This window comes from Thunnus maccoyii, chromosome 5, assembly GCF_910596095.1.
Source record: "Thunnus maccoyii chromosome 5, fThuMac1.1, whole genome shotgun sequence".
In the NCBI taxonomy this organism is placed as follows: domain Eukaryota; kingdom Metazoa; phylum Chordata; class Actinopteri; order Scombriformes; family Scombridae; genus Thunnus; species Thunnus maccoyii.
In genome coordinates this window covers 16,492,601-16,626,915 of record NC_056537.1, presented here as the reverse complement: position 1 = coordinate 16,626,915, position 134,315 = coordinate 16,492,601, and the positions used below count along the sequence as shown (strand labels likewise).

The window sequence follows — 134,315 nt, the reverse complement described above, 5'->3', positions numbered from 1 at the left end:
GAATCCAAAGCCATTATTTGGACCAAATCTTCAGACTAAGTGGACATAATGGCCTGACCTCACACTGAAACATTTGCATATGTCTGTATTTGAAAATAAATTACAGGTATAAAACTAGTTATCGCTTCTCTATTTTCTGATGTTATTAAAGCATATTGAATTTCTTCAGTTGGCAATTAACTAGAGTTTGACTTTGCAGAGATATTGTATGTATGTTTTGAAGTAATAGTGGCAGGTTTAAATTATAATATGTATGTACATCCCCCTAAAATCATCTTGGGTGCTTCAGACTGTCCACTCAATCTGTCTTTTCCAGTGAATTTGTAGTGGTTGTGCCAAAAGAATATCTCCTATAATGTCAACATTTCCTGATACAAAACTTAGATTAACAAGAGCTCTGGAAAAACATATTTGAATTCTGACATTTTCTGCCACAAGTATTTGGCTCTAATTGCTTTGTTGAGTTTTAAAACTTTGTAAATATAATTAGCACCCCCAAGTAAATGAAAATGGTATTAGCACACAGCACACATCAGAAAATTACCATAAGAAAGAATTTAAAAGTTTTCCAAATGAAACCTTGAGGGGAGAACCCTTCTCCCTGAAACGGCAAGGTGACATTTTATTTCCAACTGTTAATTGATGTTCTGCTGATTAAAGCACATTTTTATGCCGAGGACCAGGGGGGCTCTATTTCTGTAAGCTATCAGTTTGCAGGCATGGATTGCAGCAGAGTTACAAGGCCAAGCTGAACCTCATATCTTTTTTGTGTTGCATCAGAGATCCAGTTTCTCCTGGAAAAGCTGCAGCTAAAACTGCAGATTTAAAGTTTGAAAGGACAAAAGTGCATAATTAGCAGAAAAACACGAGGTGCTCGTTTGAAAGTCTGAATACTAATTTTACAAAAGAATGCAAGTTTTGGTTGAAGACTAATATTTGAATTGTTGTGCACTATTGTACTAACTAGCATAGTGTATTTGAGACATATTACAGAGTCTACATGTATATGTAAATTTGATGATATTAGTTTACTTCTAAACAATCCGTGTCATTCATCACCACATAATATTTGTAAGAGCAAAGCAGACTAATAATTCAAATCTGCAGCATAACTTATTTATGGAAGTGTACAATTGATAAAATGCCAGGAAGGAGTAATCTTTCAAAGCACCTCATACAAAAACCTCTTTGTCAGAATAATCAACACAATCTGCATAATTTACATTACTTACTTAGACGCATGTACAGCCCGAGCTTAAAGTAAAGAAGTTTGTTTTCTCATGTTTGTGCCTATTAGCCACAAATTAATTAATCCACCATCCAAAACCTAATTAAGCCACAAGCTATATTAATACATCGCCCATTTCCCAGAATGCAGAGGAAGTACCACGGAAGCACTATTATTTTCACAAACATAATCACATTTTGTTGCAACAGTTGCACCCCCGAAAATGCCCGAGTTTATGTTATAATGTATTCAGAAGTCATCTGAGCTGTTTGGGTTCTTCCTAAAGGAGTCAAACCTGAGCAGAGGATGATTTGAAGTTCATGCAGGCGGATTTATTTTCTGCCACCAGGGGGAGAGGTGCTCTTCACAGGTCTCACTATGGGGAGCAATAATATGCAGCTATAAAGTACTGATGAGGCGGCTCAGTGAATGCTTATGAAGAGTCCTGCATTAGATTGACTCTCACAACCTTGGTCATCTTATTCAAAACGCTCTCACTCTGGTTTATAGCCCATGTATAAGGACACATCCCGAGCACCAATCATATAATTACCGACGTCTCCAACTTGAGTGTTCATTCAGCTCCTGTTCCTTCAGCCTTTCAGGTCCCTCTATCCATCAATGATGTGAAAAACTTCAGCTCCTCCATTTAATATTGTTTGTTTTGTTGTTTGTCAACACAACAGAGGGAGATGTGCTTTTCTAAAGCTCAGTGTTAAAGAGGCACCCCCGAAGAAGAATACACACAGTGTTGCCATGGAGCCCATTGATGTGCAAATGTTTTCATTTAAATATTTTTAAGAGGATCAGCTCAGATTACGCCAAAGTTTGACAGAGATAATTCGATGGCTTGTGTAGCAGCTTTGTTTGTGGAGACCATCATTCAAGGCACGTCAGACCACCTTCACAAGCCACATAGCCTTTTTAATGAAGTTTACTTTGAGAAATAGGCCAAAGCTAGTACCTTTTCTTCACTCTCTGCTATATGAGGGGGAAATCTTCTCAGACCAGATAGCTGTTTTAAAAAGTTAATATTTTCAGTTATGCAGTCCTGAGAGGCTTGATGAGTGTTTATAACAACATGCTTTTGGAGTTTCTCACTAAAAGAAAAAGAAAAGTTTTAGTTAACATACTCTCTTATTCCATTTAACAACTCAACAAGCTGGTATAGTAGCATCTAGCGGATATATTTGCTCTTTTTCTTGCATTATAGATAAACGCACCATGGAGACCCCCCAGTATTTGGGACAAGGGAGAAGAGCTTAAATATTTATGCCTAAGCCTCTAGAGGCCCACTATTAGTAGTAAAATGTTTTACTTTCTGGGGCTGTCACTCTGCTGTGGCTCCCATTAACAACAGGGCTGACAGGGACCTCTGGGTCAAACACTTTGAGGCAACAAAAGGCCCTGATGAAATCACTCAGTGAGACCCAAATTACTTCTGTGTCATTGCTGAACAATATTTTCTCCCCAAAGCATTCCTCCTTCTGTTAACGCCATGACCCTTTCCTCCGCATATGGAAAGGATTGTTTGTCTATAACACTGGGGGATGGAGATGAGGAGAAGTTCATGGACAATGTTCCTGGCTGTGTTAGCCCCCCACAAGCGGTGGGGCTCCCCTCCCTCTGTTTTGTTGTGCTTTGTGGAAAAAGTTGATAAAAACAGGTTGTAAATGGAGATGGGCAGTTGGAAATGAACATGTTGGGGTGGAGCAGTGAAGCGGGAAATCCAAATATACAAGACCTCAAAGAAAAACTGGCAAAAGCAGAGAGAGAGAGAGAGAGAGAGAGAGAGAGAGAGAGAGAGGAGCCATGGGATGTTCTGTGTGAAGCACTGAAATTCAAATTACAAGTAACTGAGAAAAGTGTCTATAATTTAACATTAAATGTTGATATTTATGATAGGTTAGATGTGTTTTGTAATCAGGCATAACAATTATTTTTGTTTTTGTGTTTTTGGCAGTGACAATAACAATACATACTGTATATAATATCTTTAAATGTCTGATTTACTAAGTGAGAATTTGCATTTGTGCATATTCTGTGCTGAAAGAATGAAAGCACAGACTCTAAAATCAATATTTGATTAGTCTCTGTTTGCTATGAACTTAACTATTAACAAGATCTAGCAAAGTAAACTCAATATTGTCAGGAAATCCTTCGAGATGTATCAACATACACGCGGATATCGTCCTAAAAGAAAGATTGACAGTTGAAGCTTGCTTTCAGAAAGCTATAGAGTAACGTTAAGAGCAGCACAATTGGATGAGCTGCAAACAGTATCCGAAAGGCCTGGAAAGGAATGAGCAGGCAGGGAAAGCTTCAAATCCCCTCTCAACCCTAAGTGGGTGGTCCTTTCACTGTGGGTAACTGTGCAGTCGCCAGGCATTCGCACGGAGGTTTTGAGGAGGACTGGCTCTCCAGACGCAACATTCACCGTCCCAGGCCCATACATCCACAGAATTAGATTCATGCTACACTGACTTTATTTAAGCTAAGAGTCCTGGCAGTGGCAGCATTAAATGACAGCCAGTTCTCGGGGCCTTTCTCTGGATTAAAGGATGATTCAGGAGAGGAAGGCAGAATGGCTTAAGAAAGAATTCATTCAGGGAGAAAGAAGTCCATAGTTTATCTGAAAAAAGTAACTGAGACCTGCAGAGGTTGCCAAAGTGTTTTGAACGCTGTGGACATGTGTGAAGATTGACAGAGAAATATGCTGTGGCCCCCAACCCCTCCCATTGACTACAGGACACACACACACACAAACAAACCCATCCTTCCCTGTTTTAATTGTGTAGACATTCACATGTACAGTAGACATTCAAATACTTCAATATAAAATAAAGTGAGGCTCCCCTGGAACTGGTCAGACATAACAATGCTAAATTTTTTTTGCATTTTTTGCATTTAGAAAATGCAATTTATTTATTATAACACACTTAGTTAGTTCTGGTTTTAAATCTACTTTCTCATTTTCTCATTTACAACTGCTGTAATATATTAATTTGTTATTGAAAAGTCACGGGCTCTTCTTTTAATAATCAAATAAGACATGTAACTTTAGCATGCTTTCTTCACTCATTTTATAAAAGTAATTTATTTTTTCAATAAAACATCTTTTATCATTTCTGTACCTTGACAACAAGAGTAACCAATCAAAGGGCCAAAACAGACAAATCATCATAATTAGTTACTGTCAATATTCACCAAAACTTTTAGTTCAGAAATGTGCCCAACTTAGAAAGTACATGTACATGTACATTATATTTGAAGAGTGAAAGTAAGTATCAGGAACACTTTTACTCTAATAGCGTATATGTAAGTGCCACCCGGGCCTGGGAATGCAGAGCAGCCAGTCTCCGAGCCAAGCACATGAGAACTGTTTAAGTTGGCCCCACAAGTCATACATTTCAATGATTTCAAAGAGACCTCCAATTAAAAGCTACAAACATGTCTTTGGAATGCGAACTAACACAATTAAAAGTGCTTCATGAGTGTATTAGAGGAATAAGTTGTGAATTAGCACTTTGAATACACAAGGCTGTTTTCATTCCCGAACCCCTTTCACTCATTCAAGAAGCAGAGGGAAAGAGGTCTTTTTGAAGTCAGCCGGTTCTCTTTCTTTTTTTTCTCTCTTCGAGCAAAAGAAGATTGAGTCAGCCTAATCTGCTCCTTGTACATTTGAATGTCTTCTGCAAAGAGCTCATCCTGGCTGCTTGATAAAGGCCCAGGTGCAGAGACAGTGGCCGTGCCTAACTTCGTCTCTGTGGGGGCTGTAAATCACGGGGGGAAGCCCACCCTTTGAAGATACAAGCTTGCTTTCCCCACTGATTTGTGGCCAGAGGGGCAAGCCCTTTCCAGCCCTGCGCAACGCTCTCTCGCCAACCAGGCAGGGTGTCAGAAGGAGGCAGACTCATAACTCGCCGATATGTTCGAGGACCCTCAATCAAGCTGCACAACACACACTCCATGCAGTAAGAAGCAGGGCTCCTGCTTGTCAAAGGTCAAGTGGAAGGAGACCGCAGTGATTTGATTTAGTCACGATCGGAAAATCATACGCAAACAAAAATGTTTATCCTGCTTTCATGAGAAACTTCAATAATCACTATTTATGACGTTTCAAAACAGGTGTTAAGAACTGCGGACAGCGGCAAGAAGAAGTCTTACACAAGTCATAACTCTCTTTTCCAAGTCCTCTATTAAAGTGTGAAACATAAGTCAAACTGCGAATCTGGCATGACCTTAATACTGTTGAGATACTTCATGTGAATCGTAAATAAGGCTTGTAATTCATTCATCGCCGCAGGGCTGAGACACAATGTCACTCATTCTGCATGTTCATGATCCAACTGGTATGAATACACACTCTTAGAGCAAAGATACAATGTTGGAAGAGAGATGTTTAAACAACTTAGACATTTGCAAAATCAAAACCATATTGGGGTGCTAGCCCAGTTCACACTATACACCACATTTAAGATACCACATAACATGTAAATGAGATTTTTACTTGTGCTTATGTTCCTGACCCACTCTTTGTACTTTGGGCTTTATAACAAGGCCAGTAATCACACACACACACACACACACACGCATACACACAGAGCCTGCTTTGCATTTGTCCACTACAGTGCCATCTAATGATGCCAAAGAAAAGAAATTAGCCGACCATTGCACGCTCCCTTTGACAGAGTCATTAAGGTGGCCAGTGCAGAGCTAAAGTGGAGCCCTGTGAAGCTCACTGTGACACACTGGCTTGCATTCCTCTGTTTGTTATTTAGATCCTTATTTACACTTGTTGTCAGAGACAGGCTGGAAGCACAGCAGTGGCTTCCTCCATGGGTTGGATAACAATGAGCTGTAGGGAGCAGCCCAGCGAGGCATTTAGCCCAGCCCTGCCCCTGTCTCGAGAAGAAGGGGAGAGGGAAAGTTTACTGCCTGTGAATCAGAGACTTTCTCTCCCCCTCACGCCGAGCCTTCCTCTCCTGCTGATCTCTGTCCGACAGCTCGGTGATCATACTGTCAAGTGGAAGAGACTGCGGTTTGATTTCAGGTCTGAAATCGTGGCCAAAGTGTGCAGCACAACTTTAATAATCAGAGATATGGTGACACAAAGCTTAGCTGGTCAACTTTCAAAATAAATAACTTAAAAGTAGCCAATTCTTCTCATCTGCTCTACTTTGCAGTTCACAGAAAAAGAAAGAAGATGGATGCAGCAGAAGCAAGTGATGTTCATTTGTGGTTCTTAAAGTGCTGCCCTGGCTCTTTCATCGTGTTTCATCATTCTGTGCTTTTGCTAATGAATTTAATGACCCAAAAAAAGTAGGAAAAGAGAGGAACAACCTCTTTTTATACACATCATCACAAAAACCGCCACACATACTGTGCCTTCTTTTGCACACCATTTTGGAAAACTCAGCTCTACATGAAGATGATGTCTTGTTAACATCAACTATTTGGGAAAACCAAGAGTCTGCCTTGAGATTAATGTTGAAGTAAAATCTTTATTTTGCATAATGGGACGATATTCTGTGGCAGGTTGTTGTTGTTTTTTTTTTAAACTTTTACTTCAAGAAAAAGCTAATCAACGAGAGATAAAATAATTATAGCTAGAGGAACCGCAGAACCTTGAAAGCTTGTCTAATGACAGCATATTACATCATTCATAAAGAACCCCATTTCCCAAGTGTATTGGCGACTCTCATCATCATTACAATTCTAGATTAATGAAGTGTGCAACTTGTGATAAGAGTACACAAAAATCACAGTTTAAGACCAGTGTTATCTGAAGCCTGTATGGGTGTGTGCACCCATTGTAACCTTTTTGTCTGGCGACTTCCTGAGAAGACAAGCGGTGTGTTCGGAGGTATCAGCAGCTGCGTGCTACGTGCCTCTCTGATCCAGGCAGCTATTGACTTCCTGAGATTTGAATTAATTACTTGCTTCACAAGAGAAACTGGATTGCAGTGGAACCCCCTAAGAAGTCCACTCATTCTTAGGAAACTGCCCCATGGACTTGCAGATGGTTTCACTGAGATGTGCTTTCCCATAGAGAACAATTACACAGGGGATTGTAGTGCTGGCATAAACCTGGAGCACACAGTCTCCATTCTGAACATTTCAAAACAGCCATAGGGGAGGTTTGTGACTTAACATAAATTAGACCACCAGGGAATGGGGAGATCTGAAGTGGCGGAAGGGCAATATTGCAGATAAATGCGCTGTGCTGAGAGCTTCTGCACCACAGAAGAAACAGAGAATTACACTGTGACACCTCTGAATCAGATAATAACCACATTAAAGCCTTTTAGTGTTTGATAAACTTGATCACTGCAACCTTATCTGCAAATATATCACGATGACGTGCTGGTTTAGTCAATTCCTCCTCTGTGTGTTTTCAGCCTGAGAAAGGAAACAATGATGAGAGCAATTAATGACGTGTGAGAAACAATTACAGCTGATACTTTTGGGGCCTGTGTCGTCTGAAAGGGATTAAGTTGCTGCCGCATTTGTACTCTGCTTACATTCAATTGGCTCAGGCCTTGTGTTTGGTCTTGTTAGTGCCAGCGGCCCTGTTTCCCAGTGAAGAGTACACTTCAGCTGTGATGAAGTATCCAGGAACGCAGAGGTTACCAGTGGCTGCTAATTAACCTCACATTGTGTTCACTAACAAAGAAACAAAGGAACAAAGTGGAATTTCAATGCAGGAGATTATCACAATCACAATGAGCGTAGTGCTGGATCGTGCACTTAATAGGGATTTTCACACTGGCCATGACAACATGAGATTGGATCAAAGACAGATGAAGTTACATTAACAAAACAATGCAGCCTTGTTATGCAATAACAAGCAGCCATCTGGGCCTTCTCCGGGATAGGAAAAGGCTTCAAGTGCGCCGCGGAGAACGATACACCTTCCTCAGCAACTTCTGCAAGATTGTATTTGATTGTGAGAACTTTATTGCGGCTTTGTTCTGTCGGAGAGGAGGTAGCATCCTTCCTCAAACACATCAAGACAAAGAGGAAACGGGCTGTGTGTTCTTCGCTGGTTATTGTTGCCTCTCTTTCTGTCCCACTGGCTGAATGGCAATTACTGCTGACTTCCTATCCAGCACGGAGCCCGGCCCGCTGAGGGTGCCCTGACCCTGCAGTATCCAGAGGGGAGAGACGGGAGCTGTCAAAACTCACACCTCTCCGCGCTCCCGTGGGGAGTGCTCCTCCAGCTGCTGCCCCACGGGGCCCCGCTGCACACTCCTGCTAATCAGCTCCATCTCATCTCTTGGAAGGAACTGGCCCCAAGTGGATGCAGGCCTCTTTCTCACCTCTGCTACCTAGTGCACCTTTGAAGTCTTGTGTAAGTGTTAGTTTATGGTTGGAGAGGGTACGATAAGATCCCAAGGAAAGGTGATAAATTAGCTTTTCGTCCCACATTTAAAAGGGGAAATAGCAGGCTGCTAAAATCCACAGAATCTGTTACAGTTCTAACACCTAACAGCTAAAGCACTTGAGAACGAAAAACATTGTAGTGTCAAATCTGTTAAGTACCTTCATTAAAGCAGCTTGTTTGTATGAGCATTTAGCTGGCTTCCTACACTGAGGTTCTGCATGAACAAGCATTTGGTCAAAGCTCTAGCTGTGGGACTTCTTTGAGCACAGAATTTTAAAAAAAATTATAATTATCCAATACCCTGAAAGTGCAACTGATACACTAGACTAGATGAGACAAGCTGGGACAGAACAACCACTTTTCAGAACACACCCTTCACAGGCACGCCAAATTAAACTCTAAGAGGTAAAAATAAATCCAACACTAATTAATACATATCGAATGAGACCACCTTACTGTCACCCAATCGGACGCAACAAATAGATGTCTAAATGGAAAGTGAATTCAAGTTAGACAAGCATTTGCTGAGTGAAATTAAGAAGGGGTACATGTGAGTCAGATGTCAGATGTAATCGCTGGAGGTTGAGGTTGACAGGGTTTGGAGCCTGAAGTTTGATGGATGGTTTTCTGTTGGTTGTATGTCTCACCTTGTCTCAACCCGCCCAACACTTGCACACACTCAGGAGACAATAACAAGAGATCCATCTATGTAGAATGGCGGCATAGTGTTGCATCACATATTGTCAACTGAGAACGGAAAATAAGCCAGTGACTCTACAGTGACACACATCTACTGTTAATGTATTATTAGTTAAGTAAAGCCAAGTCAAATGTATTCATGTTGCTGAAAATCACAAATTTACCTCACAGCGATATACGATCCGTACAATGTATGATGCCTCCTGTTCTTTGACACTGTTTTCAGATTGGAACAAAAACTGTAGAGAGGGAAATATTATTGTTTGATGAATGTTTTTCCACTTAAAATGACTTTTGACAAAAGTTAAAAGTTTTCTGGCTATGAAATTCTTAGGTATATAAAAAAAACAGGTTTTATGGCTCACATAGTCAGAGTAGGAACTCTTTCATTTGTACCTCACCCCCTGTCTGTGACAATAAACATCCTTATCTTGAATAACAATTATCACTCCATTTCCTACAACCATTAGATCTTCTTTACGACTCCCTTCCTCCATTAGGGAGCTCAAAAAAATTCCCATTACATTAAAAGCACAACCCTTAAAAATATATTTCTCATCTTTCCTGGATAAGAGAACCTTTAAATTGAATCACATAAAAAAAAAAAGTTTCACCACAGTTTATAAAACAGAATCTATGACTTCCACGTACAGCCACTGTCTGCTGCTGCTCAGTGGAGTTTTTTGCCGCTGCCACCCGCTGACATAATTTGTTTCACAGTCACCACCCGGCAGCATGAATCAGATGTTGACACTCTAATTTCATGCACACATGGGTGTTTGGCTGAGCCATGCTGCTGCATTCGCCTTCCTCTCCCTCCAGCTGCCCACTATACCTGCCCTTTGCCCTCCGACACAGCCATGTAATGTATTTAGCCTGGGAGTCACACATTATGACTGATGATTAAACCATACAGTCTTATAATGAGGGTGTGCACTGCGAGGACACGAGCGTTGTTTCACTTGTAGAGTATCATCCCCACACTGTGCCATTTTTATGATGTCAGATAAAGCAGAAAGATGATCTCATAAGAGCAAAAGTACATATGATTTCTTCCTCGGTGTACACCGCGTGTTGGTTACAAACTCACAAGTTTAAAAGAAAGATAATATCTCAGTCATGAGTGTCTGAAAATACGGATCTTCATCCAGGAGCTCCTCGCCATCCGTCAGGGAGAGCACCTAGTTGCTCTATTTACCACAAAAATAAATCTGTTTACCATGGTCCACAGCTCCGTCTGAAAATATTTGTTTTACTCTGTTGTTTTTATAAAAAACTACATGTACTTGCAAGAAATAACAAAATATAGCCAGTAGCCATGTTTCAGAATGTCAAAGCCTTGTCAGGGATTGACACATTTGCAGAGCATAATTAATGCAAGTTTTGTCTATCACTGATTATTCCGCTTCTTCTAAAAGTCAGCAGCTGACAGCCAGTTGTGGGAGAGAAGATAAGCTACCATGTGTCCGTGCCCTCATTCTGTCAACACAAAGAACCAGCGTAAACTATCTTTTCGACACTAGTGACCAGCAGGGAAAACTCCCCAATATCTCTCCTTCACAACAAATCTGACAGCTTTTTTCTTATGAGTGAGCATAAATCCACAAGATAAACTCATAAACAAATAAGTTGTTTGTGCGCAGTGAGAGCCGGATAACGGCCACAGATTTATGAAACACTTGCTTCCTCTTGACAAATATCCAAACAATAAACACACAGTAAATAACAACACCCTGTCCGTATCAGTTCCCTACTTGAGGTTAAGTTGAGTTTATTGCGGAGGCCACTGCCTGCATGCATTAAGCAAATCATAAATTATACATGCTAATTACCTTGGGCCTCCACTTTAATGAATTATTTTAATTAAACTACAACATTGAGGTTTTGCATGTGGTCTATATTTCATCCCCTGCCTAAGATGACCTTCTTCTTTGTCTAAGTGGAACATAGTTGAGAGAACAAGGACAATGCAGACTGGGATTATGCAACTGAGTTCATATTGATGCTACTGAACAGGAAAGGTAACATTTAAGGAGTTCAGATCAAACGGGGAAAAAGGATTATCTGTATGAAATCAGAGTTTTTATGTGTATTATTAAAGGAAAGAAACACTAAAAAATAATTAGGAGGAAGAACATGAGAAACTTGTAAAAAAAAAGAAGCTTGTAATGTCAGAAACTGTTCTTGTTTTAAGGGTTTTATTTAAAGAAAATGATATTTTCCAGACAATTAAGTTCAATATCATGTGCTGACAGGTGTCAGAGATATGTTTTCTATGGCAGTGGTCTAATATGCGGTTTCCCCTCTCTCACACCTGTAACATTTATTCAGTGGTTCTGATCGGTTCAGTTCATCCAGGAAAAGCTGAAGGTGTTTCTTTGATTTGTAAAGGAACAAATGGCAGCCAAACAACACCCCTCATTTTCTTCAAGACTGACTACATGCCATTGATGTGCAGCTTTTTTTTTTTTTTTTTTTTGTAGGGATTTACATGAAATCAGCCTCACTGTTGTCTTAAAATAGAGTGAGGATGTTGCTTTTTGAATGCAATATTGCATTTCTGATTCAAAGTAGCACATAATACATCAAATAAAAGTTTTGGTTAAATATTTGCACATTCACATTGTAGGGTGAATTTACAATGAGTGACTTTTTATTCACAAAAAAAAGAAGTTATTTTAAGACATTTATCTGTGTATTACATACTTTTAACAGTGCAATACAAATAAGACCAAGTTAAGTACACTGAAATGCAAATGAATAGACAAAAAAATTGCAACATTGAAGTATAAATATGTAGTAAATATGTAGATAGTCTAACTGTTTGTGTTGTTACAGTCTTTTTTTTTTTTTTACTTGTGTGACATGGGTGTAATAGGATTTAATAGATTTAAGGTGCTCAATGAAAAAGTTTGTTAATGTGGCGTTGCAGTTTCAATACATTTAATCACCCAGAGTCAGAATTAATGTTGCACACACAAATGCACAAAGTGGGAGGAAAAAAAAAAAAAAAAAAAAAAAAAAAAAACTAACACTGTTGTACAAACAGTCCATGGGGGGAGGGGTGGATTTAAATTCCAAAAGGGTCTCGCAGCTCGTTTCCTAGTTCCCCAGTCAGCAATGTGTTTGTGAAAAATCAGTCTTTTTGTCTTGCTGAAAAAAAAGGCTAAATCTACATTGGTGGCCCAGTCTAAGTTTGCTATTCTTTGCACTTTCAATTCAAGTGAATGAGGGAGAATGAAGTGGCCCGAGACCCCTTTATTTGATCTACTCGATTGCATAAAGTGACGGAATTCTAATGTATTTGTTTAATACCCCGAAATAGGCTGTTGCTTTTCTATAGGAGAGGCAGATAAAGCGCGTTATTTTTAGTTAAGCTTTGCTTTAAAAAAAAAAAAAAAGAATCACATAAGAGAATATCGAGATGTATTTCAGGCTTTATTGCAGAGAATTATCTCCACATGTCTGTATTTATAAACCTGTTAAATAAAGTTCCCACAAAGAAGAAGAAGAAGAAAAAAAAAAAAGACTTAATGCAGGTCGGATCAGTCTGCTGCTGCATCGTTACTTGGTGGGGACAAAAAAAGAAATCAACGTTATTTAATTGGCCTCAGTGACATTTGGAGTCGAAAATGTGCAACAATATTAATGCCGACACTATGAGCAGCTTTTCTAAATGTTTATTGTTTGGCTTAATTGTGTTTAGCCTACAGCTTGATGAATGAGCTCAGTTGTCTGCGCTGTGACCATGGCATCGCAGCTCCATGCATCCTAATAGACTGACGATTCATCTCTCTCCCCACTGCTGCTCTGCAACTCTCACACTCTGAAATCATACAGGTCCGGATGGATGGAGGAAAGATTATTATTATTATTGTTGTTATATTATTATTATCATTATTATTATTACATTGTTTTGTAGTTACTATTATAGCCTATATATAAAAAAAAGATCGAAGAGTAATACTAAATATTTTCTAGCAATTTAATAATAAAGGTGCTTTTCTATGAGACATAATAATAATAATAATAATAATAATAATAATAATAATAATAATAATAATAATAATAATAATAATAATAATAATAATCTGAGATTAAATCTTCAGAAACATTTTGATTGTTTACTTCACTTTTAATGAGAAAATATTTCGATGACCAGTATTTTTTTTTCCAATTCATTGCAGACTGTTTGCACACTTTTCAAAAGCACGCATGCTTGCAAAAAAAAATAAAACAAACAAACAAACGGAAACAAAACAACAACAACAAGAACAGTAACAACACAATTTTTTTTTTTTAGAATGCATGCTTTACCTAAAAAGGAAAAAAAAAAAGTACAAATTTACAGCATCTGATACACATGGTCACCACAGCCTTTTAAATTAAATGCTTCACAGAACATTTTCTGCAAAATAGATATCTAAAACATAAAACTAAAAAGTGCATTTTACAACATTTCAGTATCAGTTATTTGCAATATTCACATCTTGCATTTTGAGGACGTCTCACAACTTTTCAGTCTTGAAAAGATTTCAGTTTGCTTTTGTTTTTTTTATTTTATTTTATTTTTTTGTACAGGGATGGTAAGAACAAATCTAAATCCTATCCTATTTGGTATACCTTACCCATCATTTCAGTATTCAAAGAAAACTAAAACACAGAGCCATTGCCTCGCAATTTCATTGACATTACAGTGGTCACACAGAAACGGTGCAAAAGTTTTGCTTGTTTGATAAAACTGGAAAAACCTCCACGGGAATTGCAAGCACTTTAAAAACTCATTGTTGACGGTGCCAAAACAAACTTCCCCACGGTCCCCTCTGTGGCTCCACTTCCAACACTCAAAATTTTCTCAACAAACTGAAAAATAGAACTATCAAATAATTTATATTTTGAAGAGCAATACTTCGATTCTGTGCTGGACTTCTATGATACAATTTTAAAGCGACACATTCAACACATACACAAATAAATCGATATGCAACTGCAACTCGCCTTGATAGTTCCCGACGACACACACAAAATATAAACTTTGGGTTTTGGTAAAGGGGGGCCTTGGAGCACAGCCTGCCAGTTCAGTACCAGGAGAAGTTCAGCTGGTCAGTGCACAGCCACAGACTGCAGTGTGGAGGGGCTCGTCAGAGTCTCGCTCGGGGTCGCAGGGCTGCTTTGGCTCGTCGCTGTCTGTGGGGACGTCGGGCTCAGAGACTGTGGAGAGTTTGATAGAAACGCGGGGATGTGTGGAGGTAACGCCGAGAAACCGGCCATGGAGGTCGGGGTTGGCTTGATTGGCACAGGAATAGCCGGTAACGACTGTCCACCGTGACACAGGGACTTGATGGGCACGCCATAGGCACTGTAGTCGCTGCTTGCCATGGAGATTGGGGCCGCCGTGTCAATCACGCTGGTGTTATACATGTGGGGCCAGGCTGTCGTCAGCTGGTTGTGAAGCGGGTACCCGGCAGACATGGACTGCATGGTGGAGAACGCCAGACTTCCCGGGACCTTGTACTCTCTGGCGATGATGTTCTCAATGGCGAACGGATGCTTAAAAGTTGACGTCTGAGACACTCCGAGGTTGTAAGTTGACATTTGGGGCAGGTGTGTACCAGTGGCTGCCAGGGCGCTCAGTCTCAGTTTGGCTTGCTGCTGGAGGTAATGGGCAGCATCTGACTGCTTACTCGAGGCCAAATGATCAGATGCTCCCAACACTTTGAACCTTTTGCGGCGTCTCAAGAAACTTCCATTCTCAAACATGTCCCCGCAGCTGGGGTGCAGTGCCCAGAAACTGCCCTTACCTGGCTGGTCTGGGCGCCGGGGGATTTTGATAAAGCAGTCGTTGAAGGACAAGTTGTGTCGCAGAGAGTTTTGCCACCGCTGAGTGTTTTCTCTGTAATAAGGGAATCTATCCATGATGAACTTGTAAATTTCACTGAGGGGAAGCATCTTCTCCGGGCAGCTCTGGATCGCCATGGCAGTGAGGGAGATGTAGGAGTAAGGTGGTTTCTGGTCGCTGTAAGTGTTTCTCCCCGGACGAGGCATCCTCGATATTTTTCAGAAAAGCCACAAAAAAAAAAAAAAAAAAAAAAAAAAGGAGAAGAAGAAGAAAAAAGAATAGTCACCCTTAATTCCTCAGTGAAAGTTCGCCGCTCTTCATGAAAACAGCCGCTGAGCGAAGTTTAAATGCAGGCGAAGCTGGGAGTTGCGTCGTGCGTAAAACCAGCCAGGTTGAGCGCCTCTGCGGTGTGCAGGCGGGCGGACGGTGCACATTTATGGAGTGACGGCTGCTGTAAGTCTTTCTTGCAAAGTAAGTCAGCTTGTCCCGCTAGCAGAGCTGAATAGACTTCATTTGGCGTCCTTGATAAGACGAGCTAAGTGGATGCCTCCATGGCCTTCCTCTAACCATCTGATAGTTTTATGTAGTGACATGAGCAGAAAAGACCCCTGTAGAGGCGCTCCATTAATGTGCCACCTCTTTGCTATCACATGACAATTGCCATGGGAGGAGGGGGCTGGGAGGAAGGCATAATCTGGTTTCATTTACACCTATTTACATGGACACCTTGGGCCAATGGAAATCATTTCCATTTGAAGACAGAAAAAGGGGTGAAAAGGCTCGGCAACCGGAATTGAACTGCGATGGCACTCAGTGTGTGAAGGTATGCGCTAATACTTCTTCAGCGGACTTTACAGTTACAATTCACAGATATACAAGGGATGTGGATGTCGGACATCAAAATGATTCGGCATATTGCAACTGAATGATATTTATCTCTGTGCTGCTGTTAAGGTAGATGTATAAGGTGTATTAGACTATCTAAACATGGATTTATGAAAATATACCTGTTTATGCAGAGTGATGTGTGCAATGAGTAGTTTTCCAAAAAAAAAAAAAAGTGTTATGCATGCTGACTGACATTTTTTATGATGTGGATTTGGATGTCAGCTGATTTCACAGATAAAATGCTGAGAAATATATATATTTTCTTTCCCCCCCACCCTCCTAATTACAGTATTGTTTACGAAATGCACGCGCCACACAAAATTATTTGCCATGAGCAAGTTTGTTGATGAGCCGACTATTAGTTTTTCTCAGCTAATTTCGCCCAGAGCAGAGCGAAGGAAGTAGACGATATGAAAACATCAACACAATGCAAACAATGCTGTTCAAACTGAAACTTCATGAGGCAATCAGGTCTATTGTGTTTATGTAAAGAAGATTCAAAAGTACTTCAGAAATGCAAATAAACCCTTGAGGATGGTGTGGCGAAAACTGTATAAAATATCCATAAGTCAATTATATGAATGTGAAAACCAAATGGGAAGCCTATTTTGAGCTATTGCTATTCAAGCTTTTGGCCAGGGCCACCTTTCCGCTTGGAGGGTTTGCAATGCCCGGGACCACACACACGCACACGCAGATTTGCTCATAATTTATGCTAATTTCCCCCCATAAATCCACAATGCGCCCCATCACCAGTCTGACGGATTACGAAAAGAATCGCATTGCGGGGGACACCGAGTTATTTTCACCCAGAAACCAGGAGCAGCCCCGAAGAAGAGCATCCTCCCTGCTGCATGAGGGCTGTCTAGCAATATAAAACCCTGAATCGAGACAAAACAAAAAAGGAAAAAAAAATATTCCAGAGAAGTTACGTAATTACAGCATATCAAGCATGTGATGGACCATATTTTAATACATGAGAAGGGAGGCTATATATATAATTCTAAAAAAATATTTATAGACTGGAAAAATTCACATTTTTTTGTGTGTCTTCTCTAAAACTTCCAGCGTGCAGTTCATTATTTTTTCCCTGCAGAGTGGCTTTTAACACCTGTCATTTCCTATTAATGTTCAGCTGAAAAGGTTTTGTCCAAAAGGAAGTGGCCCAATCGACCCATCTCAGACACCGCGGATAATGACAGCACGCTGCCAAGTGCCAAACATCTTCTGACATCCATCTCACTCACTAACTCCTTCATTAAAAAACAACAAACAAGCAAAAAACTTTTTTTTAATATAATATCAAAAATAATAATATTGGGTCTGACTCAGATTAAAACGCACAAATGGTCAGATCGGTGTGCTTTGTAATTGTGCAAAAAATATGATTTTGCAGTGTGATACACATGGACTGATATCGGCAAATCATTTGAATGTCAAACAGGGTTTTCAGTTTTTTAGGAGCGATTCTTATTTTTACATTGCCCCCCCTTGAAATAACTAATCTTTATATTTGTTCCTGTTTGCACTGGGAAATTGCTGTCATGCCAGTTTTGCGCCTTGCAAGTTAACATTAACCAGCCAAGCCACAGAGGAGCATTGAGAGTTTTTCTCCCCCTCTCCTCTCACACACAGACAGTGTGGCTTTTTGAGTTTCAGGGTTATGGGATATTGGTAGGCCTTTTGTCCCTGTCGAATGCACACACTGAAAATACCACCATGACTCTGAATCTGAATGGGGTTTTTAGCTGCTCCCAAACTCCTGAGTTCAAGCAGCAGTAGATCAAGTCTGCACTATGTTTGGTCATTTGTAGAAACCCGAACAAAGGTTGGGATAAGCCAAATTGCATTGCACTTGTGAACCGTGCCTCAGTCTGAAGTATCCTTTATAGCAGGAGGGGACCAAGAACAATTTTGTGTGAGCTTTAAAAAAAAAAGAGGAGCGAAAACAAAGGGCACTTTCTGAAACATCTTAAAGTAGAGTAGTGAGGCGTGACATTCCCAGGGTGACGGGACACAAAAGCTGAGGTCATGGGGATGAAAAAGAGAATCAAACAGCCACTTTCACACGTCTGCCCTCCTCTGCTGCACCCCCCAAACACAATAGGAAACAAATGTTGTTAAAAGAGGATCGATGCCATTCATCCTAAAGCAGCGAATGATAGCCAAACAATATTGTCACACTGAATCGAGTTGAGATATGCTGCCACCCAGACCCAGAGAGGGGGAAAAAAACTACTATTCAGGGAACGATTAAGAGAAATTTAAAGCTAAGAGCGATGCTTATCACACAGGGAAACACACATTCATGGCGTGAGCTAATATTTGATAATGTATAATAAATATAAACAATTGGATTTCTATTATAACTTTTATTTAATACCTAACATTTGGAGATGTGAGTACATTTTTTTGGGGAGGGGGGATCAATTTAGGCTTTATTTCTGGGGTGATTTAAAATGTATGTGTCAGTCAGTCTTTACTACATTTTCAGATCTCTCAGAGCACTCGTGGTGCTGACTGTATATATGAAACCTTGACTTCAAGCAATGTAGATTTAGGCCACTAACCAACTAATGAATAAACAAATTATTGCTAGAGGTGTACAAATTCGCATTTTTAAGGCAAAAACTTTCCCTCCCCAGTGAAATATAAATGTAATCTTTTATCATTTTAGATGCTTCATTTTTTTCCCCCTTTATCATTAGCAGGTCTGTAGATTTAAATGGATTTGCTATCGACTGGCCTCTGTGTCAAACACACGCCTCAGTGTGACAGTAACGCAAGTAAAACACAGTTAGTTTCTCAGACTCTCCAACCAGCCAGCCAATAGTCCTGTGCTTCTAATTAAGTCCGTGGTGATTTCAGCCCCCAGAGATGTTTTACGGTGCAATTAAGGACGCGCTGATGATATGGTATGAATATTCAGCAGAATGACAATTAATTAGCAGACAGAGGGCTCTCTCTCATAAGAACCTCCTCAATGGCAAATTTAGCCCATATGAGGGCATATTCACACTTCTTGAAGGCCATCTTCACACTCTGGCCCCCTTTAAATATGAATTATTGACCAGGAAAGGAAATCTGTAGCCAATAAAAGCATCATGATATCATAATTTTGGTGAATATATACATTTTTTTTGTTCATGTTTATTTGGTCAAACAGCGGGATTAAGGTCCTCCTCGCAGCAGCACTCCATTAGTTGTTTCTGGGTGACATCAGAGAGAGGGAGTACCTGGAAGAAGACCTCAGGGCATTCAGAGCATATGCTCGGATTATGCTTAATGGTCTAATTACATAAATTAGGCATTCATTATACGGCACATCATCTGTAACAGATATCTCAATTGTACAGAGGCGGGAACATCTAATTCAATTTGTCTGTGAATATTTTCATCCAATTAAACACTGAAAGACATGAAAAAAAAGGCGAGGAAATATCGACCAGTAGGCTTGATTTGTGGATTTATTTTACCCAGAACACCAGGGGGTTTTGTTTTTTATTTTGGAAAATTAAATTTATTTTGGGACTATTTTTTTCTGTTTTTTTTTTTTTTTTTGCTCAGCAGCACTCAGACTAAAAAGAGGCAGCAGTTTCACTACATGACCATCAGATGGGGACAAGCTCTGGAGTCTGAGCCAAGAGTTTTCTTGGTTAACACAGGCTGATAATCACATTCAAAACTTGTCAGCTAGGCCAAGTGATTCAATACATCAGTTATTTTACAAGGATAATTACCAGGTTAAATGAGTCATATTGGTTTTCCTGGGTGAATATAGCAATAAAATGACAACTGCAATTGGAAGTGAAAATGAAAAACATCAGCACATCTTTCTTTCTATCTGTTTTATTTCTATCTATCTACTGTATGACTATGAAATTGTGTCTGCAGGTGCATGTGAGTGTGTGCATGTGAAAGTGTGTGTGTGTGTGTGTGTGTGTGCAGGAGGGCTGTCCCAGTTCATTGGCTCCATATGGTGAGAAACAGCAGGACTGATGAGTGCACTACCTGAGGTCCGTGTTTGTGCTGTCGACTGTAACCAAAACAGAGGCCCCCTGACCCCCCCTGCATAATTCATTACAGACAAGACAGTGGCGCTCACACTCTCATTTCATCATTTAGCTTTTTGGTGACAGATGACTCGGTGACAACAAATCATCCTATTAAACTACACACGATACTTAGCCACTGACAGATATAAAAGGGAAGGAGCAAAGAGCAAGAAGACAGCAGCTCCGGAAGAGATGGTGAGACTGAAAAAAAAAATGTAAATGGGAGAAAGATGAGAGGGGGAGAAAGCAGAATAACAATATGACAGAGTACATTTCAATATTGAGAAGAAAATGCAGAAGCCCTCACTACTATACTATGTATTATAATGAACTAGTTTCATATGAACAATAATCATGGAAATTCTATGTTATATTGTTGAAAATGAGAGAATAATGCAATATTAAGCTTTGTGAGATCATAATATATTAACAACAAACTCAACAGGAGTGAACTTTCACCGTGAAGCAGAAAGATAAAAGGGCTATTATGCAAAAAAAAAAAAAAGAAAGAAAAAAAGATTTGAATTAACATAGTTCAATCGCATACAAAGTGTTACCTTTCGCAGAGGATACAAATGAGACAGAAGCCTTTGAGATGGATAATCATGAATCTGTACAGCTGCACAATGAGGAAAGGATGACAGGATGAAATAATATTAATGGAGGGAGTTTAAAGAGAGATGTCTTTAAAAAATCACAGTGTAGAAAACATCAAACAGATGACAGGTGACATATTAACTGAAGTGGCTAAATGGATCGATACACTGGGTCACTTTAATTATGACCTCTCGAGGTCAGAGTTGTAGGTTTAACCTTTCACCCCTCACTTCTCTGCTGTGTTTACTTTTCCATTATCTGCTCATTGCAGAGAAAATGGTTATTAATAACAGTAGAAAACAGAAGCTTTGCCTGTTTTTCCCCAAATTAATTACACCACCAAGTTTGTAAGGATGGTGAAGGATAAAAAGCTTTGAACTCTGGGATCAATTCAGAGGAAGTTGACATTGTTGTTTGTTAGACGTATCCTCGGAGAAGCCACAAACACGTCTCTCCTTTGGGGGTTAGTGTGCAAGTCATCTAACTGAGGCAAATCCTTTTTATTGTGAGCTTGCGTGGTTGGAAGGCACGGTCCTTTGTGTGGCTCATGTTCATCCAGACCTTGGCAGTGATCAGGACACACTTAACCAACTGGGACCAAATGAGGGGCATTTTGTTCTGTCTTTCATCTTATACATCAGGGAAAATGCCTGGTCTCCAAGGATGGCTAACCGAGCCAAAGAGCAGAACGACACAATACACAATAACAATACGTGAGTGTTTACAACGCACGTAAACAAAAACACACGGCTGATGGTGGGGACACCCACAGGGAAGGTAACAGAATTTAAAAAAAAATGAAAATATGAATAAAAAAAAGTTTGCAAACATAATCCATGCTTGGACATCTACTTGTCTAAGATAAAGAGAAGCAAACTAGAACACCTAAATTAGGTTTTGCTCTTCCTGACCTCCATCTTCAAGGAGGCCTGTCCAGAAGAGACAACCTTTTGCTTTAATGTCACTTAATATTTGTATTTTACAAGACAGGACTGTAGCCACCACAGTAATGTTCAGCAATGTATTGCTCATGGATGACTAACACAATGACCAATCACCAAGTGCCACCTCTATTGATATATTTTAATTGGTGTGTGATATATGCTGCTGTAAGGCTCAAATTTGCATTGCTAAGCATAAACAAGCCTCACAGTAAATCACAAAGAGCTTTAAAGAGAAAACGCAAACAAGCAGTGTCGCATGGTACGCTTCGCACTGCTCCTTTATGGTTGACCAGCTCAATGTGCCTCCTGCTGAAAGGTAATATGCATGACACATTTCCAGGCACTAATTCATTTGTTTAGTAATAGGGGAGCTAACCTGTGCTGAAAACATGGGTGCAGTGAGGAAAACATAAAGGTCCCGTTAATCCACGGCTAATCAAAAGGGCACAGGAAACAATCCTGCAGAAAGGATTTTGTCATATTAATTAAGGCGAGACTTGAATATTTGTGCGTCTATAAAAGCACGCTCGTAAGGCAGGACACAGTGCAGACTCGGCATCTATTATTCCACCTGACTGCTGTGACACTGTCAGTGTGAGGATGCAACCCCCTAGCTGGTGGTCAAGGACCTCAGAAAGCATGGCTAATATCTAGAGAAAAATATGTGTTAATGTGTCTGAAATCTTGTTGATTAAGGGTTCTTGAAGCAGCATTGCAGCTGATATATGAGATTTATTTTTGAAGGATAGTAGTGATAGAACTGATGAACTGTGATGTTGATTACTACACCCTTAAGGGTCCGCACTTGAAAATAATGTTGTTGACTCTGACCTGTTCAGGAGCAAGTACTTCAGATGTGACAAAGCATTTGAATTATAGACGGGAAATACACACAGACTGCATGCACACAAAAGAATGCAATTACATTTCTATCAAACAAATTTAATCTGGAGTTGAGGTTTACGCTATTATCACAGACTGATGGAAAAGCACAGGAAGAATCCTATGAAATGTCAAGTACTGCTGCATATCAGGAGAGATCTTTATTGGTCACAGCTACTGTAGGCACAGAGTATTAACAGCCTTATCAGCTGGGGAAATGTTCAGTTCCCCTGCCTAAACCAAAGCTATTACAATCCCAAATAATTAACTTTCAGCAGAATTGCCATGTTGTCGTGTCAACTGGGATGTAGAACATGTAGAACAATTTTGAAGAAATATCTGTGTTTCACAATGGAGACAAACAGCCGCTGTGGAAGTGTGTTTCTCACTACATCTCTACAACTAACCGGGTTCAGACACCAGATGATAATGACAAAGTACATTTTAACTTATATATCATGTTTTGACATGAAGAAGTCATCAAAAACAAATTCACAGTCTTGGTGTAAATGTTTCCACCTTCTCTATCAAAGCTGTCATATACTGTATCTCTCTAACGTTTCCATGAGTTGCCTTTTCTGAGAGGAGATATAAAGTCTTCAGCAGTTTGGTATGATATAGATTTAGTCAGCTCATACAACAAAATTGATTCCATTGCTATTGTCTGTGCATTGATCTAATAAATCAATGAAAGTGTCATTTAATGAGCTGATTGAAGAAATTAGCACACTTCATTCCCATATTAAGTATTGCTGGTGTTTAAATGTGTCAAAGTGCAGCACATAATCAGCTACTGACTGCCACTGAAATACTTCTCATCACCTGTTCCACTTGTTTTTTTCTTGACTCGTTTGTCTACAAAGTTTTCAATACGTTGTGAGTCGTGCAGTCTTGCACAAACACACCCATGGAATATTTAGGCAGGCGTCTTAATGTTGAAAGTTAACAGCCATGACTGGGAGGGAGACAGCATTTTCTTTAAAGTTAGTATATTCATGGTTTATTCAAAGAGCCGAAAGTCTGCTCCAGTTCTGAACTGCCCCCAAATCAGCACTGTTATTCAATCATTACTCTGTTTATGTCCTCATCCCAGTGACAGACTTCAACAGGCGTTAAACCAACTCAGGTAATATGGCCTAATAAATCGGGACCAATAAAAAGCATTTAATCGTGAGTGTCAACATGATTAATTGTGCACTAAAATCCATGTGAGACCTCCTAGTCATGGGGGCAGTGAAAAGGCATTTTGCATTTCAGCATAACTGGCACCAGGACAAGCAGTTATGTGAGTCTACCATGGAATGATATGAATATCAAATTAATAATTAGTCATGTAATTTCTCCTCAGGAATTACTATGCCTCAAACTGGTTGGCGAATTTAATTATTAGCAGCCTTTTTGTTTCCATGTCCCTCTCATTACTGTCAGGATTGATGTAACGTAAACTTCATTAAAAATTAAAGCAAGAGTCTTAATTATGAGGCTACACTGACTGAAGTTAGAATTAGCCAACTCAGTGATGTGCAAATGAGAGCATTATTTAAGAAACATGCTGGAAGTAGTTATGCTAATTTCAAGAGTTCACAGTAGCAGACCTTTTCACTTGCAGTTGCATATTCATTAAACACACTATGCAAATTTAATGTAGCAGTCTTAGTAATGCCTTGTTAATTTATTCAGATTTATTGAGTACGACTTGTAAAAAGTACCAATTTAATTACCCTATCTCCTTGGAAGGTAAGGGATATGGCCAAGGTTTTAAACTGTGTAAATCAGGATTAGTGTGGTTTGATGGAGAAAAAGGGAATGAAAGGACACTGCTGTTAATAGCCATGCATGAAAGACATATTGATTTACTTAAGACATGATTTAAGTAAGAATATCTAAAGCGTACTCAGCCAGCCAAAAAAAAAAGTAAAGATGGGCAGCATATATGAACTGTTACAGTTGAGATGGAGTTAACAAACTAATGCATAGTAATCCTGTCAGATAATCTAGCACCAGCTTCCTGTCCTCTGTAAAAAAAAGGTGTGAATTTATAAACTTTATGTATTTGTCCAGTGAGGGACATGTCAGGGTTTTGCATAATACCTACAGTGCTGTACAACATCAAGCCTGGTTTTATGGATGGCAATATCAGTCAGTCCAAAACTTTGGTCCAGATTGAAATATCTTTACAACTGTTGGATGGATTGCCATGAAATTTTGTACAAACATTCCTGTTTTCCTCGAGCTTAATCATGTTGGTGATGCCTTGACTTCTCATCTAGCGCCTTCGTCAGGTCAAAATTTTAAACTAATACTTTGGTTTATGACCAAATACCTACAAAACTGATGACATTCCTATCAGCCTCTAATGCAAATTAGCAAATGTTAGCATCCTAACCAGGTGTGTGCTCAAATACCAATACATTACTCGGCAAAGCACAAATAGTATTTTTGTTTGTTTGTTTTTTTTATGAATATTTGTTACATACAAATATTTTTTAAATTATTTGTTTTCAGGAAGAAAAAAAAAGTCAAATGCCAGCGCGCAGGTTGGTTACATCGCTTTCTCAGTCTCTCTCCTCTGCTCCGCTGTTCCATCTATCAGCAGGTCTCAATGAGGGGAGTCACATCCAGCTGCTACATGATGCACATTTCCTTATTTGGACATCACTCTTGGAGTTGGGAGTGTTCCCCAGAGATAAAGCTGAGCTACTGACACATGCAAAGTGCTTTCAAGGGACTCTCTATAACCTGTTGTTCCCCTTCTCCTTTCCACAAAGTTATTTTGTAAAACATAGGCAATAAATGAAAAATGCAAAGCAAGAATTGCCTTTGAAGTTCTTCCCTACACATTACACGGTATGCTGTCTCTGTGTTATAGGTGTATAAATAGGTAGAGGTCTGTCTGCAATGAGGCGATGAGTAAAGTTTTAGCTCAGTAGTCAGCGCAGTTGTCTATGATCTGGGAGACTCCAGTTTGAGACCCAGTGTGGGGACCTCCTTCCTAAGGTAGTGTATTGTTTATTCGTGAACACTTATTGTAACACATTGATTTTCTAAAATGAAAAGCGTAATAAAAAAAAAAGATTTTTAGGCCTCTTTCCACTTTTATTTGAATACAAATACAAATACAAATTATTTTGCTGCCTCAACAAATACAGATACAAATACAAATACTGGGCCCTCTGTACATTCCTAATGCTAACACACTAAACTAAAATGATGAGCATGATAAAAATTATATCTGTTAATCATCAGCATTTACCACTGTCATTGTGAGCATATTAGCATGCTGACATAAATATTTGGCTCAAAAAATCACTGTGCCTATAGAAGGTACAACTCACAGAGCTGCTAGTGTGGCTATAGACTCAATTAAAGAAACAATCAAACCTAAAATAAAAAAGGTCTTTCATTCATATGAAATGACTCAATTTATTCAAAAATTTGTAGCTGCTGTTATCTGTCATTTCATTGACTGGGTAAAATACACATGTAAGAGGTTGAAATACTGTTCAACTGTCTTTTTTATTCACACATTATCAGTAAATTGTACAAGCACTTGTCTAGAGAGTATATATTAAGGGGTAAGTACAACAAAGTACTCACTCAACCAAAAGCATTGCAAAAATGATTTTGCACATTTGCATCTCTTCCCTTGTAAAGGGTGGCATGTAATTAAGGAAATCCTCTGTTATAACTTTATCTCCTCTAAATAACAGCTTGTGACGGCTGAATTAAGACTGGACTCGTTTAAAAGACATCGGAGACTCATATTTTCTTGGCCTCATTGGATTCAGTTGTAAAGCTGTTTCCACAGAGCGCTCGTTTATGTCTGCTATGTCAACAATGAATGGGGTTGAGTATAGTGCATACTAGCCAAAACAATGAAAGTAAGACACAGACAAGACAAAATAAGAAGATTTTCACTGGCAACTCGCAAAAAAGTGCAATGAATCACTGTACAAGACAAATGAACTGTCTCCAGCAATAAGTTCTATAAATGTATGAGCACCATCTGGATTGACACCCTGCCAGCAATAGCGGGCAGACAAAACATGACACAACCAATAGATTCATTTAATCCCTATTTAATCAGAGATTATCAACACATTATTATTTTAGTAAAAAATATGTAAATGCTTCTTCAAAGACTATGTTGTAGTGTTGGCTTGTCAGTAAAACACAAGAGTATAGAAACCTTAACTGGAAATGTCATGAGTCACAGCAAGTGTTCATGCTTTTTATTAAGTGAGCTTTTTTAAAGAATCTCCTTGAAAAACAAGTGTCACCAACACAAGGGACAAAAACGTACCACTTCAAACAAATCATGGACATCTTCCACTATGGAGCCATATAACTCTTCATTACCATCCAACGGTGGGTCCAATCCTATGTTTTGCAAGTCACAAGCACATCTCAAGTCTCAATGCTCAAGTCCCAAGTGAAATCTCAATTTACTATGTTTAGTTAATAATGTCAATAATGCACTCTTCACCAATGTTAATGCTGTTTTAAAATGTAAACACAACAAATTAATGCAAATCATGAATGTGTGGGCACTGATGGTCCCAGTACCTTTATTTTATTGTGTATGTCCACAACTCTGGCTAAAACAGCACAATTTGAGATGGAGATGGAAAAGAACACATCTATCAGTTGAGGGCCGAAGCAATAGTAAATAATCTACAACATATCAATCATTGTGTGGTTTTGTGAGGATTTACTATTATATGATTATGTTGTATGTAGAAATGAAATTTTCCACTACAGCAGTTGGTGCAGTGAATAACTAAAAAAGCACACATGCAGTTTGGGAAATAACTTTAATAAATACTACTAAAAAAGTAGCGTGTTAAGTAAAGTGTCACCAATGCTTCCAGTTTCACTTCCAAATAAGTTGTTTGGTTAATATAGTAAATTGAGTGTTTGCTCACAACCTGTCTGATCATCACTGGACTCCAGTCTGCGGTTGTTGCTGTGTGCCCAGATCTCAGCAAAGTAGAGAAGAGGAATGATAGACAATGTATGAAAAATAATCCCCAAGGTTGTATTAAAAATGTGGTTTTCCTTTAAGTGCCACCCTCTGTATTTCAATTTAAAATATTCCCAATTTGCAATCTGTAACTGTTGTGTCAGAGCATGTAAAATGCTGGTTCAATGAAAGGTGACTATTACAAACAACACAGCAATAAACATTTGCATCTGAGAGCATGTTTACTGCATTGGATCAGATCCAAAGACTTACTGCACAAAGAAAGGGGTGTTAATTAATATGCACTTTTAATTCAATATGTAAACCCCTGAAGAAGAAAATAAACATGTCCGCACACATCTGGGCACTGCCAGTTTATAATAATAAACCTACATTTTACAGTCACATATTCTTGTGGAGCAGATTTTGATCTGTAGACTAACAACAAACCAACAAGACATCAAGAAGAATGTCTTCTCAGGTAAGAAAGACTTTTTTTTAAAAAAGGAAATAAATGGACAGCTACTGCTCAACCAAATAATCTTGTTAGTTTGAAGTGGTATGGTCAGTTGTCAGTGACTAGATGTTATAGTCCTCAGGGACAGAGTTGAAAGGCTGAACTGGAGAAAAACATCCTGGGGGCTTACACTGGAAGTAGCCCAATCATTGCAGTGGTAAAAACAACCTGCAGACGAGCACTGAGGGCCACACAGCCCTGACCGTAGCACAGCAGAGCTCACTGACTACATACACCACTTCAGGAGATAATTACACTGACTGGGTGTCTATTGCTTGGGTCTGTTCATCACCCCCTGTTGTCCCTCAGGAGTCCCTTGGGGTGTGTGTGTGTATGCGTATGTGTGTGTGTGTGTGTGTGTGTGTGACACTGAGTGTGTGTGTGCTGGGGGACCCTACAAGCCAACAGACCAACATTGAAATCAGCTCTTACTGTTTCGCTGAATGAAAATTAAATGTTCATGTGTCTGACGCAGCCATCCAAACAAAAATAGAATAAAGGCAAAAAAACCTGTTAAAACACACTCTGCACAATTACGTTGCTCAGGGTTATATTTATTTTGAACTCAAGGCAAAGGCCTAACTTGTTGTTTTTTTATTACTATCTCCATAAATAAAAAAAGCACTCTGAAGAAGCAAAATCTAAGTGCCTGAAAATATTGTACACAGTATAAACTACTGATGTGTGTAGGCGTTGTAGCGCTGTACCACAAACACCTCTGAGTTGATTACATAAATATCACATTACTCAATTATTTATGTGTTATTAATTAAAAAACACTTACTTGAAAAGGAAAATATTTGTAAGTAGAATCACTGGACTTTTGTTTAATATATTGAAGCATACTTTAGTAGCATAAACATTGTTATTCTGTATGCTTGGGGTCAAAAATGACCCGAAATAAAGTTTGAAATTCAATAAAAATAAATAAATGTTGTCTTTGTAATAAAGTGTAATACTAGTAGTAGGTGTTATAGGAGAGAATTTAAATAGTATTTACATGTAATTCTTCAATGGGTTGAAATGTTTGAAGAGTTGTATTAACTGTGACGCAGAAGCTTGATTACATATCTTATTTTTACCACCATATGAGAAATATATATCACTGAGTTTAAACATTGTGCACAGGCTAAAATAAATCACAAAACTCTCTTATTACTATATATATTCAGCCAAATATATAAATATATATGTACATCTAGATGTGGTCATATCAATTGACATGCACTGACGTCTATCCTCATGACAAAACACTGTACATAATGCACACACACACACACATACACACACACACACACAGAGACGCATACACAGTATGTTCATGTTTAGATAGGCAGAAAATACTAGAGTCAGTTGTCATTATCTCTGTATACTTTGTTTTAGTAGATGGGGTTGTGAGTTCTCCAGTGCAAATGATGGTATCGCATCTACTGCTGCTGCTATTTTTCCACATTATTCTGACACTCTATAGTGTTGATGTCAGAATTAAAATGCTGATCGTATTCATCCCTGTTGAGCCGCCAACCAGCAGATGACTTAATATACATCCTTTATCATCTTGAGGGGAATCATTTCCATTTTTCTCACTAAGACTGACAGATGTGAACCATCCCATTGACCATAATTAATCTGTGTTTAAAATGAACAGGCCGCATCGTAGTGGAGGCATAGCCCAGGGTCTGAGGGCCCGTGTCACAGTGCTATCTGTCTGGCCCCATGCATCTCAGTGTAATTATCCCATTGCCATGAATAATGGGACAAGGGGGATCAGAGTGATGCTTTGATAGAGATGAGATTAGTTTAATCAAGTTCATTGCTTGGGCTAGGCCACCGAATCTCATCATCCTTCCTCTCAAATCACCAGACCCTCACCCCACCCACAGAAGCTCCCTTTACGCCTGCCACATTAGCCAGAAAAATTTATGACATCGTTAGTTTTAAGTGCTACCTCTGTTAGGACAATGCATACTTAAAGCAGAACCCTCTTCCAAAAGGATTCATATCAAACAGGGCAACAGCAGGAGCCCTGAATCTGTGGCCAGTACTGATATCATATGGTCTGAAGGCACACTTCCAACACAGAAAAAAAAATTTTGTGAAGTTATTATATTATGGTATAGTTGTGCTAGGAGTCTGCTTATATTAATAAAACTGCTCAATGAAATTCTGTACTTGTTTTCAAGTTAGATATAACCTTGCAAATAACTCAATGATCCAGCATCACGTTCAGATTCATTATAAAGAAAAACTGTTGGTTTTGAGTAGTTTGGGCATCTCTCATTAAAAAGTCAAACATGGGATTTATCACTGTAATGTGTTGTCCCCCTGAGGCAGATATTCATGTAAAACAGAAAGAACGTCACAGGGCACTCTGTGTATTTACAGACAACAAATCATGTTTGTCAAAACTGACAAACTCAGCGTGAGACAAAGGCGGTGGACTCCTAGTGATCTTAGCTAGGAGAAATCCATAAACACATGTTCCCTGCAGCGCACCATCACTCTCTGCAGCCAGCCTGATGTCAGAGGAAAGGGCTTAAACTGTCCACAGAGGACAGCAACTTTGCAAACAAAGCCCCAAGTCCAGCCTCTCAGAAGTCCCGACTTTGACTTTCTCCTAGCTTCATGTCAATACGCTCCACAGCTCTTCCCACAAAAAAAAAAAAAAAAACACCACTATTACAGCACAATTTGGGAGTCATTCATCAAATAAGACATTGGATTAATTAAGCCGGAGGACTGAATTAGCCTCCCTCTTCACTCATCAAGGTGTACCCTTGGCCTGGGGTTGGAGATGGGAGGAGGTGGGGATGTGGGGGCTGGTGGTGAGGGGTGTGGGGGCAGGGATTTCATAGCACTACCATGTGTTTAGTACACCGAACATTCATGCTTGGACAAAAAAATTGAAAATCCCTTTATCCCCAATTTACATATGATGTATGACAATAAAAAAACTCCAGAGGGGATGCTACCACAGTGCTGTTCATTACATATTAGTTTTATGGCAATATATTTATAGGCATGAGACACCTTGTAGGGAAAAAAGTTGCAAAGATTGAATAAGAAAACTTCTGTCACTGCAGGTATTTTTTCACACCAAAACAAAAACACACATCTGTTTCCTGTGTGTATCAGCTGTTGAGGGCAATGACTATCATCCCTGATACATCACAATGACATACGGTTTTCAATATTGTTTTTAATTGAGCAGTTTCACATCCAACACAAGGACAATGACAATAGGATCACACCAGACAGACCAGACTCTTCCCTTCATACTGAAATATGATGCAGGTGCTGTATGCTTTATGTGATGGCCTGTTATAAGTAAATATTTCCTCCCCTATGTACAGAGATATGACACACATACAGGTACATTCTTACCATGTACTGAGTTCATTAGTCCATAGCATCCTGTCTCTCACTGCAGAGGGTCATGCTTTTGATGAATGGACTGTGTGTAGCTTGTAGCTTCAGGCTAGGATTCAGCACCTCGAGAGGCAGAGAGGACTCAACTCTGGTTAGGGCAAAGAAAGAGAAGAAAGAAAGGAGGAAATGAGGGAGTGAGAGAGGTGGAGAGAAAGCGAGAGATGAATTTGGATTACCCAGGAGTTCTGTCTCCCCCGAGTCCTGTATCCGAGAGACATTAGGAATCTAATGTGCTATTATTCTCTATCACCCCCCTAAGCCTAAAACATCTGTCCTTGGGGTGTCTCCGGTAATAGACAAGGGCTTTCGGACCCTTCGCTAAGACAAGATAGCAGCTTCTACAAGGGCCCTTGACGTCCTGCCGACTTAATCTGCAAGTACTTCCACAAAATTGACATTGCCTAGAGAGTAAAGCAATCAGCAGACACGGTGTTACAGAGCATTTATATTTCTGCTGTGCTTCCAGAGACAATGAAAGCTGACCTTTAGGAGGCCTGGCAAAGAATTATACTTCTTTTCACTGGTTTTTCTAACTTTAAAAAGGGATTGTTTTGCAAATTTGAGTTTCTTCAAGGTTAGCAGGTGGGTGAGCTGTGTGTGTGTGTGTGTGTGTGTGTGTGTCCTCTGTTTCTATGTACTGTGGAAATGAAAAGGTATTGTAATGGTTGTATTTGTATCCCAGGAAGCTATTAGACAGCAAAGCAAATATGACCATCTGGATGAATCTCATATGACATTGAATGGTTTTTCTCTTATAGTTTTAATGTATAATGGCCTTATAACAACAGTCTGATCACTGATGGATTGAATCAGTCAATCACAGTCACTTATTAAAGTGCTCTAACAAAGAACACCATCTCAACTTTCTGTTATCTTTGGATGTTTCATCTGAGAATGTAAATCCAAATCTTTAGATAAACTCTGATCCCTGTCTTAGATTGTGTGTTTAAAGGATAAGTCTGGTGATATTCTGTATTTTAGTTTAGTTCAACAAATCCCATGAAAAGACTAAAACAAACAATGAATAATAACAAATACTCTTATTCCTCTGCCATAGACCTTCATTGTTGTCTAAAAACACATCAGTGAGCCACACATTTGCAACGACTAAATGTTCTTCCCATACAATTAACACAAAAACTGCTATTTTGAATCAATCCCACATACACCCTCCTAGTGCAGTAAATAACTCACTTGTGCAGCAAATCTGCATTTGAAAATAGTACACAACAAAAACATGTGACTACAGTACCCAGCTTTTTTCTAGGAAATTATTTAGCCTTTAAAAAATTTAATAAAATAAAAATAAATATCTGTGATCAGTTTTTTTTTTAAATTTACATTTTCAATAGAAACCTACGGGCTTAGGGTTGAACGCCACAGAGAGGTTAGGGAAGTTGAAAAGTACTGAGAGATGGACTAACACATGGTTTTGGTCTTTTTCATTGGATTTGTTGACAATAGCAAAAATCAGCCTTATACTTTAAGCACAAAATGCTAGAAAATTCCATGCTGATGATGAGTGGATGATCCAGACATAAACCAGTGCTCTGTTTTCACCACCACATGACCTCTGATCCAGTGTAGTATTTATCATTTTGCCGCATTAAATGTGTTGTGTGAGGTGCCATTTCATATCAAACCAACCAGTGAATATGTGGATATTATAGCCCAGACTTTTAGCTCGGAAATTAAAATAAAATATAACACTACCTGTACAATAGAGAAATTACTTATACAGTTTTTTTTTCTCCACAGCATCAGAGAATAATTGTTTTCATATGACCACAGATGCAATATTCATGATATTCATTTTTAACATGAAAGATCAGTTAATGGAGGCATAGTATTTGATGTTGTATTTCTACTAATTGAATTAAATCTAGTCAAAGAGCAGAAATATTTGTCTTAAAGGCTTTTGGGCCCCCGAGCTCTGATTATAAATGCACCCCTTTAAATGAAAAGAATATATCTTGATTCATTAATTATTGATTGGTAGGAGAAAAAAAAATACTATGGGTACTCATTAATTTAAGAGAAATAATGTCTCATCTTTACGCAGGACAGCATAGCAACAATTCTGTGCTGGGAGAAATGACGAAGTCCCAGTAGATCCATCACACAGGATAATGGAAACCATGCAAACTGTTTAAATAAAAAGTTTCTCTGCTAAAGAGATGGTGTAGACGGAACAGATGGCCAAACCTGTGCCTTTCACTACTGCTTCTGTTGAGCAATTAAAAGTTTCTGGCTGTTTTTCTCCCTTCCCCCCAAAGTACAGATTGCAAACATGACAAGAGGTCAAATATCTGCAAGGGAAAAAGGAGTGGAACAACTGTTCCACTGAGCTGCTTTGGCCTCAGCTGGTGTGCAAGCGGACGAGTATTCACCTGAACGAGGACTGGTAATCACCCAACACCGAAGTGAATAATTAGTGTAATAATTACCAGGCTTAAAATGAATCTGCGAGCTGCCCTCTCTCACAATGCCATCAAGAATAACAGGTGTTGAAAGTGCCTTGAAGGGACAGAGATTAAAGATTATTTCGTTATCCTGGGTCTCCTTCAGGCACAACTGTCTTGTGTTTTATCCTGTCATCCACAGTGCGGGTCGTGTGGGGGCTCATTTTCCTCTGGCTTGGCAGTTTTGGGAGCTAAGCATTTGACAGAGAGTGAATGTTGTTTAATCTGGGAGTGTGAGCCGTCCTTGAGCTTCCTGGACACTCCATGTCCACATAACCTCCAGCTACATGGAGTTAGGTTGTACTAATGGTTATTATTAGCTGCCACACTGGCTTTTCCTCTAATAAAAAATCCTAGATATACTGAACTATCATAGGTTTTGTTGTATACAGTATATTACTATAATGTAAACAAAACTATGAAATAAATGGAAAGATCACAATCCAAATCCAAATAATTACATGCAATAATGATGCTTTTGTAAACTGATGTCAGTGTCACCAAATTCATTTTGTATTTACACCCTTTCCAACAACACAATAGCCCTATATTCTCCAGTGATGGCCATGTAAGAACATGAGATTTCTTATTTAAAGACTGGGCACTACTTATCTGATTTCCTTGGCAGCCTAGTGGCTGTATGTACTCTGTTTTGACTTAAGCAATGAAGCAAGTGAGCCTAGGGGTGTTTGTTCTTGTAAGAATTACTTAAAGACTTGTCAAGATGCCACAACTCGTGCTTGGGTTCCCAGGCTCTTTCTGTGTTTGTTATTCAGACTTCCTGTGTGTTTTTGAAATTGCTACAGCAGGTGTAACAGATCTTAAACACAGCAAATTAAATATTTGTTTCCAATCTTTAACTATGTGTTTTTTGTAGAGAGGCTATAAATGGTCATTATATTTCCAGCATCACTATAGTGGGGTGGCCAGGAGGAACCATAATGTCATTATGATCCTTGTGTCACACAAAAGGATCTTATAAACAAAGCTATTTATACCTTAGTGTTTCCATGTGAATGTCTATGCAAAATCAAGATGAATGTGCAGTTGAAACAGACATTGGTTGACTATAGTATCAGTATGACATCCTGCACTTTATCTTTCACTGTGCCCTGTTGTCTTATAATGTTGTATCATTAGTTTCCCTGACAGTGATTTAGCATTCAGCCTCCTACCCCATTGACCTGTGCTGTGTTTAAATGTAACCTTCTTTTAGCCCTGGCCATCATTTGTCACTTCTGAGCTGTCAAATACACATAAATTGGACACAACCTGCCGTGGCCGGTGACAGCAAGACACAGAGGGGCTGCAAAACAGAAGCAGGGCAATCAGCTGCATCTATTACATTTACATGGTCTGGGAAGGTTAGCAAGTTGTTCCTGAAAGATTACCACCTCTAATTTCTTTGGGGAGGATGGGACCTTGGTTCTGCTGCCAAGCCTGCTTTTCAGGTCAGGGCCCCCTGAATGTTAACTAAGACCCAGGAGCAGGTCAAACAGGCAGGCCAAGGGACTGGAGGAAACCCTGCGCCCTGCTCTTACACTGGCGGCCAGCAAGTCGTGCAGAAAGTCGCCATCCATCTTTGGCACGATGCTAATGATCCATTGTGGGAGAGGTCTGTGGTTAGGAAAGCTATCCAGGTAGTTCTCCACTGGTGCCTCCCCGCTGATAAGTGCAACACCAACTCTGAAATCTCTGCCAGCAAAAAAAAGACAGGCTCACTTAACAAAAATTCTCTAGTATTTCTTCAATAGGAGGCAGAAGTGTTTGATGTCCTCACAACTGCTCGTCAACCCTCTGGTTGTCTTCTTTAAGCTATACTGCAAGAAATTTTCATGTGGCGCCACAAAGAGCCCCTTCTGCTTTCACTTTTTTTTAAACTTTTACTTTGATCTAAATTATTAAACAGTTTCAAGTCTATTTCAAACTGCGATGAGCACTGCAACTATTGCAGCCCCAACAAGTCCTTCTGTAACTGTTGTAGCCCTAGGCCTAGATCATGCTTTGAATGCCACTCAGTGTCTTCTCTATGTTGTAGCCTTAGACTGAGTGAAACAGATAAGCAGAAAATATGTAATTAAGTTCGACTTTGAGATGATTGCAAATATTACTTTACATGCATATATGTGAAATCAAACAGTCACAGAAGAGTTATACATTATATGTGGACATAAACAGCTTCCTCATATGTATACATGCATTATAAGAAAATTAAAATTATGTATTCATTAAAGTAGAATGAACTCTAACTACATTCAGTAAATTTAACATCTGCAGGAAATTCAAACTCTGTTTAAAATCCTATTAATTTTTTTCCACTACAGTGCGGACATATAGTATTTACATAATAAACATTACCCTATATATACTGTCAAAAAGACCCTCATAATACAAATCTATATTATCACAATACAAACATTAATAAACACCTACATTTGCATAATAAACAGTACATGTCACAACACCCATCTTTAATAAACAGGTCATAATAAACACCTATATGGACATAATGTAAGCTTACACCTTGTAGTAAATGTGCATATGTAGATACATTTGTTAGTACTGTCAGGTCCTGCAACACTTTTAGATTCTATCCTTTATGTTTGGTGTGGAAAATATAATATCATTTATCATGGCCATATGTCATTAGAAATATAAAGGTAAAGAAGACAATACACTATCATATTCTTGAGCAATGTGCTTCATGTCATTTTATCTAATTTGGTTTACAATGAAATGGCCAATTAAAAATAACTGCATTACTTTGTTAATAAAGCACAAGACTGACTCGGGGGAACATTTCATTGGCAGTTAATTATGCAGTCTGGTATTCTCAGATGTTCTGAGCAAATGTACAGTGAGACTATAAAGCTGTTATTGTGCTCTGCTTCCATTTCATATTTGCATAACAGAAAGAGCACCATGTGTTTTGCTGCTGCCACCACATGCAACGGCTCAGCGTGTTTAGAAAAACGCTGGTGTTATTTCTATCAGTGGAGAAGCATTAGCAGAGCGTCATACCTCACTGGATTCAGTTCCTGTGACATAAGGTGGTAATCCCTGTTGTTTGATTTTCAAAACATGAGTATAATCATATATTTATGTTGTTGATGCTCTGTAATCCACAAGTACACTTACACAATTCACTGAGGAATTTAAGTCCACTATGTATACAAGCTACTTAATGTCTAAATGTGTAAATAAATGTGCAGGAATAAAATACATACAAGTTATGGTGCATCTACATCTAAATTTCTACAGTCTATAAACTGAACTGAATTCTTTAATGCTTTTACTCACTGAGTTGTGCAGTGATGCTTTCTGTGTTCATGTCTTTCTGAGGTAAATGATGCTTGAACAGCAGGGAGATCGCTCACTGTTAACCATATGGTTTTGTGCAAAAGGTCACCAATGTTTCTGAGGGTTAATATCAAACGCCCAAACATAGACAAGAGGGACTTATGCATATTAATGACAGTCTATATTCCCTTGTGCAAAGAAGGCACAGCAAGGTGCCAAATAATTCTTTTTTTAAGACAACTGGAGTGTTTTTACTACAGTTTGAATATCTATATGAAAGACGATTAATAAATGAGTACTTTTATCACAGTCTGTTATAATTACCTGACTAATATGATGATTTAAAAAAAATAGGCTAATGTGATAAAAAAAAAGTCTTACGGCAACAATAAGAAAGGATTTTTGTTTCACTTCTCTTGCAGTATGTCAGTTATTAAACCGTGTCACATTACACTGGGATGAACTGAACTCACTCATAAAGTTTAAATATATAAACTTCACAAAGAGTTACATTAATAAGTGATTTTTCTCCTAGGTATGATTTTTCCACTTTCTTTTGTCGACATTTCTCTTTACATTGACAGTGAGAGCGAGATCAGCCTCCCCTCAGCCATAATAAGAAATATTGGCTTTTAACAGCCACATTAAAGCATATGGATGCTCAAGGCCATTCCAATATTGTGTAAAAGCCTGAAGGGATTGATACAGTGTTGTTTCCCACAAATCTGCAATGCGCACCAAAACAACTATCACTTTATGTGAGAATTAGCAAATAGTTATCATTTCTATGGCATAAAAGGGTCCACGCCAACATGCACTGAAATAATAAAATATTGAAATGTCTATGAAACATAAATGTGAATTCTTGCTACATCTGTCTCTTGGTAATTGAGTTGCTACCAAGAATGTTAGTACTCTGGAGAATAATTTGTCAGTGCAAAACATCGAATGGACCAATTTATTGGTTGCTGCAGGCTGTAGAGTTCCAACAGTCTTTGATCAACCTTTTTAGGTCAGTATCTCTCGAAATACAGAGAGGAGAATTACATAGCAGAGAAAATATTTCATCTTTTTTAAAAGACAAGGAAAAGTATTTTTGTAGTTACACTGTGGCTGTAATGGTGAATAAATTCTTTAGAAGGCTTGAAGCCAGAGTGGGAAAACAGCAGCTTTTGTGCACAATATTTATTGTTTTGTGTGGATGGTAACTTAAACATTTATCATAAAAAAAGTGACAGAAAGAGTAATTATAAGTTTTGCTTTTACTCATCACTCACTGAATGGAAGACATGTGTGCTGACAGTTACCGGTAGGCTTTTCTGACAACACTAAATTAAAAAGGTGGCTTCAAAGAGTTTTGTGTTGGTTGAAAGGTTGATCAGTCTTTGATTTTGAATTATTATTGGCATTCTAACAATGGATGTACAAAACAGAGGTTGTTTGATAGCTCAGTCAAATGTCAAAATGCAGTTTTGCCTCAAAAATACAACAGCTCTTTACAGAGTTATACAGTATGCAAGTCTTTTCCTTAGTGAACCTCATATCAAGGCAAATTCACTGTTACAGTATCAATAGTACTGTGCCTTAATGCATATGACAAGAAACAAACAATCTTTTGAATCTGAAAAATTATAGTTAAGTTGCATGTCTTCATTTTTAATAGGACAGTAAATGATTTAGTGACAGCAAAAGTTGTGCTTATCATAAGATATCATTCACACTGTCGTGAAAAATCAGAGTTTCAGTTCATGTTGTGATTCAATTTAAATAGACAGATTATAAACAGACCCCCTTTAAATGTCATTATCATTTTCTCTTTGGACAGTGATGTCTAAAAGTGCAAACTCACCAATGCATCATTATAACCAGAGTGACAGTAATGTGAAAATATAAAAGGTAATTGCACATATTGGTAGCCCAAAATACAAACAGAGGTAACTGTCTGAATACTGAAGACTGAGAAATTGGGAAATCATGTGCCCATATTCAATGTCTACAGTGTCCAACTTCAGACCAGTACTTTTACATCTCCTAATAATTTGTTAATATTACTTACCTGACATCAGTACACTGCACACACCTTAGACTTACATTTCTTCTTTGTGTAAAAAAAAAAAAAATTCTTCTGCAACTCAATAAAATGCTTATTTATTTGTCTTTTTGTTAGTCAATTCCACAATCTCTCTGACCACCCAAGAACCTGTGCTGTTTCTCCATAACAACCCTTGATGAGTATAAAGACTGTTTACTATTTGTAAAGACCCTGCTTTAGCACCAGGCACCCTGGGCCTTGTTACCATAGAGACAGACAACAAACCCTATAGTGACTGTTTTAAGCCATTTTCCCTGTTTAGCTGCATTGTAACATTTCACAGTAACAACTGACTGCTGGCTAAATCCAACTATGTTGGGAGTTTCTAACATAACTCTGATACAAATAGTGAGACAATGTGTTCTCTAAAAATCTGACATATTTATTACAGTAGACAAGTGACATATTGTATTGTAATAAAACAAGATAACATCTGGCTTTTCTCTTATCATGCACTAAAAATGGCCAAAGAGTCAATGCTGATCAACACCATATCCCATTCATTATACCTGTGAATGGTCCCTTGGTCACATGGCTGGAAACTGCAGTTATGCTATAAGGAAAAGTCAAGTGGTACATTCAAAAACGCTGAATTGCTTTAATTAATTTGGGGATGGTACTGGAAAGACTAGACTTAGCTAGTGGAAGCTTATTCTCCTGTGTCCCTTCAGAAATGCTGTCTCAACACTGCCAGGCCATTGCTTTGTTTGACTGTGCCCACATGAATCTAAATGTACAGTATCTTTGCTTTATTATGTTTATTTTCTCCATTGGTTTTCCACTAAATTTACAGAGATGCTTGCCGTTACAACATAAAAGAGATTCTGGTGTCTTGGTGCAAATCATCAAAAAATATCAAGTGATACAGCAACAAATACCTTATATTTCAACCACTATCAAAACATAATCACAGAGCAAATATCTGATTCACATTTCATTTTTAACATAACCATAATGGAAAAAAGTCAGAATCATCAGCAGAGGACAGACATATAAACTAAAACATGTTTGCTCGGAAGATATCCACACTCCATAACAGTGAGGTCATATTATTCATTTCTACTCAAAACATTTCAACGAGGCCCTCAAGATAAGACATCAGGTTGTACAGCGCGCTACATCATTAGCTCCCACATGTACAACGTCTCAGAGGACCTTTAATTTGAGTAGGAAAAGTCTGTTCCTTCGCTATGAGGTTAAAGTGTGGGTGACAAGTGAAGAAAATCACAGCAGAATGCATTAATTAGGTAGACCTAAAAGCATATTTATCAAAGGCTAAGTCATATGGGAATTATCTTAGAAAGGATCTCATAAGGACAGGACAGGTTAATAGAATAAAAAGCCTTGAATAGAATGTGTGCTTATACATAAAATATCAACCTGATCTCACATGTAAACGAATCATTAGGATGTAACGATTAAATGTTATGGCAAGCGGATCCTTAACAATTGAAATGACCTTCATGTGGTTTGACAGTGACAATTGGCTTCTTATGTTCACTCTGATTAAAATGTCAAAGCCTCTGACTTAATTCATCTCGGCATTTGAAAGATTCCACATGAAACGGACCAATATTTGCTCAAAGTGAAAAGACATGATTACATGAAGTCGAACATGCTGAGATAAAAAAAAAAAAAATAAAAAAAAATTCATGAACTCCCTTAATCACAAAACAGCACACCGGCCCACAGAGGAAATAAACAGCCCGTGATTCTGACTGAATCATCTAAATGGTGTCAATCACAAGTGAATATGGAGGGGCTCCCGTCCCGCCTGGTGATGACTGATGGCCCTTCAGTGGCGATGGAGACAGACGGAGCTGATTGAGAGAGCTTATCTTTATGGTGGAGCCATGGAATTGTTAACAGGATGTGATGGCTTGCGTCCGCTGAGTTGAGCTGGGAAATAAAGCTGTTGGGCTCGGGCTGCCTTCCCATCATTCACAGAGGTAATGATCTCTGTCTGGCTCAGAGGTAAGTAATAGTCTGCCCACAGGTTAGTGAGGGCATGACACAGCGAAGTTGAACTTGGACAGACGAACGCAGGTCAGTACACTGTTACATTTTTAATGCATTTAATAGGCAATTTAATAAAGATTGGAATATATTGTAAAACCTAAGGTTCATGAAGTTTAAGTAAAAGATGACTGGCACTAGATTTCGAGCCATAGCCAGTTTTAGATTTTTCCTTATGATCCAATAATAATGTAGAGTAGCTGTGGAGGAAGATGACTGCAAAACTAAAATACAGCCCCTAAAAAGTCACACAAAGAGGTGTTCATGAGCAAGGTTATTCATTATGACCACATACTGTAAATGATGATGGAAATTAATGGATTGGAAGGCAAGAGCATGTTGAGAGGAAGCAGTCAAATATCCAGCTTCACTCAATTATCTTTAGCAGGATAATTAATCAATTCAGTATGCACATCCAAGTCTCAGAGGCGTCTTTGAGATAATTGTTCTCATTGACTTGAATAATTATTTGTTTGCTGATTTAATTATTTTCGCATTTGGAAAACAAATGAACGTGTGCTGGTACATACTACAGTTTGGTTTTTTTTCTCTTTTGATGTCAGTAGGTGAAATTCACAAAATGTGCTGTAGATGCAAGTACCACACTGAAACACTGATGTTATGATAAATCCTAACGCAGAATGTCTCTTGAGAAATTAACTGCAACCCTATTCACAATATGTGTTTTTTAAGAACCTTAACCTCAACTTGAGGAAGGTCAATAAAACATGAATTGTTTCTGCCTCGTGGCATCAATACAGACTAGCTACACTGAATCAAAGGCTAATATTTCTCAGCTATGAGGTCAGCCCTGGGTTACAGACACTATGTCCCTATATAATGACTGGCGTGTTGAAAACAATCGTCTGAGTCCTGAGTTCACACCATTATGAGTATGAATGAGACCTTATGGAGCAACTACTGCAGCAAATAGCACAAATTACGAGGGCCACTTTAATGGCACTCACTACTATTTATCATGCTGTTTTAAATGTTTTGCTCATTTGTTTCCATTAAATATTTCATCTTCCCTTAAATATTCATTTAACTTCGTCTTTAAATTTTTTACCAGTCTCTTTGCTGTTGCTATCTTCTTGCCTCCCTTTTAGGCTTTGCAATCATAAATAATTATTCATCTACACCCAGAAAGAGATTGCATAAAACATGCACATGAATCCTTTTTGTCTTTTCTCATTAGTGATATACTTCGAGTTGCCTAAATACTTCCCGCTACCCCACTTATGGAAATTGGTTGGAGAACCTTCCTAATGATTCTGCTTCACAAATAGGTTACAGCTTCCATCTCTGATCTCAACGTTCATCCCTCCTTTCATCATGAAAGGAGGGGTCTGCTACAGCATCTGCATTGAGATCTGGAGTTCTTGTGTTATTTTTTTAAAAAGAAGGAATTGGATACATCCTGCATCTGACAATGTCACTTTGTTTTTTATTTTTTAAACCAATTGGTATAGTGGACCTACATGAACAACAATAGCTGCTTGCTGGTACTTAATTGTGCACTGAGGAGAGAGGTTTACAGTAATGAACAATGCAACACAAACACTACAGCATTGCTCTTTCACAAAGACGACTTTCAATCTACTTCTTCTTGCTTCACAATATCTTATACTGGTAGCAATTTTGCTAAAAATCTTCCTTATCATCATTTATCATAATTTGCATTTTCCCACACGATTTCAGGATTAACTTTTAAAAATAAAATAAAGGACTATTTTCTTTGAAATTTTGGGTATTAATGAAGTGAATTTACAAGCAGTATTCATGATGAATTCTTCTATCTGTGTTATGTGTGTTAATCCTCAATAGATTTATCTTGGATAAACAGGAAACATTTGTCTTAATTTGTTAGATAATTGCAACATGACTCATTAGCAAACAGCACCACGGTGGAAGGTGGAAGAAGAAACTCTCAATTTGACTGGATTATCCTTTTGTGATGAGGCCTAATGATCCAACAGAGTAAATAGCAATGTGTTAATTAGAAATTACACTGAATGATCCGCTGCACACAGAGGAGGTATTAACCAGGCGGCATCATTATATTAGATCTATAGCTGTCTTTCTTCCTTTTTTTTTTCTTTTTTTTTTTTTTTTACCATGATGTCTGAGTAAAATGGCAATTACAAGTATCCCCAAAAGAGAACTTATGGAGCATTTGTTACAGTTGACTCCCTTCTGTTTGGAAGTCAGTGTTGCTGATTGAGCTTAAATATAGTCTGACACTCTCTCCTCTGTCCAGAAATATTAATTGATAAGGCCACACCTGAAGGGTGATTCCAACGGTATTAATTTGAGAGTATCACAATAAAATAAGATAAATGTAATCATTACTGAATTATAAAACAGTATGTAAATGCTAAATTCAGATAAATAAGGGTTCAATCTGTAAATTTAGGTTAGAAACTGTTTTTTAATGTAATTGGCCAAATTATTCTCATTACATCTCACGCTTTGGTCCAGTTTGCTCTTCTCAAGGGTTTGAGTTGTGGCAGATTTTTACCAATAGGGCATCCTTTAGACTGTAGTGTTTAAGTAAGTATCTGCCTCCACCTAGTGGCAAAGATTCACCACTGACAAGACTTATTGAAGTGACTAGCTGTTTCAAAATCAGATTCAGATCTTATTGTAAAAAAGTATAATTAACCACAAGTTATTTGTATTAGATGTAATAAAACAAATACAAAATAAGTATTCAGATATATTATATGTCACAAGTTAAAGTCCTACATTCAAATTTCTTTTTAAGTAGAATTATAGAGGTAGGAGAAAAAGTAAAAGTACTTGCTATGTGTTATTATATGTTCTGTATAACTTGATTACAATAAGTGATTCATTAAATGTAAGCAGCATATCAATGTTGAAACTCGACATAGTGGTGCTAATTTTCACAACTCTATATATTGGGTTGTTAAGTCAATAACAATGGATCATATCTTGAAAAGAGATCAGACGTTTTATGATCTGTGAAGTAACTTACTGTACCGTAATGTACAATAGCCCACTTCTCTCTGAAATGAAGTATAAAATAGCACAAAATGAAAATAGCCTATGTCAGTCACATAAGTAGCCTACCTATAAATTATATTTCTTGAGTAATGTAATTACTCTCCACCACGGTAACAGACTTATTAATACAACTTATGCACAACCGAATTTTCCGATAATTATGTTGAATCACAATGTTTCACAAATATTTAAAGACTGAAATTGAACTTTTAGCGAGACCCGATGCAAAGCTAACGCATTGCTGTCTATAAACTCGTAGGTAAATAAATGAATAAAATGAGTAAAACTCGAAAATGCACATTTTCACGATCAGGAGAGAGCAGTGAAACCATAGACGGTCAGTGAAACCTTGCTGGGGAAGTGACACCTCACGGAAGAATCAAGGCAGGGGCGCCAGATTTGTTCATTTTCCATGGAACAGTCAAACACAGGATACTGATCATCATACCATATATGAAGCACTATTCAAGTCTCTAACTCTAGTTATTTAAATTATTTTCAATTTTGAATTGTAAGTTAGTGAATTTTGGACTTGGAGAACAATGCATTTCATCATCTTTGTTTTGATCGTATAAACTTTTGTGGCATTATAAAGTGACAGGCCTATTTCATTAGAAATCAAATAAGTAATTACACAGCAAGAAGACATAGTGAAAAACATTATTTTCATATGTTGAAAAACAATCCGCCACATTAACATGTATTGTAGCTGAATGTGTTTTTAGTATGCTTTATGCTTGACATATGGAGGTAGAAGTAGCCTACTGATAGGAAACACAACTGGCAACTCCACAGTATGTTTGCTACCGCTGGCTCCCTGGAAAAAAGGGTCGTGTCTAGATGGTTACCCTAGATTTGCCATCGCGAGATTTGTACGCGTTGTTTCTTCATTGTGCGCGCTGTACAAAATAATTATTTGTTCTGATGTGACAACACTGTGGTTGAGGTCTGGTTGGGTTTAGGTGCAAAAACCACTTGGTGATGGTTAGGGAAAGATCATGGTTTGGGTTAAAATGACCACTCTCGCGAGATCTTTCGCGAATCTAGGGTTACCATGTAGACACGACCCTGGAAAGGAACAGAGCGCTTCTCACTTACCGTAGTTAGTTACCGTTGTTAGCAAATTAGTCTTTTGTCGCTGCTTGGCTGAGACCCGGTTAGTTAAATCAGCTGGTACTGATTTTATACTTAACATTGATCCAGAACAGTTGTCCTAATGTTGTGTCGCAGTTGACAACTGACTTTTATGGATTATAACCGGCGTTTACTGGACAACATGTCTGTTGCTTTGGCTAAGTTACGTTAGCGAACTGTAGGTAGCTACAAGCTAGCGTGAGCAACGTCTGTTACGTTTGCAGGAGAGCATTCTGACTTGGGAGGAAGGAAGGAAGGAAACTGATCAGTAGGATCACTGCGCACCGCAGCTAATGCAAAGCTAGCATTGTTTTTGGACTCCTGAATTCACCCTGTGACGCATTTAGGGAAGGTGACTATTTCTGCACCCTGTGCGACATTTAACACTATTTGGTTAATAAGATATGCAGTTAGTTGTCAAAGCTGTTAACAATAACAACAGTAGTCGTCTTAGGTAGCTGTAGAGCGGACGAGAGCTAGCACGCTAAACACAAACTTCTAAAGAAGTTGTGAAAGTCTGATGCAGCTATCTGAGTGACTTTGTTAACTTGAAAACCGGTGTTTCAAACGTCTCGTTGTCGGACCCTTTTTCACTCTGAGCGACAGGAGAAAACTCATGGCATCGGATGTGATTGAGAGTGAAGCGGTGCTGAAGGGTGTAAGTGATATGAATTTGAACAATAGCAGCCCAGATTTTGTCACACCCAGGCGGACTCATGAGGAGTTGGGAAACAGACATACGTCTAGTCCCTCGTCCTCTGGAGTGTCGGGAGAAGGTGATGAGGAGGAATTAGACGATTTACAAAATAGCACAGCTTCTACAGTGGAAAATGGCGAAGAGGCACTCCAGGAGAGTCTAACCAAAACAAGAGGTACGCCACAGGAAAGGACAACTCCAGACAATGAGCAGAAACAGCCGGGAGCAAGAAGCTCTACCCCAGTCAACCTTCCCCAGCCAAGCTCACCACCTGGACCCAGTGGAAGGTCTGTATATCCCCCTTTTTATTTTTGACAGTCTGACAGACCAGTGATTCTTTCTCAAGTAGAATTGCAAATACAAGTCCTTATTGCTATTGTTTGCTGTGTTCAGCTCCTCAAAAGAAACACAACTGTTTGACCCAGTTGTGAAAATTAAAGTTCCCCACACTGCCTTTCAAACATAATCTTTTATAGCCTGTGTTCAGCAAGTTTACAGATGTTTTTTTTTTCTAAATCAGTGATTAGCCTACAAACAAGCATTAATACCAAAAGAAGAGGACATATCCTTTTCAAACCTTTTGGCATTCCCCTATTTTAGCAAGCTAGACAGAGGCGGGTGTAAAATCTCTTTCCTGAGTATATAGTGGGTGGACACAATAACAGAATCAGTCAGATTTATTGCAAAGCAAGTTTTCACATGCAAGGAATTTGTCTTGGTGTAGTTGTGCACAAAAGTCAAAACATTGAAGGTAAGAGAAAAAACAAGTGTAACTACCACAAAAGACAGTTGGTGTAAATATATAGAAATTTTACACTGTGCTAGATGTGATGAGTTCACAGATGTGCAATATAAGATTATAGATTTCACATCAATATGACATGTAGTATCTAAGAGCGGGATAGAGTCCATGTCAGTGGGGTCCCGGGCCTTGTTGATGAGGCCAGCAAACTGTTCTTGTGGTTAGAGGTTTTGGTCAAGATAGACTGCAGCCTCTTGCCGGAGGGGAGTGTTCGGAAAAGTTTATGTCCGGAGCGGGAGGGGTCGGCCATGATCTTCCCTGCTCGCCTCAGTGTCCTGGAGGCGTGCAGGTCCTGGAGGGACGGCAGGTTGCAGGTCACCCTCTCAGCAGAGCGAATAATATGCTGCAGTCTGCCCTTGTCCTTGGCAGTTGCAGCAGTGTACCAGATAGTGATGGAGGAGGTGAGGATGGACTCAATGATGGAGGTGTTGAAATGCACCATCATTGGCTTTGGCAGGTTGAACTTCTTCAGCTGTTGCAGGAAGCACATATTCTGCTGTGCCTTCTTGGTGAGGGAGCTGATGTTCTGCTCCCACTTGAGGTCCTGGGTGATGATGGTTCCCAGGAAGCAGAGGGACTCCACTGTGTCGAGTGGGGTGATCAATGGGAGTGGGTGGGGCTGGATTCTCTCTGTTATTTTGTCTATCTGCGGACAAAACATAATCAAACAAAATCATATTACATTATGATGCCATCCAGTATAACGTCAAAAACTACCAGTGTTCAATCAACAACTTTCTGGTGCAGTCTAGCTACTTCGGTCCTGGTATTGTGCATGCTTAATCACTGTCACACTGTCATACTGAGACACTTGGAACAGAATAGAGCCATTGTTTATGTTATTAGTAACGCCTGTGCTTTTTCTTCCATTATTAGTCAAAATGTCCGCTGTGGAAAATGCTATATATTATATTGTACTCTATCGTACGGGTGTTCCTGTCATTGTCTCCAGCCCTTGTAGGCAGTAAGCAACATCTGTGGACAGCTGAGCAACATTACATACACACAGCATCAGAGCATCACTTGGCTGACCTTTGACAGACTTATTAAGAAGAGGTGTAGCAAACGAGTGGACCAGTTATGACCAATATAATTGGAAATCGATATATGAAAATAGTTACACCTGGACAACTGCAGTGGGCGAATTTTTATTTAGGCTAACCTTAAAGAGATGACATTTCAATATATTGTCATTTCTGGGAAATGCTCACATCGCTGTGGTGTGCCTTTGCCCATTTAATCATCATGTACAAGAACCAGCAGTTTTACTGACAGAAGAAACATATATTTCAACTTAGAGAGTGCTTCTCTATCTGACGGAGACAGGTCTGCTTATGCTGTGCCAGGCAAATTGGAGACTTTCTTGCTGTGGGTACAAACCAGCTTGCACTGCATTGCTGTAAAGGAACTAAATATGAGCCGTATATGGTACCCCGTCCTTTTCATCATTAAGATGTGAGAAATGTTTTTATGCAGGTATTTTGAGCAAGAAGCAGATATCATGTAACAAAGATATCAACCTTAAAAACATTCTCTGTAAAGACTGATATTAGAAAAAAATACTATTAGTTAAAGATTTTGGTCAACCGATCCGATCTTGTTTTGACGTTTCTTTAAACGGGTTTGTGGCTTGTCTTGAAGGAAGTCTTGCCCTAGAATTGCCTGCATGGTCAGAATCAATAGCCTTAAACCATCTACCATTGATCTGCAGCTTAATTCAGCTCACCACTAAGTGCATTATTATTATTATTATCTTTTCCATTTGACTCTCTAATGCTGATTCCATCTACAATGTTTCTAGGTCTTCATTGCATTTTCAGGAAACCACATTCCTGTAGCACTTCTACCTCTCTGAGTTGGATTGCAAATATAATGTGGGGATTAGCACTATACATAAGCAAGCAGCTAAACTGTTGTGTACCAAATGCCCAGAATGTTTTTGTGTCTGGGAGCCAAAATGCAGTTGTGTATGTGATTAATGCATCAAAGGGAGCTCTGTACACGAAAGATACAGATACCATGATCTGCATTAGCCAGTAGCCTTATGGTTTATAAACTAAGCCCTTAACACAAGCTTGTAAGCTTTTCAAGAAGCCAGTGATCTGATTATGTGGCCATTTGCAAGCTGAAACTGCTAAGTAGATTCTCAATGCACATGCAGGACTTTGAATTATGTATTAATTAACTCTGCCGCACACTGCATCTGTCTATTACTAATTAGTGTAAGGAAAGTGCCATTGTTGTTCCCTTCTCATATTTAAGTAGTTTACTTGCTGAAGAAAGGCAATAAGTCCATGTCACCTTTGAGCATTGCTGTGTTTGATAGTTAAGAACTACATACTGCGTCATATAAATAGAAATAAACAGGGTTTTCTCTGACACAGTGTGATGCTGAGGTGATGCGTAACAGGCGGGGTTCACCATGGCACATTAAAAGCTCTTTATTATACAGTATGTATTGGAGGTTTGAGGTTCACCCTAAAAGCGCTAAAGGCCTTTTCCACAGATTTGCTAAGGTGTTTGAAAAATGTCTTTCACACTTTTTATAGTATGTCCAGCTGTGAAGTTGAAATTAAAATTTAATGTTGTAAATAGTGTGTGAATACAAAAAGTTACATGCAACATGTTTCATCTCATGTTGCATTTTGTCATCTGATATTGTGGCTTGTAAACAAAATCTCATCTAATACAAACTGCAAAGTGGGGAATAAGCTATATTCATGTTGGGTGTTACCGAGAAGGTTGTCATTCAACATATTAGCCAGTTCAAACCAAGTATTTGACAATACGTCACACACAATCTCATATCAACAGCTCTTCAAACAGATTAGCCAGTTATACAAATATGTATGTTGATAAAAAATACACATAATCAGGTCAAAGTGTTGAATCAGTTTATGATAATAAGCTCTTAGGACCGCCAACCCTAAAATATTAGAAACCTAGGGAAACAAAAAGTTATTACATCGAATTTTAAATGTTGATCTACAAACTTAAAGAGGTTCAGTGAGACTGTTAGTGGAAGCTGCTTTTTGCCTATCAGAAGAAAGATGTTATCAAGCTTACATGTCAGTATGTAAATGATGTGGTCGGACAGTTTTTTGTTTGTGCAACCATTTCCTTTGACTACTTACAAACGAAATCAACTTTTTCTTAAAGAACCTTAATTTTAGATCCCCACTCTTAATTGTACACTCTGTAATCATGTGCATTTTTTGCCGTAAGGCAAGGCAAGTTTATTTATATAGCACCATTCAGACAAAAAGCAATTGAAAGTGCTTTACAGGGGGTTTTATAGAAATACATTGAAAATAAGACATTAAGAAGAATTAAAATTACATTTAAAAGACAATAAAACACTAAAGCAAAACAAAGCAGATAAATAAAGATTAAAAAGAAGTCACATATTTAATTTATTGGAAAGCTGCAGTAAACAATAATGTTTCAAGCCCTAATTTAAATGAGCTGACAGTTTGTGCAGACCTCAGGTATTCAGGAAGCTTGTTCCACAGGTGGGGAGCTGTTTTGATCCAGGGAACACTGAGTTCAAACCTGTCCCAGATGACCTGAGGGGTCTGGATGCTTCGTATTGTACAAGTAAATCAGAGATGTGTTTAGGCCCAAGACCATTTAGTGCTTTATAGACAAGTAATAGGATTTTAAAATCTAACTTTTGACACACAGGAAGCCAGTGTAGTGATTTAAGGACCGGTGCAATGTGCTCCACTTTCTTGGTGTTAGTGAAGACTCTGGCAGCAGCATTCTGGATGAGCTGCAGCTGTCTGATTGATTTTTTTTTTTTGCTAAGACCTGTGAAGAGACCATTACAATAGTCTAGCCTGCTGAAAACAAATGCATGAACACGTTTTTCTGTATCTTGTTTAGACAGAAATCCTTTCGTTCTTGCTATGTGTCAAAGGTGATAGTTGGCTGATTCTGTAATTGCCTTTATGCGGCTGTTGAAATTCAGGTCCAAGACTACATCAAGATTTCTGGCTTGATTTGTAGATTTTAGTGTCATGGAGTCAATGTGAGCATTGACTTTTAATCTTTCATCTTTTGGGGCCAAAAACAATTATTTCAGTTGCAGTTCAGTTGTAGAAAATTCTGGCATTAAGTACTTTCCACTTTCCCATGGCTTTTATCTTTTAGTATTTCATCTCCGTCCCTGTTCAAGTCCAGTAATTTTGTAGAGGTTTTAGTCACTGACGTGTTAACCCGAGAACAAAAATTGCTATTGACTCTTGGCAGATCAATAGAACTTCAACATTTCCCCCATAATCCTCTGAGGATTGTACAAGTCACAAGCAACTGTTGACAGTTAAGCAATTATGTGTTTAGATTTTGTTGGTCACGTAATTTCTACTAGCCCTTCTCTGAAACTCAATATATTTATCACACAAGAGGGCCTTTTAGCAATCAGACATCCTTAAACAGAAAAGATAGCATAACCCTTTTTTTTGTTGTTTTTGTTCCTAGCCTGGAGCGCCAAGAATCCGTCGCCACAACAGAAGCCCGCCTAAGGATGGAGGGAGTTGAGCTTAAGGAAGAGTGGCAGGATGAGGACTTTCCACGGTAATGTGTCTATCACTCATAATGTTGTAAATCATGTGTTTGGGTTGTGAAGGTCACGTGAACAGTAGAACTAATGAAGGCATGATCACTGTTTGATTATTAGGCCTCTACCTGAGGAAGAGGAGCTTGACGATGAGCTATTTGCTGGAACCTCTGAAGAAGGGGACCCTGGTAAGGAAAACAAATAAGTATACATTGCTACAGCGACCCAGGAGAGCATTAAAGGATAGGTTCAGAGTTTTTAAAGCATATCTAAAAAACATACTTGCATACCCATTCCCATATCGGTTGTTGTGATAAGGCATACTTTTCTGGTGCAACTTCAATTAAAGAGAAGAGGGACAATATTCATTCTTGTTAACATACTATGAGGCTTTCTTTAGGAACATTATAGTCTTTTTTTGTACAAAATTATCTCAAGTGTTGCTGTGCTGAGTTGCAGTGGAGGGATATAACACAAATTTTGTATTAAAGAGACAATTTGGAAAATGTCCACTTGATTTGTGCGACTTTAGACTGATGAAGCCTTTGGGGCTGTTCAGATGTTGTGTCTAAAAACATGTACAAAATGCCAGCCGTGTGGCTTTCATTCTTTTATCCAAGGTGCTTGGGAGGTTGCGCCACTGTTGCGCCTGCCGTTACTGAGCAACCAAAACTGCTTGTATCTTTTTGGTTTTCTAACAGTGGTTGGCATCCAGCGTTGGTTGACCTTCCAACTGGATGTTGTGACACACTTGGATGGAAAGGATGAATCAAGTCCTGTGGAGCTGATTGGTTAATTCTTGTCACATGACCTGTTGTTTTCTTGCTGCATTCAAAAAAGTTGAGATTTTTCCATCTCAGTGTGCTGTGGACACGCAACGGGTGCGCCACAACGAATGCGTGCCGCAACGGCGACGCTTTCGATTTGTGTATGCAAAAAATGCAACATCTGAATGGCCCCTTATATTGGCTTCAGCGGATCTTCAGAAAACAAGCATTGTTGATTTTGTGCTGCATCGCCAACATTAGAGTTGCACTAGGAAGGAATATCCTCACAACATGTGAGTAATTTTTTAGGATAGACTTGAAAGAAATCTGAACTTATTCTTAAACTGGTCTTACAAACAGTATTACTCTACAACTACTGATGACTTGTCATCTACCCTAGACTATGCAATGAACCACGGCAAGAGGGCGAAGAAAAAGCTTGCAGCTCCAGACATCAGTCTTACACTCGACCGCAGTGAAGGTTCTCTTCTCTCTGATGAGCTGGATGAAAGTACAGAGCTGGATCTAGATGACATAGACACACCTTCAGACAACAGCAATGAGTTTGAATGGGAAGGTAAGGAAGTTTTATAATGTGATGAAATGAATAGTTTCTAGTTTAATAGTTTAATAGTTTTAGTACTTGGATAGTGTCTTTCAAGGCTGTTTGTTCCAGTTATGTTAATACAGAAGATTAAAATGTTTTAGGTTGACTTAATGTGATGAGAGGTGCATTTTATACTTAAAATATGGATGTAGGTGAAATCCACAGTGCTGTGATTTGTCTATGAAAAGACATAACGCAGGAGCAAGTGTGTTGTCAGACCAGTCTTTTATGTCCTGGTTCTTGGATCGTTTGGCATATTCCTTCCTTGATTTTACAGGTTTGGGTAAGCAGTCAACTCTCTGAAGTGTAGTTAAAATATGCTTTGTTGTGTTTGTGTTTCCACACTGCTGCCTTCCTCTTTTTCACTAAGAAGAATTGTTTCCATTCTCTGCCTGGAAACAGGCCGCAGGCCAGCAACAGGTTTCTCTCTACCTTGTGGTAAGGTCTCGTGGACAGCCCCCCCGATGTTTTTTCTGCCAACCACTGGTCAATCAACCCCTATTGTCCAGATTATTTTCTGTCTTCAGTTGTTTTAACAAATCATGGGGCGTTTCATTTTTCATACCCTTTTCATTTTCATGTTTCTGTGCATGTCATTTTTCCTTTTCCTGAAAATTTCCTGTTTGAGGAAACAATCAGTTGCAAATTTTCTGTTAAGATGTGGTTAATCCATGCAATATTCCTGCAATTAACAAATATTATATTATAGCCATTTTAACTTTTGTGCAGTTTGGTTATTAGATTTTATAAGATATCACACAAGATACAAGATAACAAGAAATGACAATAATTTTAAAAAAAAGTGCCTAATGAACTCAGTTGCAACATTAACATGTGCCACTTAACAGAACAACTAAGATCCACATTACATGACTTTTTTTAAAAATAAAAAATAATCATTCATTTCATAGTAAATGATGAACATATGACCTGTTATTTGTATATCTAAGTATGTATGTGTGAATCATATGTTGCTACAAACAGAAATATATCAGTTTGTTTCATTTGGTACATTTGCTATATTTAAGGAAACATGTTCTCACCAAAAGATCTTCATAAAAGTGTGTTGATGTGATCTGATTTAATTACACTATTTACTTGTTTGTAATCCTGCTTGTTGCATGCTTGATATTTTCCAAAGACACATTATCATTTGAACATTTTGTATAATACTTGCAGGATGTGCAGAATTCTGCATTTTGCACATCCTGTAGCTCTGTATCTTACAAAAGATTCACCTAAAAATGTGGTCACATTAGCCTTCTGTCCAACGAAACTGCCCCTCACTCAGCAAATTGTAAACAGTCTGTAGTGGAAACAGGGTGATGGCAAACATTAGAGTAATGACTTCTCCATTTCCTGCCACCCCGCAATTTGCTGAAGATTGCATTGAAAAATTAAATGTTCATCAATTGAAACGAATGTGAGTCGGAGCGAATATAAGTTGGGTGGAAGTGTAATGAATGTGACCGCACCTTAAATCTTCACAGTTTGTCCTCAGGTAATTGAGAGGCAATTCTTCCATATGAATGGTTGTTTGCTTTTTCAGCACATTTATTTGTATGAGAGTTACACCATGACATGACTGGCTCATCCAGTAAATTACAACAGTCACCTTTCTATATGGTTGCAAGATATTTGTAGCAAAGAAAAATGCTTAACCTGAGTGAAAGAGGAATACGAATCAGAGAAGGCATGCAATCCAAATGGAAAAGATAGAAATTAAATGTATGAAAATGTCGACTGATTAAAATGCATGCGATTAAAAAGTTCAGTAATTAATTTTTTAAATGATTTGATCAAAATAGATGTGATTTGATAAAAACCTGGAACCACTCACATGCAAGGGGGTGCAGTAACCACGCTGTAAGTTGAAAATGCCTTTTCTCCTTTTTTAGATGATCTCCCAAAGCCAAAAACCACAGAACTACTACAGAAGGGCGTGGAGTCCGTTCAGGAATACTCCGCCTCAGAGGAGAGGGATGAGGGTCGGCGCTGGAGGGTGTTTCGTATCGGAGACCAGGAACACAGAGTGGACATGAAGGCCATCGAACCTTATAAGCGAGTCATCAGCCACGGAGGTCAGTGGCAATACATGTTTATGTTTTAATCGAAGTCAAATGTCATTGTAAATAAATGGAAATAGTGTCTTGATACTGAAACATCATTTTTTTAACGTTTGATTATTCACTGCAGGTTACTATGGAGACGGTTTGAATGCCATCATTGTGTTTGCTGTGTGCTTTATGCCTGAGAGCAATCAACCAAATTACAGATACATCATGGACAATTTATTCAAGTGAGTGTTTATTTGAATTCTTTTGGCCTTGTGAGCAAACATTTCAGAGCCGTCGCTAACGGGATTTTCCCCCGTCTCAGGTATGTCATCGGCACACTGGAGCTTTTGGTCGCTGAGAACTATATGATTGTGTATTTGAATGGAGCGACGTCTCGGAAAAAGATGCCAACCGTCGGCTGGCTCAGGAAGTGTTATCAGCAGATTGATAGGAGGTGAGTCTGAGTGGTTTTTACAACAGCTACAATAGAGGCACACCCCATAATATGAACCCAATCCGAAGACTGTAGGTCAATTTCCAACAGTATCGTTATCAGGGATGCGTAATAAAATGGTTGACAACTCCTCTCACTCCTTGTTTACAGATTAAGGAAGAACTTGAAGTCTTTGATAATTGTCCATCCCTCCTGGTTTATTCGCACCCTGCTGGCACTCACAAAACCTTTCATAAGGTAACTTTAATGTTGAGAAAAGTTCATTAGAATAGTAAACTACTGATCTGCTTGGGTATGTTTTTAGATTCTAACATTTTGTGCTTCTTTTCACAGCTCAAAATTTAGTCAGAAAATCAAGTATGTGTACAGCTTGACAGACCTTGCAGAACTGGTTCCAATGGAGTATGTGTCCATACCAGAATGTATCAAACAGTAAGTGTGCTCAACTCAAACACACCTGCACTTTTCAAGCTCTTTTTAAACAAGAAATAGTTGTAAGTTAATAAGGCTGTAAAGACATTTTTGGGAGTTGGTTCTCTGATCAAATTTACAGTCCTGTGATGAAAATGGTGCCCAAGAACAGAAATACTTGTTTTCTTTCCATATGAGGTGACTCTGGTGATGGCTAATTTTACAAGACATCCCCTCCAGACATGTTTGAAGACAAAAATACTTTGAATCATAATTTGTGTCTGATATTACTTTGTTAAAAATCAAATTAAAATGACACCTTCTCCTTCTCGGAATCTCTGAATTTGCAAATATCGGTTATTTCAAACCTCTATACAAACATCTGTACACAAGATGTGTCCTACTTCACTACATGGTCCGTTCTCAGTGTATGTGTGCCAGAGGCTTCAAGCTTCCACATCACACTTATGTAAGTCGCATACTGGACCACGATTGGCTGGTGATGTCACAAAATCCTGGTGGTACGTACTTGTGTTAAACTGAGATTTGAGGTGAGCGCAGAGAAACTTCTCTCCTTCAGCAGGTGAATGTGAAAACATCCCAGTCAAAGAACAAGAAGAAAAATTCTCTGGAGTTTGACTTAAAAAAAAATAAATACATGGTTGCTCACCTGAATTGGTAAATAAATAAAATATGACCACATGAGTTTAGGTCACCTTCCATTTCTTCCCTTTTGCAGATTTCATCCAGTCCTCACCAAACAGCAGGCAAAACAATCTGTGATTTGCCTGCTGTTTTCCTCTACTCGGCTGCCTATTTGGCATAAACTGTAACGCTTTACAGTTTTGTGCAGATACACTATCAGCTCAACTGATGCTGCAAAATGTGATTTCCTTTTGTCTGTAGGTGGTGCTATAGCCATTTTCTGTTTTTCCTGTGTGACCAGTGTAGACAACATGTCAGTGGTTGTGAGTCTGACTCATTTTGCATTAGTTTATCTCCTTAAAAAGCCCTCATATTCCCAGGCAGGTTTTAAATATCTTCCAAAATCACGTATGATTGTCTGACATATTATGATGGAGAAGAGATCCAGTGTAGACTACAAATATTTAAACACTGTCAATTGTAAAATAATACATTTAGAGGATAGTGTAGCCTTGGTGGTATGCACTAAGTTCTTTAAGTGTCAACATTACTGAAAAGAATACAATCCGAGTGCATGCTCAGAAATCGCTCATGCTGTATTCTTCTTTGATATGGCTTAACCGGATCCTGTATTCTCGAACAGACTTCAGCACAAATACTTATCTTTATAAAAATGTTGTTGCTCTTTTGGATGTTTGGTTGCTGTTGGCTGTGTGTATTTCTCCTTTCCTTAACTCCGTTTCCCTGCCCCCTCTTAAGGTTTGACGACGAAAAAAATAGGAAAAGCCGTAAAAGGTATATGCACTTTCACCCAGGGTCAGTCTCAGCTCACTTTTTTTTTTTTTTTTTTTTTTTTTGCTTTTCACAAAACTAACAAAGAAATGATCCGTTGGCTTCAGAAATGCACCAATACACCTCATTCTGTCCCACTTTTTTTTTTTTTTTAATTGATTGGATGATCTATTGTTACCTTCTGGCTAAAATCAACAACTTTCTTCCCCGATGTCCCACATTTTCAACTGATTTAGGACGTCCCTGATAAGCAGGCTGATGAGCTGTTTGATTGGTTTCTAAAAATAGGTGGTTTGGTGATGTTTAACCAATTTAATCCCATTTCTGAGCCAATTCAGTTAATCTCATAGCTAATTCATGTAAAATTTGTTTTCTATTACCTCAAAACTATATCAGCTATTTGTATGTGGTTTAAAACATACCAGATGCTCTTATAGCTTTGTGATTTATTATATTTATTTTTAGTTTCTTCACCGTGATGCTGGTTGTCAAAGAATTAATTTCTGTTAAGAGCTGATTAGAATAGTTATGGGAAAAGTCATTTAATTGCTACTTGTTGATGTGAAAGTGGGGGCATCAAGTAGCATTTACTCCAATGTGTCTTTTTTTAAAAACAGGTTTAGAATGGGGATTGTTTAATATTTGGTAAGTTTGTTCATGTTTTGACCTGAACTGGGTGGAACAAAAAGGAAGTAACTGGACTTAGTCACTTTGGTGTGTGGTTGCACTGTAACCATGTCCTCACATGGTTCCCCACCGGCATGTCCACACACACACACACTCACAGCTCTTTGCATGACTCACTGCATATTTAACTGCCTGCTGATGTTCAGTCATCGCCACAAACCTTTGTCGGCTTTTGTCATGCACACAGAAATGTTCTGCTCATTACAGATAAGTAGTGAGTGTTAAGTTGCTGAGGTTATTCATTTAATTTGCAGATAAGGCGTGGGATGTTTAAACACTGGAAAATTACAGTAACCATGTTATTTTAGAGGGCACATGAGGCTGTAGAGGAGACTAGTATTATTAATAGTATTATTGTGTGTTCTCTTAAGATATGAAACCCTGCCACAGTAAGTTGTACTTCTTTTATTAGATAAATGAGATTTTAAGTTGACTTGCATACTTGCAAGACAAATGCAGCTGTGCTCTACAACCTAAAACATTACCATGGAGTTAAAGCAACATCTGTCTGACAACAAACAACAACAAAATTGAACAGTTTAAACAGTACTTGATTGTTTACAGGTATGCAAAAAATGCAAAAATTGCACATATTGTATATATAAACTTAATTAGCATGGAGTCTACCGCTATTTGCAGTGTCCTGCTGATAACAAAGGCAATCTATGCACTTGCATGGATTTTGGTCATTGGAAATTTTGTTCCAAGTTAGTGCATTTGTCTTACAACAACTGATGTTGACTGATGTGTATTATTGTGTGTATGTTTGTAGTAACTAGAGCATGAAGCATATTTTAGTTGTTTAAGGTAGAAATGATAGACAGACCAAATTAGACATTTATTCTGTGAGAAAAGGTCTGGTACATTTAAAAAAAAAAAAAAAAAAAAAAGATCCTGTACGGTGCACTTTGGTAAATACTCTTTCCCTTTGCAGTGGTGTAAAGGTTATGATCACATTCCAGGATGAGATCATATGAAAAGTGTGTTTGTGGGCAGTGTAGTCGCCTGTTATTACTCTGATTATTAGTTAGCCTTGTTAGACGCGATGCCACCGCAGTCACACAGGCGTCTGATGACTGTTGAATTTGTCTGCGCAGAATCGACCAGGACATGCACGGCAAAGTGGAGATCGCAGCTGCTGCTGTTCCAGAGTGACCCTGCTGGCAATGCAAGATCTGGAGGAAGAGAGCGATGAGGAATGTTCAGAACCACAGCCACTCTTGTGTTTATGTTCTGGGCCACATGACTGGAGACTCTTAGTATCAGGAAAGTGCCCTTTTGAAACTATGCTGCCTGTTACATTGTGGAACATCTTGCTGTATTACTGTGTCAAGCAGCTTGATCTTCAGCCTTTTTCCACATGCTGTCTGAAACCTTTTTAATCCTTTTTATTTACTGCCGGTATATCATGTCAAATTTAGCTTATGGTTGTTTCCTAGTTACTGTTGTATCTACACTTTATTTAAGGCACTCTGTTAAAATGGTTGATGCATGTTCTGCTTTAATACATTTAAATATATATTTATATTCAAAAGGTGACAAAGGAGAGAAATTAATATATTTTTATGGTTGCTCTGATTTTAAACTACATTTCAGGTCTCTGACCCACTGAGTGGCATTTCATAGAACAAGTTTTGACCGCACCTTTTTCACTGTTCACTGCTGACGTCTGTTAGAATCCTGCCTGGGGAAAATAAAGTTGTTGGGTCTTTTTTTTTTTTTTTTTTTTTTTTTTTTACCGCTCACTTGAACGTGCCCTCAGACTTGTGGAGGGACAACATTTCTGAGAGCAACAATCTGAAACAAATCTGTAGGTCTTAAGATAACATTATTTACTCCAAGTAAAGTCATGGATCCACATCATCGTTTTGTACTTTTTTTATTCCATATAGTTCCACTTTTGCAGTGGTAACAAGATAGAGATGATTATACAGCATCAGTAAATGCCTATGGCAATGTTGTGAGTATGTTAGAAAAGATTCAAATAATAATCACCAAGCTACTGAAGGTAATGTAGTGTGTGTAATGAGTTCCCACTAGATGGCACTACTAATACAGATTTCATTGAAATCATATGAAGGCACAGAAATTACATGACAATATCATTAAAATGGACAGAATATTATAAGAAATTACATGAGATCCATAGCAAAGTTTTCACAGTAACATTTAAATCCACATATTACATATTACATTCATATTACATGTGAAAATAACATTAACAGGCACATAATTAAGAAAGGACAAGATCTTAACTATTTTTGATAATAAATTAATATGGTTTCTGTAAAAGTGGTTCCTGTAATAAGTATGAAGTTTTGCCTTATCTCAAAAATTACATTTCAAATCTACATTTCAGGTCACTCAGAAAAAAGATTTTAATCTCAATGAGACTTTTACTTGGTTAAATAAATGATATATAAGCTTCACAAAATGTTGGAGTATTGTTCAATCAACTGTGGTTCATGGCCTAAAGCTTTGAAAAACAGAACTGACTCCATACACCTCAGGGCGATGTCATCAACCTCTGGATCAAACTTATTTGCAAAGAGGTGGTGTTGTCTCAGGAGCCACTTGAGGTCCCCAGCTCCGTACACACAAACTGCTCTTCTATAGATCCCAGTGCATGGATCGTACGGGGCTCCGTCTCTCATATCTCCTGCTAAATAGCTCCACTTCACCACACGAGCGATGGCTTGCATGTCTGATGTGTCGTACTTGACATTAGCAGGCATGGATCCAGGAACGGAGGGCATCCTCTGCAGAGTGGCCCACAAGTGCTCATCAGGGCTGTATGTGTCCTTCTCCCACTCCAGTAATTTCTGAACCTCTCTGTCCTGCAGCACATGTTTCACAAAGGCCCTTGTGACCACAAAGTAGGCATTTCCTGAGAACATGGGGCTCGTAATGGGAGGGGGGCTTTTCCTCACATTCGTCTGGACAACTTGGTTGGTGACATTGTAATGATAACGCCAACGGTTTTTCTTGTAGTCATTGGTGGCCTCAGATTCCATGCTGTTTCTTCCGTTGAGAGACTTCAGAGCCTGAACCATCTCCCTATTGGTTTTGATGGGGAAGTCAGTCCCACAGGTGTTGAGCAGGTACCTCCACTGGACGTGTGACCCCAACAGATCTTTCATGCAGTTGAGATCCGCCTGCACTCTTGACCATGAGGCATATACCACTCTTTCTAATCTACTGGCCACAAACACATTAGGTAAGCAGGAAACAATTGCCTCTACAGCCTTCTGAAATTCCTTAGTGGATTTCTGGTCCACATGCACACAGTAGATGTTCTGAGGAGTGTAAACAGCTCGTAGAAGGCGCTCAAACATCTCAATCTTCTCATGGATCACCATGGAGTAGGCAATGGGAAAGTCTCTCTCCTCCTCACTGAGAGGTGTTGTGATGAAACCTCTCTTTTCAATGTAAGCTTGACAGTCCTTTGTCACATTAAGATAGAACTCCTCAGATAACAAACTCTGTCTTTTCTTGGATGCCAGAAGCACTTGTAATTTGTCTTCCTTGCCCTGAATTTCACCAGAGATGATAGCCGAGCAGCCAGGCAGGTCAACATGGTATTGCACTGGTATTTTGATATCAGGCAGTGACTGTGACCTTTTAAAGTCAGTCTCAAAAAGAACAAAAGAAAGCAACATACCCAGGAGAACGAGAAACAGGGTCCTCAACAGCGACTTTGCAAAAGCCATTTCCTTAATTTTCTGAGCTTCAGTGTACAACAGAGGTGACCTTCAATGCAGATAACAGTTCAGCCAAATGAGGAGAGGCTGCATTGTATCATTTAATACAGCAATGACAATCGAATCAGCCCTGAGTAGGTGTGTCAAACTAAGGTGTGGAAGGAATTTCTTGACTATACGCAGTTCTTAAATAGGATGTAGCCTATTGACAGTCCTAGATTCTACATCAGTGCTGTATTTACTTAGTTTAAATGTCACCAACAGCTGAGGTTGAGCCTATAGAGAACATTTTCATATGACTGCAAAGGAAAACTGGATTTTCGTGTATGGTGCACATAATAACCTCCAATAATACATTTTCTACATTACCAGCAAATATTCTCAGGATAGCCACCATAAGTTTTCAAGGTGCACTTGTCAAGTATAAAAGACTTTATTACATGTATATTTCTATTTACAATAAATGATGTTGGAATTCACTTATCATACATGATCATTTCACCGTTTCACAAATACTTTAATTAGCACGTAAAAAAAAGAAGAAAAAGTCATATTTTATGTTTTTATACATATACACACATATATGTATTTTTTTCACTATTTACTCACAAATGCTCTTCTAGGAATTTGCATTACAGTATACAGATACAGGCACTTTGTAGAATACAATAAACACCATAACTCATCATTCCAAAGAAAAATACCACCACATTCTATTTTTAACATTTTTAACTAAACTACTTTGAATTCATTTAATATGAGCCTTGATATTGTAAGCATCCACAGTATTTTCCTCAGCTACTGCAAACTCTAGGTGGGATTAACCTAAGACTGGTTGAGACAAGTGCTCTCGTCCACATCCTGATCCGCATCTGTGTCCTGTTCATGGATGAAGCTGTAGCGTCGATATACCGATCCTCCTCTACTGGTGTACACCACATCCACCTCATCCCCACTCTCTGGCTCGGGCACGCCGTGAGGCATGTTGATACTGGCGCTGCCACTCAGTCTCTCGTAGCTCTGGCTCCAGCAAAGCCTTTTCCTGGCATGAGCCTTGACTAAGGCAAACACAGCCAGAGCCAACCCCAGAGCCAGCAGCAACGCAATAGGCAAGGTGGCTGAGGTGTGCTTGAGAACTCTAGATGATGTACTCAGGTCTGTTGCCCGGTCATCTCCTGACTTTGGTTTGGGAGCCTCCACACACAGAGCTAAAACATTAAAAAAAATGCCTTTAGTAGTTGGTCTATCCAGACAATCTTATGTTGCTTATGATAGGCAGGACTCTACCTGAACGGCTGTCACAAACACAGCAACCAGTTTCATTCCCTCCAGCCTGACAGCAGCGGGCACAGCGGTTCTCCACAGCGTGAAGACCAGAGTCTCGGTGACATGTCAGACACTGGTCAGTTCTAGGGCCGGTGCAATGCCTGCATGAGCTGTCACATGGCTCGCAGGTTTCCTACAATGGTACAACTTAACAAATGAGTGTACTGGAAAAATAAAATAAGAAAAAAACAAAAACAGTTGTAGACAATAGGCCAGTCAGGAATTTGGACTGTGACTTGTGAAGCACATTGTGTTACTTGTTCTAGGAAGATGCTACATCAGGCAAAACCCCTGAAAAACAGGGTTTTAAATCTTAAGTATTTCTCAATAACATTGAATATCGATTCAAAACCTCCAGCTGGTTGTGGTTTCATCACATTTGGTTAACAGTTGCCTGGCAACACAAGCAAACAATCAACAACTGTCATCAAATATTGCTTCATCCTGATCAGTGCATGGAGGCGTGTTACATATTTTTTCAGCTAAAACCAAATCAAATTCAAATGCACAAATACAGAATTTGAAATAACCAAAACTGTTCTAACTTTGAGAGAAGTTTTTGTGATCATAAAATCACCCATAATACAAAGGTGATTGAGAAAATAGGTTTTCAGGTACTTTAATTATTTACTTATATATGAATTTGACATGCATACAAAGGACAACACAGTCATCTAAGCATTTCATTTATGAATATAACAACCACAGCAGAACCACTTTTACGATGTACAATACAGCACTGATTTACTGAGAAAATAATGTGACTGCTTTGCTCTTTGTATTAGATGAAATTAAGAGGGAAACACTTTTCTTTTGACTTCACTTATTATGATTATAATAATCAAAGCAATACAGTACAGCACACTCAGCTCAGAACACACCTCTTCTGAGAAGTATTGCCCCTCCTCACAGCGTGGATAGCAGATGTTGTCCTTAAGAGTGCTGCCCCTGTCGCACGTTAGACAGCCCTGAGGTGAGGCATCTGCAAACACAAGCATATCTCACACATTACGCAAAGGTGAAATATGAGTCAAATATTGACGCGTTGGCAATAGACTATAGATGATGTTTAGTAGCACGCTAATATCGAATTCAAACAAAAAAATTGTGCAATCAGCTTTTACAGAGCCGTAATTAACAGTTGTTTGATATATACCTGTGCAGGTCTGACAGCTGATGTGGCACTGTTTGCAGATGTCGTCAAGCTGATAGAAGCGGTGCGGGCAACGCTCCAAACACAGCTTAGTGCCTTGCAGCTCCAGAAGAGGAGGTAAACAGGCCCTGCAGGACTCAGGCCCTGGTCCCGTACACAGCTGACATGACTGGTCACATTTCTCACAGCGGGAGCCCGCTCTGTAATACCTGTGGAAATGCATCAAATTATATAAATATATATATACACATATATAACAAGTCAGACATGTACATAGATTTCTGATTCTTGCAGACTTATTTTCAAGATTTATTAGTAAGTGTCTCTCTGTGGTAAATTCAAAGTGAATTTAATCATAAGTCAAAAGTAAAAATCCCAAATCAGCACCTAAAATCTTACCACGGGGCTAAAAATACAATTTCTTTTTGCTATAATAACTTCTAATATCTCTGTATATAAAAAATATGATTACATACACTACCAGTAAAAAATTACGCCTCACTTTTTCCAGTTTCTACTGAGATTTACATAGTTTAATGTCTCAGTGTACTCTGAAATTAAAGCATAGAACAAAAACAGATTTAAAAAAAGAAATCATGGAAATTTTTTGTTTGACAAAACTGAATAGAAGTCACTTTTTGCAGTAAAGCAGCTGAACACACTCGTGATATTCTTTCTTTCTTTCAAGGTAGTTCTGACAGCCTGGAAATATGTTTTGGATCATCATCTTCCTGTAGGATGAACCTTTTTCTTTTTTTTTTACCTTTTGGAAATTTGCCACTCATTTTTGTACCATTTAAGGCTATTCACGCGACTTGGACTGCTTAAATTTCAATAAAAAATTGGAAAAATGGGAGTGTCCTAAAACTTTTGAGCGGTAGTATGTATTGATAAATTTCGGTCAAATTATGTCACATTTGGAGTTGGAAAGTTCCTGAAGGAAGTTGCTTTATTGCTGATAACATTATGGAGAAACAATGTGATTCTGTTGCAATCTGTTGGCTTGTTTCCAAACCAGGAATTCTCTTAGGACTCTTTTACCAGTGGACAAAGGGTAAGGAGGAAGTCAAGCTTGTGTTTCAACACAAAGTAAACATTTTCTGAGATTATGATGGAGCATTCAGCTTTGTACCCTGTGGGACAATGGGTGACACATAGGTGAAGGAGACGTAGGTATCCTGGGGAACATGTGAGGCAATCTTTTGGTGATGCCCCAGTGCAGGTGGAGCAGACGTGGTCACAAGGCAAACAGAATCCCAGCTCTGTTCCATCAGCCTCCTGTCTCGTGTTGTACGTACCAGCTGGACACTCACTCACACAGGTGCTGTCTGAAAAATAGCACACAGACACATTCCACCTGTTAGTTTGCTTGCTTAAGTGAAGCCATATAATTTTCATAGTGCTAATATTTACTTCTTTATTACACCTCTCTGTTATTTGGACACTTTTTTGGCACCTGACAATTGTTTTGGCTTAGAAACTGAAAGATGAAATTTTAATCTCTATGATATGTTTGCCTCTGTTATTTATTTTAAATATTTGTTCTAGTTTTAAGATATTTACCTTTAACTTATTTTTTAGGCTCCAAAGAATTAACTTTTAAGTGTTACTACATATTTTTTTTAAAAACAACATGTAAATTTAGCCTTTTTTTAGTCTTACATGTACATTGCAATCACCAATGTATCCAGTCGCTGTTGTTAACTGTTGTTCAATCATATGCAGCACATTAAACTACACTGAAACTGTGAAATATTCTCAGGAGAGCCATCATAATGTAGCCAGTTTTCAAGATGTATTGAGGCAATTATGTAGAAAGACTAGTTAACAAAATGCATGACTTAAATTCTATTACTCATCACGGTGATAAAGAGCATTATCAAGCAGTAGTTTGAAGAGAAATTATATTACTTTGCCATATGGTCGCATAATAAATGCACTTATACTATCTTTGCTGCTGATGTTGGTTTATTTTATACCCAGGACCACTTCAGTCTGTGCAGGTGAACTTTAGTGCAAAATTCTCACTGTGAAGGTATTTGGGGAGGGCACAGGTCTGGCATTCATCGTTGCCCGGTCCCTCACAGGAGTAACAGTGCTGGTGGCAACCCATGCAGGTGAACTGGTCGTCATGTAGGTAGGTTCTTGGTGGGCAGTCTGTGTCACCTGTCACACCACATAACAGTGTGTTTGGATCCAGCACAAGTCCCTTTTCGCACTGGGTGCACTGGTTTGCATCTGGGCCGGAGCAGCTCATACACGTCTGGTGGCACTCTGCACATAAATCAAACAAATCAGGTTGCGTCACTGGACTGTCATATCACAACATTTACAGGGGAGGGTGTGATCCCTGTCATGTTTTAGCAGTGAATGATTATCAATAAATAAATACTGTATATTGTTATCACAAAGCCATTACAGATAATACATGGCAGTGCGGTTGCGGTTACAGATACTAGTGTCTGCACAAAATAGATTTCGTCATACAGTTGTAAATGTTATCTTCATCTAAAGTCCCCAGTGTCGCCAGCTTGTTGTGAAAGATGCTGTTCAAACATCACTTCTCTGATAACCTTTAAGTCTCTTTAACCTTTAACTGATTTTGCTGATCAGCCAGTTATTAAACCCCTACAAGCCTAAGCACAACACAGTCAGAGATCTTCCAGTTATGCTTGGCCCCCTTTAAGATTCATCATTTCAGATACAGTTTATGTAATGATATTTCTCTTTCTTCCATTTTCTCATTTTATTACTTTGTCTTTGGTACCTAGTGCATCTTTCCAAACCTTAATGTTTTCAAGAGTCTGAATCGTGCAGCCACAGTTCTGTGTTATATCCCCTTATGTTTTTATTTTTTAACACTTTAAGCACTCTTCTTGTATTATTATTGTTGTGTTAGAAGCCATATAGCTCACTTTTAATGTGTATAAAAAAGGAGCTGCATAAACTAAGGTAAATAAAGTTTCATCAGGTAAGATGCACCTATACATAAACAATGGGACCTAAATAACAAGATAGCCCAGCTAGATAACCCTGCTTATTCAACACTACTTAATTACCAAACCAAGTCACATCAAAGTACCGAGATGCTCACCTTGACATTCTGTAGCTTCAGTCTCATAGTAAGTGCCAGCGGGGCAGTCCTTCGAGCATGCACCTTTATAGAGTTTGGGGCTAAATGTTGAGCAGGTCTCACAGTCATCTGCCAAAGGCCCAGAACAGCTGCCACAGGTAGGGTGGCACTGACCACAGCGGCCCTCCTCCATGTCCTCATAGTAGCCCATGGGACAACTAGCCTTGCACGCACCGTTCAGCATCAGGTAAAGGAAACTGCATTCTGAAATGGTAATCATATGGAGTAGGGGTGGTAATTTTGTGCCACAAACAAGCCATTTCAGAATGTGCTATAATGGCATAAAATTAATTTTAGCTGCGCAGTGAGCTAATAACTCACTGAAACAGGTCCTGTCGTCTGAGCAAACGTCACAATGGGGAGGACAGCGTCTGCAGGTACCGTCATCTGCAGGGTATGTCCGCAGTGAACAGTTCAGTCTACACAAACCACTCTCTAAGTAGTGGCCATCAGCACAGGACAGACACTGGGACTTGGTACCATCACATGTCAGACAGGAGCTATCACAGGCTTCACACGACCCCTCTTCAGTCTCGAAGAAACCTCTGTAAGTAAAGTCAGTAGATATTTGGCATAAAGGGGGAAATACAATAAACAAAAACACACCGTCATTACAAAGGTTTTTCTTCATTCTATTGCTTAGTGTATACAACAGCTTACTCTGGGCATTCCGACCAGCACCTCCCCTGTTGGAGAAAAAGTTTATGGCTGCCTTTAGAGCAGCTGATGCAGTTGTCACTGGTGTCCACACAGGCTTCACAGTTGGGTGAACATGTCTCACACAGTTGAGTAGCGGAGTTTGCATAGGAGCCAGTTAGACAATGCATTACACAAGAACTGTCCTGGTCCAGGAAATATCCTATCACACACACACAAAAAAAACACTGAGTGATTATATTTTAGTTTATTTTGGCATGCTGGAAGATAATGTAAATATTTGAACCTTTGAAACAAGATGAACAGTCCTGTGGTTGTGGGCCAAAGCAGGTATCACAGGATGCATCACATGCGTGACATTCACCATATTTTCCTGAAATTAAAACAAACAGAGTAACATTACCAGAACAAAACATCACATGGACAGGAAACAGAGATACATATTGAATCCTGTTAAACCTCAGGCACTATGACTTGAGAATGTTTTGCTTTACCTATCTTTACCACTAGAGGGAAACATAATAAGCTATAAGCATAGCCTTGCTACAGTGTACAAGTCATAGGAAATGCTGAATAAGGTGCTTGTTATCACCAATTGCTCAATACTGTCAGCAGTGCAGGCACATTGTGTTAGTTTGTATGGGACCTGCAAAATGTTACCTGCTATTGTAGAAATCTACATGTCTAACATGTCTACGACCACTCTTCCATTAAGCTGAAAATGGAGGGCGTTGTGTGTTTAAAATGTAATTTTTTAATGGCCATTTATAAAAAAAAAAAATAATTATGAAAGGCGATGTTTTGGGGGAGCTTACTGCTGAGATGAGGTAAGAAAGATTCTCACAATGGGGAGGCCACGGTGTGAACCATGATAACATGCAAACCTTTGATGTTTAGCCATAATACCCTGTATATGAATAAGGCTACCTTTCATCTTGCACTTGTCGTCTTTTTTTTTTAATACTCTGTATTGCAAATGTAAAACTAAAATCCACCTTGCAATGCAACATATTGCTCTGAGGTTACAAAATCTACTAAAAGTTTTTACTCACAATGGTCAGCAGTAGGAAGTTTAGAAAATTACCTAAAACTGCTCTTGATAGTGTGCATCAGACTGACAGATCCGTGTAGGGATGTTAATAATCAAACCAGTAACATCAGCCTGATTCCCATGTATGGTTGATAACAATGCAGTACCATATTCCTATCTTTGTTGACATTAATAATACTGTTGACTCTGACATCGAGGGGGTAGCAGGTAAAGAGTCCAGTGCTTGACGCAGAGAAGCCTTTTAAAATTGCTCCATTACTAAAATGGCTCTTGAATGAAAGGTGACGCAGTACATGTGCAGCAGGGTGACACAGTGAGTAGCAGACCGTCCTTCAACCTAGAGGTCCTTCAGCAGGGTTCAAGCCTCTGTCTCAGCTGCAAAGAATCCACCTTGTTAATGTGTCCTTGAGCAAAACACTGATCCCTCCAAACTCCTGGGACACTATACTGACGTCTGCTCTGACCTCCCGTTAGAGAAAAGTTCAAAAGGAAATTATTGCCATCATGGAACCAACCAGCCAAGTATCATGTTATTCAGTATAATCTCTGACTGATGCCTGATACTCATTTGCCATTCTCATTTGCGATCAATCACATGGGATTCACTAGCATATCAATTTACTCATCTCTAAAAAGGCAAAACAGTTTCTTTGAGAAGAATTACCAAGATTAACAGCTATAAATTAGGCCTTATCATACAAGTCACCCTTACCATCAAAGTATTGTCCCATTGGGCAGTTCATCAGAGGGCACTGCCCATGTAGAGGAGGGTTCCCACCGAGACACAAGTCGCAGTCTGTTGACCGCGGCCCGTGGCATGTCTGACATGAGCTGTGGCAAGGCTGACAGCGCCACCCACTGGAGTCACTGAAGGTTTGCTGTGGGCACTGTTTAATACAATCACCTCCTGATGGGACAGAGCAATACACACAAGAAAAGACATTATTTTCCAGTACAACACTTGATACATCTGCATTGTTTATTGTTTATTTGTTAGGATCCCCATTAGCTGTGCCCTAAAGCACAACTAGTCTTCCTGGGGTCCACATTTAAAAACATACATTAAACATTACAGTCAACACAAATGGCATGCAAAAGACATATATTAGGGAATAATGTTAATATATATGAGTAGAACTTACACAGCATAAACTACAAATCAGCATATGCATAGCATCCTACAAATATGTTGTTCCTAGGTGTGTCCTTATTTGCTTTTTAAATATAGACTTCTGTTAATTTAGTCAGTGACAGTGATAAAAAATTCCATGTTTTCATTACTCTATATACTACTGTATGTTTAAGGAAATTAGGATTTGCCTTAGGAAATGAAAACCGGCCTTCTGTTGCCTTTTTAGTGGCATATGTATATGACTCTAAATTGTGTTTTAATTGACTGTACTGATATGATGAAATTTTGGATTGTAAAACTTTCCATGTTGCATCAGCATTGATAGTCTTGAACAACCTGGCAGACACAATATTATAGATAATATCTCTATCTTATCTTTATCTCTCAATTACTGAGACATGAATCATGCAGGGTATGTGCATGATAGCACTAAAAAGTCTTTTTTTTAAAATGCAAAGCACAATGTTTGGGATTTTTTTAAACATCTCATCAATAAACTGGTAAAGTCGACAAAAAAATATCTGTACATGTCTTCAATTGGTTAAAAACTGTGCAAATCCTTCTCCTCTGTCTGCTCTTCCAGGATCTCTCCCTCTCCAAATTCCATCCAACTGCCCAGGCACAAAACAATGACCTAGATCTTTTGAAACTGGACCTTGTCAATGAAGGGGAAATAAGCAGTATGACCCGTGATAGATCCTGTCTGACACAATGTATAATCACATGCCCATCAAATATGTACCATAACTGTGCATACTAAAATCATATTGATAGTGTGGTGGTGTTCTTGCTTATCTTCTTCTTTTTTTTTTTTTTTTACAGCTACAAGCTTTATTTACAATCTCAAAGCTTTTACTTGGATGCCCATAGAGAACACAACCTAACAACACCATATTCATTCCTTGTTTGCATAAACCATATATTTACATATCTCATGTTACAGATTTGCTGACATGGACATGATTTGCAATCCAAATGAAGACTCAGGAGTGCCATCAGTTGTCTTTAACAAGAATGATTGATTATTCTCATCTACGTACTGATTTAATTTAAGAAAAACACAATATCCACCAGTACTGTATAGGATGAAAAGGTCTTCTGAATGATGTTGAGTATGACATTAATAAACAATACATAGAGAAATTATTATTCTTGGCTACTTGTACCATTCAGGAAGTAACCAGGCTGACAGGCAAGGCAGCGTGCGTTACTCCTGCAATCTGTGCATGGTGCTGGGCAGGACAGACACACACCCCTGCCCCAGTCCTCATATGTGCTCCGGGGGCAGTGCTTGCGACACTGGTGTCTGAAACTATAAAGTGAAAGGTTAATTCAAAACTAAAAATCAAATAGAATATTTATTGATAATCCATAACAATTAAAAAAACCATTCCAAAAACCATCCAAACCTAAGCTTGGTCTACGTGTGTGAAACAGGTCAATAACTGATCGACTAAAGCTGGCTGTCACAGCTATTAAACAAAAGGAGGTTCTCTTTTTTTGTAAAGCAAACATGCAGAGCAAAGCTATTGAAATATCAAAGACCTGATGAAAACTATTGTGAGTTAATGGCATTTTCAAAGCTTTTACAATGAAAGAAGTATAATGTTGCTGCAGGCAGCTTCTTCCCACATGGATGAGTCTGAGGCTAGATGAACTGAAACCAGAGAGAAGACAAAAACACACCACATGCAAGAAGCAATCCCAACATTCACTGTGTCGGTCCACAGCACACCTGCAGCTGTATTGTTGACTACAACACACTCCTCAATCAAAAAAGGTGCACTTTACCATCAGTAAGGATGGCAAACAAAAAAAACAATATAGGCTGCTTTTCTTCAAGCTTATCACGAGTCTATTCTTTTCTTAAGGCAGAAAGTTAATTGGTGTTTTATTTGTAGCCCAGAGGCATGGGGAGATTTCTGTCATTAACCTGTCCTACCAGTCCTTTGGGGCTTAACTGAGCTATTAAACATGAGACACTGTCCTAAAAAATAAAATCTAGCCCAAAGCAGCTGATATTGAGTTGCAAAGATGTCACACATAAAACATTAAAGCAAGAATAACGCCTACTTTACAGACTTGCCACTCTAAATGAAACAAGCTAAAGAGCAATAAGCCACTAACTTATATAGTACAACATCCTCTGCTGCCTCCTCTGCCACCTTCCTACATGAGAGAATCTGACCACTGACAGCCCAGGCTGCACTCCCCACTGTGTCGCTGTGAATTTGGCGCTAAGATGCGTTGGTTGTTTGAGGAGGAACAGCTGGAGGCGCCACACTGCATCCATCAACTCACTCACAATAGCAGCTGGTGCAGACCAGGCCCTGTCTCTGGCCTGGAAACAGTACACTACTTAAGAATCTGCGGGATGTTTAAGAATCCCTCTGTGCAAATATTAGACTATCCATTCCAGGAGAGTACATCAGCATTTCCAAAGCAACTTTTGTTTGGGGTTTTTTTACTCCTCAGGTTAAAGCTAAATGGTAAAAAATATGCTGTAAGTACTACCTGAAGTTAAGAAAGCTTGAGGAAATGAATGGTATAACATATTGAGAATGAATCCCAGCAACTTATTGGTTTAGCTGCACTTAGCTCCTTAGAGAATAAGGTAAATGTCAATAAATACCAAGCATCCATCACGCAGGCAATGATTTATGTGAGAAGAACATTCGCCCCACAGATTGAGATATGCCAAAGCTGTCTAACATTTTTCATTACCACTAGCGAACCTCAAATAGTGGACTTTCTTTAAGTGCTGCAAACGGTCATAATCTATCACAGTGAGACTCATCCTGCAGTTCATGATGGCCCCATGTTCTATTGGGTTTCTTTTACTGGTGTTTGTCTTGCATGGTAGATGCATTAAGTACTGCAGCCACAGAAATTACTGATACGACCTGTTATTCAAAAGCTCTAAAACCCTACTATGAAAATAAAAGTTACTCGAGTAGATGCAGAAGAAGACTGTGTGTCTTACTGCACCTACAGTATGTAACAGAATTAAAAAGAGGTGAGGGCAGTGGAGCAGTAGATATTCCTTAAAGCTTCTTTTGCTGTGATTCACATGAGTAGTCAGTGAAGTCAAGATAGTGCACCCTATATAATCACACCCTGCTACTGGCTATGTTTTCCACTTATGCTTGCTCCCTTTCTCCCTCCTTCTCACAAGTAACATAAAAACACACTCTGTTAAGTATCTCTGTGAAGCAGACCTCTCTTCTGTGCACAACCGTGGCTCAGGTAACAGCGTATAACTCCGAATGGAAGGTAACCTGACTCACACAATACCAGGAGGCCTAAACTCGGGGGAGAAGTACACAATTGGAGGTCTGTTCTAGCTCTCTAACCTGTGTTACACACTGTGTCCAAGTGATAAGCTCGTGTAAACAGAAATACAGGTGAAATATAGTTTATTGTGGCGTGGAGAATAACTAACCACACTGTGCAAAACAATTATGGAAAGGTATATTACCCACATACTGAACAATGATTTACTCAACTCTAAATCTAGCAAAATGATGACAACTCAAATAAAAACAATTACAAGGTCATTTTGAGGTTAATTATTTTTAGGCAGCATATTTAATGCCCATTAATCTGCTGAAAAATGTTTGAATAAATTATTGCACCATTATGTCTACTTTATGTGGAAAAGACAAAACATTCATTTTTCTGTATAAAGGATTTGACAAAACATTAATTAGCAACAATTTTGATGAACGATATACAATATGTATGAGCCATTTTTTAAGCAAAAATGCACCAAAATTCTCTTCCAGCTTCACAAATTTGAATATTGTTGCCTTGCATGATTGCGAACTTCATATCTTTGAATTTTGGACTGTTAATAAGGCAATACAAGCTATTCAAATTTGTTGATTAACCAAGAAAATAATGGGTAGATTATTCTATAATGAAAATAAACGTTAGTTGCAGCCGTGGTACCAAATGTTAGGTATCTCCAGTAATACCTGAGAATGCATTTGATTTTGTATTAGGGAATATGGGCCACCAGAAAATTTCACTTATTAAAAGATGATAATAAAACAAGGAAAAAAACTCACAGGAAGTAACCTTCAACACAGCTGTTGCAAATCTCAGGGTCTCCTGTGTACAAATGAAAAAAGGTGATTAATTATTCCACTAAATTCAAATTATGATGCACTGTGCACTATTATCACTCACACACACAAGTTTTAATATACATGGCCAATTCTCCATACATTAAGGAAGGATACAGTATAGTGGTGTTAGCCTGATGCAGCAAGCATGTGTGACCTACCTGTGGAACATGTTTTGCATCCCATCTCACAGTCAATGCACTCTCCTGTATCAGCATCCTGCACCTGCCCTGAAACACACAGCGACCCAGCATAACAAGCACGAATGTCTTTCTCTTAAAAGGATAAGGTTGGTGGTATTCTACATTTTTCTTATTGTCAATAAATTCCATGAAAAATAAATGTGTTAGTGCATCTCTCAGTACTTTCTGACTTCCCTAGCCTGTCTGTTGCTGTCAGCCTCGAGCTCATTAGCTCCTTTTAAAGAATATTTAAAAATGGGCCACACATATGTTAGTATTTCCTTTGGATTTGTTGACAATGAGAAACATGTAAACTATCAACAGACTTATCCTTAGAGATTCAGCTTCACATTTACCTATGTCACAGAGCGCTGTTTGGCAGACCCCATTCTGGAGTTTGTAGTGTTCTCGACATTTAGCACATATGTTGCCATCTGTGCAGAGTTCACAATTGGCTATGCAGGGCAGGCAGGCATAGTGACCCCTGTCAGGATAGAGTCCCCGGGGGCAGTGTGTCCGACAGCGACCTTGGTGGAGGAAACGTTCCTGTCCATCTTCATCTGAGGAGGAGGACACAGAGAACTTGTTAAAATAAAGCCTATTCCATTTTCTCCTCTGATGAAGATGCCATTAGCCATGTGGAACTCCCACCTGGAGACATCCTTTCCAAAAATCTGGACTCTTCTGAAAGTGAAAATCAACGAGCTTCTCGTAATAAATACACAGGTAGAGACAACTGGGCTCGACAAGTACATGGGATGCAGGAAAGATGAAAGTACGTGCTGCCAACTGTGTGAAAGATCGTGCCTACAGGAAATTACAGCCTAACACATATCACAGGGATCACATTTTTTTTATTGAGAGGAGAGAGATGTCATGTGGTTTAACAACTGAACTGCTGGCAATTCTTATATGTGAGGAAACTGAGGATTCATGTAGCATTTCATTACACAATACTGACAAACAAGACTAAGAATCTACAGCCATGCTAGCAGCTCTTTGAGGCTGTACTACGTAATGTGGTGCTTTGAGCTAAATGCTTAAGTCAGCATGCTAAAATGCTCACAATGAGAACACTAACATGCTGCTGTTAAGTAGGTATAATGTTTACTGTGTTAAAAATCATAATTTAGCCCGTTTCACTGAAAATCACAACCTCATGGTGGCAAGTAGAAACGTTAGGATATCACCAAAGTCCTTTGGATTCATCCACTGGGAACCATGAATGATTGTACAAAATTCAGTAACAATCCACCTAGCAGGTGTCGAGAAATTTCAAAAGATAAGTGAAACCCTTAACCTGCTGCTGGCGCTAGAAAAAAAGTCAGAAAATCACTAAAGTCAGTAGAATTCATCCTCTGGGGACCATGAATGCCTGTAGAAGATTTCATGGCAAACCATTAAATAATTATTGAGATATTCCAGTGGTGGACGAACCAACCGACAGACCGACATTGCCACACCTGACACCATGCCACTAGCATGGCTAAAAACTGATAATAATGGCAGCACAAATGGATGTCAACCTCATAACTGTGATAAACTGATAGCTGCAGCCCAGCACATTGACTGTAGGCCTGCAAATAACAGATCACAGTGTGAAATCACTTCCTGACTGATGATGCTCTGACTAATGTAAACAAGGGCAATCACAGGCAGATGAGAGATCAGAGCTGTGGGCAGAGACAGGAACTGGTGTTAGCCCTAATGATTAATACTCTGCCACCTGCCACTAGGCTAGCTGTGGCACCTGAGGCGTCTCTGGAAGCAGCTGAGTTACAGCATTGTCTCATCTGCTCAGCTCTGTACACAAGATGTGTGAGACAGGGAGGAGAGGGGCCACAAGCTGCTGCTGCTGCCTTTCTAACCCTTCCACTTCTTAGAGGCTCCACCTCAGCATAAGCAGAGAAATGTGACCTCTACATGACAACAAACCAAAGAGAATGAGGAGACTTTTGATGTTCTTTCACAAAGAACATCAAATTTATTTATCCATTTATCCTTTACTTGGCCAGGAAGGTCCCATTGAGATACAGGATCTCTTCTTCCAAAGAGTCCTGGTCAAGACGGCAGCATAAGCAGTTTCACGTTAAAAAAAAAAAAAAATTCACATGATAGAACAAATATAATACATAAAAGCTACACAAGAGAAAGAGTAAAAGAAGAGAGGCATATAGGCCATAGCATCGATATCCATAACTCAGTCCACCTCAAGTCAAGGTTATATAAAACAGCAACATTTTTCCTTCATGGCAGTTTGTAAAGGACCTTTGAAGGTATTCAAAGAAGGGAGTGCTTCTAAGGTAATGGTATTTTGCAGCTCATTCTATGTCCAAGGTGCATAAAAGGAGAAAGCAGTTTTACCAAGCTCTGAGTGCACACTGGGGACATTTAAACGAATCAGATTAATAGATCTAGTATTATAGGATAAAAGGCTGGAGATATAAGTTGGTAGTTTACCTAACAATGTCTTGACAATGACACATAAATATATAAACCAAAGTTTACACACAAAACAATATCTACAGTAATATACGTAGATGTAGGCATTAACAGCAGACATGCATGATTGTGTCATGTCAAAATGCATGTATTCAATGTGTGTGTGTGTGTGTGTGTGTGTGAGTTAGAGAGAGACAGAGAGAGAGACTCGCAGGTTAAGCCCATTGAACTGCAACAGTAATACTTCTAGCCTGAGGGGATATTTTCTCCTCTCCCTCTGATTAACAAAGGCCCCATTCTGACATGATCAGATTACACTGTGAAAACTCAGGAGAAAAATGATCACACCTTCATTTCTTACCAATTTCAGAAGGTGCCTCTGCGACAAAAACAATCAACAAGTTTCTACAGCCAATCCCTAACTGTTTTAACAAGGGTAAATGTTAAACCAGAGCTGAATGACCCTCCTCTGATTCCAAAGCCTTTGAACAACTTTGCTTTTGGTAACCATTAAATAGTGCTGCACCTCCTTTCCTGCTCGATTAATGAGTCTGTGACATGGCTGTGTTTTAATCTAGCATCTTTGCCAAAAACATTAAAAAAAAAGAGGAATTACATCGACCAACTGCAAGCAATTTAGAGATCATATTTGCACCAAAATACAGCAATACACATATGTGAAATGTATCATTTGAAGACAGGAGTGGCCTATTGTTTAACTTAAGCCTTTGTTAAGCTGGTGATTTTTTATTTGTAGCCCTTGTGAATACATTACTTTACAAAACTGTTAGGCTATATCAATTGTATATGAAGAAAATAAAAGATTGAACATGTATATAGTTCGGTTTTTTTTCCCCTTTGGCAGCACCACCCATCATTTTTGCTGTGTTACAAGTACGTATGTAGGAAATCCTACTCACCAACTCCACAGGTAGTGCATTCAAACAGCTCATGTCCGTCGCACTCAGAGCAGGTGGGATGACAGAGGACACACTGGTTCTTCAGCATAAATTGTCCACTCGGACAGGGGGACGAAGGTTTGCATCCAACAAATCCGACGTAGTAGAGAAAGATCAAAATCGCGGTGAAGCACCTCATGGCTGTACCAGAGGACTTTCGCTGGAAGTGAGAAAAAAGGCACTCAGGACTGTCTCCAAAGACGCAGTGTCCGTGCAGCCGCAGGTATGCCGGTAGATCGATATGAGGCTCTGTGACACCAGCCCAGAAATAACTTGCTGGACCAGTTCGCTCAAGAGAAGCGCTGGACAATGAACGTGGACTGCGGTCAGCATTTAGTAAACGATCCTAACAGAAAGAGGGAGAGCACCCAGCCTCTGTGTCACAATAGATAGAAATACCTGATAAAAAAAAAAAAAACACCTGTGTGACTGCAGCAGACACAAAATATCAATATTTATAACCACCGTGCTGCATACTCCGTTTGCTATATAATATTAAATAATAATAATAATAATAATATATTTAATTTGTGCCGCAATTTTCATTCGTAGTGAATCTCAAAGTTATGCAGCATTAAAAACATACAACAAACAATATAAATAAGATGAAGAAGGTAAGTACAATAAGATGAAAAAGAATTACTGAAAAGAAATGTTTTAGGCTTCTTTTTTTAATCTCAAGATTAAAGGTATAAAACTGGAATTATATGTTTGATTTTTTATTTTATTTTATTTTATTATCAATTACAAATATAACATATATCTACTGTCAGGTAGATTTTAAATTCATACGCCACGAATTTCAACTGTAATGTTAGCAAGAAATTTAGGATTCAGCTCAATGGCATAAACAGAAAGTAATTTCTAGTGGCTTACAGATTTTAGTTATGAGATTTTGTGGTTTTTGAGGCTAAAGGGAAAACTATAATATCGAAATAAAGAAAAAAAAAACGATTCATAGGCTTCTTTTGCCTTTTTTGTGGGCTACTTTTCAAGGTCTATATTGCTTGGCGGAAGAATAATATTTAACTGCCATTAGCTTATTACTCACAAGCTTTTAGACGTCTTGCATTGATTGTGGTTTAAAAGTCAAAGACGCATGCAAAGGTGTCTTAATATCGTCGTTCTCTATTCCATATATATATACTGTATATATAAACCTCAGAGATTGTAGAAAACTCAAGCTATTGTGATTTGTCTTTGCTCCGGCACAGCGGCCTCTCGCGGCTCCTCGCCGGACGTGTCTCGAGGGCGTGTGTGTGCGCCGGCCCAACCCAACCCCTTCGCCGGCTGACGTCACGCCGCTGCTCGAGGAGGCGTGGCTTTGTTCTGCTGCAGCGGAGAAATATGACATGGGGATGAGCGAGAGAGAGAGGGAGAGAGTGAGACAGCCTGATAGGAATTAACGGTTCGTCAGAGGTCTGGACTGAAAACGCTACGATGGGGAGTAATGACTGAAAACAGAACGGTAAGAGACACACTTGTTTGTTTTGTTTTTTTAAGTGTGTGTGTGTGTGTGTGTGTTTCATTACACGGCGCGACAGACCGATTCATGGCTCATTTGATACTGAACACAATGGGGCTACCACTGCAGACAGGTGCACCTGTCTTTATGCGAGTACGTGCCTCGATACATTCAACTTCAGTTTTCCGTGCGAATACCTTTTTGTATTTTAGGTCGAAGGCAAATACATCGAGGCCACACATCTCATCGACGGTCTGGGATGAAATGTTAGCCGGTGTCTCAGAGTTAAATGCTGTAAACATGGATATGGTCGTGAATCTCTATGCTTAGTCACATACCTTTTGTGATGTACAGTAGCAATGTAATATAGCCTATATATACGTGTGACAGCTGGGTATATTATGTGATGGTAGCTTAGCCCATTAGCTTATTGAAGCCTATGAAGTCTTGAAGGCTATGATTGTATTTACAGACATGGAATATTAATCATCACATTGTATTTTGGGGGCAGATGGCTTAACATGTGATGAAATGCATAACAGCTGCATGTTTCATAAAAGATAATGCATAGCAGGCTCACTTCTAGCTATGTTCATTTTCAATTGAAGGAAAGCAGCCTGGTATTTTATTCTGGTGCCCATATGCTGTATTTTTCTCTTATTGTTGGCCTAGTTCACAATATCTCCCAACTATGCCTGCGTGTAAATATGGTGAGGCCACTAATTCACCTAATTCATTGCATAGTATGTTTAAGATCATATTCCTGTGCCTTAAAACCTTCAATAAATCATGAATGTCAGCTTATATTCAAGCTGGGTGCAACACTAAGTGGAGTAAACTCACACAGCGTTTCCACCTGTTCATTTTTAAGATGAGGATTTACATCTCATCAAGTTGTTTGCTGTCTCACCATTACAACATATTCTGTCACCTCTTACCACTGTCCGCATCCTGCCCTCGGCTTAGCGAGACAGGCAGCTGACAGTAGTCGAGTCTGATTTGGAGACAGCTCGAATAGACGAGGCAGAGCTACAAACCGGGGCTGCCAGGCTAAGCCAGGCCATGCCAGCTCTACGGAGGGCTTCGGTGCAGCAGGGCACTGGGGAGAGGGCGCTTGGCACCTGATCAGTTACCACAGTGAATTCTGTTCCTGTCACTGGCATTTAGCTACAGAAAAGCAGAGCAGAGATGACGGTTGTTGTTGAACTCAGTTGGGCTTTCATGTCACTGTGGCAGCAACGTTGTATCAAACTGCTCTTCAGCTGATACAAAATGACATTCCTTTGCAAACATCTGTGCCAGATGCCCACTACCCACTTCAAAAACCATAGCAGATAATTTATCTTTATCAGCTATGATTGTAAAAAAAAAAAAAAAAAGCACTGGTTGCTTTGTTGAGAAGCAACAGCAAAGGGGATAAAATCTCCTGTTTCCTTGTTAAAAGAATTCCATGTTCCATGTTCCCAAGTTTAGTCCTTCAGGGTAGATGAAATGAGTCAAGTGCCCATGGTAATCATGGTCCAATCACTGCACGGCTTTGAAGTGGGCCCTGTTCTTCAGACATCTCTACAGGTGGGTAAGCAATGTTAAGTGTCCCGTCTGCAGGCGGAGGGAGGTCAGCTAGAGGCCATGGAGGCAGGCAGAGGGGCTCCTCTCACACATCGAAGTAGGGGAGGGTGGAGGGGATATCGGTCCTGTGTGAGTCTGTACACGGGACTTGATGTTGGATAGATACTTTTGGGGAAATTTGTCACGGTTTGAGCAAATCCATTCTCAAATATATGTGTGAAAGGAAATATGAAATATACCCCCAAATCACAGACAAATTAAGTCGTAAGCCTTGTGCCATAAAGCTGTAAATCCTTACACTGCGGTTCCCCTCTCATGCTGTGGTAAAGGCTGAAACCACCGAAGTGTTATAATACATTGACTGCAGGAACCATTTAACCATGATTTATGAACTTTTTTTTAATAGTGAAGCTAGATGTGAGAGTGTTAAACTTGCAAGGTCAGAGCTTGTGTTTTTTTTTGATATCTGAATCGTTGACGGGGTACATAAGAGATCCCACATGTCTTGTAATTATAGTCTGAAGGGACCTATAGACCCTTAGTTTTCTGAAAAGATATTAGGAAACTTGAATTTAAGCCCATGTTTGTAACTTATTGTGGTTAGAAAATATAGATTTAAGCCAAAACGAGGAATTCGGAGTTAAATTGACACGGGACAAGGAAGTCGCAACCACTGTGGTTGTTTTATGACAGTCCGAGACACCTGTTTCACCCTTAATGTTCTCTTCAAGAGTAGTATTTTCTAAATCAACTGACTCACTTTAGCTATATAGTGACATTAGCTTGGGGGAACTGTATTCGCGTCGGCTTCAGCTTTCAATTATGAAGGCTACTGTTTGATTTCTAAAACCAGGAATGAGCTTCTCAGAGCACAGTATAGTCTGACACCTCATTATCAAGTTGTTGAATCCAGATGTTGAAACCAACACGTACAGGTTTAAAACACACTGTCTGCGCATTTAACCACACATTATGTCGCTTTAACAATATAACGCTCTGCTACTCAGGAGCTACAAGAACTCTCACTGCCTATGTGTGGATTTGACTTTTTGATTACATAATAGCAAGGGTCATTACAGTATTTATCGTGAAATACTGCTTAGTGATTGTAGCTATTATTGTGTTAAACAGAGATAGCGGTTACTGACGTTCCCACAAGATTTGCAAAAGATGATATTTCTGTGAAACGTTTTCATGACGACCAAAGCTTGGTGTTTTCAGTCGATGTTTTTTGGCTTAAAACCGTGCCATATAAACATTTTTTTTGCTTAGTTTTCTCCTCGTTTTTACAGTTGCACACAATATCTGAGACGACCAATGATCACCCTCAGAAAGAAAGAGAGACCGCAGGTTTGTCTGTGATAGCCATGGCCTGTGTGTGTGTGTGTGTGCGTGTGTGTACGCGTGTGTGTCGTCTACTCCTCCTGCACCTAATTGCATTTGTGTTGCTTCACTTGTCTGGTGCTGAGTCTGGGAGCAGGCTGGCTGCGGGAGACGTCTGCCATTGTAACATTCTCCCCACAAGGCCCAATGGGCACAGCCATTCCCCGTCCTGCCTCGAATCAGCATGGGAACACTCTCTAAATCAAACAAAACACAAATGCAGAGGATACCCTCGGTGACTCAATTTGCAGGCCCACAGCATAGGTCATTTTCATTCATCCAGAAAAAGAGGTCAGGCCTCCTTTTTCTCTGCGAAAACCCAGCTGCATTTGTTGGGAACTCAATGTATCTCCATTTTGTCTCGGAGTATTTCCATTGATTTAGATGTTAAAAAGGGAAGTGCAGGTTAGACACTACAGAGCAGAAGCACTGTTGTTCAGCGTGCTCTCTACGTCATTCATTATCTTAAGTAGAGAAAACAAATGCTCTGCTGTCTGTCACTGTCACTGCCCTTTATTTCATCTTTACTCCATCAGAAACAGCACATCTCATCAAACGCTAAACAAAACAGTCATGGAACACTGGGGAGTAAATTTACCCTTCTTTCCAGCTCTAGTAATATATTCCTCCTATCTTTGTTGACTTCTTCCCGGCGTAATGAAGAAGAAGAGATCTGAGATGACTAAAGAGGGTCAAGAAGGACTCCTATATAGCCTATATTTTCCTACACTATATTTATCCAATGAATGTTTTCAGGGTGTCACCATATGTTAACAGTCATACAGTTGCATATACTATAAAATCAGAGTTGTATTCATTTCACAAGCAGCTGGGGTCTGCACTGATTATTCACCCTGCAGCTACTTTCCTCCCACTGCTTCTTTATTCCTCCCACATACTCTCATAGGCGTATTGGCCTACTACTCACCTACATATTTTCTCATCTTTAGGGTCTGGACCCCATGTGAGGTCTCTTGATATGTAATTGGGGTCACTGGAAATTTCTTAAATGGATCTATTGTGTTTTGATAGATATAGTCTATTTGTTCTAATAGTCAAATATGTCTGAAATGAATCATAATTTCATACAGCTGGTTTGCATCCGTCCATGCTTCTGAAAATAGAATATACTGGTACAAGTATGTTCAGCTTGACAACTCTGCTGCTGTGGTCAAGAGAATCTTAATACCGTAGAATCCAGGTTCAGGGTCTGAACAAGGTTGAGAAGGCCTGAGCTGCAGTAAGATCTTGTACTGCATTAATCACAGTTTTAGAGTTTGTTAATGTCACATCATTGACTTATAATGATTGCAATGAAATGCTTAGTATATATACTAAAAGCAGGATAAGGTGCTGTCTTTGTACGGCACACATCATTGCTGCTGGCATATCTGAAATAAAATTATCAATAATCAAAAGAATGGTATATAGGCCTAATATTACTCTTTCTGGATAGTTCTGATGCAAGGAACTTAAATCAGGAACTTAATTGGCTTTAAACTAGCAAATTACAAGCTTACATACTGACATACAAAAAGCCTTTTACAAAATTAATCAGACCACGCCAGATCAGTGAATCACTTAAACTAAACATGACACGTCTTTCTTCTATAATGCACCCACACCCACTGAATGCCCTCTATGTGGGTGCTCTTGAGGCCGGGGCGGAGAACATGCATCAGTTCTCTAAGTCCAGGATTTTCTTTTCCATTCACGAGGACAACTTAAAAGTTGACATCAAAGATGTTCGTGGAGCAGGCTTGGATCCATTAATCTCCTGTGCTGTTCCTGTGTAATGGGAGTTAATGACACATTCATCAAATTCATAGGAGCTGCACTTCTTTTGCAGCCTCCATTAATTGTTGACTTGTGCTCTGGTCAAGTGTTCTCAGCAGGCACAGTTTGGGTGTCAGATAAAATGAACCGTTGCGGTTAGCATCAGTTCCATTTGGATGGTTATTTGTTGTTCCTTCAGCCAAACTGACCACAGTTAAGTGCCGGAAGCACTTGGGGCACTTTTGTAGCTTCCTTCATCTACAAATGTCAGACTATATTAGTGAGCAGTGCAGTCTGTCCTGTCTTTTTGCTTAGAAATAGTATTGTTGATATTGTGCAGCATTCAGATTATCATTTGAACAACAGTCCGTCTTGTTCAGCAAATTCTTATTCATGTTTAATTCTGTACAATTGTTTGCATCTGGAGAGCTTTGGCATTTATCTATTACCTCTGACAGAATACATTTGCTAAGGTTACATTTAAAGTACAGTATACTGTGTGTGTTGTTGTTCTTGAATATTCACAGCCACAATATTTTTCCTGTACATGCAACAAAGACTTATGTTCCACCAAGGACAGGCGAGTTTATTCCAAATTCAGGTTTTTATAGACCAGAGACATTTTTGTTGCCATCAAATGGTGCTACTTTCATGTACTGTATATAATGTAGCTTACAGAAAAGGTGTCTTTTTGTCTAAATGTGCATGTCCGATAAACCCAGTGGCAGTGTCATGAGGCCAACGGTCTGTACGAACCAACTCAATTAAATTTCATTTTCAGAGAAAATGCAAATAGATTTTGCCCTCTAGCCAGTAAACATGCATGTTTCTCAAACCGTGAGCTAAACAATAGCATGTAATGATTAACTGACATTACATAAAACTAATAATAATTATTAATTTACCTTTAATTGACTTCATTCACCTACAAACTGCATCCCAGGTGCTGGTATCCTTGAGACCTGCCTTACCCCTAGATTATGTGGCCCTCTAGTGGGAAGGACACCAGGAAATGAAGAGTTGTAACCAATCAGTATTTGTGGTCATTGTTAAAGTGCAAAAGTGTTGAAAGGGAGGAAAGATCACCACAACATTCTTGTGATTTAGCTGCTGGTGGCTTCCTATCGGCTGATCCACCACTTTGATCCAGACAGAATTATTTCAGTACCTACTGGATGGATTCCAGTGAATTGTTGTACAGACATTCATGACCTCTAATGCTGCAGGTTGACACTTTTGGCTTATTGTGAAATATCTCAACAACTATTGGATAGATAACCATAAAATCTGGTGAACATATTTATGCCCCCCTCAGGATATATTATAATGACTTTCCTCCCCTGACTTTTCATCCAGCACTACAATTAGGTCAAACATTTTTATTTGTCCAATACTTTAGTTTATGATCAAATACCTGCACAACTAATGATATTCCAGTCAGCCTCAGCGATACCTTGTGTATAATGTTAGCATGTTAACATGCTACACTGGTGGTGAACATGGTAAACACATCAGCATGTAAACATTTTCATTGTGTGCGTGTTAGCATGCTGACATCGGCATTTGTTTAAAGCACCGCTGTTCCTAAGTCAGGAACTAGAAGTCAAGAACTGAAGAGTTTACATGGGGTTTTAAGGCCTTTCTGTGCAGAAACTAATTTAAGAATTAGGTTATGTGATATTGCCCTCTCCACCTACTTGAGTGTATATGCACAACCGTCCATGTGCCCACACACACACAATCAGCCCTATAGTTGTGCCACACTGTGTAATACAGGTATTGTGAGATCAAAACAATCTCTTCTAGTGTTTCCTTTGTTGTTGGAGATTCTGTTAAGATAATAAAACTTATTTTTGGGTGTCATTGTAGGACGAGGGTGTCATATGATTGAGTTTCATCAGTGTCAACTGTGTCTAAGTGTTTCACAGAGATTTAATTTCTGTACATCATAAACACTTGTAAAAAAAGCTACAATAGTACATGATTCTCACTAACATGACATTGTGCACTGCTGTGCAGGGAATGCCATTTTCCTATTCTTTTTTTTTTTTCATGGTATCAAAATGAAATAATCAGGTTGACAAGAGAACATGAAGTACTGTATAGCTTCTTAGTTTAGCTCTATCTAGCTGTGTGTGTTTCATATCTGAAATGGAAAATGTGGATAGGAGACATTATTACAACCTACTGCACATCCTCTGGGCTTAGATGTAAAAATATACACTATATATACAGTAACAGTAAACTCCCAATAATCACTGATCAGTGTGCAATGACAGTAATCTTTACAAATGAAGCCTATCAATATACCATAATATTCAAAGGAATTTTCAGAGTGTGAGCTGCATGTAGGTCTTGAGCTAGGCGAGGAGTGTGGTAGCAAGCAAAGGATTCTGTGTGTTCAACACTTGAGAGGACACCCTCCCTCAGCACAAACTCAAATAGGAAACACCAGCTGGCTTCAGCTAGTTGGTCTGTTTATCTCACATGGGATCAGAAGATAAATATTCAGATAGCAAGCAGTTCTTTACTTCTCTTCTGTGCACACCTGAAGTCTTAAAAACTCCTCTTTAACCATGTCATTAATATACCCATTAAATGTTTAATTTATAACCACAGCATTAATGGTTTCTGCTTCTTCTTCTTTTTTTGTCTTCTTCAAATCAACAAAAAGTGAAGAACCTTCTGCTCTAGAAGGGCTTTGGTCTCTGGTCACAGCTGTCTGCTTGTGGCACTCAGTCAAAAAGGGTCCAGTCGGGAAAAGAGGTATTGGCTGCTGTGGTAGCGGGGGCTGGAGGGACTGACATTTTAAGGGGTTATGATCTTGTGCTGTGCCCCTCAGCAAGCAGATCTTTGTTTGGGTGCATGCTGCTGCACACACAGCTGAGCTTTGTCTTTAGCTCTGTTGGAACTGAAGATATGACTTGACTTTAAGGTCAGACATAAGAATTATTTCTTTCGTTGTTACATGGATTTATCGCTCGTGGTGTAAATGCTGAGCGTTGCTTTTAGCGATACATGTCGTGCAACCTTTTGTGTCTGTAATCTATGAGAGGCACAGGTGTAGCGGTGGAAATTTATGATTGTGACGGTAAATTTTAAATTGTGATTCACCTGGCTTCTAACAAAAACCAAGTGTCCCTCAGGTGCAGTGCTCTCGCCGTCCACTGCAGCATTCATTGAAATCGACCTCAAATATTAATGCGATGATGCATTTAGTGCAAATTGACAACAACTCTCCACTCCATGCATATGCTGTGCTGGCAGTGTGCAGCGCAGCAATGAGATGCAAAGTGACATTATTGCTTCTAGCAGCATCTTTTCTCCCTGCATGTGAAGGGCTGCTGCACAGAGACCAGACAATTTTTTTTTTTTAAGTTTAGAGAAGGATTAACAGAAAGAGAGACAAATTATTTGTGTAAGTGCATAAAGTCAAGACTTCAAAGTATTACATCCTCTTTCTGCCTCACATCAAACAGGAGCGGTAAATGTTGGTGAGTGACGTACGGAGGATCTTTACTTCCTGGCTTTCTTTCTGTATCTTCTTCCCCTTGCTGTCTGTCTTTCTCAAAAGGGGGCGTGGAGCTCAGCATTTGATTTCTCAGGGTGACAGGGTGCTCTAAGGTCACAGCTATGCCATCTGTGGGTCCTGAAGGCAGGGGAAGTCCCACTGGTGAGTAGAGCGTAATGGAGGGGATGAGGAGGGACTCGGCACACACCCAGGTGGTGGGTGAAGAGAGAGAGACAGAGATGGAGCTCTCAAAAATCAAAATGGTTTAACTTGATGAGCCGGTGCTGCGTGAAGAGCCCTCGCTGGAGTATGTCAACCCAGGTACTGATTGAGACGCCGTCATTCATGCCACAGGCTGTCTGTTATGCAGTCTAGATGGTGGTGTTTATGCACGTACACACGCGTGCACACGTTCGCTGTCACACATGTAGCTCCTGCGCACTGAGCACTGGTGAGGCACATACACAATCACCACAAGTACAAGCTTGCTATTGTGGCTGCAAGAGGAGGAGGGACAGAGATCGAGGCTGACTGACTGATATGAAGGCTGAATAGCAAGTGGTGCTTCCACTCCACATTGAAATTCTCTGATTGAATCTTGTGCTCTCAAGCAAGGACTTTGAAATAGCGGAAGTGCTTAGTTTATAGTTTAGTGAGATATTATAATATCCTGTTACATGAATTTCCCCATGCCTCTAAAGTGTGCCTTTATACGAAAAACACGCTAATGGATTTTGTTGATTTTTCAATATTGATGCAAGGTGGAAATGATCAGTTTCCCTGAAATTGTGCTCATTTGTTTCTCCAATATACAATTACCCCAAGTCATACGGTAACAGTATGTGTTCCATTTCTTTTTCTGCCTTTTATTTGTTGAATTACATCATTAATAGCTGTGCAACAACACCATTTTGAAACTGTTGTCTGCTCTAAATGTTTCCATTTTGTTGTATATTAACATAGTGAAGCTGTATCCATTGTTGTTGGAAAAACAGGTGTTTTTTTTTTTTTTCCCTGTCCTCTAACCACAACTGAGAGGGTGGCCTGACATTTTTCTGTGCACAGGCATGTGAATACGTACCGGATAAGAATGAATGCCATCTTTTATTAGCTGTCTTCTGTGTTTTTTGGCAGCCCTTTGCGGAAGCACTTGCCCTGTTGGCTTTGATTTGGTAAACACATTGAGGGCACACTGAGTGGTGAACATGCAATAAAACATGCTCAGTGTTTTTGCACACACACACACGTATGCACATTTGTGTCGCCACACACTCATGCACCCCAGAGAGGGGGGATCACAGGGTGTTTATCTACTAGTGTTGAACACAGCAGTTTCAGCTTGTTGGTGTTTGGCCCCGCTAACTGCCGCTCAGCTCACCCGCTGGTGATGAGACCATAGTTTGGCCCTACCGAGCTGTTTGTCCGAGCCAGAATGTAAGATTTTATTCTCTGCCTGCCTTGAAGAGTCCAAAATATTCTGTTCAGGAGAGGAGAGATCAGACTTGTGATCATCTAACAAGCCAGCATCTCATGTCCAACCCTTGCTGGACAGGTCTCTTGCCATTATTTTGTATATCAGGTTTAGGTTTCAGGTTTCAGTGGTCCTGTTTACTCTCTGAACTACTATACTGGGGAGCTGGGAAGTGAGCCAGTCCTTCCCAAGCAGGATGCAGTCAATCGCTTAGATCAACTATCACATTTAAGATCAACAAATCGCTCAAATCAGAATATATCAAACCAAGATATATAGCAACTAATTATTATTTTCATCATCATTTAATCTAAGGATGCATTTTTGATTATGTTTTTGGACTATAAATATCAAAAAATACAATTACAAGCTCCCATCATACAAGGTGATGTTGCTTGTTTTGTCTGACCAACAGTCAAAAACTATATGATATGCAATTTAGAAAGATTAAGAGCAAAAATAAGAAAAGAGATAAAGATAGAGTCTGGCATTTCAGAAGCTGGAACAAGCTAAAGATATATTAAATATATTTCAACCTTTAAAATATACTGAAAAAATTGATAGAATCTAAAAAACCCTTCCCTAGCTGCTAGGCCTCCTCACATGTCCTCTTGGCTGGAGGCGGGTTGGAGGCTGACACCAGATGTTGTGCCACTGGCAGGTTCAGCAGCAGCTTGTCACAGTCTTTATAAAAAGGTGCAACTCATTTACTTATTAGACTAAACAATTTTCTGCTTTGTCAAGTAAAAATGGGGACTGATTTTGCAGCAGGGCAGGTAGTGGCAGGTATTACTAGGAGTTTGTGATTGGTCCAGGGATATGAGACTATGCATATAACCTTGGGAATCACTTTTGAAGCTTTACTTTTCCAGTTTACTTTTTTACAGTGTGCTAGAGTTTCATGTGTCAAATCATTTTTTTTCTCCAATAATTTTCCCAGTTGATTGTTTGTCATAGTAACCATAAAATATTGCCCGCAGTGTCCTGGCTTTCTGTCAAAGAAACAGAGACGACAACAGAATTTAACCAAAGACTGTAAAAAAAAAAAAAAAAAATGGACGTAGCCAAGAGTGGCTTTGAAGCTCGAAGTGGGTGGCTCCGGCCGTCGCCATCTTGGCAGTGCCTGACTCCGCCTAACTCCCGGCTAATCCAAAATGGGCAAAGATGTGGAGCTGAGGCGGGCTGAATGAAGCCTGGTTGCTGAAACGAGCCACCTAGCGGCTAGTGACCTGTCACTCAAAGTGGCCACGTCCTTAATTATGCATAACTTTACGGCTTAATAAAAATTAAACAAGTGAGTTATAAAAAAATTCACCCCCCGTACAGTTGTTATGATCAGGGAAATTCGCTATAGAGACCAAAACCTGTTTTTGTTTCTTCTGTAAAGTCGGGTATTTTAACATGGCGGTCTATGGGGATTGACTCACTCTCGGAGCCTCAAGTGGCCAATCGAGGAACTGCAGTTTTTGACACTTCCACATTGGCTTCATTTTTCAGTCCCAGAGGTTCCCGCTTGAATTTAACATGTAATGATGAAAGGACCAGGCATAAATTTGAATAATGTCACACTAAATATCGAACAAACAGTTTCTTAAACATAACTTTAAAGAAAAATATTTTTATGGCATATTCTGCTTGGAGTTTTGGTTTGCTAGTATGAACATTTGAAGGGAGATTCTACTTATTAACACAACAAATACATCTCTGGCTTTAAAGTATTTTTTTTTTTAAATTTCTCCTAATGTATGTAAGCATTTCTAAAATGGCTTGAAATGACTTTGAGGTACATTTTTCTCTTTGGAAATGATTTTATTAAAAAAAAAAGTTTTTCTTTTACAAACCAGACTACTCTTTAACTTAATACACTGATATTTTGATGTATTTGTTCTATATTTATCATTTATAAGTTTTTTTTTCAAGGTTTTTCCACCTCACGCTGTATGCTACAGTTTGGTAAGTGACACATGCGTCATTACATTTCCAAATTGAGTGAGCCCTTTCTCACCTCTTGCAGTGAGCGATGTAAGATAGATAAATAGACTTTATTGTCCCCGAGTGACAGATTTATTTCAACTGAGTCTAATTTGAATGAGAGCAACTAATTCTGAACATTGGTTGGTGTAATGATGGAGACTCATCACTGAAAGAAAATATAACCGCCCAAACATTTAAACAATAATCAGCCAACAATGAAGAACTGCTTTGTCTTTATTTCCAGCACAGGTTTAGGCTATTAGAAATTCATTTTTAAAGTGACTTAAAGTAATATTGGTAAGTTTCAGGTTTTGATATCAGGCTCTTGGTTTTTGAACTGACATTTAACAATCCTACACTAAGGAATCCATCATTAAAAAAAAGCAGAGATCCATTTCTCCATCAACATTAGCCTCAATAGACCAGAACAGTGTATTGACCTGCATAATATTGTGAGGTGTTCTGATTTTTTTTGTCCTTCCTCTGCACTGTATATGCGTGTACACTCTCCTTTCATTAGAAGTTTTTTAGGATTGTTGAAACTTTCTGAAAATCAAAAGCCAAAAGTAGAAGCAGACAAGGCAGGTTTAAGGAAAGTGGGGACAAAAACATAAATTATAAGACTTTGAATGCAATAAACATAAATTAATGATGCCTAGAAGTGTGTAAAGGATGGCGAAGGCATACAGGCCACAAAGAGCACTCAAGTGCACTCTGACATCTACATGAACTCACATTTGCAAAATATAAGTCAAAATAGAAGCGAGCATTAAAAAGCTTACTTAAAAGCATAACTGCAAATGTATACACTGCCACTAACCTGTGTGTACATGCATAGGATTTACTGCCTGACCATTTTCCAGCAATGGAGGAGATGCAGTGCAAAGAGAAGAGTATAAGTGTTTGTACAGTATGTTCACCTCCCACCTGCTGCGTATCTGCCTTGCATGTGGGCGATCACCGCTCCGTATGGAGACAATTATTTCAGCTATAACTCATCCTATTACTGTAAAATGGCTATGTGAATACATGTACATTGTGGAAAAAAATAGCCCGCAGCACATTTGCACGTAATGGTGGAAAAGAAAATTCATGTGAAATGACAAACAACTTCATGGGAAAACAACTGTGCATATTTTTTTCCTGTGACTGTCACTGTTCGCATCTATGTATGACACAGTGACATGTTCACGGAGTAAAAGGAAGTAAGTTTTTGTTGTGATGTAGATTCACTCACAGTAAGTCGCTTCACACTTAGCCAGCTGGTTTACTGGTGGTTTAAAGTAGTGAAGCTTCAAGTAGTGTTAAACATTAAAAAGGAAGTAGAGGGCGGGGAGCTGCTGTTCAGTGTTAGTGTGTCAGCTTGTTTTGCATCTCATTATTTTTGAGGTTGAGTTAGAAACAGCTGTGTCGGTGCACTTACAAAAGTTCATCAGAGAAATGTTTGATTAGATTAAAACACCCATAAAGATCCCTCAGCTGAAGAATTCACACAGGTAGGTTTCCTGTCTTGTGATTTGAAGTGTACATACATGATTGATAGCTATAATGTTGAATTAAGTTTAGTACTAACTGTTAAATATATACATGACACTAATACTACATTTTTAAATGTCACTTACAATAAAAAGCTGCTTGTCTTTTGGTGTCTGTATTATAAACATCAGTGATGTACCGCTCAGCGTGGTGGATCCAGCAGCTCCCCGGGTGGCTCATTTATAATAGTCTGTTATGCAATGTTGCTATCTTGTATCCAAATGATGGCTGTAATTTATGAAAAAAAATGTATTTGGTGATGAAATCTGAGCTTATATTTATTAAATAGATGTTTAATCTATGTCATATCTGCGGTCGGATGCTCCATCTGACGGAAATTGGAATTAAATTAATAATTTGAGGCTGTTGGATTTTACACTGTAAAGCTGCAGTGTTTGTGAGACGGCACTGTTATGTGAAGCACTGCCGGAGGAGAATTCAGCGTGCCGTCCTCCAGTGTTTGTGCAGGCAGATGATTAAGAGACGAGTTCAGTGTCTCGGTTTTTTTTACTGTCTACAAACGGGCCCTCGTAAATATGGTGGGACCGCGGGCCGAACGCTCACGGGTCAGTCGACCATAGGAAGTAAACAACACAGTGTGTGTTTGCCAATGTGTGTCTGTGCTTTTGTAAAGACAGTGAGGAGAACACACAACTTGACTCTGTTCTGTTACTAATTTGTCTGCGTCTCGGCAGATTGTAAGAGAGCAGAAACATCTGAGTGAAGACAAGCCGCCGGTAGCTGGTTTGCGAGGCCACACGTTTCCCCTCAGTGGTCTTCTTAAACTTTAGTGTTTGCGTTGAGACCAAAAGATGAAAGATAAAACGTGCAGTGAACATCGTCTGTTCATCTGTGACCCAAATGTACAGTCAAAGCATACACACTATGACTAATTAGCAGGTGCAGAAACATACAGCTTGTGCTCTCAATATTATAATTTAGTAGCAATTTATGATTTATGATTGTACTTATGAATTTTGTAATATAAAAAAACTACTTTAAAAAATAAAAGAATCACAGAGAAGGTTACAGTGTAGTTATTATGACACAATGAGGCGAATTTGAGTTCATACAGAGGATGGAAGAGCGGTTTGACCATTAATTGTAGGACTGCTGGTCCGATCCCCTGACCCTCGTGTCCACGTGTTAAAGCGTCTTTGAGCAAGACTTGCACCTGATGTGTGTATGGGGAAAGAAATGTAAGTCGCTGTAGATGAAAAAAACATTTGCCAAATGTACTTAAATGTCATTTTGAACTTCTTTTCACCTAGAAAGATAGATTTCCTGTAAGGAAAAGATGGTCATCACTCGCACTAAATTGGAGAGGTAATTTGGACTTTTTAAAAAGTTAGTGGAGATCCTGCAGGGGCCTTTCATTATGACTGGTACTCAAAGCAGTTTGCTATTTTAGAACTTCTGCTTAATTATTTTTCGACACAAGTAATCTCATTTTTACTTGAGGACAATGTTAGTCAAGTAGCTTGAGTGGAATGTTCTTGTACTATTCGCAGCCCTGATAATTATAAGTGGTTCTCGTAAACTTATTTATTTTTTGACAGCCATCAGCTCGCTGCAACGGTTGAAGTAGTAATAATTCACCATTTTCAAACACTTACACTTGTATTACTGCTAATTTAATGGTGGAAACTGTCTCATTTGAACTATAACACAGTGCTTTGGTGGAAGTCGCTGTGAGAGATTGTACAAATAAATAGAGGACACATACAGTATATGAACCTTTTTACTGTTTGTGTGAATAATGCATAACACTGAAGGATATTTCAGTCCCACTTAGGAGAGCTTTGACACTAACTCCCCAGCACTTGCCAGCGCTCTGCTGAGAGGGTGGAGAGTGGCGTCGGCTGGTGTGAGCCACTGGGGAGGATGTCAGAATATCCGCAGAGTTTCCACTGCGGCCGGTCAATCAGCTTTCTCTCACTTGTTCCGTGTATCTTTGCCTCCCACCACACACTATAATCACATCTGTGCCTGCTGTGTCATGCAGCATCGTCCTGGAGCACTGACAGTGACCTGCCTTTAGTGGCGTCAGCATGTTTGCGTTATGTTACGTAAAAGCGAAGAGTGTGAGGCTAGCGCTGCACTTTCTTCACCGTGTCGACACTGGTGTCACACACACCTGCATTCTAGGGAGTGGACCTTTAAAACGTGATAACACCAAAGTAAATAATGTCATAAGGCGGTGTCTTAGAAAAAAAGCTGCTGTCACTATGTACACTTTAGGCTGTTTAAAGAAATCTCAGAAGAGATAAAACTGCTTCATCGTGATTTTACAACAGCTGGCAGGTGTAGTTACACACGTAAGCTGTTGTTCTCAAAGCACTCAAGCATGGCATCTTCTTAAAATGAAGCAAAAATGGTTATCAATCTTTGATCAATAATCAAATGATAACAAAATGTTGACTGATAAGAGTAATACTTTCTGCCGGTCTGATGAACAGGTGGTGGGCAAAGTGGTTTCTAAATGACACATGATGAAAGTAATGGCTTGAGGGGTAATTTTGGATTAGTGCATTAACACAGACGTGGTCACAGGTGTGTGTCGGTCGGGTGTTTTACAGCAGCTTCAAATTAGACTCAGCCAATCAGAACTAAGGGCCATAACTTCCTGTTTTAGGAGAATAACTTTCAATGTTGCTGTGTGTGTGTGTGTGTGTGTGTTTCAGGGTTCTCTGCATCCCCAGTGTCTTCCTCTCCTCTCCGCTGCCTCTGAAGCCATGGACTAGAGCTGCTTCTGGTCCTGACAGTCCGACGGTCATCAGATGGCTTCTCAACAACCCTCAGCGAAAATACAGAAAGTACGTTTGATAACTGTAACACTGTATGCCGCTGTGTTCGATTACAGAAGAGAGTTGATTCACAATCATTTACAGCAGCTAAATAAGATTTTAAAGGATAAACCTTGGTGATATTCAATATTTTTATGATTGTCAACAAAACTCATGAAAATCCTATTAACAAGTCCTGTGACCTCCATTGTTTTCCAAGAACTAAAGATACTCACATCAAGGTTTTAACCATTTATTGCGACAATATGCACTTAAGTTTCAATTGGCAGAAAATTAATTGTGAACAATTTTCATAATCGATTCATTGTTTGGAGACATTTTTAAGAAAAAATTATTCCAGCCTCTTAAAAATGTTCCTCTGGTTTCTTTAGTCTTCTATTACAGTAAACTGAATATATTTGGATTGTGGACTGTTGATCAGGACCAAAGAAGAAATTTGAGTATGTCACCTTGGGTTTTGGGAAACACAGTGTCATTTTTTCTGAGAGAGTAGAGAGATCGTGGACATACAGTTCATGGTTGGGTAGCATATTTATCACATGGCTATAAAACAACTTCAGTGTCTGCCTGGAGTACTGCAATACATGTTCCTTTATCACGATGAACATTTACTTCAGTTAATCTCACACATAGTGGTATTAATCTGTTGCTGAAAATAGGCCCCAACAAGTGCACCGTTTACTCCTTACAATGCAGAACTGTGCCCAGCTTTAATAGGAACAAATGGGCTTGGGGCTGAGAGCCACAGACAATTTAAGGACAGAATATCACTACAGCATTTGGCCTTCTCACTGCATTTTTTCAGCAGTAAGAAAAATAAAGAGTAACTACAGCCTTGCCCTTTTTCTGTAGTTCACTGTGCTGCAATACCTTCATATTTTTGCAGAAGTCTGACACAGTCTGTGTGACAAATATGCAAATTTCCATTATGATTAAGAGGAATATGGACAGTCCCGAGGTCCTCTGGCCCACATGTTTTCATGCCAGATAGAAAAACATGCAGTTGGGTGTTTCTGAGTCATAATTACCTCCCACAGGGAAAGCGATCTGAATAGGGCCGATCTTAAGGGAAGAGATGAGGTCATGACTTATAATATTCAGCTATTTCTGTGTGTCACTCCTCATCACTACACTGAAGGATTTCTGCCCTGCGAAGCAATATTGTGATTCTCAGTTGATGGGTAGACTATTATTCGGTACTGAGTTAAGTGTCTGCCCCTGGAGAGTGTAGTCATGTGCACATATGTTGTCTCTTTGGTCCTCAAACAATAGCAGCTACCCCACAGAATGATTTCTTTTGTATTTTCCTGTAAGCCTGTATTTTAACATTATAAATAAACATTTAGTTGCTCTCTAAGAAAGAAGTCTACCAAATACACATCATAGTCATGTTGGACTTTTGATATGATAATATGATATGCATCAACCATATCATGTCCATAACATGATCTCTGACAATCTTTGGTGGTAGCTGCTCCAGGTGACCATCCTGTGTTTCCTGTAGTTTACATGTGCTTAGAGTCTCTCAGTACAATAATGCACATGCAACACAATGCAAATGGCTGACAGTAACTAGGTCAGCTAAACTACAGCTTAAGTGCAGCTTTGACTCATTAATAATGCATATGATAAAGACTAAATTCACTGGGTCTTGAACAAAGATATTTTCTCTCTGATGCCAACAATCAGGCAGTGCTCAGCTATCTTTTTTTTTTTTTTTTTTTTTCTTAAACGTTGTCGTGAGCCCTTAATTCTCATGTGACGATAACGCTGACTGAGAGGACATTTCAAACCTGAGATTGTTCTGTTAAATCCACTAATATTCTTCAGCCTCAGAAACAGGAAACAACAGCATTTGTTTTGTGTCAACTCTATTTCCAGAACAGACTGTGTGTCTGACAGTCATGTCATGTGGCACGCTGAAAGTTAGAGCCTCTCTTCTTCTTCTTCTTCTTGCTGCTGAGAGCCGTGGGCAGAGTATAGATGTCTCCAGCATGCTCTAACTCCTCTTAGGTCAAATCCACGGACCTGAGCAGCCTTCTAACCTCTGGTCCGCACACAGAGGCCCGGTGTCAGAGCTGCAAACCTGTGGGTGTTTGTTTCTTCACTGACAATGCTCTGAGCCGCGCTCCTCTGGCTCCCACACAGCCTCAAGTGGAATGACAGCTATGCATGGACTCATTCATTCCATGGGCCGAGGGAGTGTACGCGTGTGCACCTTACAAGTATTGTTTATGACTTAACAAGGCAATGCTTGTTGATAATTAGAGATTGAGTGCTAAATAGCTGTGATGTAAATATGTTCTTCAGCTACCATCACACTAAATATCATCACACTGATTCACATGGCTCCTAAAACCGTCGCCAGGCATCCTTACTTTCTGACCAACACAGATATGGTTCAAGATACTGGATCATACACAGAAACCTCTGGTTGACACTCAGTGACAGGAAGAGAGTTAGTGTTGTTATGATCATGGGCGGCTGGCCAAAGGCTTTGGAGATAGGCAGGTGTGTCCTGGATACGACCTCTGGCTGTGTTGTTGATATTACATCTGTGCTGCTGGATATTGTGTTATGACTGACTGTTAGCTGGAGGAGGAGGAGCACTGGGAGTGGAGTGCTATTCACAGTACTATGAACCATCAGCTCTATGAAGCATTACACATCAGAACAAGCAGGCAGAGAGTGTACTGGCTGGGATTTAAAAAAAAAAAAAGAGAGAGAGGACATCCAGAAACTGTTTTCTCATGAGTGAGTGATGGGTTTTCAAAAGTGTGTCTGAATTGGATTTACCCTAAAACATACATTGCTGTTTTTTTTGTTTTTTTGTTTTTTTTTCAGATGAGAACGTGAAGGCTGGCGTCCACCAAGGCCACCGCTGCACCTTGGGCAGCGCACACACATGATCACATGACTCTGGACATGGACGCGGTCCTGTCAGACTTTGTTCGGTCCACGGGGGCAGAACCGGGTCTGGCAAGAGACCTGCTGGAAGGTAAGAGACCACCTGTATATCCAGCACTGGAAACAAATTATGACGTAGTGATATTTGGGGAATTTTTTGTTTTGATCAGCTGCTCCCTGATGTGCTACAGTTGCACTGAAGTATGAGGAGGGGATGAGAGGAAATAAGGGGAAAGGAAAAGAAAGGAAACAAAGGAGGGGTGGAGAGGAGAGGGGCCTGCAACAGTGAGCCAGCTTGCTGATTTAGAGGCCAGTGTGACGGTTTTACGAGTGCACTCCCCGGGGAGAGCTTTGTGCCCATTCATTGGAACTCATTGAGGAGCAGAGTGCTACTGGCACTTGTATAGCTTACATATAGTACCACTTGGAGGAAAAAAAAACACAGGAGGCAACAAAAAACCAGTTGATGGTCAGTTGAATTGACATCAATATGTAGAGATGGCAAGTGATGCTTTTGTTTTTTTACATGTGCATTCCAATATCTGCTCAAACTTAAGTGAAGAAATGCTGAACTTTAAATGCAGACATAGTTTTGTCTACTGTACAGGAATAAAAGCACAAATGCATCACACTAATCACACATCCATTAGGGGATGAAATCCTCATAGTGTGTACGTGTGTGTCCTGGAAAGTTTTTGTCTGTGTGTGTGTGTGTGTGTGTATATAATGCAGCTGGTGTCTAGTCTGATAAAAGAATTAAAGTGTTGGGTGTCTGTCTCTCTCTCCCTCCCTCCCTCCCTCCCTCTCAGTCATTTTTCTCTGATTCTGCCTTGGCAGAAAGCCACAGGGGCATACGTGTGACACTAACAGACACCAAACAAGACACTGCACTCAGACAAGACAGACACGGGGCCCCGGACGTCCTGTTTCAGCCAGTCGTATAATGCCAGCTGCCTTGATCCGGTGTTAGCTTAGCTTTCCAGACCTGCATCAATCAGCTGCTCTGTGACCCTCTGGTCTGAGTCAGGATGGTGTGATGAGACAGACAGGCAGACATCATGTGGTGCTTCCCCCTAGAGGCTGGTTTATGTACTGAAGAATGTTTTCTGACCTCTGTGGTTACATTTATTGAGAACCAGGATGTTTTTTTTCTCAGGTCTTAGGTCAGAGTTTTTAATTTTCACAGGAAATGGAAAAAAAGGTTAATAATCACAGGTGTTTTTGTTTTTAATCTGTTAGAGTTTAGAGAATACTTGCTTAAAAAGATGCAGTTCTACTGTGTCGAGCTGCAACAATCTAGTAGTCAATACACAGAAAATTAATTGACAATGATTTAGATAATTGAATAATCGTTTAATCAATTTTTTGAGTGAAAATGGCAAAAATTCACTGGCTCCATCTTCCCAAAAGTGAATGTTTTCTGGTTTTCATACTCCTTTATGATAATAAACTGAGTATCTTTGGCTTTTTGATTGTTGGTCGGACAAAACATGCCATTTGGAAGAGTAACCATAGACTCTGAGAACTTGAGATGGACGTTTTATTGACATTTTATGAGCCACACAAATAATTGATTATCAAGGAAATAATCAGCAAATGAATAAATAATGAAAATAATGGCTAGTTGCAGCCCTTCTACTGTCCCTGTATGGAAAATCCTAATGAGAAAGTTGGGTGGAGCTACTTTGTTTCTAATGGATGTGGTGCGGAGAACTTATGTTCTTACTGCAGATTAATTTAACAGTGTTCCTTTTGCTGACGACAGCCATTACAAATAAGGGAGCGAGCTGAAACAATGCTCTCCATGTTAAACTAATTGATTGATTTACGCTAATGTCGAAGCATTTAAACTGCATGCATTAGGTCACGAGTGGCTCCGTCGCTCGACTTTAAGTTGTATGCCTGGATTTGATCTATTCAAGCTACTGAGATTCATACAGTAGTGTCAGTTTTGCATTGATTGGCATGAGAGACGGCGAGTAGTGGTGTCAGGTTTCATGTTCAGACAGCAGAGAATCATCATGTCTGCAAGTCAGGAAGAAAGAGGATAACTTCCTCCAGGTCTCTTAAACAGAGGGTCCATTAACGGACCCCATCTCAAGAACATGCTCAAGTTACATGCAGATACCAGACACGCGGCCCTCTGAATGTTTTCAGGCGTTAATGTGAGTTTTATAAAGACTGTTTTGCAGACGGATCCTTTGGCATCACTGAGATAAAATAAGGCTGTGGCTTGACTTGCTTCTCTTAAACCTAGAAGGGATTTCTGTGAGAGAGACGGCACCCAGAGGAGACAACTGTGTCTGTGTGTGTGTTCATGGCATGTATGTGTGTATGCGTGGGTCCCTCCTGCTTACCAGGATATTGCTGTCACTCTGTTAAAGGATCTGTCTCCCCTCACTATCTTCATTTTGGTGGCACCACCCAACCTCAACCTCTAGTTATTCTCCTTATGATGCAGCATGTTTTCCTGCGCTGTACAGCTTTTGTTCCACATGGCCCATATGAGCTATATATAACATTATATTTGGGGATTGTTATTTTTATTTATGATTTTTAAAAATTATTTATTTTAAATAATAAAAAGGAGATGAAACTTTAAAGGAAACAGATTATCAAAATAGTATTACTTGGAGAGAATCTGACCTATATGCAGCAAACTCAGCAGTTCTTTTGCATTTTTTTCCCCAAGTTTCTTCTTCACTTTCTGCTATCTGTAGCATATTCTGAGTTATTCACCATGATATAACTTTGTTTACTGTAAACTGCAGTGAACAGGGTCCTGTTGCACCAGGAAACAGAGCCACTTTTTGATGCGTGGGAACATAGCATTGAGTGAAAATCAAATTTAGGCTGCCCTGATTCTTTAAAAATGTTGGATATTTTTCAGTGAAAGTGTGTTTTGTAAAAAAAGGAGTTATCATATATTAGGAGCAACATTTGTTCTGTCCCACAGGTAAAAACTGGGACCTCAGTGCTGCTCTAAATGATTATGAGGAGCTCAGGCAGGTCCACACTGCCAACCTGCCGCAGGTCTTCAATGAGGGCCGCTACTACAAACAGCCAGAGACACGTGACACACCCACCCATGTCAGCAAGATCGACAGGCCGTGTGCACAAAAGCAGGAGGACAATGCACAAGGTAGCACGGCCGTCTCAACAAAATATGACACGAATGACCTCAAAAGTTTTTCTCTCTCTTCGGTTTCTTCTCCCACTCATCTGTTCAACTCTCCCTTCTTTTCCTCTTTTAGAGAAGCGTCTGTCCCGCGGGATCTCCCACGCCAGCTCTGCTATCGTCTCCCTGGCGCGGCTACAGGTGGCCAGTGAGTGTACCAGCGAGCAGTTCCCTCTTGAGATGCCCATCTACACATTCCAGCTACCGGACCTCAGCGTGTACAGCGAGGATTTCAGGAGCTTCATCGAGAGAGACCTGATAGAACAGTCCACCATGATGGCTCTTGAGCAAGCTGGTGAGTACTAGAGGATATAATATAATAAAGCAGTTATAGTACTCTTTCTACTGATATGAGATATGTAATAGAATCTTGCGCATTTCACAGTATTCTTTATTTAGATTACACTGAAATGCAGAAGCAGCAACAGAGAGAGGTGTTAGTGAAAGTCAGTAATGCAGACAGAGGAGGTAGAGACTCAGAGTGAAACCGAGAGTAAAAGAGAGAGTGAGAAGATCAGAGTGGCTGCATCATCTGGAAGTAAGACGACAACAACTAATTCAAAGCATCCGGGATCCCAAAGGATTCATCTCCCAGCTGAAGCTTTGAACTTACAGAGAGAAACTAGTTAGCGATATTTCAAATCTTCCTGCAGACTTTCCCACACTGAGACTGCAGCCCTCTCAGCTAATTCTGTTCAAGATCTGGGAACAACTAAGAAGAATTTTGGGAGTATTAAATATATTGACCTCCATAAATAAGAGAGAAGTTGTCCTAATAATCTTATAAATGCATTTTAAACAGTGACTAAACCAACCAGATGGTGGAATCTGATCTCTTATTGACATTACAGTCACAAATTTTATCCAAATTTTATGCATCATAAACTGTGGGTAACACCACACCTATGAAATATGTATCTCTGCAATTAAGGAAAGGTCAAATAAAAAACAAGTTGTGCATTTGCTTCACTTTATTAGTGGTTGAATCTCAGACACGATAGTCCATCCACACTGCATATGCACCGTTTTTGACTAACAAATGAATGTAACACACTGGGATGGAATAGTAGTCAATCTTTCCAGAAAATTAACTTTGATATCTAACATGTGAAACAAATTCACTATCTGCATATTGAGAAATGCAAAAACATCTGCATTTTTGAGCCAGTCTACACTGAGGGGTAAATCATTCAGAGCCTCCTCTGTGTTTACTGTTGTTAAATAAATGATGCAGTCAGATCACCCCAGGCTCAGAGCAGCGAGGCTGACTGCAGTATAGCAGTGTGCAGTGCCCTGGGCTGTGAAGCAGTCCTCTCTCCCGCAGGGACGCAGGCAGGGCGGTGATGGAGCGAAAACTGGTGATACTGTACTGAGGAAGAAGATATTCAGAGTGGTTTTTGGGGGGGGGGGGGGGGTAGGGGGTGGCGACGACAGCTGGGTTTTTGAGGTTTGGTGCAGGCATATGGCCCGTGTTAATCATCCCCTTCAAAGTTCAGCCATCGAGGCTAATCATGTTTGTTGGCAAATAATTGTTCTCAGCGGGCTGTTACTGGTACCTGCTCTGGTAGTGTGATACTGTAAAATATTAAGTGACGTTTGAATATAAAGGTGACTGAATAGTTAACATGCAAAACGTAAGTCTCCTGTCAAGACCTGTCAGTGCACCAAAGTAGTTGGTGACATTTCTGTTTTTTCCTGAATCTGATGGATGAAAGGAGTCAAGATTTTAGTGTCACTAAACAGACAGAAAAGTAACCATTGGCAATCTTTCCACAAGATAGGAAACATCATTCACACATATGTTTGGTTTTTAAATAATAAAATTAGCACATTAACTGAACTAAACTATTTTGACTCATTAAAAAGACTTGCTCCATACTCCATCACACGCCGACCACATCACCCACAAACTGCCCCCTCCACTTACCTGTCAGCTCCCCCTTTCCTGACCCCTGTTTTCATGGATCTACATATTTGGGGTTATTTTATTGTTCTCATTACATTAAAATTCAACTAATTATTAAATTACTGTTGAACTCTTCATTATTGTTACTGTTACAGCTTTGTGTTCATTTATTTTGATTGCCTTTTTCCCACCTGTTGCATTCCTATCTATCCATGGAAGCAGGGATTTTCTCTACAAAGGTTTATATAATTTTTTTTTTCACTTATGTGCAAAGCCTATGTTGTTGTGGCCCTGTAAAGCCCAATTGGACAGAATAGTATTGGACTATACAAATCTTACTTTTATTTCATGCTTCATTGGCTAGTCAGCAGTATAGAGATGACAGAAAGCCCAGCCCTGACCACCAAGCTTTTTTTTGAGTTTAAAGCATTGTGCTGGAGTCTGTTTGTTCCCTTCTGTTTCTCAGTTTTGTACAGAATTCATTTTTAGTTGCAGATATCCATCATGATGCACTCATTATATTGTACATGTGTGCAGGTCGTCTGAACTGGTGGTCCACCATGTGCACCAGCTGTAAGAAACTGCTTCCTCTGGCCACCACAGGGGACGGGAACTGCCTTCTGCATGCTGCCTCTTTAGGTGAGCTACTTCTGTACACCATATTTTAACATACAGTTTGACCATAACATCCATCATTATTTCTTGAGTACAGCTTTAACAAGCGAACTTGACATGGAACATCTGTGCGAGTCTGTGACACAATGTCAGTGCTGCTGTCACAGCCGCTGAATCCAGAGGAGGGAGTGAGAAAGAAGGAATTGGAAAGGAAACAAGGGTTAGAGGGAGGAGGATAAATGACCTGTAGATTGCAGGAGACTGTCAGCTGCTGGGTTCGGGGGATGATGGGATATTCAGGTACATGCTGAAGGAGATGGTTGACTCCCCAGTGTGAGGTGCTGTTGGGGTTAGAGGCACCAGAGCTAATGTAATCTGCACTGACAGTCAGACAACTAAGGCTCTTTGATGAGGGATGAAAGATATTTTTAGATATGAAGTTAAAGAGCTGAATGATTGAAACATAATCGTATCATTTTATGTAGTTTTGAACTGCAACCTCTTGTTTCAGCCTTCTAGTCGCAGTGCTGTTATGTTCTCAATCTTAACATGCGGTAACGACGGCGTTTGTCTGTGTTGATCAGGGATGTGGGGCTTCCATGACAGAGACCTGATGCTGAGGAAATCCCTGTACACCATGATGAAGAGCGGAGCGGAGAGAGACGCTCTGAAGAGGAGGTGGAGGTGGCAGCAAACCCAACAGAACAAGGAGGTTAGGAGCGTGTCCGTCTTAGCACACCGCACCTCCTAAATGCATCACATCCTCTTTGACTAATGACATATTAAGAAATCCATCTGAGAAAGCGGAGGGATGAGCCACTTGTAACCTCTGTTAATAAATGCTCATTTTAGCTCCCACATTTGGATTTTTGCTTCAAGGAAAATAGTTTTTCTACTGTATGCTACCAAGTGAGTCAAATCCTCCTCACTTTCTCTCCCTTCTCTCGATGTTCTTGGATTAAAGTATTTGCCAATCTATTAGAAAAAAATTGTGTCACCAAAGATAGCTCAGGCAAAGAAGTAGTCCAGATGCTTATGTTTTAAAAATGCCTGGGGCGTCCTGGCGGCCCAGTGGTCTAAGACGCATCACATGTAAAGGCGGTGTCCCGGTTTGAGTCTGTCCAGGGCCCTTTGTTGAATGTTGTGCATCTTTCTCTAATTACCCGTATTTCCTGTCTGTCTCTTTTGTTAAACTATCCATTAACATAAAAAACACAACAAAAAATGTCCACATGTGCAGATGCATAGAGCTTCAGGAAACAACCTCGAAGATACAGATAGAAACAGAGACATCAAATGATTATAGAGACTATGTGGGTGAGGATGAGCACATGGTCACCAGAGTTTTCATTTTCATGTGTGTGTATGTGTGTGTGTGTGTGTGTGTCTGCAGTCAGGGCTGCTGTACACCGAGGAGGAGTGGGAGAGAGAGTGGAACGAGCTGCTGAAGTTGGCCTCCAGTGAGCCTCGCACTCACCTCAGCAAAAATGGCAACACCAGTGGAGGGTAAGCTGTTTGACTCAAGTACACATTTATCCCCCCCCAAAAAAAGCCTGCAAGCATTCACACCGTGGACTCCCAAGACATGACACATATTACATTTATTTAACCAGAATCCGGCTTTGTTTGCTCCATAACGTGAGACGGAGAGCAGAAAACAGAGCAGAGCCACAGTGTCGAGTTGTGCAGCTCTCATCCCACATCACACATTTACAACGCTCCTGCTGTGTTTTAATGCCTCGTGCATCGAGACACAGCAGGAAGCCCGAGATTAAAACAAAAGTGACGTTCTCACTAAGATGGATTTGTCAGGGAAACTCATTGCCTCCACTCGGACTGTTGCTCTTTCAAATTGCTTCCTTGATGTAATAACATAACTGAAGCTCACATGTGATACTGTGCCATCTACTGGCTGCCCTCAGTATTAATCATTTTGGCTGCAACAGCCTCCCCTGAGTTGTGGGTTACTTTTAGCTGTAGCAGGTGATGTGATTCGTGCAACACCCCCCCCCCCCCCCCTGCATAAACAACTGTACGAGTGGGTTTATCTCAGGGTACAGAAGCAGGTTGGAAACTAACTCTGGTTTCCTTTTTCTACGCACAACAATGTTGTGTGGTTTCTCTCTTGTTTCCATTTTCACTGAAATAAACATACATATTTTCTCATACACACACACCAGGTGTGCCGACTGATCTGAAAAACAACATGATGAACAGGAAGAGATATAGTTTAATTAAGTGAAATGTCACCGAAGCAGGTTTTTGAGTCTCTTGTGTTGTCTTTTTACATGAATTCACTGTATTCTCGGCTCTGACTCGTCCAGCATGAAGCCCTCTATCACTTCAAATAACCCATTAAACAACATAATTTACTCATTTACTCTGGTGGTTTTAACCTCTCATTGAGTTTGACTGTAATACAGTAATCAGGTTAGGGATGTTTGATGGTCCTAGTGTGAGATGAGCCCCTAAATAGGATCAGTGGGATTCACATATTAAGAGGCTCTTTATTAGAGTGAATTTGGCGGCGTGGATGTTTGTGTGGCTGACAACTTAATTGTTGCACATCCTCTGGTTCCCTGGTGGTTGCATGCCTGAGAGCTCTGCCCCTGCTTTTTTTTCTTTTCCCTCCCTCTTTCTCTCTCACTCTCTCTTTCCTTCAAACACATGTAGTAAGAGATGGATCTTTGTACATTGTTGCCCAGTCTGTTAAACTTAGCCAGAGGGCAAAATGGATCCAAGTGGATCAGATTAGATTACGCAGGCACATGATTAGCATATGTATTTACTATTCTGACCGAGAATGTGCTTGTATCAGTCAGTATCAATTCAGGAAATTGTTATAGTATCTTATGATCCCTCAGTGTTATGTGTTTTTTTTTTTTTGTGCAGGGTGGATAACTCAGAGGATCCGGTCTATGAGAGTCTGGAGGAGTTCCATGTGTTTGTGCTGGCCCACGTGTTACGCAGGCCGATTGTAGTGGTGGCCGACACGATGCTCAGAGACTCAGGAGGAGAAGGTAGACTCCATCTTGCCTCCATCTTCTACAATGCAATAAGATAAGCAAAAGGACTGACGCTAAAGTCGGTGTTCTCTGTGATTTCCAGCGTTTGCTCCCATCCCATTTGGAGGGCTCTATCTTCCTCTGGAGGTGCCTCCGAGCCGCTGCCACTGCTCCCCTCTGGTCTTGGCCTACGATCAGGCTCACTTCTCCGCGCTGGTGTCCATGGAGCAGAGAGACCAGCAGCGAGAGCAAGGTATGCAATCATCACAAAACACCCAGGAGTGACCCGATAGAAAAACTGGGTGACTTCTGCAGGTTGAGATCTGGGATATGGACCTTTTTATATTGACCTTCTCTTAGAAATCCAAAGTGTCACCTGCTGTAATGTGCAATAATTAGACAGACTTTGCTTTCAACTTTAGTGGGTAGATTGCAGAGTGAGGGCGAGTGGTCTGCCTGTCCTGTTAGAGATGAATAATGTATGAGACAGCAGTCTAATTACCTGTGATCCATTATTAAAACAGGCCAGTTGGCAGCAGGAACCAGGGAGTGGCCAGCGTAGAGAGAAAGTGGACAGTGGCTCCTTCTCCTGACTTATTGAGCATCGGCCAAATAATTTAAACCGTTAAGTTAGTGTACTGCATTTCCACAGTTTCTCTCTTTGAAGTCACTGTTGGTTGAATTTGGTTTGTTACAGTAGGCGTGTCTGTTTTGCCTCTTTCACAGGAATTTGTGATATGGTGCTTTGTGGAGCACATGGATTGGGTTATGTTGTGGCAAGTGACTGTTGATTTTCTGTTTTTTCTTCTTTTTTTTTTTTGTCCTGTTTTGCCCACTCAGATGCCAGTGTTCCCACTCCGGATGCTTTGCTTATTCTTGAGGTCAGAGTAATCCTCACATGGAGTGGATCTCCTTGACAACCAGTCTTAGTAGTCACGGCACTCTTCTGTATCTGACTCAGTGGGTGGAACTCGTTTGTCATTTGCGTGGGCAGCCGGCCAAATCTGTCTCTCTGACTCTTTCTCGCTCTCACATACAGACACATTTACGCAAACTGTTTCTTTCTTCCTCTATCTGTCTTCCTCCTTCTCTTTCTCTTTCTCTTGTGCTCTTCTTGTTCTGGAAGGCCCTATTCTCGGCCTATAAACACCAACCTAGTTATTAAGTCAGGATACGACCACTGAAGACTAGCAGACAGGCATGATTACTAACCTGCCATCCCTGCCCTGAAGGCTTTCCCTTTAATACCAGCAGCTCATCAAATGCAGCCTTCTCCACAGCCCCTAACTATTCTGCACTCCACTTTTCTTTGGGTGTTCGAGTGTGGTAGACGGGATTCTCTTTTTGTCCACCAGATGGTGCATAAGTCCAAAGAACCCGCTGTAGCTGGATCATAACACCACTGGATGACTGTACTTTTTCATTCTGGTACACTGTGTCCTGTGATAGGATCAGAGCGCGTTTTGTCTGCAGTCTCTCTCCAGGATGTTATGAAAACACTTGCACACTTAGCTAAGTTCATTTGTGTGTCATGTGATGAATCATATTGCACAGCAATGATACAAATCTGTGCTGCTCTGCCTATGTTTTTCATTATTTTCATGGATGAAAGAAATATATTTATATGTTTTTGCATGCTATTTTAGAACCTGGGTTTTGCATTTCCTTATCATTTCTGTATTTTCAGAAACAATGTTGCCAAACTAGCTCGTATCTCTGAACAGATGCCAGACAGACAGGCAGATCTAATCTTCCACTGCCAATTAGGGCAGAGTAGCCCCAGCCGGCCCCTAAGCCCTCACCACATCACCACATATGGGCAGGGTCCCGGGCTGCTGGGGCCCCCGACAAACCAACCCTCTCTCCTGACAGTCAGGCCACTGTGTGGACGTCTCAGGTGGAGGGTTGCTCTCGGTTTCCCCCAGCACAGTGAAGAGCATCGGCGGGGCCGTTGGCCCTGTGTGTGTTCAGGTGCCAGAGGCTGGGCTAGAATACTGGCTCTTTCTTCAGCCCTCTGTATGGAAGATTATAGCAGAGTCCCTCCCAGTAACCTGACTCTAAATCACACTGACACATCACGCTACTGCCCCTTTTATGGCCTGCTTGCACGGCTGCTGGGGCTATATTGATGGTGGATGGGTGACCCAAGTCAGGGGTTATTGCAAGGTATCAAGATTTCTTTTATTTCAGTTTTTTTTTCCTCAGCACATCCCAAAAGAGCAGTCAAGTGTTTTTTTTTCTGAGTAAGGTAGTCAGGTGACCTCAGAGCCCTGTCCACACAGGTATGTTTTCTATCAACCCGCTGCTCCTCACCTGCTGTGTGATAATGACTGGCTCCTCAGTAGACGCCGCTGGCCATGTCTTTTATCAGCTTGTTTGTGCTCCTGTGGTTAAACAACGTATGAGGGGAACTAGCCCTCTGGAAAACTCTGGAGCTATTTCAAGCTCTGGTCCCAATACCAAAACACTTCCAGGTTTTCTTTGGCATCCCATCATCAACCCTCTAACACCTATTTGAATGAAGTAAATGGTCGTCTTTTACACAAAGACCACCTACATAACAGTGTGGTGTAACCATCCAGCTCTGGCTGGTTTTCATTTCTCTATCTATTAAAGACACCCTGTGTATTACTCACCAGCCAGTCAGCATAATTAAATCAATATGGCAATAAGAATTAGAACGTTATTTGTTGTGGTTTTATGAGTTACTTCAAATGTGATGCTCTTGTAATTACCACCATGGTTCCGGCGTTAAATTCTGTGGCAAAAAGCTCCAGCTTGTTTATATGCATGACTGCTGTTTACTCTGGTGAATTGGGCCCTTTAAATCTGCAGCTGTGCAGAGTGACCAAAGTCAGGAATTCAAATTTGTTCATTTTCCAGACAGTACAAATTGTTCTTGAATCGCAAAACAGAGGAAACATTGGCTCAGTGTAACTGCTGTGAATAAAAGCTTGTAATGGGTGACTTTGTTCTCTGAAGGGAGTAAAGGAGGGGAGAGAATCCATTCTCATTCTGCTCTCGTGACAAAAGGCATGGTATACTTGAGGTGCTTATTGTGCACAAACAAAAAACAGACAAGGCAAATATATTCATGACCCGTCAAACCCTGTGATATAATGCTGAGAGAGGTTATCTACCTCATTTCCAACAGCTGTTTCCTCACAAGTTACACCCAAGTTTCCTCCCCCTTTTTGTCAAAATGTTGCATCCCCCCCCCCCCAAAATCAAAGTTGCAAACGGAGCAAGGCGAGGCAGGCTAGCAGCTTCGTTGCTGAGTACACAGCTCGCATTCCATGGAGAGCTATGATGTCATCCACGCATAAGCTATGGGAATCGGTCATTCAAGGACAGCAAAACAAGGCTGCCAACAGGGATAGTAAATACATTACAGCACACTTTAGTCCCCCAGAGCTCAATTGGCAGTGTTGAATCTCTGAACCTGGCCTGAGCCCAAGCGGGAACAACAGCACACACAGCACTTTGGAATGGCGAGAAAGGAGGACAGCTGCATCGTGGGAGCCAGGACGCCACCTCACAAACCTCCGCTGCCTGCTGAATGACCCGAGTGGGAACTGAGTGGGAGCCGGTTCACTGTCTTCTGTCTGTGTGTGTGTGTGTGTGTGTGTGTGTGTGTGTGTGTGTGTGTGTGTGTGTGTGTGTGTATGACTGGATTTTTCTGGGCAAGACTGTTCTAGGCAAGACCTCTCTTTAAGGAAACCTCTTTTCTTCTCTCAATTTTCAGTGCTGCCATGCAACTGCTCTCATTACTGTTTGACACTGTGGCCAGACTGTGCTACAGGCATTAGTCATGCTTTTTTTTTTTTTTTTCTTTTTTTAGATAGATGGTGTAAAACGCATTGTAATTTGCAGGTATGACGCAAAGACAACCTTGACATCTCTGGACAAATTTCTGGACAAGCCTAGTTTGTCAGCATACTATTAATGATATATTTACCAGGCTGATGGAATTTGTTTGCTTAGCGACTAGTGGTATCAGATACGCATAAGTGGTTATGTTATCAGTGTTAAATGTGCAAGTGCGGGTGTGGTTGCACTAATTCTGTTCCAAGAGCGAGAGACATCATCACAATGCATGTATCACCAGTATTTTGACACTTGGCTAATTTAATCGTGCACTTCACACATACGCAGAGGTACTCAAGAAGACACTCAAGAGGGAAAGAGTGAGGATTTGACCTGCAGTTTCATCAGGAACACAGGAGGGGCCGTTGCTGCTAGTGTCTGTGGCTCTGTGAAGCCTGCAGAGCGGAGCAGCCTATTGGCGGTGGAAGAATTGATGAGGCAAGGAGGAGACTGTATCTTCCATCTGGGGCTGACAGTGAAGGCTGGAATGTCCTCGGCTTGAACAGCCTGTCTCTCTCTGCTGTCATGTGGACAACAGCCCCCCACACTAGGTAGCCTGAGGAGAGCTGTCATGTGGGCCAGTGGGGTTTAGCTAGTCCTCCACACACTCCTGTTTTGAAAGGCAGCCATGCACGTACACGGCCGCACTGTGCACATACTGTAAGCACGCCTCCCACGAGAGGAAGCCCGGGTGGGTGTCTGTTTTATGTTCTATGTCCAGTGATTAGTGTTGAAAACCTCTTCCTGCTTGTAAAAAGCTGATCATATCAGAGGAAGATGAATGAAATTATTTCAGCACTCCTGCTTTTATCCTGCACTTCTGTGTCTGATTGCACTCTATTACTAAACCGAATCATCATGTACAGACCCGATCAGCTGTAGAAGTACTCAGCTCCTTGTAAAAACAAGTTCAGACAACCATTTCTTCTAGTACTGGTTAAAGGATAGTACTTAGATCCTATTTCCGTAGTTTTGGTTGTTATTTATATTGGTAATAATAACATTGTACTCACTAACTGCTGAGATATGGGAACTAAGGGGAGGAACGCAAACTGTCATAACAATCATAAATTGTAGGGGTTAAAACAAAGTCCCAGTTTAGCCAGACTTAATTGGAGGACAAAACAGAAATGACCCAAACCGTCCGTTGTAAACATCCCTCGCAATTTACAGACTGACCTAGTTCAACTTTGATCAAACATGCTTGCCGCCGTTTTCCTGTGAAATGAGGCATTATTGCCAACATTTCAAATGTGGTCACTTAGGGGTTTCTCTCTAAATAGTAGCAATGTCGCCCTGTCGCCCAGAAATTACTCTGTAAGTGCAGCGTTATCATAAACAAAATAAATGATCGCCACAACTATGTAAATAAAACCCAAGCTGAGTTCACTCCTGACCTTGGAAACAGCTGACAAAACAATCTCACCACAAGGTCAATTTAGTAGCTGTTTAGTAGCATTTAGTAGCATAGATACTATCAAAAAGCTGCTCAACAACTACAGTTTAAGTTGTAATAAATCAGATCTTTCCTTCCTTTCCTTTTTCTTCCTCATGGAAATGGTAGAAAGACTAGTTACACTGGACTAGAGAACTGGGACCAGGACAGGACCAGCTTTGTGTTACAAGAGAAGCAACCATGTTAAAGCTTTTAAGAGTCACAGGCAACTGAGTCCCTTCACTGTCTGGATGAGTCAGTAAGAATGACAATCACCCACTCCGTGGATGGCAGATAGAATACACCCACAGTATACTTTACCCCACACTGACAGGCATCTGGGATAATTAACGTGGCATTATTCTAGTGTGTCATTTGAGTGTCACTTTAGCTCTGACACCACGATGGCCTTGTAAGAATGCATGGCGTGTATTGTGGTCTCCGGGTTGTAAAGCTAGACTAAACTAACCCTCTGATAATCTCATCTCTTCCAGCTGTTATCCCTCTGACCGACTCGGAGCACAAGCTGCTGGCGCTCCATTTTGCCGTGGACCCTGGCAGGGACTGGGAGTGGGGGAGGGATGACAATGATAACACCAAGCTAGCCAAGTAAGTCCTGTATAGTACATCACAGATGTGTTGATGCTTATCAACAAAGAACACAAAGGCGCTGACTACCAAAGCAACCCCACGAAGAGTGAGAAAGTAAAAGCTGCAAGCCAAGGCAGATCTGTTAGTCTACCCACAAGGCTGTATATGGGGGATTTAACCCTGACTATGGGCTCCAGGCTCAGGTCGCTTCAAAGAGTGAGCAGAGAGAGAACAAATTGTGAGTCACGTCAGTCATCCATGGCCTCACTAAAGCAGCAACACCCTCCCTGAGTTTAGGAAAGAGTTTATGTAAGGGTTTCTGTTTCACATTCCTGCCAGTCAGAGGGTTAGCTTATCCTTGAACAAGCTGCAGTATGAACAATGCAGATATACAGAGAAAAGATGCTCAAACTGCGTCTTTACCCCACCTCCTTATTTTACCCTTTATTCATTATATGTATAGTTTAAGTAGGGGTTCTTCTATACATATGCTGAAATGGAGCAGGTTTCTGTATATTTTCAACTGTCTAAATAATATAATTGTTTCTGGATTCAGTCATATAATATGTCTTGAGGGGAAAAAACATTTGTCAAATGTCAACTCTGTTTCATGTTTACCAGTGGTTAAACATAGACATGTTCTCTCGCAGTCTCATCTTGTCTCTGGAGGCCAAACTCAACCTGCTGCACAACTACATGAATGTAACATGGATCCGAATTCCATCTGAAACAAGGGTATGTTTTTTTTGGCACATGTGTCTCTTGTTTGTCATGGTTAATTTAGCTTTGGAGAGGCTCCACTCCAGATGTTCTTGAAACCACAGAGTCCAATCAATCACTTTTATTTACTGTCAGAATACTGTAATCTCAGACATCCATGTATGTACTGATTATGAATCATACAAAAAAAAAAACAGGTAACAAAGTTCTATTTGAGTTTTTTTCGTGAATTTGCCTGAAATACATTGGAAATCTTTTAAAGCTCTCCACTGATCAACTAGATATACATTTTTGAATTGTCCCTTCAACCAAAGCATTATGAAAGAGATATTGCTTATTCACTGTTCTGTCTTCATTACTGTTTGTGTTTGTATGTTTGTCTCTTTTCAGGCTCCCCTGGCTCAGCCAGAGTCTCCCACAGCCTCTGCAGGTGAGGATGTCCAGTCTCTAGCTGAGTCCATGGACTCTGACCGCGAGTCTGTCGGCAGCAACTCCAACGTGAACACCGGCAAGCCCAGCAAGGAAAAGGACAAAGACAAGCAGCGCAAAGACAAAGACAAGAGCCGGGCTGATTCTGTAGCCAACAAACTAGGTAGCTTCAGCAAAACCCTGGGAATCAAACTGAAGAAGAACATGGGAGGTCTGGGTGGCCTCGTGCACGGCAAAATGAACAAATCCAACTCTGGCTCAGGTCGTAATGGGGAGAATGGAGGGGAAAAAGCAAAGAAGAAGGAGTCTAAGACATCCAAGGGAAGCAAGGACGACTCAGGCCAGTCTGCTAGCTCCACCTCCTCTGAGAAGGCCACTAGCCCCTCCCCTACAGATAGAGACAGACCCTCCAGCTCCTCCCCCACGGAGAGACAGGACAGTGCAGGGAGAGTCTCAGGGGACAAGACCCTGGAAAACTGGAAATACAGCACGGATGTCAAGCTCAGCCTCAACATCCTGCGGGCTGCCATGCAGGGGGAGCGCAAGTTCATTTTCGCAGGCCTCCTCCTCACCAGCCATCGACACCAGTTCCATGAGGAGATGATCAGCTACTACCTGACCAACGCCCAGGAGCGCTTCAGCCAGGAGCAGGAACAGAAGAGGAAAGAGGCAGAGAAGAAGCCCCCCGCCACTAATGAGGTGACCACAAAGAAGCCTGAGCATGAGAGTGTCTTCCAGAGGGAGAGATCGGACAGCTCGCCTCCGGAGAGCTGCTCTCCCGTCCTGCCCCACCACACCCACACCTACAACCACAACTCACAGCCCCCGCTGGGTCTCAAGATGCAGGGCAGGAACAGTCCCACCCCTGCAGCCCCCCTTGTGTCTGTCCCAGTCCCTCCTCTCACCCCACCAGTCTCCCACCATGTCTCCCACCCAGCCCCAGCCCCTGCGCCTTACTCCTCCCCCAGTATTGGTGCTAAGAGACCTGGGCCTGTTCCTGTGTCTGCCCACTACAGCCATACACCGCCCATCCAGAGGCACAGCGTGATTCACTTACAAGATGTCAACATGCAATCCTCCATCTTCCAGGATGACCCCTATAAGCCAGTGGTGGGCACCCTAAAGACATGTGCCACCTACCCCCAGCAGAACCGCACACTCTCCTCCCAGAGTTACAGCCCTGCTCGCTTGTCAGGGGTGCGCACTGTTAACACCATAGAGACCCTGTCCTACAACATGCCTGGCGAACACAAGTCCCACACCTACACCAATGGATTCGATGCGGGAGACATTCAGGACTGCCTGGAGTTTGCTGATGAGGACAACTCGTCTCACACCTGGCTCAACCAAGACAAAACCAAAGGGCGGAGCTCTGGAAGCCCTTTGTACTGCTTTCAGCAGCGCCGCTGCAAGAGGGAGAACTGCTCCTTCTACGGTAGGCCAGAGACAGACAACTACTGCTCCTACTGCTACAGAGAGGAGCTGAAACGCAGGGAGAGGGAGAGCAAAGTGCAGAGGCCTGCATAGCCATCACCGCCACTTCAGCCACTTGTCAGCAAGGCCACAGGAGACTGAGGGAACGACACCATCTGCACTCTGAATTTAGAACAACATGATGGCAAACATTTTCTTATTTTGTTGAAGAATGCTCTTGTATTCCTGTCACCCTTCCCTTGTTAGTAAAGATTATTACTTTATGATGGGGGAAGCAGAACTTGAAACAGTGAGCAGCTTTGGCCAGACATTGTGCTTTTTTTGTTTTCTTTTTCTGTCTCATTGAATTTAGTCTTTTACTTGTTTTAGAGTAAAAGTCATCTCTCTGTGATGTAACTTTATGTGAGGGAAAGTTCTTTATTTTTCAAAGTACAAAAGATTTGAATTTCATCAGGAGAGATCATTTTAGCTCTTTTAATCAGTTTGAATGCAATACCTCTGCTTGGTTCTTCAAAATCTCTGTGGAAAATTTGTAGTTGTTTTGCAATCAAGAAAAAAATTTAACGGGAGATTAATATTAGACTTTAAAGCAATAAATTGGTGATTTTTGCTACACCCTCTCCCAATTTTGTCTATGCACCAATAATATAGTTACTGTAGGTTAACTGTGTCTTGTAAATTGTAAAGGATTGTCACGGTGTGCTTTTGTAAGCAAATTTGAACTACAGGAATTAAAATGTATAAGCATTATAGATTGTAATGTTGGATTAGGATGAAATGTAAAACTATCTCATTTGTTAAGTGTACCTTTGTTCTTAACACGGTGCAAAGGGTTTGCTGTGTCTGAATTGGACTCAAGATATTGTGTAAGAAATCATTTAACATTTCTGCCCGTAGTCGATCTCCTAACGACCACAAGCACTGCCAAACTGGCTTCTTTAAAGAAAAGAAAAAAAAAAAAATTACAATTCAAATTTTCAAAAATGTTTTTCGTGCCAAACACTGAACAATGTGCATATGATGAATTGCTTCTCAAATATGCAGTGTTTATGGTGTGTTTTTCTGAGTCGCCTGTCAACTACTCTAATTGGTAAATGTCTTAGATGAGAAGAATTGTGGGTAGTGAGAGCAGGCCGATGCGTATTTGTCTGAAGTGTGATTACGTGTCTCTTCCCCCCTTATACACACAACACAATGTGCAATCATGCTATTAGCACTATGTGGTGACCTGCAGTATAGATGTGTCACCGGTCCAGTGTGAGATTGTCTGTTCTTCTTCCATATTTAGAGGCCGTTTAAAAGAAGCACCTGCTGCTAAGAGCACCTCAAGCCTTTGTGATCATCAGTGCTTTAACCAATCAGTGGGTTTGTAAAACCCCGGGCCTCCAAGTGCTTTCTGCTCATTCGACATGACTACTGTAAAAGACGCAGTGTTTGTGTTGCCGTTTGTTCTGGTGATGCTTGGATAATGTACCATGCTGTCCTTAACTAAGTGTGTCCTGGCCAAGGATGTCCACTGCGGTTCGCTTCTGTCTCTCTCCTGTACACACTGCAGTGTTGCTCCTCTTTGTTTCTATGTGACCAGTTCATGGACTCTCACCATGTTAGGACTGTAAGATATGATTTTGTATTCCTTTAAGAGTTTTACACTACTTTAAATTATTAATTTGCACATTAGGTACAGATGTAAATATGAAAAAAAAAATAGTTTATTGTTACAAACATGATGTGTCTGTGTCATTTTTGTTTTTCTTCAAGGAGGTGTAATCATGAAAAATCCAGAGATTATAGATTACATTTTTAGACGGAGGATTTTTTTTGTTAATACTAAGTTATTTTACAAGAAACCAGGGAGATCATATTGTTTAGGTCTTACTATAACTTCTTTCTTTATCCGCATTCAGTATGTTTATTGCTGTTCGCATTAATCTTCTTTTCTGTTTTCTAGCAGGGCCTAAAAGCAGACAATAATGGGTTGAAATTACTCTATTCGTGTACCAGAGCTAATCAAGACACTGAACACTGACATTTGAACGGTCTCACTTTTTGCTGGCAGTTGTAATCAATGCTTATAACTATCCCATCATCCTTAAAGGGGTGCTCCAGGAAATTTAGTATTGCACTTCCATAATGTAGGGGTACTTGCGAGAGACATTTAAACAAAGAATGGTCAAAATCAATGCAGAAGAGGCAGAATAGATATCTTAAAGTTGCTAGTATTGATCAAGCACCAAAAACATCGGATCCTACAATTACCATAATGTAACTTGATAGTGTCTCTCGTTTGGACCCTTTCTGCTCTTTAAAACTCCACATCCCTCAATTTAATGCTTTCTGTAGACAAGACTAAGAGTCTATAGCCACCCAGCACTGGAAAGCTGTACTAAGCTAAATACTAAAAATGACAACATTAACATACTGATGTTAATCATGTGTAATGTTTATCACAGTCACCATCTTAGTTTAGCATATTAGCATGCTAACATCACAAAATACAGCTGTGAATGATGGGATTGTCATTAGTTTTGCTAGTATTTTGACATAAAGTAATTGTCATCAAGACATTTCACTCAAAGTCACAAATGTCAACCTCATGGTGGCGCTAAAGCGAAAGGCAGAGGATTGCAAAGTCAGTAGGATTCATCTAAAATGTCACAGTGCTAGCATGCCGAGATAACCCCGGTGATATCACCAGGGTGTATTTCTTAATGTGCGGCCTCTGTCAAACAAATATTCGATCCTTTTCCCAGTCTCTTGTATTGAACCCCGTTTCAATACAAGAGACTGGTTTCGGTGTGATGTCAGCTGGCTCTGGTGGTTTTGCAGGTCAGAGTTCACCTTTGTTCAATTTTCACCAGGTAGATGTGCTCAGTTGGCTAACAGAAACACTGCTGCATTGTATTTGGAAATGGAGAACTTATTTTTCTAGTGTTTTTCATCACCATTTTTAGAACATTAGCACACTACCAGACTAAACTGTAGTGTCACTCTTACTCTAAGTTTGTGATCCCTATGATTAATATTTATTTATTAGCCATCACACCCTTTTCAAAGCCAGGGCAGGGAAACTTCATGGAACACAAACGTAATGACCGCACTTTGAGACTTCAGCCCCAGCTGAGTAACACACCCAATGATGACTTAATAGATCTTCATATGTGAAATTGGTGACTTTCTCCTTTAAAAGACTATCATAATTTTTAGAATGCAACACTTTGGTTATTTATAAGACTCAGCATGAATGGAAAGAGGTAATTAATCCTTGGTTGACTTTTGAATGAGTCAAAGAAAATAGAATGAGGGGAAAATTCCCACCAAAATTGGTCTGAGGTTACAGAGTTGAGATTCTTAGGAGTGAACTAAGTAGGGCAGCGATTCCAGAGAACTGCAACTTATTCCTCCAGAGGCTCTCCTACATTGGCAAGAGGATTGATGCCACGCAGTGAAAATCTGCAAGTGCATTCATGTGAAGTATCTCCTCCATCCCTGTGATGGTTATATCTAGTGAGGACTTGCTCTGTGTGAGCATAAGTCATATCAAACACCACATAGAAATGACTCACCACATCCACAGAGAGGTTTAATCACGTATTTGTTATCATAGATATGACTTTAGTTACAACTTAATTTAATTTTCACATGAGAAAGGAAACTTCTCATGAGAATATCTCAGTATGAAAGGTTTCATCCAAATGCATTAAACACTGTTACCAAATTGGCTTTCATTCAAAATTGTCAACATTGATTTTACACAAGCAGCCATCATTTTGAAACTATACAATATCTGTAGATGTTCAGGGTTTGGATTATTTTGTTTTTGTTTTTTTTTACATTGTAAGCCTTACCGGCAGCAATGCTCTAGGGATGGAAATGTCAGTCTGTCATCCACCACATCAAAGCTGAAATATCAACAACAATTGGATTGCTTGCCATGAAATTTGGTACAAACATTCACAGTTTCCGGAGGATGATTCACAGTTCCCAGAAGATGAATCCTAATGTTAAACTGTTCTTTCAGTGCCACAAGCAAGTTCATGTTTTTTTGTTTTTTTAAGTGAAATATCTCAACATATTTGGTGAATTGCATGAAATTTGGTACACACATTCATGTCCCCTTCAGGATCAATTGCAATCTCTTTGGTGATCCCCTGATGTTTTATTTAACGCCATTATCAGGTCACAATTTTAATGTGTCAAATTGTTTGGTGTATGTCAAAATACCAGCAAAACTAGAGACATTAATGTCCCCTTTAGAGTCATTTGTAATAATTTTTTAAAATAAGTTGCCTTCAGATGCTGACTTTTCATCTTTAGCGCCATCCTCAGGTGTAAATTATATTGTCTTACCTACAAAATATGACATTCCCATCAGCCTCAGCTGTAAACTTGTGTTTCTGCTAATTAGCAAATGTTAGCATGCTGACATGTATGCTAAACTGGCCAACATTGTAACCATTATACCTGCTACATCAACATAGAATTGTCACCAGTGTGGCTGTATAAAGCACCCACAGATTAAAAAAGGGCCGTCACAGTAGCCAGAAGTGTTAACAGAGCAACAAACCAACCCCTACACCATCTTTAAAAGTACTGATAAACTATAGGTGTTTAATCTTTGTTAATAAGTAATCTCTGAGTAGGAGGTAAAATTAGCCTTTGCTTTTAAAGTGTCCACGGTCCATACAGGAGCAGAAGGCTGAGTTGGTGGAGTGAAAGTGAGGAGAAGGTTGCTCTGTGGGCTGCAGCCTGTTATGTGTGGGATGAATTGCATACCTCTGACTGAGTGTATAGTCTCGTGACCGGGCTGCCAGAGACCTCTCCAACTGTTGCCCCGTGCTTTCAGGTCATGGTTGCGGACTGCGGCTGCTAATAATATGGAATGACTTGTGAAGCTTGGAGGATGAATTACATCTCCACGTGATGTATAATGTTAGTCACAAAATGGCACATGAGGGCCTCTCTCCTCACAGCGATATATCCCGAGCTCTTGTGTCCCGCTTCTTCCATAACAAGTAGCCAACTGAATGAGACAGAGTGCATTGTCTTGTTTCTTGGATTCCCTTTTCTCAGAATTTCCTTTGAATTTGCATAAGGGACCTCCCTTTGCTTCTCAAAGCAACAAAGAGCTCTATCAGGCTTACAGCAGTCGTTTGGCAGGCCCCTCATCCTCTCAGACAGCACAGCACAGCCTCCATGTTGTCAAATTCACTGAACTCATTTCTAACCAAGACTCATACCAAAAACACCCGGATACAGTATTTCTGAACAGCCTTTTATTTCGCCTTTCAGATGCATCCGTCTCCTTCCTCACACAATTATAAGCCATTAGAAGCCTTAATGCAACCCAATAGTTCATAAATATTGATTTTTATGGTAAGTAGTTGTCTCATTAAGACGGTGAAATTAAAACGTGGAACAATTATGCATGTCCGTGGGTATAAAAATTGAATATTTAGATCCTCTTTTGCTCTATTCTCATCAGCTGTTCTCATTAGCTAGATTGTAAGCCACTCTACCTGACAGTATTTACAGTGCTGTTGTGTTTTAAGCAGGGTTGCTGTCTTTGATGCCTCTGCTGCAGTGAGTGGTAATGCCAAACTCGCCCCCACCTCCCATAGCTAAGCCTTGTTCTCAGCCAGTGCCAGCCTCCAATATCTGAGCTCATCCCACCCGCTCCGCAGGATCTAGCGCCAGCCCTGCCATGCACTGCACTCGAGAGTGGGTGGCATCACATGGCCCTTCAGCCTGCCTTCTGGGGTTTGGCATGGAGGAAGAGGGACGTACAAACACACACACAGGCCTCTGTGTGATTAGGACCACTGCTGCTGCTGCTGCTGACCACATCTCTCTTTTTCTCCAGATTAATTCCACTGAGTCTCAAAGTCAGCGATGCCCACTCACCTCAGTGGAGCATAGACCCTTTTCAGCCCACAGAGCCTCCCACGCTGACTTTGAGTGTGTCTAAGTTGGGTGCACCAATGAGAGCTGTGAAACGCCACCCATCCACCCCCTCATCGTCATCTTACATCTCTCTCACATACTGTACTTTCCTCTTAAACAATGCATTGAAAATAACTCATGGCTGAAGTTCTTCCAACACTGCAAATACATGAGTTTATTCTGCGTGCAGAATTTCACCTGGAGACTGGGTGCTCAGGAGCTGATAATCCAAAGAAAAGGTGTGACTGAAGAGATAAATCAGTCAAACTGAAACCACCTCCTCCGCCCCCACATCCTGTCTGCAGGGTGATACCAGTAGAAATGTGCTCTCACTGCTCATATAACTGTCTGTACTTTGCCCTGCATCTGCAGCAATATAACTCACTACAGAGGAGAAAAATGTGTCATCTTCAGAATAAACACGTGATTGAACAAAATACAACCCAGAGAGAATATGTGCCTCACCCACACAACCAGCACAACTTGAGATCTTTCTTGTAATACAGTGTGATCTGTGTGAATTAGCTCAGTGAGTGGCCTGCTGAGGGACTCTATAAGTGGAAACTCTACTTTCACACGACCAGAGGCTCCGCATTCAAGCCAAGGAAAGATGCAGGATATGTATATTTAGGAGCTCGATGTTTCCTTGACAACAGCTCCCTGCCAACATTCAAGGCTTAAGACAAAATAATGAGATAAATATAAACACATTAAAAAAAAAAAAGAACTATGCAGAAGTCCCTCATGTTGCCACACAAATATGAAAAACAAGCTCTGGGAACATGCCGGCTGTGATGGCACACCAAGTTGTGTGGCTGTGCCAGGGGTGGCAGCTTGTCGGTTTGTGTGGCGTGGTGTGCTGGTAGCTCCAACCTGCCTGGAGACAGGAGGTGTACAGATTGAGCAGGGAGAACACCAGGCTCTTCATCAAGAATTTTAATGCCCTCGTTCTTTCTCTTCCTTCCTGTCTCCGTCCACATCGCATGATTCATTGTGAGCAGGAAAGGCCAAGTCTGTGATCTCTGTTGGAGTCGGTGGGCACACTTGGCTTAAGAAAGGGATAAAGGCACATTGGCAGAGATTTTGCAATGCAGCAAATGCAGATGGAGTTAAAAGTACACTTTGTACATGAGGAGGGAGGGTGCAGGTTGTAGAGAATCATATTCTTCTGAAGTTACAATTGCAATTGGTCTATAAAGGAAACTTCACACAATCTATCACAATATTTGGTCCTGAAATACAATAAGGAAGGAAGGAGTCCCCAGCATTTGGTGCCCCACCCATTGTTGATACCCCAGCAGTTACTGTAAATATTTGCATGGGTGCAATGAGGGGACAAGGTGTACTTCCTGTTGCAAGAATAATACTAAATCACATGGCACGCATGTGAGAAACGTTATCTAAGTGAGAAATATTACTCCACCTATTAACACTTAGCCTCTTTCTATAGCTGTAATAAAAGGCTACTTTAATGTTTGAAAAATGTTATAATTATAAATGAGGAACTGACAGGAACTGACACGATTCTGACATTAAAGAGAGAGAGAAAAAAATGTGATTCATCTTTGAGATAAAAAACTAATTTCGTAAGCAATAAAACACACCCATGCTCAGTTCAATACACTCAGGGGTTTTGCCTCTATAACCTCACTTGGTCTGGTATGATCAGTAGCTTATGATGGCTAAGCAAACTTTAGGTAGATATTGTTGTGGAACTGATATTACTGAGTCAGCTCCCTGGCTTACAGGAATAGTTTGACATTTTGGGAAATATGCCTCATGGCTTATTTGCTGAGCGTTAGATGAGAAGATCAATAGTCATACATCCATGCTAAATGTAAGGCCAGCAGCCAGTTACCTTAGTTTATTTAGCATGAAGGCTGGAAACAGGGTGAAACGGCTAGACTGGCTCTGTCTGAAGGTAACAAAATCTGCCTTCCAGCACCTCAAATGCTCACTAATTGTCACTATGGTAAGGTGCTAGCGGAGACTTGAGGAAGTCATTGTTTCTGGCCAAGAAATAGTCATGCAGACCCTTAAATTCCAGCTTAACCTCCTTAAAACTGGAACTTGTTGTTTTTCCACTTAGGTTTTTATACGGATTAAACAAAGATATAATATATTAATTACTAAGCTTACCAATAAGCAGATTTTCTTACCTTTACACAGAGCCATACAAATAAATGAATGGTAATCTTCTCATCTAACTTGCTCCAAGAAAGCAAATAAGTGTTTTTCTCCAAATGTCTATTCCTTTAATGACTCCTCTCTACTTGTGCTACTGCTGTTCTACTAACATATGTTCAGCATTAATCATCCTGAAATGTTTGAATTCCTCTTAATTGCAGCCACAGTGGCACGTCTACCCTGTCTCTTGAAAACAAAACAAAGCACAGAACAAGTTGTAGCTGCTTATTTTATGAATTTATTTCCAAATGTAAACTTCACTATGTCATGCATACAAGTTATGACAACATACATTATTCAACAATCTGTTATTTTTCATATTTGCATAGGACATGGTCACAATATATTGTCTAACATGTAAAAAATAATGCCATAAAAAGGTACAGCAGAGCAGCTAAGACCAGCACATTAGATGTGTGTAGAATCCGAGGAACTGTACAACTGTAATACTTGAATGTAGTGATTTTGGTTTGCTGAGAGAAAAAACAAAACAAAACAACACCTGAAGGTTAGAGTGAGGTCATTGGAGAATGTACTGGCCATAGCTGAGTCAAGAGTTATTTACAGATTGGATTATAATGGCGCTGAGAGGGGAAGCAGCACCATGGAGTCACTACAACAGGCAACTGATGGTGATGGGCAGAGGAGAAACGCACAGAGGTATCAAGAGAGCAACATTACACTGAGGACGTACATTGAGGACAAACAGGGACAGAAAACAGAACCAAAAGGCTGGTGAGAGGCTCTCTCTTTGCAATCAAAGGGAGGTAATTGACAGCACAGTTTGCTGAATAACCTGGAACAGACAAATCCTTTAAGGGCGACAATATCCAACGCTTGAGACTTTTGTCAGCGTGCATTTCTATAGTAAAGAGCAAACACCACACAGAGTCAGTTCAAGCAGCTGAGCAAGACCACACGGTCAGCGAAGGGTACTAACAGATATGGTCTGCTACCCTGCAATGCTGCATGTTCCTACTCTCTTTTGTTTCTTATCTTGTACTCATTCAGAATTTGTTTGCTCGTGATTAAATGGGTTTTGTTCATTCAAGTGTTATAAAAAAAAAAAGAAAAAATAACAACAAAAGTTGCTTACTGGAGATGTAGAAAAAGGTCCATATCAAGCACAACATCCATTGAACAACACTTACAGTATGTAAAATTGAACCCAGCAGTCCAAACTGGGTTGGGTTCAAAATTACTGCAACATTCATCTTTCCCTTCATAGCCTTTGGTAACAACTTGTAACTGGAGCCTCCGATGAGCTGCGAGAACTCAGAGCTCCTTCTCACTGCTCAAACCACCACTCTATCCTATCATGGCTTCCTCTAAAACATTTCACTTTCCCCACCTTTAAAAGGCCAATGTCAGAGGGAAGAAATGCTCTGTATGTCGTTAACTTTTATATATTGCATGTACGTTGTTCATTTGAATTGGTTTAGTCTATCTACACAAAGAGCCAGCGGAGAAGAAAGGAGAGATTATACCTGGGAAATGTTGACAATGAGAAACGTACCTTGTGCACTACTCACAACGTGTAAAAACCTCACAGTCAAGACAGACTTCTATTCATAACCTACAGAAATGCATTGGGTCGATGTAAGCAGCACATTTATAGCAAATGCAATTTTAAATCCTTTGGAATGGTTGGGCGTTTGTTATCATTAAGATTGTTTATGTCAAAAAATACCTGTAATAAGCCATTATACATTGCTTGTGTAATGTACAGCAAAAAAAGGAAAAAAAAAAAAAATTAAATAACAAGAACCAAATGAAAACAAAGCTACACAATCAAAATGTTTACATAAAGCAGAAAAGAAATATTTAACTTAGAACACTTGCATATTAAATATGCAGAGTTGCTTCATTAAATCCTGTACACAACATAAAAACATGTCACACTTTATAAAAACTGTACAAGTTTGTTAAATGTCTGATAGAAGCTAGGTTTATTTACCCTCAACATTTGTATGATCTTCATGAAGTTACCATTATAGATTTGGCACACAATTGCATCAATCATGCTTGTACGTTGAGATCAGTCATTATGAATATTTCAGTTGAGACGTCTGATCAGTGATATATTCATGTAATTCATATGAACTTTTTTTTTTTTTTTTTTTTTTTTTTTTAAATAGGATTAATGTTAGTTCTTTACATACTAGCAGAAAAAATATTTACCGGTACAATGTTAGCATCTTGTAGAAACCTTGTATTTCCATTTTTGCCATTTTTCCATCTGTCTTTCTCCGACAGATGTCAAAATCTGTAATCTTACTGGGATTACAATTGTAAAGTTGGATTTAAAAAATGCTGAAATGGAGTTTCATAGTAATTTACAGCTGACATCATCCCACACATAGAAAATGTTTAACCCAAGACAAATATGTGGAGCTCTGTAAGGAAGGTATGTTTGAACGATTTTTGTACATACATAAAATAATTAAAAAATCTGTTTTTATTGTTTCCTGGAAAGATTACTTTTTGAATTTACAAGGATGTGCAGGACCCTGACAACATGTGATGATTTTTTATAAAATGTAGCCCAGTGTTTTCTTTTCTTTTCCTTCTTTCTTTCTCTTCCTTTTTCTTCATTCATTCATTCAAGTAGGGACAAATAAACCACCAATTATTTGTGCTACTCATCAAGCAAAACATAAGCTACATGATGGATGTTTTTGAAAAGATATGAAGGTACAACAAAAGTCAAATATTTTAAGAGGTATGATTTTTGAAAAATATACAAGTTTAAACATTTCATATGAGTCGAAAAAATAATAATAAAAAGTATGACTACATTGCTAACTCACAATGCTGTGGTCTCTATTCTTATGGAAAACTTTCAAAAGAATCTAAGTAACAAAGAAAATTAGTCACTCCATCTGAAACTGACGTACATAGAGGTCTGGATGTTTCTTTTTCTTATCGTCGCCCCAAACACTCACCAAACTATCCTTTCATTTTCTAACTTGGAGGAATTTTGGATAACAGGCTAACTGGAATAACCTGCATCCTGACATCAACAGAGTATTAAGTGTTTCTGATTAAAGGGGTGAACCCCAAATGGGGCTAAATTATGTCATTTAAAATAAAACAAAATGATGCCTATAAACAGCCAGACAGACAGACAAAAATAGTCAACCTTAATGCTGCGATAAATTCAAGAGTTGCTTAAATGACCTGAAGACAATGGAAAATCTAGAAAAAAAACCCAAAACAATAAAATAAACCAAACAAAAGACTATACACCTTTCTCCAGAGACGTTCATAATTATTTGACAACAAAAGCAAGTACAGTAAAAATGGACATGTACATGTACAACTGTGTTCAATGGCCTTTTGTGTTGAATTATTCAAGTAGATTTGGTACAGTGAGAGTAAAAGTTATGAGACACCTGTGGAGGCCTATATGTCACTGGTGCAGTCTGGATGGATGGATAGACTGGGATGTTTACATTGTCACAGTCGTTTCATTATCAGATGGTAGGAGCGTCGTGTTGCCTAATGTAAGTCCACTGACACTAAAAGCTTTTTTTTTTTTTTTAAAGGGGCATTTCACTGAAAACAGCGCCAGAGTGCCCAGTGCTTACTAAGGCGTGTAGCGGGACTGTAGGATGTAATGAAGACATAATAGGCAGGAGCCGGGCCCATATGGAGGCGTTCCTGTGTTTCCAGTGTGGTCGGACACTGACCAGCAGTGAGCACTAAGCACCCAGGAACACCAGGGGAGGCTGGCAGAAAATTCTGTGCAGCAACTGATGTTACTACAAAATCCACAAACTGTCCCATATCTGCTGCTTTGCGGATGTCGACCCTGAGGTAAATGTGCAGATTATGGAGAAGTGATTCATGAAACCTGCTTGAGGGTGAGTTACTCTGAATTCTTCTTCTGTTTTTTCTTTTTTTTTCTTTTTTTTTTGCAAGAGAAAGTTACACTACAAGTCAACAAATTGACTATGACAAAAAAAAAAAAAAAATTACGGATAGATCCCACAAAAAGCTGCTCAACAGCAATTTGAAGAATTTGTTTGTGAAATGGTAAATGTATCTCAGTGCTTCTCTCACTGAGAGCTGCTGATCAGTGGCATTCAAAGTGTCATCTTGCAGCCTGGAAACTGTTTTAACAGAGTTCATCTTACAGAGGGTTGTGGGTTTTTTTTTTTTTAAAAAACGTGGTGTTTTGGGGGAAAATTACTGCATTGGATCTAAATAAGGGATGTTTTCTTTCTTGGAGGATGTGACAGAGCTGATTCTTCACAACTTTAAAGAGAGATGGCTGCTGTGGAGAACCGGGGGGGGGACAAGGCCTGCCATTCATGAACTTACACCTGCCAGACCGCCTCAAAAACCCTCTACGCTTTTCAGGGCGAAGTTGTTAACATGCATATAGTGTGGAGCACGGGATTGCAGGATGAGAGCGGGCCAGGTTGAAGCTAGCACATGCAACTGATGATGACAACAATCTGGATGGGTTTGACGGGACCAAACTACATGGATGAAACGATTTCCGACCACAGTGCTGAAGCATTAAAAGAAAATGTAGGCATAACACAGACTGGCGGAGCTGCAGCAGTTTTGATAGTGGTGCCTGTTTCCATGGAAGGTTTACTGTGCCTTTTGCCTGACTTATTGAGGCATGTCTGTCTAGAAACACAAGTCAGCTTTCTCACGGGACATCTGAGCTTCACAGGCAGGACGACGTGAGGCTGGTGAGCACTGCACTTTGCTGATATGTTCATTTTGGTTCAAATGTTTTTACAACAGTTTAAAAAGCCCCTTTGTTTTGTGAGAGAGAAGTTTGAAAGCAGCTGTTTGAGAGCTCGGGTTTATCGGTGTGAATTTGGAGCAATGTTTTCCTTGGCTTTGTGAAATTTGACTCTCCAGCAGTAGTAGAGGATTTCTCCCTGTGCTTAGGATGGAGTTAGGTGCATCCCACCCACACTGCTAGCGTTGTCTAGGTAGTACTGTTGTTCATACACTTCTCTTTCTACTCTTATCCTACAGGTTGGATCAACCCCGCTAATTACAGCTCACAGTTTCTACAGTTGGAGGGAGGAAGGGAGTGAGGAAACAAGGAGGAGATGGGGGGTGTCTGTGACTGGGTGTCTCCTCCTCTGTGCTGCTCAGCTCATGATAAACCTCTCCTCTTTTATCAGGACCTACCCCCTCTCGCCTGTCTATTGCAGATAGATGCTTTGTTCGCTCTGTTCTCCACCATGTCGCAGCCCAGCCCTACTCTGCTCTCCTCTGCCTAACACTCTGGCCTACATTTGACCCCCCCCTAAGTTAGGCAACATTCTGCAATTTGGCAGGCTTGGAGCTTCACCACAGGACTCACTCTCTGACAGGACAGGTAGAACCAGATGGGTGAGGGAAGACTCCCCGGGAATGGCATGTTACCACTCCTCCTGCGGGCTGTGAATAGCTTCTTGTGGGATGCAGCTGTTTCCTCCAGGGAGGCCACAAAAGGCAGAGCCAGGAGGAGGGAAACGTGCAGGCTGTCTGGCTCTCTACCTGCTACACTGCCAACCACCAGCCTCAGGCCTCAATGAAGGGCAGCTTACAAGACTGAATAGAAAGCTTTCATTCACTCTTGTCTTTGGTACTTTTTCCTATGTGCTTGAGAGCGGGATAAACATTGTTTCAACTAAAGTCCCTTTGTGTCCATTTTGTGTGAAATACTGGCTGATGATACATAGCTTTTTTAAAAAAAAAAAAAAAAGCATGAACAGCTGCTTTGAAACTTAACTGTCTCTTTTTAAGTTTCTTCAACTGAGTTTATTTATAAAAAACTGGTAACCCAATATAATCCCAATCCTCAAGCAGTGCAGATTTACACAGTATATACTGCACACCACTGTTCAATGAAATACATATTTAACCCAGTGTAACTGCAACTGAATATTAACGTTGCAACGGAGAAACACATGTATTTTGTTTACCGAGGTGGGGGTTTGGGGATCGTTTTCTTAACACACAGCAATTACATTACATATGAACCCCGAAAACACACAGGAGAACAGAACATGAGTTTTGAGTGCGATTGACCGTATGACCGTCGGGCTAGTTTCCTCGAAAAAACGTGAAAACCAACAAAAACAAAGAGTGCAAATTGTGTTGAGTGTAAGGCTGATATATATGTACTGTATGTTTCTCTTGTTCACTTCTTGTATTCATTCTTTCAAGCTAACAAGGCCATCCCTGAGCAGGGCGTAAAATTCAACCCTTGTTGAATTTCAGAGTAAAGTGATGAGTATATTGTGCAGTCAATGTAAGTACTGTTAAGTACTGTGGTATTACAGAAATAGCAACTGTCTTCAATCCTGAGGTGTGTGTGTGTACCCCTTCTCCTCACCCGTTCAAAAAAAAAAAAAAAACAAAACAAAGAAAAAAAAAAAAAAAAAAACCCAAAACATTTTGATAAGACTTGTCAGGGTGTCTGTTTTTTTCTTCTTCTTAACCTTGTTTAGCTGACTGTGAACATACATTGGACAACTAGCAATGATCAGAAGCTAAAAAAATACAGACATATGGTACAGAATGTCAATATTGCCATCTGGGAAAGGCATTACCTTCTTTTAGGATCACACAAGTAATTGCACTACAATAAGCAGTTATGTACAGTATGGTACACCACAGCAAGCGCAGGAATAGCAAAGGGGGGAGGGGGGAAGGGAGGGTTGCTGACAACTGTGCAACACAAGTGTTATGACAAAAAAAAAAAAAAAAAAAAAAAAAAAAAAAACAGGCCTCGCAGGTTGGAGGCGGAAAGTGCGACTGGGTTTCAGTTTAAGGCGAGTTGGCAGGGCTGAGGGCGGGGCTGAGGGTGGGGCTGGAGGCATCCGAGCGGCTGTAGTCGCTGAGGGAGCTGGGACGTGTGGTGCTACCGCTGCTGCCGCCGTGGGGCCTCTTCAGCATGCCTGGTTGGAAATCTGAGTGGCGCCGTGCGTGCTTCATCAGGTGGTCGCTGCGCATGAAGCGCTTGTCGCAAAGCGGGCAGCCGAACTTCTTTTCCCCCGTGTGGGTGCGGTAGTGGCGGGCCAGCTCATCAGAGCGAGCAAACTTCTTACTGCAGTCAGGCCAGGTACATGGGAAAGGCCGTTCTCCTGTAGCACACAGAGGAAAACATAGACATGTCAGTGTCTAATCACACAAGAAGTTAGCAGCATGGCTTTCAGGATCATATCAGTGTTTTTGCTAAATGGGCAATGTTTTAACTCCTTGAGAATTTACCATTTACTTCACATTACTGCCAACCATTTTCATATGCTTTTGCACTATTTTCCCCATGTGCATCCTCATCAGTATATTTTGCATGTTTTATTCCATTTACCAGTGTACTTTACATGTCTGCTGACGATTTGAAAGCACATCACGGTACTATGGTGTTGATTTCCATTGATTTCAGTCAAATATGAAAATCAACCTTTCAAAAAGATGTGAAACCTTTAGTAAGGAGACTACTGTGAGGATCCAAATAGCTTAGTAAACATCATGTGTGCTTTTTTTCTTGACAAAGTTATGTGATTGTTGTCTGGTAATACACTGCATCTCTGTCTGAACTTTTAAATGTCATTACCAGTGACAGTCACATAGGCTTGACAAAAATAGAAGTGGAAATGATGTAATATGTGTATAGGAATGACCTGTTACCTATCACATATCAGCTCATACAGTCATTTTAAAACTTTACTGGAATGACTGGAAGACATGGGCTACCTGAAGGGTTGGAGGAATACACTGAAAGCAGAATTAAAACCCATTTTCCTTTTCAAACTACTTTTGAGAGAATGGTGGGCAGGAATGTAGACTATGCATAATTTGTAGTAAGTGGTGACACTATTTACATCAGATATCACACAAGACCTTTTCGGGCCTACTGATTCCGTTGATGAGTGTAACATGAAACAAATGAAACTCACAAGTGTGTTCATATTTCTGCTCTGTAATTACAAAACTGGTGCACTCCATGGCTCACCACAGTGAGACCAGTGACTCATTATAGGATGTTTACAGATTAACAAGTCATGAACACTGCCATGCACAGCTAAAAGACATTTTTCAGTGAAGACTTGCTGAACAAGACAAGTGTGTAGACTCTTGTGTCATCAAGGAATAATGAACACGAGGTAATTAGGAGGTCTGATAGGTTAGTGAGGGGAATATCAAGAACCACTCAAGAAATATTTGAAATATCTGGAAAAATGAGACCAAAAAAAGGCCAAGGGACTTGGGGTAAATCACCTAAAAATTGGCGCTGTGCTGGAGGAGCAGACACAGTTTAATTATCTAAGCTCCAGATGCTAATCACACTCACAATGGTTACCCAGCCCATTTTCCAACATGCAACTATCTGTGACTCGGCACATGGGAAATTACACCCTTCCCCCCTCCTTCAGGCAATAAAAGTGGGCTTTGACACAAATCTACTCAAAGCCAGATGGTACTATACATCTTGTGGTTTCCTTCCATTTAGATGTGGAAACAGTGTGTACAGAGCCTAAATGCAGCGTTTTGCATCCCCTGGCCAATACGTCTAATACTGTACTCCTTTTAGTTCCATTTCAGTGAGTTTCTGCCTGACAATAGCTACATCCAGCTTTCTAATTTTACCAGCCTGGTGACCTTGCAGTACTACAGCAAAGGGCAGGCAGGGCATATTCTTTTAATGTTACGGTTCTTCCCAGAGAATATGAATAATCAATCATCATGTGCAAATTTGTGGCCGGGATTTGAGGTATGAAAAGGAAGAGACGTTGAGATGCGTGAATGTTTGTAGGTGGGCATGACAAATGACTACATAATAACAGGCCTGCCAAATTTCTTTCTTAGTTCTGTGGTTTCCCCCAGGGCCAGAATGGAAACAGTACTGTTCAGCATCAAACACTTATATGCTACCTGATGCCAGTGAGTCTCAAAAACAAGAACTCAGTGCACTACGAGTCTCGGTCCCTCCCCCCCTATACTGCATGGTTACAAAACATGCAGACAGACAGAGCAAGTCTAGACAGCCCAGTCTGTGTTCCTGCCTCTGACGCCTCACCTCAACTCCAGACAAACTCAGTCAGCCCTGCCCACTACAGTTCCTGCGGGCTCATACAGGACTCTGTGTATGTATGTAAACTCTAACTGACATATGTACATTTGCATATACACATGTTACACAGCCTTGTCTCCTTTTTTTTGCCAAGTATGTATAATGTTACCACTCTCCTGCTAGAGTTTACACACGCCCATCTCCCCTGCATAAAGTGTAAAGGTACAATTTATAAAGATGAGGAGGCTGTGGTTGTTTGAGCCAGTTTACATATCCTGGATTACACCCTCTTTAGAGCACAGCTCCTGGAAAAAAAAAAGGAGGCAGTGTAACTTTTAAGGCCCTAATCTCATTGAAGAGACTCATGATAGTCTGATTTCATACCTTATTAGCAAGAGAAACAGCCTGTGCTGCCACTGCAAAACGAGTTATTGGCTGAAAAGTAGAGCTAAACTCTGCAGGCTGCTTAAGGCTCAATAACCAGTGTAACGGATCCAACATCATTAATATTTAACCAGACACCAGAGAGCTAGGCTGAGATATCCAGTCTAACTGCCCTGATACAGTAATACAGTCATAGTGGAAGCATCAGGTATCCAACAGCAATTCACCAAAACCAATTATTTAGAGCTCCATGAGTTCTAAGAAAATGCAGAATTAACGGGTACGTTGCCCATTTTCACCTCACACTAAACTGGATCTGGCATTTAGGTCACAATATGAATATGTATTTAAAAAAATCCTGCAGCTTTAATGTCAGCCTTGATTCACTCGCATGAAGAAGAAAAAAAAACATGCGATGCCCCAATTAATTGTTGTGCTTGTTTCATAACATGAGGATTGAGAATTCCATGAGGGTGGTAAAAAATGATTTTTGCTAACAATAGGGAGGTTTAGGGAACAAACGCTTGGATCCTGAGCGGAAATGATGATAGGGGCTATTACCCTCAGTGGTGGGAGGATGTCACTCTCCAAGATATTTCAATAGACTGCAGCTATTACTCAGCATTTCTGCTCAAAGAAGAATGCAGCAAGCTACTCTTCTTATCCTGCTGCTCCTTTTCCCCATCTAGCTCCAGTGTTGTCACAGCAGGGCACTGGGGCGACCGTGACACCAGGCCCCACTGATTGGTTATCCCATCTCTGGCAGCGTGCCATATCCAGGGTGTGGTTTGTCTTTCTCAGAATGTGTCAGTTGCAGAGGGCGAGGAGGGGGGCAGTAATGAGGGAAGCTTTTTCCCTAACGAACACAGTGACCCACTTACCCGTGAAGTGAGTTACATCGTGCACGCAAACTGTACCTCTACTAAGCACTAGTGTCCCCCCTCCAAGGCGATGCGATTATGTCACAGGTACTCTTGTTATATAACTGTTCTCTCTGAGGCCACTGGGTCAGTAAATAAACAGCTCATCTCTGCTCCTCTCCCTCCATCCTCCTCTCATTCATATCTACAGTAAGATTTTTGGCTCCTCAGTTTCTGCAGAAACAGTTAAGAGTAATGGAATCCGAGTTCGTCTCCCCGGTGTAAGGGATGCTGTCTGCAAAGGCGAGATCAAATCGCTTTTTGACGTGATCAGCAGCGCAAGAACTCAACTCGCTCACCTGCTCCGACAACGGCTACCAGCATTTCAAACAAGAGTAGATAACATTCCTGGTGTGTCCTCAGGCATGGGCCAAACTCACACAGAGTATAGCTGAAACCTCCATGCCAGTCTGTCATAAGAGAGCCAGAGCAAATAGCTCTGCAGGGTAAGAATGGAAAAAAAAAAGTA

The 134,315-nt window shown here is 40.1% G+C and overlaps 6 protein-coding genes across 12 annotated transcripts in view; 2 read left to right on the top strand and 4 right to left on the bottom strand.

Annotated features, from left to right (window-relative positions):
• Positions 1-14,417: 14,417 nt before the first annotated feature.
• foxb1a (forkhead box B1a) lies at positions 14,418-15,359 on the bottom strand. The gene has a single exon (XM_042412667.1). It carries the CDS (start codon positions 15,357-15,359, stop codon positions 14,418-14,420), a length of 942 nt encoding a protein of 313 aa, XP_042268601.1.
• Positions 15,360-45,295: 29,936 nt separating this feature from the next.
• Positions 45,296-59,649, top strand: bnip2 (BCL2 interacting protein 2). Of its 3 annotated transcripts, XM_042410568.1 has the most exons (12): positions 45,297-46,443; positions 51,438-51,533; positions 51,637-51,704; positions 52,684-52,860; positions 54,789-54,971; positions 55,087-55,189; positions 55,270-55,401; positions 55,552-55,638; positions 55,735-55,833; positions 57,217-57,252; positions 57,867-57,894; positions 59,034-59,649. In XM_042410568.1, exons 1-11 carry the CDS (start codon positions 46,076-46,078, stop codon positions 57,886-57,888), a joined length of 1,371 nt encoding a protein of 456 aa, XP_042266502.1. In that variant the 5' UTR covers positions 45,297-46,075; the 3' UTR covers positions 57,889-57,894; positions 59,034-59,649. The 3 variants fall into 3 exon arrangements, with proteins under 3 accessions (XP_042266500.1, XP_042266502.1, XP_042266501.1); XM_042410566.1 differs by lacking the exon at positions 57,867-57,894 and having other exon boundaries at positions 45,296-46,443; XM_042410567.1 differs by lacking the exons at positions 57,217-57,252; positions 57,867-57,894 and having other exon boundaries at positions 45,300-46,443.
• Positions 59,033-61,964, bottom strand: gcnt3 (glucosaminyl (N-acetyl) transferase 3, mucin type). The gene has a single exon (XM_042410569.1). It carries the CDS (start codon positions 61,644-61,646, stop codon positions 60,363-60,365), a length of 1,284 nt encoding a protein of 427 aa, XP_042266503.1. The 5' UTR covers positions 61,647-61,964; the 3' UTR covers positions 59,033-60,362.
• A 90-nt stretch (positions 61,965-62,054) lies between these two features.
• Positions 62,055-79,043, bottom strand: LOC121896658 (proprotein convertase subtilisin/kexin type 5). 5 transcript variants are annotated; one of them, XM_042410561.1, is made up of 17 exons: positions 78,960-79,043; positions 77,761-78,145; positions 74,755-74,958; positions 74,378-74,446; positions 74,160-74,202; positions 71,256-71,401; positions 69,670-69,864; positions 68,193-68,279; positions 67,910-68,108; positions 67,571-67,794; positions 67,211-67,453; positions 66,145-66,390; positions 65,249-65,444; positions 64,120-64,325; positions 63,845-63,945; positions 62,925-63,096; positions 62,055-62,845 (listed from the first exon to the last, which is right to left on the bottom strand). In XM_042410561.1, the coding sequence occupies exons 2-17, from the start codon at positions 77,936-77,938 to the stop codon at positions 62,463-62,465; spliced, it is 2,892 nt and encodes a 963-aa protein (XP_042266495.1). In that variant the 5' UTR covers positions 77,939-78,145; positions 78,960-79,043; the 3' UTR covers positions 62,055-62,462. The 5 variants fall into 5 exon arrangements, with proteins under 5 accessions (XP_042266495.1, XP_042266497.1, XP_042266493.1 ...); XM_042410563.1 differs by having other exon boundaries at positions 77,761-77,959; XM_042410559.1 differs by having other exon boundaries at positions 77,761-78,198; positions 78,851-79,015.
• Positions 79,044-79,153: 110 nt separating this feature from the next.
• otud7a (OTU deubiquitinase 7A) lies at positions 79,154-117,109 on the top strand. Its single transcript, XM_042410564.1, has 13 exons — positions 79,154-79,267; positions 95,169-95,300; positions 98,136-98,289; positions 101,155-101,340; positions 101,453-101,671; positions 103,820-103,921; positions 104,482-104,609; positions 105,291-105,403; positions 106,790-106,917; positions 107,006-107,155; positions 112,699-112,813; positions 113,446-113,530; positions 113,906-117,109. The coding sequence occupies exons 3-13, from the start codon at positions 98,205-98,207 to the stop codon at positions 115,469-115,471; spliced, it is 2,877 nt and encodes a 958-aa protein (XP_042266498.1). The 5' UTR covers positions 79,154-79,267; positions 95,169-95,300; positions 98,136-98,204; the 3' UTR covers positions 115,472-117,109.
• A 12,477-nt stretch (positions 117,110-129,586) lies between these two features.
• The window catches only part of klf13 (Kruppel-like factor 13), a 13,416-nt gene continuing 8,687 nt past the window's right edge, over positions 129,587-134,315 (bottom strand). Inside the window, exon 2 of the mRNA XM_042412788.1 lies at positions 129,587-130,611. Coding sequence (XP_042268722.1) covers positions 130,295-130,611 — 317 coding nt within the window. The 3' untranslated portion in view covers positions 129,587-130,294. The remainder of the gene's footprint in view (positions 130,612-134,315) is intronic.

Excerpts from the sequence above, each read along its gene's own strand:
- foxb1a (XM_042412667.1), bottom strand. The coding sequence starts at position 15,359 with ATGCCTCGTCCGGGGAGAAACACTTACAGCGACCAGAAACCACCTTAC.
- bnip2 (XM_042410566.1), top strand. The coding sequence starts at position 46,076 with ATGGCATCGGATGTGATTGAGAGTGAAGCGGTGCTGAAGGGTGTAAGT. Across the intron at positions 54,972-55,086 it reads GCGAGTCATCAGCCACGGAG|GTTACTATGGAGACGGTTTG; the intron begins GTCAGTGGCAAT and ends TATTCACTGCAG. Across the intron at positions 55,639-55,734 it reads CTCACAAAACCTTTCATAAG|CTCAAAATTTAGTCAGAAAA; the intron begins GTAACTTTAATG and ends TTCTTTTCACAG.
- gcnt3 (XM_042410569.1), bottom strand. The coding sequence starts at position 61,646 with ATGGCTTTTGCAAAGTCGCTGTTGAGGACCCTGTTTCTCGTTCTCCTG.
- LOC121896658 (XM_042410561.1), bottom strand. The coding sequence starts at position 77,938 with ATGAGGTGCTTCACCGCGATTTTGATCTTTCTCTACTACGTCGGATTT. Across the intron at positions 68,280-69,669 it reads AATGGGACAATACTTTGATG|GAAAATATGGTGAATGTCAC; the intron begins GTAAGGGTGACT and ends TTTTAATTTCAG. Across the intron at positions 68,109-68,192 it reads CTGTTCATCTTGTTTCAAAG|GATATTTCCTGGACCAGGAC; the intron begins GTTCAAATATTT and ends TGTGTGTGATAG.
- otud7a (XM_042410564.1), top strand. The coding sequence starts at position 98,205 with ATGACTCTGGACATGGACGCGGTCCTGTCAGACTTTGTTCGGTCCACG. Across the intron at positions 103,922-104,481 it reads TCTGCATGCTGCCTCTTTAG|GGATGTGGGGCTTCCATGAC; the intron begins GTGAGCTACTTC and ends TGTGTTGATCAG. Across the intron at positions 112,814-113,445 it reads GATAACACCAAGCTAGCCAA|TCTCATCTTGTCTCTGGAGG; the intron begins GTAAGTCCTGTA and ends GTTCTCTCGCAG.